The 144,179-nt window shown below is 38.0% G+C and overlaps 3 protein-coding genes across 3 annotated transcripts in view; all 3 read right to left on the bottom strand.

Annotated features, from left to right (window-relative positions):
• Positions 1–1,794: 1,794 nt before the first annotated feature.
• LOC135468869 (hypoxia-inducible factor 1-alpha-like) lies at positions 1,795–72,419 on the bottom strand. Its single transcript, XM_064747329.1, is given in 16 exon segments — positions 1,795–4,271; positions 5,426–5,541; positions 6,602–6,843; positions 7,463–7,578; positions 8,210–8,332; positions 8,792–8,982; positions 12,087–12,173; positions 12,630–12,805; positions 13,261–13,408; positions 17,713–17,725; positions 17,727–17,820; positions 18,427–18,632; positions 23,825–24,013; positions 25,155–25,300; positions 29,141–29,328; positions 72,301–72,419. Coding segments are annotated over 16 exon segments (2,247 nt in total). The 5' UTR covers positions 72,330–72,419; the 3' UTR covers positions 1,795–4,088.
• A 5,721-nt stretch (positions 72,420–78,140) lies between these two features.
• LOC135467002 (muscle-specific protein 300 kDa-like) overlaps positions 78,141–144,179 on the bottom strand; it is a 207,830-nt gene continuing 141,791 nt past the window's right edge. Inside the window, 48 exon segments of the mRNA XM_064744755.1 lie at positions 78,141–79,820; positions 85,210–85,256; positions 86,773–86,883; positions 87,569–87,781; positions 89,622–89,951; positions 90,674–90,879; positions 91,396–91,510; positions 92,004–92,206; positions 92,746–92,926; positions 93,405–93,488; positions 93,889–94,089; positions 94,398–94,718; positions 95,346–95,496; positions 95,894–96,081; positions 96,463–96,625; positions 97,975–98,141; positions 100,592–100,906; positions 102,350–102,667; positions 103,067–103,393; positions 103,984–104,616; positions 105,139–105,331; positions 110,009–110,142; positions 110,495–110,827; positions 111,421–111,750; positions 112,056–112,382; positions 113,015–113,177; positions 113,526–113,998; positions 114,884–115,054; positions 116,966–117,112; positions 117,986–117,989; positions 118,486–118,586; positions 118,871–119,080; positions 119,302–119,607; positions 119,989–120,192; positions 124,530–124,877; positions 126,181–126,345; positions 127,853–128,035; positions 128,370–128,534; positions 129,235–129,387; positions 133,000–133,749; positions 134,740–135,051; positions 135,579–135,884; positions 137,173–137,499; positions 140,851–141,159; positions 141,870–142,050; positions 142,466–142,611; positions 143,272–143,415; positions 143,697–143,879. Coding sequence (XP_064600825.1) covers positions 79,598–79,820; positions 85,210–85,256; positions 86,773–86,883; positions 87,569–87,781; positions 89,622–89,951; positions 90,674–90,879; positions 91,396–91,510; positions 92,004–92,206; positions 92,746–92,926; positions 93,405–93,488; positions 93,889–94,089; positions 94,398–94,718; positions 95,346–95,496; positions 95,894–96,081; positions 96,463–96,625; positions 97,975–98,141; positions 100,592–100,906; positions 102,350–102,667; positions 103,067–103,393; positions 103,984–104,616; positions 105,139–105,331; positions 110,009–110,142; positions 110,495–110,827; positions 111,421–111,750; positions 112,056–112,382; positions 113,015–113,177; positions 113,526–113,998; positions 114,884–115,054; positions 116,966–117,112; positions 117,986–117,989; positions 118,486–118,586; positions 118,871–119,080; positions 119,302–119,607; positions 119,989–120,192; positions 124,530–124,877; positions 126,181–126,345; positions 127,853–128,035; positions 128,370–128,534; positions 129,235–129,387; positions 133,000–133,749; positions 134,740–135,051; positions 135,579–135,884; positions 137,173–137,499; positions 140,851–141,159; positions 141,870–142,050; positions 142,466–142,611; positions 143,272–143,415; positions 143,697–143,879 — 11,265 coding nt within the window. The 3' untranslated portion in view covers positions 78,141–79,597.
• Positions 105,863–109,541, bottom strand: LOC135469274 (uncharacterized). The gene is made up of 2 exons (XM_064747889.1): positions 108,893–109,541; positions 105,863–107,946 (listed from the first exon to the last, which is right to left on the bottom strand). The coding sequence occupies exons 1-2, from the start codon at positions 109,206–109,208 to the stop codon at positions 105,863–105,865; spliced, it is 2,400 nt and encodes a 799-aa protein (XP_064603959.1). The 5' UTR covers positions 109,209–109,541.

The raw sequence follows: 144,179 nt of genomic DNA on the forward strand, positions 1-144,179 counted from the left end.
AACTGACATTGTGGAGGCCTTGGTGTTATGGATTGGTTGATACTTCTTAACTGAGAGCATGAAGTTTGCTGCATACCACTTGCAATCCACCAACATGATGTTTGTTACCCAGGGGAATGTTCACCAGTAACTTGCTCATTGTTGGTTTTTTTTTCTTACTCTAGGCAACCCTGTTTTCTAATCTTGTAAAACTGCCCAGATGCCATTTTATAAGCAATAAATTCTTGACTATGGCTTTGAACAACTATCAAACAAACTAACCCAAGAAACTATAAATTCTCCATCCACAGGCAACAGCATTGTATCATTCTCAACACTTGAGCTGCTATAACTGTTGTAGTTGTCTTCAAGTACGTTCAAGAATTGTAGTATTGTCCACACACACATCACTTGTCTAACAGAGCTTAAAATTGAGGACTTCATTCTCTGCAGAAAATAGAGATAGATTTTGAAATTGGTTACAGATAAGCTGAAAAAGTGGTTTATATTGTCAGATTCCTACATTCTGAATTGACGATTGTGGGGCGGGGGGGGGGGGGGGGGGGGGAAGCCAAATGAAAACCATTTGGACTGGTACTGAATACATTTCAATTACTTAATTTACTGTAACACTGGCCTCCAATATACACAGACAATACATGACTCACCAACTGAAGTTTATCTGATTGTTGTTTGACACCATAACCTAAAATTTTCAACTAGAAGTTTAATGAGTCCGGGAAACTGAAGAGGAAACAGTAACCCACCATCCTGTGGCAAGTTACTAATGAACTTTTTCCTCATGGGAGTAACAGACATGTCTGCCATACAGATGGAAATCCAGTGGTATTCAGTAAGACCTGGCAAATATCCCCACAAACGCTGCTAACTGCTTATCTGTTACCAAGATACAAAAACCTTACCACAAGTATGATCGACTGCTTATTGGTTACCCGAGCATGAAAACATTCCCACCAGCCATGCTGACTGCATATTTGTTACCAAGACATGACAACATTTCCACCAGCACTGTTGACTGTTACTCAAACCCCACGAGCAACGATACAACTGAATTTATCTTGTGTATGAACAAAATGAACACGTAACTAGATAACACTTGTAATTTTTCCAAAATTTTATTCAGGACAAAAAAGGTCATCACACCTGAAACATGCTTATATTCAACTGGTGAGTCACCTCAGGGTGATACCTGCTGGTTTGTTATCTCACCTTTCTGCCCAGGTGAATATCCTGACAGACTGTCACAGTACACAGCACACTGTGTATATCCTTCCTACATACTACAACAAATAGCTGTACTTATGTATATATAGATTTATATATAGTATTTATATAACAGTGTGTCAATCACCTTAGCAATGCACCATAGCACTAATGAATTGTCATCGTAAGACCAAAATGATAACGGCTACAAACCAAAACAAGTTCACAAAATGCTGACTCAGCTCTCTACTTAATAAACTCTCCTCTCTCAACAAATCTGTGCTCAACCAAAACTGGTGTGTCTATAAACTTGATAACAAAGGTGGCATATACTGTTTACAAAGTGATTTTGTTTCAATTTGTTTTGTTTTTTTTTTTCATTTTCAAGAACATGATATTGATATATTCAAATTAGGATATTCCCTCCCTCCATTCCCTCCCACCCCACTTTCCCCACCCCCACCTTTCCCCACCCCATCAAATATTGTATAAATGCCAACACATTACCTAAGGCCCTGGACCAAGCAGAGACACAGAATAATAAAAGTAGGAGCAGAACAACTCAAATCGTAATACCATTAGGACTATGATGTAATAGTACAAAAACCATCCTACTGTCAGTCACAAAAGCCGTATATCTAATTTTGTACATTTTCATCTGATTTCTTTTGAACCATAATCTGTCTTAAAAGCAAAAAAAAACACTTTTTTTCCCTCCCTAAAAGGAGATAGTTTGGTCCCAGTCTACATACTACTTGTCATTCATGCAAGTGTTAAAACACGCGATAAAACACCACAAAACAACAACAACAACTAGAGCTACACAAAACTCCTGTTTTAAAAATATATCATAGTCTGCACCCTGTGAGGACTGTTATAGTACGTTATGTAATATCTACTCTACAACTAAACAACAGCACAAATTCACACAACAATAGGCAGGTCCAGCCCACTGGGGCTGTGCAAGTTACAAGGCTGAACATAATAACAATACTAGAGGAGATAAACACACGCAGTTCAAATTATGATGCAGGCTCTGACGACACAGCTTGAGAAAGGCAGAATAAGAAACCCTCTGGTTACATATTACACAAGAAAATTACTCCTGTCTGACAGCATCACGCTGCCTAGCACACAATGAATGCTGTATTTGACCCAAAATTTGCCCATTCTGACTGACTTACCAACTGTTAAAGCTGCTTTACGACTGGTTTGGATGGTAGGATGATGTACTCCTGGACAAGCATGATTGTCAGCACCAAAGTAATATTTAATGACATTTACTTGTCTGTAAAAATGTACAGTTTTTGGGCAAATGTTTAGAGCAATTACAATCATTTCAGTACATAAATTACTTGTTTGGATTTCCCAAATATTTACTGGATGCAAAACTGTTATTACCAATAAACTATAATGAATCTAGACTGAGTGTTCACTGAAATTATGCCACACGGTTTAAGCTGTATATTTCACAATCATATATCATATATATCATTGCTTTTATAGCACTTTTTCCTATGTTCTTTTCTTTTTTCCTGATATGTTTGGGGAGGTGAAGTGAGGACCCCAACTCATACATATTTAGTCAAGTTCTCCAAATAAAATGAAACTGCACCGAACATGACAGTGACTTTATGTAAAATATAGAAATTTCTAAATATACCTCTGTGAAAATACTGGAGAATAGACTACAATCCATTATTTAAAGGATCTACTTACACACACACTCAAAAACCGTTTACCTTAGTAGCCCTTTACAGACCTTAATGAACACTAGATGCCCAGAATCCAGACAGTGATGGATACTGAGGACTGAGCATGATGGCAAGGTTTATAGACAGGCTTTCTTTTGACTCGACGCCTGTTTTTTTAAGGCCACATAAGGACCGACATTTCGAGCGAATCTGGGAATAGATCTGTACCCAGCTGAATCCATTTACTGAGCGTTATATTTAACATGAAAGACAACATTGTTTTCTGTCAGGTTCACTGACATAAAGAAAACCCAAACTAAGCCATTACTGGACAGTTAGTCTCAGGAGGAGAAATAGCCATCTGCCATTTTACAGTTTTCACAGTCCACATTAACTCTCGTCCTTTTAATATAATATTATTGACTACTTCTAAAGCACTTCAGTTAACAGCATTACTACTTTTCTTCTTCTCCAAATTCAAGAGAACATAGAATAATGAAATGTCCTCAAGACTTGCAACACGAAATATTTTTTCGAAAATGTTTTAAGTCTTGTTATGTAAACCCTATGCACAATTTGCATCCTACACATTATAGAAAGCATCTAAAAATCTTTGACTGGAGAGCTTTACTTGGATGATTGCAAAACATATAATGGCAGTGCAAGATAACAAATTCACTGCCTGGTCATGACCTTTAATATGACCACTTTCTGTAGATCCACCTGCGAAGTGGGTTTGAATGAAGTTATGGCTGCAGAGGGGTAGACAACTCTGGTGTTACTTTGTAATCCTCTGTCTGTTATTTGCCCTTCTTCAAGCTTTCCCAGGTAACAACATGGTCACTTTCCACTACAGGATCCAAGCATGGACTAGTTGATTCGAACTCAGTAATTCAACAGCTCCTTGTCTCTCCTGAAAATACTGCCAGATGATCAGAAATAATACAGTTGAGAGAGAGAGAGAACATGAAATGCCCTGTTCAATCAGCACATGTGACGCAGTATACACAAGTCTTCTGTCCTGTTCTCAAAGCCATTCTTCTGTCTCTTTTGTCTCCACAACAAAAACGTGCATGCCTTATAATGTTCCAGACAGAGTTTATGAAATCAAATACCAGTAAAAGAAATCTTCTGACAAAACAAAGTTGGGTGTGGAGGAGTGGCCATGTTGCCGCTCAGGCTCGCCTTGCCCTATCCTATGCTTGTCATAACGATAGGGGACATGGGTCGAGTCCCAGAGTCCAGCGCCCGGATGAGGTCTTCTCCCTGCAGGAGATTGAGGGATTTAGTGGGGGCGTTGACTTCACAGTCCTGTTGGGTGATACTAGGCAGAAGCAGGGCCTGGGCACTAGGGGTGGGTTCCACAGAGTCTTCCTATAAAACACACATAATCTGGGTTAGCAGGTGCTTGTCTGAACATCTTGCATCTTTTTAATTTTCATTTATGATTTCACTTGTAATGATTTTCATGGGTTGTAGAAACCATAGCGCCTGGGGTAAACCACTGAGTTTTGGCAAGTTACTCACAAACTTTCCCATATGTGATGCACAACATATTGGTGGAAGTATATGGTTTTCAATGAACAGATTGTACACATGGCCACTTACTGTTACCCAGGCTCCAAGAACAGTCCACAAATTCCTAGTCCAAGGCCAGGATCTCTGGTCTCCTAGTGACAGAGATTGCTGTGTATTCATGAATACTTCACCCTTATGACGGCGGTAAAGTTTATGGATGGAGGAAGCTTGACACAACCCAGATGAGAGCCAGTTACCAGATAAATTTCCAATAATGAATCCCAAAGCCAGCAAGTGAGAGCTGCACAAGTACAGCTACACAAATTAACTCTACTGGTCACTATGCCAGCTAATCCTAGGAACATGTCATTTTTATTACATTAAAAAAAAAAACAATTTCAATGCCTTTGCTTGATTTTGAAAAAATAAATCAAATGATCCAGAATCACTGGAATCGAAGCTGTTACCAAAGCAACAAATATTTAGCTTTTTACATGTTTTTTTATGTATAATATTAATTCTAGCCCTACACTATGACACGTTCACTATTTTACTACTCTAATGATTTACAACACATTTCCACACTATGTGAGACCATCCTTAAAAAACTGTTTGCCAGGCATATCTAACCCTATCATGCGGAACTGGATTAGACAGTAGGGAGTTTTCATGCTGGCTTATGAAAAAAATCAGGTCTTTCCAGAAATTAATACAGAGAGAAACACATTTTTAGAAGAAATCTTCTTAAATCCCCAAAAAGCTCCTTTTTGAAGAGTGGATGGGTTATGTTCTACAAACCTACTAATAATGATGGAAGGGTGAACATAAAATAATGTCCAAAATTAATGAATAGGTTCTCTTTATCACACCAGGACACAAAACACTGTCCACAGTTATTCTTGGCAAAGAAAGCCTAGAAGTTCAGCCTGTGACTGCACAAGACATAACTGGACTTCCTTTTGCAGTGCTACATGAACGTCACTTAAGTCAGATCATGTAAGGCCACTTACTTCCCCCGCATTAGACACACGCCGGATCAGAGAGTTGCGTACGCTGTAGCCATGGTTACGATCTTCACCTGTCAGTAGCAGGTTCATTAAGACACTCTTGTCTTTCAGACTGGCCGCTGGAAAGAAAACAGCCCCCAGGGGATTAGATGGAGAAATGTGAGAGGGAGCCATCTAGACCAGATACCAACACAGAACCCTAATTATAAGGCAACTATCTGAAAGTGTGACACCCTGTTCTAGTGACTGAAACACAAGTATCTTAATTTCTCCACCATTACCAGCTCCCCCTCCATCAAGTGTTTAAAAAAGGGTATTTGTGTTCGAAATCAGTAATTACGGGCCTAAAATTCATAAAGAAGGTTGTATTTTAATTTTCTCTGAATCATCTTAATACATTTAACATAAATAATTCAGGTACCGGCTTGAGATTTACAGAAAGGCAATAATTTTAGCCATTAAGCGAAAATCAAAGTTTTATTCAAGATCAAAGGTCAAAGAATATTTGCAGAGAGTCCAATCCATTTATCTGTGTCCACTGGTCCAGTTTCCTCCAACCATAATGCTATCATATACAGTAAGTGAAATATTCTTGAGTACGGTATAAAACACAAATCGAAAAATAAAAAAATATCTGACTGGGACTGATATGCTCATGAATTTTGTATTTATACATGATGACGGCTATCTGAATTATAGGTAGTGGAAACACAGCCGAGCCCTGTGCAAAAGTACTTACTAAGTTAACTGTATACAAAAGACTGAACGTAAAATGTGAAAATAGCTCTTGGCTGTACAAAAAATGGGGACCTGTCCAATGCTCTGGAGCAGGACCTTGATGTCATTTTATGGGCCTCAAATGTTCCTTTCCCATTTCATCACGATGACGTCACTTTAAAGACACTACAGCGTTACAATAGAAACTGACACACTGCAGCACTGTGGACGTTGCGCTACAATCCGTTTCTGAAGTAACAATGGCTAAAGGTCCTACTTCTCACCAGCGCCACCCTACGTGATAAAAAAATATGGCGCCTCCCCATTACACACATAGCTTGACATAGAGGAGACAATTACAGAATGCTGGCCTTAGTCTTTTGTATTTGAGCAGGTGTATGATTATCCCACATAAACTCTGTGGAATGGAAATCAAGGGCTGGAATGAAAAACGCACAGTACCTATAGTTTCCTGTCCCGAGTCCAGCTTGGGGACTTTTGCCACAGGAGGACCTTTTTCGAAGCAGCTTCTCTCTAGTGGCCGTTTGGCTTGGTGCGGGGGTACGATGCGGGCCGGCTGGGTCATGTTTGTACCACTCTCTCGTAGCCACATCTCACGGATGGTTGGCATTGGGCTTGGCAAACGACTGTTGTCTTGGAACAGCGATTTCGGCACAAACACACTCTCCGTGGTGCCAAAAAATCTGAAAGTAAACGTAGGAAAAATACCTGTTTGTCAAATTCTGATGATTCATGCTCACTTCCTCACTGCAGCATTGGCCACAGTTCAGTTTTCAAAATAGGACAGAGCAAATAAGATCTATAAACACATACAATACAAATCTCCCAAATTCTGATTACAACACTAGCCACATGAATAAGACACTAATACACACAAAATGAGCAGGTAAATAGCTAGCGATAGCTTACTCACCTATTCAACCATCTTGGTAGACAGGTCATCAACTAGGATACACTACTTGGAATAGTAGCCATATGGCATATTTTCAGGGGTAAACAATCAGGCCTATTATTTCAAAGGCTCTCAAACGACAGAGTTCTGCTTCATGTATTCCAAAGACTTTATTTCGTCTCTTTTTTCCAGGTGATATTTACAGTATTTGCCCAAAAATTCGCCATAAAAAATGCATTTCTTAGAGATATATAAATGTCACAAATCTTACTCTTACATTTTTCTACACCATACTACCTTCCACACAAAACTTACAAATCTTTCAATGCAACTCTTAGAATGAGGCAAAATGGTTTCACTGCTGAAATTTTGGGTCAAATATAGTAGTTTTAGGTTGATTTTCTACTCACCCAGGATTGAAGTCTCCTGGCATACTGAACAGGGACTCGGTGGTTGGTGTGAAGAGGCCGAAGTCGTCCTCTGTATTCATGGGGATGTATGGAGCTCTCATGTCCAGGTCTTCATCCTGGTGGTTGGGAGAAAGACAAAGGGAGATAATCACTAACACTGAACATAGGAGCTTACAGAAATGTACAGCGGTAAGGGGAAGAACCTGCCCCAAAAAAGTCTGTACAAGTGATGTGCTCTTTGTTCTTGTGTAACTGTTTCGGTATAGATGTGCCTGTAAAAAACTATGACATAAGAGCAGAGAATGGTGTGCTTTTACACAGCATTAAATGTCCTTGTTACGATGATAGCATTTCATTATATGTGTACACTTTGAAAGCATGACTTACAGAGAAGAAATATTTATTTCTGTGTTTTATCTGATTCTTTTTACTTTGTAACACTCTTGTCACATTAGCTTTTGTTGATTAGTGGGAAAAAAAAACATTTACTTTTTTATTAAATTTTATTTCCTTGGTATTAAATGCTGTATTTTTCATTTATGTAACAGTGGTCAGTTTTATGGGGAAACACCCAGTCTTTGTCAAGTATCTGACTAATGTACAATGGTAACTCAAGGGTGGAGGAAACAAGCAAGAGTCCATGGAAAACTGGGTCAGAACAAACATCTTTAATGGTTGATCAGATGATAAGACACAGGTGCTAATCGGCAAGAACAATTTTCCATCTTGTACAAGCCCGGCACTTACATTGAGAGGCTCCTGTGTGAGCTCGAGGGCTTGGTTTGTGTCCAGGGCTGAAAACTTGTTCATCAGGTCAGGAACAGCCGGACTGAGGCTCTTACTGTACTCCATGGGGCTGTTCTGTTGTGTCTACACACCAAATAGAGGGAACTCAGTCTTAGGGATTAGACTAAGAAGGATCAACATTCACATCAGGTATTTGTACTCTGTGTACAATTTAACATTTTTCAATTTCGTAATGCTTTCCTAAATCTGTTCCTTCATTCAATTTACTCATCACTTTATAGCATGTTTCACTGGAGTTAGCACCAACTTACATAAAGGCAGCTAGAGTTTCACCATAGCTCACAGAGCTTTTAATATTCTTTAAGTGTAATGGGCTTCATTTTCACATGAGTTTATGCATGTACAATATCTTTATTGATCCAAAAAGCATTTTAACAGAACACATCTGTCGAACCACAAGCCTATATTAACATCTATTGCACTTAGTACTGTTGACCATGTGGTCAGGAACAAGAGGGTCAGACAGACTAGAACAGGAAGCAGCCAGTGCAGCTGTATCATTAGGAAATCCTGTTGACTTACGTAAGGCGAAGAGGCCTGGCTACTGTTCAGGGGAGATAAGAGAGGAGGATCACGGCAGCGACTGAAGCTCGTCATATCCTGGGGCTCTTCTTTGAAGGATGAGAACGGCAGATCTTTTTTGAGAGGTGTGTCGGCCGGGCTGAGAATGTCCTCGATGATGATGCCAGTTTTAGAGTCAAATGTCACAGAGTCTGTACAAATCATAAAGTTTGTAAGTATGAGAACAGAAAACTGAAATTGGCAATGAGGTAAAGAGGAGAGTGAGAAAGAGAAATTATAAGTGCTGGTTGATCACAGAACACTAACAATCTCACCCCATCCCTCCCCATTTTTTAATTATGGGGAACAATGAGTAAGACATCCACATACAAGTCGAACTTGTCGTATGGGGCCAGTGCAAGGAGACGAATTAAGTGGCCGCTTTGAGTAGGTGGCCACATAACACAGGCTGGTTAAAAGGCCGTGCCAATAAATAACATATGTTTCTGTTTTATCGGTATTAATTTCAGATATGATCAACGTTTATGGCTACATGCATTTAGTAGATACATGACAATGGTATACTAGTATTATATCTGAAAGCTGTGTGGGCTATAAGCCCAAAAGACCTAACAGAGTTGACACATAAGGTAAATAAACAAGCGCTTCCAATCCGAGTTTCAAGTCAGCACATGTGACTTGAGCACTTTCCCCCAAAACATTTCCATTGTCTAGACAAGTCTTGCGCTAGTTGGGCCAATGGAAATAATGAATATTCCAATAAAATTTTGGACTGCGAATCCCAGCTAGACCGATGAGCTGCATGAAAGTTTATTCAGTTTGCCTTTATCGGTGAAACAACATACATGTACATGGATCAGGTGTTCATGAAAGGTCATACTTTGTTAAACCAAAAGGAAGACACAGCATCATTTGTCTACAAAGATAATGTCCATGCAAGCCAGATGCCTCGTCAAAGAAACCATTCATGGATAGAACCACAGGAGGTCAGATTATATCCTGGTTTGCACACTGTGACTTAATGGCTTTCCCACCTCAGACAACCTCTATAAATTGAGCTAATAAATCACACTGCCTGTCAGCAGGTGTCTTGACAATAACCATCTGGGCATTAAAGCAAAACCACAAACTCCACTGGTCAAGGCAAAGATGCAGGTACAACACTGCAAATTTTCAATCACTATCAAAGCTGTGTAAGTTTGTTGCTACCATTTAGAGCCATTTTTTAATGTCCGATCGTCATTACTTCTGAAAATCTCGGCCGTGTAGGGTAGGTTGATATTGGGCATTGTTACAATACATAGTGGCTGCTGGCCGTGTAAGGCAGGTTGATATTGGGCATTGTTACAATACTTAGTGGCCGCTGGCCGTGTAGGGCAGGTTGATATTGGGCATTGTTACAATACTTAGTGGCCGCTGGCCGTGTAAGGCAGGTTGATATTGGGCATTGTTACAATACATAGTGGCCGCTGGCCGTGTAGGGCAGGTTGATATTGGGCAATGTTACAATACATAGTGGCCACTGGCCATATAAGGCAGGTTGATATTGGGCATTGTTACAATACATAGTGGCCGCTGGCCATATAAGGCAGGTTGATATTGGGCACTGTTACAATACATAGCGGTCGCTGGCTGTGTAAGGCAGGTTGATATTGGGCATTGTTACAATACTTAGTGGCCGCTGGCCGTGTAAGGCAGGTTGATATTGGGCATTGTTACAATACACAGTGGCAGCTGGCCCTGTAGGGCAGGTTAATATTGGGCACTGTTACAATACATAGTGGCCGCTGGCCGTGTAGGGCAGGTTGATATTGGGCAATGTTACAATACACAGTGGCCGCTGGCCGTGTAGGGCAGGTTGATATTGGGCATTGTTACAATACATAGTGGCCGCTGGCCGTGTAGGGCAGGTTGATATTGGGCATTGTTACAATACACAGTGGCCGCTGGCCGTGTAGGGCAGGTTGATATTGGGCATTGTTACAATACACAGTGGCAGCTGGCCGTGTAGGGCAGGTTGATATTGGGCATTGTTACAATACACAGTGGCCGCTGGCCGTGTAGGGCAGGTTGATATTGGGCATTGTTACAATACACAGTGGCCGCTGGCCGTGTAGGGCAGGTTGATATTGGGCATTGTTACAATACACAGTGGCTGCTGGCCGTGTAGGGCAGGTTGATATTGGGCACTGTTACAATACACAGTGGTTGCTGGCCGTGTAGGGCAGGTTGATATTGGGCATTGTTACAATACACAGTGAACGCCAGCCGTGTAGGGCAGGTTGATATTGGGCATTGTTACAATACACAGTGGCCGCTGGCCGTGTAGGGTAGGTTGATATTGGGCACTGTTACAATACATAGTGGCTGCTGGCCGTGTAGGGCAGGTTGATATTGGGCATTGTTACAATACACAGTGGTTGCTGGCCGTGTAGGGCAGGTTGATATTGGGCATTGTTACAATACACAGTGGCTGCTGGCCGTGTAGGGCAAGTTGATATTGGGCATTGTTACTATACACAGTGGCCGCCAGTCTGTTGGACAAGTGTCTGCATGTTACAGGTCGCTTAACTTCCAAACTCAAACTTGTGAAAACAAAAACAAATTCAAAAAATATTTATCAAAAGCTACATGTAATCAGACCACATTGTTGTGTTCCAAATTCCAGTGTTGTAAGTTATCAAAGTAGTTTGTGAAGTATACCACTGACAATGTAATAGTGCTAAACACAGAAAAGCCAAAATCTGAAAAATCTGGCAAAAATGTATGAAAATCAATAAACTGTATTCAAAATTTAATCAGATCATAATCAGTGATAAAAACACATGTACTAGATCTTACCAAAGTAAGTTAATACAAGTTAGATATATCCTGCTTCCTAGATAACACGTCCATAAACTAACACTGACACATATGACTCGACTGAGAGACAAGGACAAATGAACATGCTACATTGCAAGCGCAATTTGTCCTGTGTCAGCACTCACATAAATAAAGCAAATGAAATGAACAGTTAACTTGGATCTATTTGGCAAACTTCTAGTTTGAGCGAATTCCATCAACATGTTTCACCTTTGGTCAGATGGCATGCTGTTAACTTATGTGAATTTACACAAAGATACTGGTGAAAGGTTAGTGATACCTAACAAACTTCATGCAAGGATAACTGAAAGTGATTGCTGATGCTGCCAACATATTTCCGCAGAGGCCTGAAGGCAGTGGAGGCCTGGGAATTCACAGAATATACCTTGAAATGTAACACTGAAACCTTTCTGTTTCAGATTCAAAAGTTTACCTGGTGGGAAGGTGGAGAGAGTGAGAGGAACACAAACATCTCCTGCTGTGGGCGCCAGGTGAGTCAAGTCTTCAGGCTCATTACGAGCTGAAAAACACAGGTAAAGTAATTAGACATTATGGGTAACTGTCACCAATTTCGATATCAAACTGCACGTACCAAGTTTCTAATGCCTGGAAACATCTGAAGGAACTCATGATCAAGAGAACAAGTTTTTGCACCTCATAAAGAAAATATGAAAGTGGTAAACATCAGGTTTGTATGCAAGACAGATCTTTCCACCATGACAAACTCCTATCAACCCTTAATAAGGACAGTAGTAAAATCAAGTTCCGTCCAGTCTTGTATCTTTCAATTGTATGATACTAGTGAGGTTTATGTCTGAAGGGAAGAGGAAGTGTGAACTATGTTATAGGCAACCCTGCAAAGAAATATGTCACTTTTTGAAGCTTTGGCTGCTCACTAGTGATGTTCTTTGAGGCCTGTGATACATTAAATTCACCTCTGTTTCCTTGCTGTAAGCACAGGTGCTAGAGCATTTACCTTTAGCATCCTTTTTAATCTCAGGTGGCATGTAGTACCCTTCTTCCATGTCCTTAGTTTTGGGAGCAAAGATTTTGTCAGTGCTCATGCTGATGTTCAATGGTGGCAGGATGTCCTCTAGGGCCACAGGCGACTGCTGCACATCTGACAGAACTACTTTCTGGTTCTCCACAGCACTGAATGAACAAAACACAAGAGTTACTGCCTTTGTTTACTTCTGAAGCCTTCACTGCACAAATTTCAAATTAATGCTTAAATTTTGGGACTTATCTAGGTAATATCACCATGCTGACTTCCTCAAAAAATTTCTTTTGATTAATGAATTAGAATTCATGTTTTGTTCCTACTCTTTTCCACAATAAATAAATATGTAAAGTTAGTACCTAAAGGTAAAGGAATTTTTGATTTTCTAGTACCCTTATAACTTTGTGACTTCTATGTAAAAATACAAGAGTAGAGTAAAATACATTACTAAAGTGACATTCTTTTAATAAAATCTTCAAGGAATATCACACAATTATCAAATTTGAATACTATGTACTTTTTAAAGTACTAAACCTGTTCTATTTTAGTTTCTTTTTTATCATCACAGAGCAAAATTAGACAGACAAAGCTGAGCTCAAAATCTCACCTGAGGACAAAGTGGACACAGACCACACACTGGGGTTTCTGTGTGCGACTGTTGGAGATAATAGTGGCCTGAGAGATGACCTGTACATAGCCTCCGTTCTTAGCCAGGAATCTGTACTGACCAGTCATGGTCTGGCCTTTAGAAAACACTGAAACACAGTCACAAACATTCATGGTTAATACTGTACCCATGCAGATTTTGCCATAATGTATTATTTTTACTACAACCTGCGGCATAAAACACCAATCAAATAAATAAATAAATAAGTTTTACTTCACACACAATGTATGATCAATAACAAAGATGCAGATCAGGAGTTTTTAGATTTTTTTTTAATGATGCACAGGAGCTAAGTTCCACAGATAGGATGCGTAGCACACCCAGTACATATATACAAAAACATTTTAAATAGTAATTATTTATCTATTTATTTGATTGGTGTTTTACGCCATACTCAAGAATATTTCACTTATGCGACGGCAGAGAGCATTATAGTGGCAGGAAACCAGGTTAAAAGGTAATGATAAATAAAAATGTATTACTGCACATGAAATGTTATCATGTGCTTAACAGAAACATTTAGTGTGCACAAGGCCATTAAAACATTTATGAGGTAATGAAATGAATCCAGGGATGCTTTGGCACGCGGTCAAGAAATACTCAAGCTCCGATATACCTAACATGTATCCATAACGTGCATGTTTTGACTGTATAATGCAAGATTTAAGTGCATGTGTACTCGACTGAAATTTACACAGGCATAGTTTGATGCACACAAAACTATATAAAGTTCATGATGCGTGCATATACATGTATGCTGAGCTCCACACTCAACCACCAGTTGGCCCATACCAGCGGAAGAGGCCTAGTGGGGTCAAGTGAGTGCAGTGCCCACTTACAGTACCCTAGTCATTATCTGTAGGTTGGGGTGTAGAGTTCAGAGCAGCCTTTGAGACAGAGCTCTTCTGGCCCACCTCTCCCAGTGTTAAAGCATGGTTATGTTAGTCTGTCAACTGACGGCCAACTGTAGAAGAATGAATATCATCCAAATGTACACTCTGACTTCTACAGGAAGAAGGCTTTTGAACTGTGACGTCAATCCCTTCTCAACTTCTAGAGAAATTGCAACATTGCTCCCAAGAATCACGAAAAAGTTATTGGGATTGTGTACCAAAAAAAGCTTTTACTCAAAAGTTTGAGAGCATTTTTAAAGCAAGACAGATCTCAGCATTTTAGGAAGTGTGTAATTTCCTGCTTCCAAAATCCATAAGTTATGGCGATGTAAAACACATAATACATGCAAGTCACATTTGGCACTTTTAGTGGAGCTGGGCGTGTTTAAATATCTCAAAAGTGTAGTAAGTCTCTTAAGAGTGCATTTTACAGCTTCAAAAGCCATTATGTCCTAAGTGTACAGGCCAAATTTCAATTTCATCCTTTAAGATTTCTGTTCATGGGACCAAAATTAAAACAGAGTCAAAAACGCATGTTCCATACATTTTAAAATGATGTTCTATCTTGTTTTACTTGAAAAGGTGATCAACTGGTCCTCCATCTTCTCGGTAGACGGCGCGCAAGCGTTTCATCCATGAACTGATTGAGTCCCAAATCTCCTTAGGAGTAATTTTTTTCCAGCAGTCCTGGATGCGTGCTTTTAGTTCATCCTGAGTGAATTTTCCCGTGCGACCCTCATAGGTTCCCAACAGGTGATGCAATGTGGGTCATCGGAACGTGCGTTTTTGAGGCTATGTTTTCATTTTAACCTTGTGAACAGACTACCCAAGCTATGACCTTGAAAATTGGTCAGTATATTAACAAAATCATGCCACTTGAATGTCTAAAGTTTGAAAGGGTTTGAACAAAGGATAATGTTTCAATGCGGCATCAAAGTACCGACCACTATTTATGCCCACCCGATACATGCTCATTTATGGCAAAACAAAGTTTTGTTTTATAAGAAAGACTTTTCTTCCTGCTTTCTCTTTTCAAATTTCACACATGGCAATACATCAAAAACAAAAAAAATTCAAAATGTATTCAATGAAGAAACTAAAAATTTTCACATGTCTGTCTGAGGAGATACTGCAATGATGAGGTGGCAAAAGTGATGACCTTCCCATGGTTCCCATGGAGTCCTTGATACAGAACTTTTAGAGACTGTTATTCTCAGATGAGAAATATGGTTTATAAAGACAACTCTTATCACGCATTGAATCCCCTATCACTCAACGAAAAGGCAGGAATGTCTCTAATTATCCAAACAGGATGACCAATCAGGTTATATTACTTTTCTTTTCAATAAATTCTCAAAAAACAGCATTGTAGAGTCCGATAATGGAAGACTATGCATGAATATCACTGACCAAGCTTTTCAAATGCGCTTCACAAGTATACCCAAGGCCCAGTCTTCAGCCCTTATCAATCTGTGGGCATGGGCATAACATTCCATCTCTCTCCAAGCACTCATGTACATATGTAAGTGTTTATCAAACCAAACATGTACTTCGCTGTTTGATAAGTGTCTGGATATCAAAACACCCTCTAATTAAGTCTGGCAACAAGCTGATACAACAGACACTGCCTTCCCAGTTTGATTGTCTACACATTGCCTCAGGTGACAGACAGGGTACTGATAACTCAATTCCTCTAGGTCATGACAACCTGAGGCGTTAAGGTCATCTGGACTTCAGGGAGGGACGGGGAACAACTACCCCATTATGTAAGACAGCAGAATAGGTGTGACCACATTCTTTCTTTCGTTTTTTTTTTAAGATCCAAGTCAAATGATAATAAAACATCTAAGAACTCTAAAAAAACACACAAAAAAACAGCTTCTTAGTTCTAAAACAAAGATTTCACCATAGTCCATGGTTTTAACACAAAGATTTGTCCATTATCCATGTTCTAAGCAAAGTTATGCCAATTTTTCATGTTTTTAGAATAAAGATTTGTCCATGTTTGTATAAAAACAGATGTGTTCATGTTTCTAAAATGAAGGTTTGTTTATGTCTCTAAAACAAAGATATGTCTAGGTTTCTATAACAAAGATTTGTCAACCATTCTTAAAACAAAGGTTTTTCCCCTTTCTAAAACAAAAATTTATTCATGGTTCTAAAACAAAGATTTGTCCATATCTTCAAAACACAGATTTTTGATGCTAAGCCTTTCAAAACAAAGATTTGTTCATGTTTCTGGAAGAAAGGTTTATCATGGTTTCTAAAAGAGAGGTCTGTCCATGTTTATAAAATAAACCTTTGAATCTCCTCTCAAAGCACTTTTTGTTTTTGAGATTGATTTCATGGATATTGAAAGGAGAGGAAAATGTTACATGTAAGTATGCTGGGCGTTTAACGTCGTACTTAACAATGTTCAGTCATATGATGACCAGGAGTGATTAGGAGTGTGTACATACATTGGTTCTTCTTTTGACAGGGCAAGTCTATGCTGCCAAAGTGATGCCCCCTCTGAAGTATGCCACAGACACGAAACATGACACCCCACCCAGTCACATTCACCCGGGTTTGATCCCAAGATCTCCAGACTTCAACATGGGTGCTCTCACCATGAGGCCACTGTAGCAAAGGACCATTTTAAAGTCTTTGGTATGACCTAACCCGGGTTTGATCCCAAGGTCTCCCGAATTCGACTCTGACGCTCTGACCATTTGGCCACCCAAGCGGTTCAAAATGTTGTATGGAGTTGGTCGACAGTTCATGTACACTGAGTGAATAATCTGGATGACATACCAAAATCAGGGCCAGTTACTAGAAATCCTGAAATATACCTTTATGATAGAATGTTAAAACATACTAAAGTATTGCTTGTACATGTGGCTTGGCTGATTTGGACTTGGGACTTATAACATTACTCTGATCATGTCATTATGACATCTCCATACATCAGACTGGTTCCAATATATTCGTAATAATGCATCACTACAATACTATGCCGAAGACACCTTGTATGTTTCCTATCCAGTTCCATCCTGTTAAGTACTTGCCCATTTCCTCCAATTGGCCAAAATTACTTACTTTAAAGTTTAAGTATGACCCATAATTATGTTTATATCAAGAACGCATATATGTACCAACAAACTGGTTGAATATACACAGCATTTTTAGCAAATCTTACAAGAATCCTAGAGATCGTATTTTAGCCATTCTATAATGGCAGGTGACATTGGACAATCATCAACATCCCCAAGCCCTGTGTTTGTACGGCAATTTTTCAACCTTTTCACACGTTTGCAATGTGTTTCAAGCTTATTCTGGAGACATTATTCTGTGTACACTGGTAAAATTAACGCCCAATCCAACCAATATATATGAAAAGCAATGAAAGTTGCTCTTTCAAATGCAAAGAGGTTGAGGAATTAGGGTATAACACACTGATGTAGAAAAGTTTTGTGCTCATCTGCATGATATCTTTAGATTGTAAAGGTCAATATCTCACGGTCTTTGTAAGCCCTTTTCCACGACCTCACTGTCCAGAGCATGGTGGTAATCGTACACGGACTTCCCAATCAACTCATCGCTGTTGTAACCAATCAGATCTTTGATCCTGAAATGAAAAAGTAAAATTTCCTTTGAAATTGAAAGGATACCAACAACATGTTTTCTCCACAGTTATATATGCTTGCATTTATTTCCTTGATTTATACTTGTAGCTAAAAGAGAGCAATATTTTGACAATATTACCTAATCACCCATTGACCTATACGAGAAAAGTACATAAACAGCATGAAGAATTATACTTTTTTTTTAATTTTTACAGCAAACTGTTATCTGTTGTAACAGATTTCAAGTTGAGTGTAGAAAAAATTAAGTTCAGTGTAGAAAAATTAATGAGGTTGCTGGTTCAAGTGCAGCTCTCTCTGAGGACTGTCATGACATATAATTTCACCTATGACATACCACAACCATCAGGTAAACAAACACTTACACTTTAACAGCCAACACGCATTTTTCTCAAAATATTCATGTATGTGATAGGTGTTTGAAACCACACATTACTCCAACATACTTTACCTCTATAAAGGCGGCCAGCATTATGGTGGGAGGAAACTACAAAGAGCTTCAAGGAAAGCCACAATCATTTGAAGTTTCCCAAAACAACAATGAACACAAAGAGTTGGTTGCAAATAAAATGGCAAACTAAATCCCTCACCTGTCATCACAAAATGTGAATTTCATGTCCATGTTGTGTCTGGTGAGGAAGGTCTTGCTATCCAGTGGGAACTCGATGTTTGAGGGGTGGGGGATGGGTTCGCCAATTGCCAGCAGGTACAGGAAATTCTCCATATTCTCCTTATCAGCGACTCCCTCAGTCATGGGGAACTCCAGCTCTTCCAGTTTCCCTGTGTACTTGATCACCTGTGATACAGGTAACAGCCACAGGTAAATATACATTTAGAGGAAAATTTTACATGTGTCATAGAGAACTCTAGCTCCTTAAATTTACCTGCATACTTGATCGCTTGTAATACAGATAGAGGTAACATACATGCTATATACATACAGATAAGAAAAAGAAATGTAGAAGTGATGTGCACGTACTCAAGGTTTACAGGTAAACTCATCATGTTCTCATCAGCTCCTCCAGTTTACCTGTATACTTGATCGCTTGTAATACAGATAGAGGTAACATACATGCTATATACATACAGATAAGAAAAAGAAATGTAAAAGTGATGTGCACGTACTCAAGGTTTACAGGTAAACTCATCATGTTCTCATCAGCTCCTCCAGTTTACCTGTATACTTATCATCTGGAATACAGATTTACTTGATCATGAAGATACATGCAGCACACATCGAAACATACACATACGATTGTACAGGTGAAAGAACATCTTGCTACAAATATCAATCATATTTTTTTATATCAAAATATAAATTGCACCAATGAATGAAGTATTAAAACATACATGCATATAATCTCATAGTGTCCTTGCTCTTTACTTGGCAATAATATATGTTAGTGGCAAGTGTACATGTAATCTATTATGATTTCTACCAATGAAATGGGGTCTTTTCAAGAGCAACATTTTCAAAATATCTCTTTCATTGGTTGGGGGTGGGGGTGCAGGGCAAGGATTATCAGCCCATGTGTGAAGTAGGCAGGGAGGTGTAAAGTGACAGGATCTATCTGACAGTTATACCAGAGGAAACAGGCTGTCACAGGAAGCCAGAAAGTATACCTAACTCATATGTAAGACATGGCTGTGCTAAGTGGCCAGACTCGATAAGAAGTGCTACAAGTGGTTTACCACAATCTGTACACTGGGTTATTTTGGATAGAGATGCCAAAAACAAACTACATGCGCAACCCATTTTATAGGGGACACAGCAAATAAACGGTGAAACATGTCATTGTATTTATTGCATATTATAGTGCAATTATGCCCTCTATTAAAGAGATAAATATAGATGATGCAGAAACACCATAGGTTTGTAATCAATGTCTAGTTTGGCTGACACAATAAGATGACCATGGGTAAGTCAAGGTGATACATCCTTTGAACAATCCTACTATAAGCTCTCATTAAAATCAATACTGTTGTTAATTAAAATCAGTGCATTAACAGCTAATTAAGTCAATGATGTTTCCGGTAATTACAATCAGCACTGCTAATTAAAATCAGTACTGTGACGTAAATTGTCGTGTGAATGTACAGAACAGTACGGTACAAAATGGAGTGTTTTTTTTGTTTTGTTTTTTTTCTAAAGATAAAATGGACAATAAAAATGCAAAGGAGGATAAGGGCATTCAGCAGACGTTCAAATTTATAGTCATTAGCCAATAGCTCTATTGGCTAATGACTCTCAAACCTCCCCTGTAGACAACCTAAACCCACAAGAAAACCTCCTTTGTTTTCATGCACAGCTGCAAAGAATTACTTACAGGAATCAAATTTGATAAAACCATATAAGTCATTTATTTTCACCACTACAACTTGGCTGAATTTGAATCATCTGAATCTCAGAGTCACTGTAAGTCATAAACTAAAATCTCAGCAGGAAATGGGATGAAAGAGTATGCACTGTGTCTGCATCTGGTAATATAAACACACTCTAATATGGTCATCAGGACATTTCAAACATTCTGAAGATTCAATAATATCCTGTTATAGGCTACTTGAGTAGCACAAGCCGGACCACAGCATTGCAGCAACAGTTACTGCACTTAGTGCATATCCGCTTGGAAACAGGAGCGGCTGCAAATGTGCATGCATACAGACGTCCTGTTACCAAGCTGCAAGTGTCTCGCACCCAGCCGGCCAGACGATGGCACTTCAATGGCGCCGCATCTACAGGAACCAAACGTTACCATATGCAGACAGGATAAATCAGACGGAACCACCTAACCTCATATAAACAGCTTCTGATTTGCTCCACTATTCGGTGAACTGATAGCAGGGGCTCAGTAATTAGTGTGAGAAATAATTTCAACATCTTGAAAAAAAAAATAACAATAACTTAGTACATCTAACTGTGTCTTGCTGTCTTTTACAGTTGTCAGAAAGCTAATCTGAAAATATATTTAAAAAAATAATAATTCAATAATTATAAGTCAAAACTACAGTCTTTCAGACATTCATTTATCCATGTGCTAACAGGTCCACATAAGCCAGAAAACTTATTGATTTCCAATTTATTTTAACAGCCTCACCACCTTTAATGGATCTCTGTCATAATTTAGGCCTGTTTATATCTTGCTCTTTGAATTCTTTAACAATGTTTTATCAATATACATTAGCTATTTACCCGCTTCATCACCCACATTACAAAGTGACCACGGTTAATATCATCTGCAATCTGTTAATTCAGTGAATTCTTAATGATAACACAGGCCAAATCTTTCTGACATCACCACTGGTGATTTGACAGAAATGAAATGCTGCTAACATTTCAAAATAGAATTAAAAACTTTAAAATTTCGCCTGACTTGTGAATCAATGCCATATTGTTACTTTTTCTGTCAGTTATAAAAGCTCTGACAATTGGCAATCAGGAGCTGAATACACCTCAAGGTGATCTAGCTTTTATTTCAGTGACAAATTCTGGTCAATGATTACAAATTAACTCCAAACCACTGAAAGCAGTGTTGAGTTGGTGTTCTCAAACAGGTAGTGAAAAAATACTTTGAAATGAGCCCCGAAAATCTCTCTGCAACAATCCTTAAATGTTTACCATATATGCTAATCAGTTATTGACATGGGGACAGTCGGTACATTGGTGAGAACCTAAAGGCCTTCAAAATATTGCCCCACAGAAAAAGACAGAACCAATCTGCCTGCTTCCAAAACACTACTTAACACCTCGCAATACTTTGTGGGTATCCTTGTACTGACTCTGCCTCTAGTTCAAAAGAGTCATGGTAGTGGTGTATTAATATGTAGTTTAAGGAATGCTGGTTTATTGAATCCCTCCTGACATATGTAAGCTGCTGATAGCACAGGAATCTCTTGATGGTCCTGTTTACCCTGATAACAACCCAGCTTGGGTTTCTCCGGTACCACAATGAAGTCTTCTGTGTGTTTGCTGCACCTTGCCATCATCGCAGTTGAAACCTGACCAGACCACTGAACCCTGCAACTCAAAAGCCTGATCCCCAGGGTGGGGTATTGAATAACCCAGACTCCAGATCACCCCTTCTTACATCAAGCTGCAATGATGCAGGGTCAGAATATTGGGCCAGGACTTAGTGCTCCTGCACTGACAGCTAACAGTTTGTTTATCACTGTAGCAAGGGGCTGTAGAAATTTAGAACTGTCTTAGTTTCGTTTCGTATACTAGTATAGACTTTACTTTCCAAGTCAGTTTCATATTACACATAGTGATTTTTATTCACAACAACTAAATTGGAAAGGTTTATTCTATTTATTGCATCCACAGTGGCCCATCCACTAAGGCAACATTCTATAGTAAAATGCCTCCAGTTAGTCATCAGCCTAAGTTAATCACAAATGCCAGAGTAGGAATTCGTTCTTGAATAATTAGACAATGCCATACACATAAACACTACAAAAGGCTATGTTTTTTTTGCCCTACAAATATATAAACACCCTGAGCTTCCAATGCCTCAAACACGAACCACATGCCGACCAGGTGAAACATCTCCTGCAGGAGAGGATGCCTAACTACCTGTGAAGCCAGCCCACGCTCTCTAAATTGACAGACTTTGAAAATGGTGAATTACCAATGAGCCTGAAACTGGTGGCTTCGCTCCTCAAATGAATTTGAAAATGGTGAATATAACCCAGTGGCTTCGCTCCTCAAACAACTCATCTTGAATTGGTGAATAATCATATCTCACATGAACCACAAGAGTGAAAGTGGTTATCCATCATATGCCTTCATTTATCATACTATAAACCTGAAATCCTGGCCCCTATAACTAAACCTGAAAATGGTGAATAACCTTGTAGCTTAATTGGCTCCTCAAATAATCTTGTGGTTTGGCCCATATAACTGAACCTGAAAATCTGAAATTGAGGCACAAGTCAGGGGCTTAGCTTCTCAAATGAATCTGAAATTGGTAAATAGTCTTATGGCTTGGCTCCTCAAATGAATCTGAAATGGGTGAATAACCCTGTGACTTGGCTCCTAAAATGAATCTGAAATTGGTGAATAACCTTGTTTTTCAGCTCCTGAAGTTGGTAATGGTCATGTCATATTCCTCTAGAGCCTAGAACTGGTGATCCACATTACATTTGCCTTTATTTATATCCTACTTACCTGACACTGATGAATAACACTGTGATTTGGCCCTTTAAATAACCTGAAACTGGCACATAACCCTGTGGTTTGGCCCCTTAATGAACCTGAAATTGGTGAATAACCCAGTGGTTATGCACCTTAAATGAAAATGAAATTGGGGAACAACCCAGTGGTTTGGCACCTTAAATGAACCTGAAATTGGGGAACAACCCAGTGGTTTGGCACCTTAAATGAACCTGAAATCGGGGAACAACCCAGTGGTTAGGCACCTTAAATGAAACTGAAATTGGGGAACAACCCAGTGGTTTGGCACCTTAAATGAAACTGAAATTGGGGAACAACCCAGTGGTTTGGCACCTTAAATGAACCTGAAATTGGGGAATAACCCAGTGGTTTGGCACCTTAAATGAACCTGAAATTGGTGGTTAGGCACCTTAAATGAACCTGAAATTGGCAAATAATAACATGCAATACTCACTATAAGCTGAAACTGGAAATCCATAAGGCACCTTTTTATATTATACTACCCTGAATTTGGTGAATAACCCTGTCGTTTGGCCGCCTAAATAAAACTGAAAATGGTCTATAACCCTTCGGTTTGGTCCCCTAAATGAACCAGAAATTTGTCTATATCCTTGAGGTTTGGTCCCCCACATCAGCCTGAAATTGGTGAATAATTCCCTTGCTGTAGTCACCGCGAAAATGAAATCGATGCACCTTAATCTCTGTTTGCTCATCATATGAACCTGAAATCAGCAAACATTCTGAAACATAATAAATTGGTGTTGGCAGCTCAATTATAAATGACAGTGCCATGTGTTTTTATTTTTCTGCCTACTCACCTTGTAAGTGGCTGATTTGAGGTTGATGTTGCGCCCCTTGCTGGTCAGGGTACATTTCATGCGGGTGAAGAAGGTCCTCTCCATTCCCAGCTCCTTACTGTTATGACATTTGGCAGAGAGAACATCACGGATCTCATCATGGTCACACGGGTGGGAGAAGTCAAAAATGCTGTGACCCATTAGCTCAATCTGAAAAAAGATTTAAGAGACAATTGCTACTTCATGCTTATGCATTTTCCAGTTTGTACAAGTTTGGAACACTATAGATCATAAAGTATACATATCATGACAGTATATACACCATATATAGGAGGCAAATCTCAACAACAATAAAATGACAGTGCTGCCAAACTGGAACACAATGCCAAAGACACCAAGACACAACAGTTCAGCCAATAAAGGTGTCCTGACACAGTGCTGCCGCATTACAACACAATGGCAATGGCAAAGACACCAATGCATAATGATTCAGTCTATCACAGTGTCCAGACAGTGCTGCCTCACTGCAACTCAATGACAAAGACACCAAAGTATCCTGAAACTGGGCTGATTAATACCTTTTAAAATCCCCTTAGCAAAACATGTAGGAAGAAAGAAGTAAAACTGCCCATCATAAAGTCTTTGGGCCAACATGATTTTAGGATTGATCTTCCACCTCCCACTAGTCATTCAGCCAGACAGCATTCTCCCAAAATCTGTCTGATCATTTCATCCAACTGTTTAAGGTCCACCACAACAAAGATGGTACAGACTGTGGAAGTCTTTTATCTATTCGCTCAGTAATGTTTTGTCCATGGCTGGTATAAGTTATCTTCATTGTAGAACAAACAGTCGTAAGTGTTTCACACCTTGATTCAACATGTTTAGTGCTTAATAGTTTGTTTACTTGATAACTAAAAACGATGATACGCCTCATAAATAATATCTCACATCATTATCCTTTTTAAGTTGGAATGTATAAATTGTTTTTGTGATGCAACACACTTGACAGGTGTTATTATGTATGATGAACAGTTAGTGGGAAGGATCCTGGAAGAGCAGTTACTGTGATTGAAACAATAAATGTCACTTTTCAATCCCTTGAACAATAAACTTACATATTTGTATACACAGTATATCTTATTTGCATTCTAACCAAGGACATACATGTATATATGATCCTTAAATTATCAAATTATTTTCATACATTAAATATCTTCTGTTGAACCCTTACTGTGTTTCAATATAAAATAAAAATTGTTTCTTCTCACCTTTTTAACACATTGTTTTAAAAATAGTTGAAGATCAGCATGAAGAGTTATTATTTAATTAAAAAGCAAGGTATTCTTACCTGTTGTACCCCCAGGTACTTTGCCACTTGATCTGACACATAGACAACATCCCCATCACGTGACATGAGAAGCACAAATCCCTCAAGCGCTTTGGAGTACAGCTGATCCAGTCTCTCTGGGGCTAGGGATTTGTCTGGCTTCCTGTCTGTCAACAGCAACAACAACAGCCTCAAAATTAGGGTTGATCACATGTGCTTGAACAAACACACACATCACTGACAAGTTTCATCCATAAAACAACAATAAAAATGAAATGGTTTCACTTAAAACGACCAGATATAGCTTCTTATTTACTGCGTGACACTTTGGATGCTACAACTTAGGCTAAAATCACTAAAGTGTTGAAATATATGTACATGTCTGTGTAATAATAGCATAAATATGCAGCATTAAGGAATAACCAAAGTTTAATATTACCACTAATGTTTAAAGTCTCTTTGGGCTCTTTTTTGGGCCATCAGCTGAATCTGGGCAGCATTAATATTATGGATACTAAAAAAGGACTCCACCATCAAGAAAAAGAAGTACACTCTCACCAGCAAAAAGAACAATATCAACTTGTCATTAGACTGCTCATTGCAGCTGAAAACTGTTGGTATCAGACTCTGCTGACAGAATATCTGTTTACAGTAATATTAGGCCATCTGCCAATCTCTTAATGTTTAAAGCTCTCAAATTATGAAAAGCTGTAAGGACAGAATTGTACCTGATACAGATATGTATCATTGGTTTCAGGTATTTGTATTTGTAATGTTGGCTTATATAGGGCAATAGAAATCACACAAACCAACTGACACAAACATTAAGGGAAGTTACTCTTGTGCAATAACTTTAACTGTTACTATGGAACTGCTTATTAAATATCAACTGATACTTTGCTCAAGGTCATTATTACTGGTTGTACTGAATGTTTCAAAACTTCAGAACTTCAAAACTGACATCCTGCTAATGATCAAGAAAAAAAAAGACCACAAAAGGGATTTGACAAGTCTTGGTTTTGAACTCTAAAACAAAAGCATACAAATTTCAAGTCTGCCTTCAGACGGATACATGAAGACAAACAGTGCAAAGTTCACAACAACTTTCCGCTGAGATTACCACAGGAGTTCAATGATGTTGCCAGGCTCTCGGTTTATTGGTCGAGTAACTGTCCCCGAGAAAGCCTCAACATCTTCATGGACAATAATGAGGAGATAAAAACAGCTCCAATTCGGACAAATATTCAGGTTATTACCAATTATTGCTTTCTTTTTCTGGATATATTCCAGAAGGGATAAGGACGAGAAGACCTACAGTGTGGTGAATGTCTCGGGAACATTACACATTTAGAGGTGTAATTTGTAGTAACATGATAAGATAGCGCGACTACTCTGTTTGGGAAAGCTATCAATCACTGCACCGCTAAATAGGGTCTATCAGGCCAAACTACCGGTGGCTATGGCTAAGTCTGAAATATGAAACTGAGAAGTGAAATCAGCGTTACAATAAGTGGAAACCCTGGCGAGTAGCAATAGCATGTATTCCTTCAGTAATGATGTAGGGGGCTTTTAGTTGCTAGGATACGCTGGACCATACACGCAAAACCTTCCATTTTGTCTGCACCCTGATACAGATACCACATACTATTTTACATCTTCTAGTGTGACAAAGGTTTGGTAGGGAGGAAACCATTACCTAGTTAAAAATCAATCAGCTTTCCATTTCCCGTCGATCAGTAACAATCTTCACACAGACTGCTTACATCAAAGACTGACTAAAGCCTCCGCATCTCTGACGCTAACTCTGCGTGGTCACTCCTCTTACATCTGTACTTGAAAATCAATCAAGCTGCTAGATCTTCAGTCAAGAAATATACACTACAATGCAGCGGACATCTGTAATTGGTCTGGCTGACAGCCTTCCCTTTGTGTTTCATAATGGCTGATACTTTAATGAAGTTTGTCCAAGTCTAACTAATGAACTTTCCAGGAAAACTCATCCTCAAGTACAAAGCTTCAGAGATATTAACAATGATAGGGCAGGGACAATTATCAAACAAATTGGAAAAAGCACTGACGCATTAACAAACACAACAGTGCTGAGCACTCCATAAAGGACAAGAACACATAAATACATAGTCTGATTGTCATTAATTTTTGTAATGTTATTTATTCTCAATTAGAATGGTTGTATAGCCTACTCAAGGATTAAGGGCCTGATGGTCAGAGCTTTAATCATTGCAGCCAGCGAGATCCTCCAATTTTCAGAATGTAGGGTATGATACATAGAGATTATCACAACAGTGTGTGATCTGCGATGATGCATCAGCTAGAGTTGTGTGAGGTCGGCCTGTCGTATCAGCCAAGCTCGACCTCAGCCAATGAGAGAGAGCTGATACAACATCACGAAACATGCACATTTATGACAATCTATTTATCATATACCTTTATTTTTGTGTAATACGTGGTCAAAACGCACAGTCTTGCATCAATCGGTAGACCGACTTGCTACAACTAGAGACCCTGCACCGACAAAATGTAATTCATCTATAAACATTATTCTTTAAATTTCTATTTCATTAGTTTCAATTGCAAATTCTTTACAATAAATCAAAATAGTGAAAATTCCAGAGCTTAGACTATTACAAGGTCGCTACTTCACGAAATATGGTCAAATCGGATTCATGTGACAAAATTTTCAACCCTTGCTGAAACAAGATAAGGTCACCAGCTGTATTCGATTGATTGACAAGTGAATATTTATCTACGCGATCTTTTATTTACGTTGCTTTGTGCTGGCACAAAGTAAAGGTTTTCCACCAAGAAGGTCAGTCATATTTTCACTGAGCTTTAATAAATGCTGCGACGTCGCCACGTTAACCATGCTTGATGCGCAGAGCAAGTTAATTTGGGAGCCGCGATTAAGATTGGGCAGTTTTGGACTTGAAAGTTACATAATTTCCCCCTAGACTGTAAGGAACAAGCTTGTCGTTTCTTTGTGTGCTAAAAGAAGTCCATTAAATGTGTTTCCTTTTCAATTTTATGTTGTTGTTGTAGTTACATCACACCAAATTCCGATGTTAGTTCACGGCTTTCCCCGGTAGAGGGCGCTTTGAATGTAAACACTGAAAGTAGTCTCTGTTTTCAGAGGATGCATATACAAACCATCCTAAACAGAAAAATATAAGATGCCTCTGTATCAGTTGGGTAGCGGCCATAGTTCTATGACAACTGTACATATACAACTAAATGGTGTACAACAATCAACATGGTCACTCAAGTCTTGGGGACTGATGCCATGGATGTTACAATGTACAGTGACTGGGCTTAAAAATAGGACATTCAACCTAATGACAGGTTGTATACCTTAACTGTCAAAACAAAAACATTTATATTCAACAGCTAAGAAACTGCAATGTGCAGGACCTGAGTGTTTGCAGCAAAATCAATCTTACAACCTACACGTATCTGACACTTGGTTCTCTGACTGGATGCATTGGATCAACCTTGATGCATCTGGCCATTCCCAATAAAGTTCTTTCTGGGGGATAAAGTTCTTTCTGGGGGATAAAGTTCTTTCTGGGGGATAAAGTTCTTTCTTCCTGCACATATGTATGTATGCTTGAGGTCATACTTAACAATTTTTCACTCCTACGACGACAGTCATTTGATGTGTGTATATATGCTGTGTTTTATTGTGGAAGGGCAAGACCATGCCACCATTGACATACATGTATCATGTTGAAGATACCAGAGACGACACCCCATGACAGTCAGTCCTGTTTCCTTGCTCTAACCTCTCTGTGCTGAGCACCAAGAGATGCAGCAACAAGTACCAATGTTTAAGTCTTCGGTATGACCCAACCCGGGTTGTGCACCACAACATCACTCCTAGAGAAATCACTCTGTGTGTTTGACTTTTACAGGGACAAATAAACCAATAGAAAATTTGGAAAGTTAGAAAGTTCAAACTGTACATGATCAAATTAATAGCTTATCCTGCCTACCTTCTCCCATAATCTTCTGTATCTTCAGACAGCTGATGGCCAGCCTCATGACGGTGGCCTTGTCCAGCTTGGAGCTGATGTTGTGAGGCAAAGGAAGCTGATTGGAGAGCTGGTAAAATATCTCTGATTCTCGACTGCGACGACATCGCGCAGCATCCCGAGACTTCTCCTTTCTCTTCTCAGAGTTTCTGTCAACACAAAACACAATTATTTAAGACTTTGAAGGTTTGAACCAGCACCTCCTGTGTCATAACACCATGAAAGGCAAGTGCCTCTAATCACTAGAACACAGCTTGTTTGCTTCCATGACTGTTTGGGTGACTTAAAATGCTGCACACAACCCACTGGGTACATATTACATAATAGATGTTATATTTCTAATCTTTACATGTACATGTAATGTCACTGTTACATGCACATTTTCTACCAGAATACTATTCTGCACATGTATTTCCTACATCAACATGTACATATAGTATTTACCTGTAAGGCACCCATTTACCCTTACATTTGCTATATTCTGAATCTTGGGTATATTCTTAACATACACATACACATGTAAGAACACATACATGTCCAATACATGTCATAATTTTTACACACAAATATTCTTAATATTCTGTTATATTCTTAATCAATGAGCACAGAACACACCTGCTACACTGGTAACGCATAAAACATCTGGTGTTTTTTTTGACCGATCTACATGTATCAAAATAGCACTGGCTACAAATCCAATACAAATCCCACTGGCTCATTCACGTGTACTGCTGGACCTATTTACAGCGTACAGCCCACATAATGACTGCTCCCCAAGTCTTCACCTTGAGGAAGGCTCCAGAATTGCTGTACCAGCTAACAACAATACATGTGGTGTAAATATCTAGGTCACTAGTACGATGCAGCTGGTCTCCAATTCACAGTCAGCTGGTTTACTGCTCTTCACCCAATCATCAGCTGAACAACCCTAACATATCTGCTCCAGTAGGCTATACAGCTACAAATTAAATTCTTATAAAATTTAATTATGGCGTGCACAATCTACATACATACATACATGTGTTTGTATGTATTTAGTTCAACACTTGCAGACGTGATCTCGCAAAACAGAATGACTGTTTAGTTCACATACACGATGTGAATGATTATTCTTTATTAACTTTATTAGCTAAGAATCTGAGCTTTCACTTTCAATTACTGGTAATCAATCATTACACTACACAAGACCTGTACGGAAATTTGTTTATATACAAATATATCAAATAATAGGCCTGCCTAACCTGTAGTAGGCCAATTAAGGGATAAGCAAACGTTCATCTGTTTTCGTAAAATAACAAGGTTTAAGGTCATTTTCAAAACATACTTGGATTTCACATCAAGGTAATTTATGATTCGAGATTAAAGGTTTACCATATACTCATTTCTGATCTTTCCAGCCTTTGACACATTATGTTCATATATACAGGACACTATGGATGTGATAACTGACGCTATACACATGTACTTCACTGATATCATTCCTCACAGCAGCCTGCTTCTCTGTTTACCTCTTTACTGTCTACTTCCAGTTTGAGGTGACTAATTATAGGTCATCCATGTAACCAAGACTATACATGTAGCTATAAGCCCTGCAGAAGGAATGTATACCATGCTCCTGATAAACTTCCAAACATAGTACATAATTAAGACTTGATTTAACTTCTCTTCAATTCTATTTAGTTCTGAATCATGTTAACTAAATGAATTATAAACTGTTACATTTATAATAGAGGACATGTTTTCAGATGCAGTTTTCATAGATGGGTTTGAATTCCCCCTATAGTGTTTACATGTACCCGATGCCTTTTACAAAAATCCATAACTGCTCCATTTTACAGACCAGCAAGTATACATATTACCTATATAGATAATCAAACAGCATTTTGCCCTCATTAGGCTTCAATTTATCATTAACAAACTATACTGTATTAAAGCCCTTAAAGGGTTACAGAATCAATTCTGATGGGCTGGTGTGAGAGATATGGCTTGCCTTAGCTGAATTTATTTATTCAAGCGTGACCAAGGTTCTAGGATTTAACTCAGGGAACCTTATCTTCACTCTCAACCAATCAGCGTTGATTCTGTATTACCTTTAAGGACAAATTCAGAGATAATCATAATTGCACTGATCAGTATACATGTACCTACTTATGAATATTGGGGAATGCGTATTTCTTTGCAGTTAGTTTTTGACTGAACTGTGTTAAACATAGACTACATGGATTCAGGTTACCACACATGCAGATATCTGTACCTCAATCAGTATTCTTGCACTGAGGCTGTCATGCATGCATCGTTGCTTCTGGGTCAACCTTCAGTCCGTTTTGTCTACAGGAAAGACTTCTGAATACATAAAGACTACAGGTCATGTTACAAATCTGATAACAGCATTGCCAGACCAATAAGGAGTGAGGAAAAACAACATTACATCGGCTTTCCATAATCACCTGAATGCAGATTGTATTTCATGACAAGCCTGATAATGCCAAGGGAATATCAAAATGGCCTGAAAAAAGATACTGTTATATTCATTTCTCAAGTCAACCTGCCCAAATTTGACTAGTCAAATGAAAATAGGATATACACTATTTTATGCGTTTGTAGCATTTGACAAATCACATCAGCTTAATGTAGCTTATGAAACAGGCCTGTCCAATTATCATTCCACTTGTCGAATTCAACGAATTAACAAAGCTAAACTCATTGTAAAAAGACGGCTTTATCGTCGCCTGAACTATTATATTTCAAGAAAACCCTGATAATGGCAAAGAAATATCACCAATGACTGAGAACATCCATCCTGTTCTCATAGTCACCTGAGCATCTGAACTACTATATTTCATCAACAAATCTGGCCATGTCAAAAGAACATCGCTAAGGGCCCAGAAAATACAATGATTTATCCATTTCTGGTAGAGACCCTGACTGTCATTAAAGGAGAAGAAAACATAAAAATGATTCCAAAATCAGATGAAAGAGCATCAAACCTTATTTGCGAATGTGATCTTTAATATTTTTTAAAATGTTTTTTTTTTAACACATAAGGATATTTGGGACCAACTGTTGGTATTTATTGTTATTGCATAATAATGTTCTAAATAAGGATGTGATGCTTGTCTAATAAATTTATTTGAATGTAAATTTGTTGTTTATATCGAAACATATGAATTTAACTTAAATTATGATAATATTTATGAAGATATTAAAAATATAAATATAATCCAAATTGAGGTTTAATACATTTGTTAGCTGAAAAGAACAAATTCTAGAGTAAAAATATTACTAAACCTGTGTTACATCCTCATTTATGACTTTATTAAACAGAGACTATAAATACCAACAAGTGGTTCCAAACACCCACCATACAAAAATTATTCAAAGCGTCTTTTTCTCCTTAAGGAAAAATCAGAAAAAAATATTGAAGACCACATTTAGGAAAAACGTTTTGCACTCTTTCATTGAGCTTTATGTTATTTTTATAATTTTTCCACCTTTAATATATTTGACAATGGCAACAAAATACTCCCTTGGACTGATTTAATTTGAATGTTGCCTGTCGTCATACTGAAAAATTCTTCATCTATGATAATAACGGCTGTCAAGTTTATGGTCGAAGGAAACAACAGTGAAATATTGGTGAAAAGACAAGCAAACTTCATGTAATATCCCAAGAACTCCAGGTAACGTCCCAAGAACTTCATGTAATGTCCCATGAACTTCATGTGATGTCCCAAGAACAATTAACGCTCCTGAACTAAGGAAAGCGAATGTTCCATCATTTTGATGTGAGAGTTTTCAACCTTTGTAAAATCTAACTATCTAATCTCTAATCACAGATCTACTGTTGCTTGTACTGAAATGTTGTAATGTTGTGAATGTTGTATTTCACCTTAAGTCTGGTGTGAAAAAATGCACCTTCAGAAGGATGTGAAATGACACTTTTCTAGCCAACACTTGAGTTGTTTTGAGAAGAAATTAATCAAACTTCACAAAAAACTCATACTCGTAAGTGGCCTTATAAGGTGCCGAATGTGTCACTAGAAAAACGCTAATCATTATCAAAATACAGTCACAGTTCACTCATTCGTGTAGGCCACATTTGTCGCTGGTTCCAAGAATCACACATGTGATCCTTCTGCAATATTCCAAGAGAATATAATCTCAGAATAACATCCTTATGCACGCATGCAGGTAACAGTGTTAAAATCCCTATTCCAGACAATAATAAAAACAGTATTTCAATTGCCTGTCCACTTTCAGAAAACTGTTTACATTAATTTTCATGAAACAGATCAGTGTGTGCCATTATCATCTATATATACACAATTGTTTGTTCAAAAGGAGTTTCCTCCCACCATAATTCTGGAAGCTGTCACATAAGCGAAATATTCTTGAGTATGGCATAAAACATCTATCGTATGGCATAAAACATCTATCAAATAAATAAATAAAATCAAAAGAGGTTATGAAAAAATGTTTGAACCAAGTCTTATGAATGCTGTCTCTTATTCTTCTGTGTAATTAGCATTATACACAATCAATCAGACTTACCGGAAAGTGAGAGGACTAGCTCAATTGTGCAAGCCCTGTACAAATTCACTCAAACATATTAGTTATTCATAAGACATACACAAAACAACTAAAGCAGCAGAGTAGCTTCACCTATTTCAGTCATTCTAAAATGCTAAGGGTCTGTCTTGTAACAATCATTAATGCCGTTCAGAAATTCATGTTTTAAATACAAGTGTTTGTGTTTGTAACACAAAAATATCCTAAACATCACTTTAATAAGCCCACAGCAGTAATTTGGAGTGTTCATTGTGTTTAATAAATTGTATGCATATAATTGCACATGCGCAGCGTACCTCAGACCTAGTGGAGGTTTTAGCCCAAGGCTACATAGTCTACAATTTTTGTTAACCTAGAAACATAAATAGATCAGAATAAAACAACATTCAGTCCACTAAAATAAACCACAAGAAGAAGTAGGCCAATGTAAAAGTGTCAATGGATGTTATCAATTACAAACATTTAATAAATTTAAGGCAATATTTTGGTTTTTCCTCATAAAACACATCCATCACATGTGCATGTATGTATTTATATGGTAAGTGATATGTGAGATACTGTTCATCAATGTCTATTTCAAACAAAGCTATGATGTGATGGATCTCAAGCTTGTCTGTTGGAGATACAAGAATGCAAAATTTTACCTCAATGCATAAAGGACTTATTTACCTTTACCATGGATTCTATTACATGCATGTAAATGAGAAGTAATTACGTCACACCTCTCTTTCATGTTATTGTGATTCAGACATATGCAAAAATCTCAAGGTACCATGTCGCAAATGCTTGTAACATATGTTAGTTAATTCAACACAGAGAATCATTAATGAAACCTCTCTTCCCCCCGTCCAATGTTGCTTTTTATATGTATATGTATATATAAAACCTGAACCCAATACATGCAGTACTTTTTGAGATACGATTTATTTATCTTAGCACTGATCCCAATGCACAAGAGGACAATCTCCTTGTGTTATTGTTTTTTGCATGCATGTATATGCAAAGACTGAGCTCAATACATGCAGGACTTTGAAACATATCACTTCTGACATTTATCTTTTACATTGCTTTCACTGTTACAAAATACCGACACTCAGGGTATAGCATTATCTATGCTTGTACTTTGGAGGGCTGACCTAAAAAAAACTCAGCAATAAAAACAAAACTGTCTAATCTACAATTTACCAACAATGTACACTTATAACACAAATCTACATGTGTAAAACATGAGCCTAAAATGAAAAAATCATTGAAGAAGTACATGTACCTCATGGTCAATCCACAGAAGAATGTACACGTGTCTGTAAAACTTTATCTCTTGACAATGTCTATCAATACATCCCTAATATCACAATGCGTCCTCCAGCTGCACACAAATAACTGACCAGTATTCTGCAGATATGCATGAAGCAGCTCAGCTCAACTCAATGTTAATACTATCCACATCCAAGGACAAAAAAGAATTTTAAATAAATAATAATCATAATAATGAAAGAAAAAAAATTCTGTCGTGATACATGTATGTTCATCAGCATTCCACCATTCCTGACCATTGCCACAAGGCTACAAGGGCTGGATTAATAGCTATCAGACTTTTTATGTCACAATTCCAAAATACATACAGATATTGTAACTGAGTGAACATCTACACATTGTAACTAAATCAACATCTACATATTGTAACTGAATCAACATCTACATATTGTAATTGAGTGAACATCTACACATTGTAGCTGAATGAACAGCTACACATTGTAACTGAACCAACATCTACACACTGTAACTGAACCAACATCTACACATTGTAACTGAACCAACATCTACACATTGTAACTGAATCAACATCTACACATTGTAACTGAATGAACATCTACACATTGTAACTGAATGAACATCTACACATTGTAACTGAATGAACATCTACAGATTGTAACTGAATGAACATCTACACATTGTAACTGAATGAACAGCTACACATTGTAAGTGAATGAACAGCTACAGATTGTAACTGAATGAACATCTACACACTGTAAGTGAATGAACATCTACATATTGTAACTGAATCAATAGTGCACTTAGTAGATTTTATAAATAAAAATAAAATAAGTCCTTCACACTTAATAACCAATTGTACTATCTACATGTAACTGCAACCTTACTGCATGCACATGAAAACAGTACCATTTTAGCTGGTCACCATGGATATTAAGACTTTGTATATATACATTCATCAGAAAGCGATGGATGGTAAGAATACATGTAACTGTTACCTACTTGTATGGCATAATCCCTGGCTAAGGTGGTCCACTGTTGAGTGTGTCAATGGTGCTCACCACACCTAGGTTATTCTGTGAGAGCAATCAGGAATAACTAAATATATAGCACACAAATACAACTGCTGCACTTGAACTGTCCACTGCTATATCACACAGTTACAAAAACAAACCATTGGTCAGCAGAACGTGTATGAAAAATTCCCTGACTTTGTCACCATAGAAACGGCTCGCTACATAAGCACTGCTGGCTGAAGTGACATCTGCCTTTAAGACACCAACACAGAACTTTGCGGTCAAACACATAACACCAGATCTTCAGAGATGAGGCTGATGGGCCAAGGTGATAACTTATTGCTAGCTGTTATACCAAACAATCAGTTCACGAGGGGGACACCACAAAAATGGCTGATGTATAGGTACTAAACTCCAACTGGTTTTAGATAGCCGCCAATCCAAACCCATTTGAATTATACTGATCTCAATACACCTGATAACTTAACACTCAGACAGGCCCCTAAACCACACCTACGATCTCCCAAGCGATTTCTGCCCAAGTCAGCCATTCGTGAGGTTCCACTAGCATACACACATGTATATACACCACCAACCAATCCGTGCCATACCTCGTCACGTGCTGGTAACGGGACACTTACCAGGTCAACAGCGTGTTGAAAATTGTCACGCTTTGTGGAGCTTCATTATTTCATATAAAACTGGTAATCGTTAAATCTACTCTTACGTTAACCAGACAAGAGATATTCTAGAAGCACCATCAATTAAAAACATGATATTCTTTGTCACCACTTTTTGTAGTCAATCTTCTCTCTCCCAATCATGTGTTTGCTTAAGAAACTTTTATGAGTTCTTTTAAGCTCAGGTAAGGTTTGTGTTTTCAATGTCTGAATGAAGTCACATAAAAACTGTATAAAAAATAAAAAATTTAGTTTTTCTCTCATCACACAGAATACAAATGAAATAAAGTGACAAAAAGCGCCGACATCTTCTTGCTTACAAATGGCTACTGTATTAACAATGCATGAGGAAATAAATTGTGTACATGTACGATCTAACCAAGTGATAGCTTAACAAGTTATGCAGCAATCGTCTTTGATGTGACTGGTAATGCACAGCGCTTATCCTGTCTTGCAAACTGACAGATTTGTCATATCTAAACTGGCATATACAGGTTATTTAGGCTTTCAGGTGTTTTCTTTGAACACAATATATATCTGTGAGAAAAAAACTTTTGCAAGACAGAATACACTGAGTTAGAGCCTTTATACAACATGCAAAGTCAAAAGTTCAAAGCAAACTAATAATTCAGGTGCAAAAGTTCCGGTTTAGAAAGAGACATCAGTTTTCACCTGAAATCTGAAGCAAATGTGGTTTTAGAGCTAACATATCTAATTTCATATCACATAGTCACTGTACATGAAGGATATCCTGAATACCTGGAAAGTCTTAAGTACACGGCATGCAGGTACACCTGAATTCACATCTACAGCTCCCCCAACAGTAACAACCAATCACATCAATACTGTAGAGTTACACAGTTTCTATGCCCATCAATTTACCTTTCAGCACACACCTTGTAGAAAACGACTACTTCCGATTTACACAAGAAAGTGTAAGTAGGATACAAGCACTAAACCGATTATGAGGGCATTACCCTTGTTTCTTAAGTGGTGGTTTACCTATAGACAGACAATTGGGTACTAAACTACATATATAACAACATGTCACACATCTTGTGAACATAATGACCTACTTCTGAAAGCTTGACCTGATTTTTACGACGGTATAAACATGGTGCATACCTGAGTATTGTTGTCTTCTGTCATGTTGCATCTGGTGAATGCGAAAATCTATACGTGTTAAGCAAATCATGTTTTTGGTATTTAAGAATAGCTAAAATTTATTGCCTTTGGAATGAAAATGCTGTGGATGCTGTTGGAGATGCGGTGCCATTTCTAGCAGAAATTATGCAACATTATAAACATAACAAGTTTAGTGTTCTAATCAAATGATGTTGTTGTTAGCTGTTCTAATCAACTGACATGGTTTTCTTCTGTGGTTGCATGTGGTTGTCGCGTCTAACAGAAATTTTCAGCTTGAGTGTTCTAATCAACAGGCACTGTGGTTTTGTACCTGAGATTAAGTCTAATTTGTACCAGAGACATAGCAAAGTATAAAGTGGCAAATACAGTGAATTACGAGTGCCTAAACATGCCATTTCTTGAACTATACAGAATAATGCACTTGGGTGTTTACAAAAAATATCTGCCCATCCTCATATCTTTTCTTGTAGTTATGGGCATATCGTGGTCCAAAATTTGTAAAATTTGAGGGAAATGAAAAAATTAAAGTCATGTATATCAAAATCTAATCAGGTTAACAGTGTTACAAATGTGTATTCAAATACCAATGTTGTAAGTGACTTAATTTTGCAGGATTCATGTTTTTTGCAGTCAACCCAAGAAAAAACAATAAGTTACACATATAAGTTCTGTAAAACTGTATTACATTGGTAAAAATGAAAAAAAAAAAATGTTCTTCAAAATTATTCATATGAAGAGTGAAGAAGGAAATGTGTACAACCAAGACTGTAATGGGTCATCACCATTTACACCTGTCACCGCGTCCAGGCATGTGGGTGTTCATGTCTGGCATGTAGCTGTGTCCAGGGATGTGGGTGTTCATGTCTGGCATGTAGCTGTGTCCAGGGATGTGGGTGTTCATGTCTGGCATGTAGCCACGTCCAGGCATGTGGGTGTTCAAGTCTGGCATGTAGCCTTGTCCAGGCATGTGGGTGTTCATGTCTGGCATGTAGCTGTGTCCAGGCATGTGGGTGTTCATGTCTGGCATGTAGCTGAGTCCAGGCACGTGGGTGTTCAAGTCTGGCATGTGGCTGTGTCCAGGCATGTGGGTGTTCATGTCTGGCATGTAGCTGTGTCCAGGCATGTGGGTGTTCATGTCTGGCATGTAGCTGTGTCCAGGCAAGTGGGTGTTCAAGTCTGGCATGTAGCTGTGTCCAGGCATGTGGGTGTTCATGTCTGGCATAATCTTTTTGGCATGACATCTCAAACAATATCTTAAAATAGACTTTCCTCACAAAAGACTTGCCTGAAATTACTCCAGCTGGTGCTACATGTAATCGCCTGGACTTGTGCAGCAAGCTAGCAAATTTCTATTTACTTTATCAAAATAATTTCAAAACATGACTAGCTGCTATCGTTCCATTTTACTCTTATTCACAGGTTTATTAACAGGAAGACGTTGTCTCTTAGATGACAGTCGCTACATTTGTTTAGTTCCCTTTCAATAAATATAGCAGAGGATATTTTTATGCAAAGCAACCTTCAAGTTTCTGTCTTCAAGATGGCTTGGCAAGGTAAATTATTCAAAAAGGGCTCTGTTGCTTTGCGAGGACGAGAAATAAACCTTTGAAACCAATGAAGACCAAATAAAAGACTGTAGCTGTATAATGTCTTTATGGTAGACACATTTTAGCCGTTACATGTACAAGTATATTCACATGTAATATCTTTGGAAACTTTCATTAGTTTCAATTCTATGGACTTTCCCAACAGATACATCTTGAAATCCAAATGGATTCCAACAAAGTCGAACAAGATTCTAACCCTGTTCAGAGCATGAGCATGACACAGTAGTTATCACAGACTAGAGTGTGGGAACAGTTGGCTGCAGTAAGTGGAAAGGTGTAGTTGTCTATTAGCAGCCGCAAACCTGGTCCATTCTAACATCATTATCAGCTTGAGGATACACTAATTCAGATACCCACGAACAGGGAAACTTTTTTTCTACATGCCACGCCACAAACAGTATATTCTTTCCTTTTGTTCCAACTACACTCTGGAGAGTGCAACAACAATTTCATGGCCTTACCAGGTGCAAAAGATCCATAATAGAAGGCAGCTATCACATGCACGTACTTACATGTACCTGCAATCTACTCATTTTGTACACGTACTTCATTTAATTATCTAAAAGGCATCTTTCAACATTTCCAGGGTAGCTGGTCTTCTACTCAAAAGATAGTACCCTAAAATGACCATTTATTTTGTCCATGACTAACTTGCCCATGTTTCATGATTCTGAGAGATCTGATAATTTTAGAAAAGTTTTTGAGGATTGCTTGAAACATGGGATGCTTCAGCCATTGTTTTTTTGGGGGGGTTTTTTGGTGCTTTACATGTATACAATACCTGTGCTAAATAAATGCAGCACTTTCTGAGATGTCACCCCTAAAATTTACCTTAAAACAATTAACATTGATTGCATTACACAAGGGGATAAGTTCTTTTGTAATTTACGCTACTTAATTTGATAAACCGCATCAACAATGAAACATGCCTCTTATGTGTGCAATACCTGGCTCAATACAAGCAGCGTTACTTTTTAAGACAGCACCCTTAACATTCTCCTTAGCATTGCTTTGTTCCTGTACACAGATGCTGAAGTGTGGGGTATGACAGCAGACGAAGGACAGATTACTATCTTTGAAACTGGTTATGGAACCTGCCTGTATCTGATGATGTATTGGATAAGCTAATGCCCATATCCACCAATGAAATGTCCTCACATCATTTTTTTTCCTGGATGTCAATGACATCAAGACAAAATAGACTTGAGTTTTTTTTTCTTTTCACTGTATTACCGAAAAACAGTGGCAACCATAGAATCTACATTTATATCCTCTTTAATAGCAGGAAGTTCACAACCAGTACTGTAATTATGTTTTATTTATTTACTTATTTGTATCCTCAACACTTCAATTCAATACATGCATCACTAGTACATGTAGCTACAGCTGTGTTGTACTATTAACTGAATACATTTACACGTGCTGATATACTGAAGAGGATATACTAGATATTTTTGTCCAAAAAATCTCTGTGTTAAGCAAATAAAACTTTCTGTAATTACCAAGAATAGCTCAGCTTATTGTCTTTCAAATGTGCTGTTCAAATGATTCTAATGTTTGAGAAAGTTCAGATACAGATTCTAAAGTTTGAGAATGCCACCAGCTTTGTAGATTTTAGGTATTTTATTACCAATTTTGAATGGCAACATGTGCACAAACAATGCTAACATTTTGTGAAAGGTAATTATTTGTGTTATCATAAAACAACAGCAAAAATCCAGCTGTATTTATGCTGATCGATTTTTTGCCAAGAATCTTCAAGATTTACATGTAACGTCAGGAGCCGACGATCTACCATAATTTTGGGATCTCCAGTAAAGCAGGATTCATAAAATTTCCTGGGAGGCAACACAAAAAATATGAGGTTATTTGGCTCTGAACATGTACACTGATTCCTTTACGCATGATCACATGCAATAAATTAAAAAACAGTTGCAATTATAGGCATGTATGGCTGGAGCCCATTTTACAAAGCTGGATTTCACAACACTTAAGTCAAGCGCTCTTAACAATATTCTGTCATGAAGTTACACAGGGCACAATTTGCAACTGCTTCATAAAACAGGCTCCAGAGGTTTATAAATAAAAGCATTTCAGGAGCCAAATGCTCCTAAATTACTGTCTTGGCTCCTAGAAAATTTGACTGCATACATGTATATCTCAAGAGTGTCAAACGGGGCATGGAATAGATCATTGGCTCTTGAATTAAAACCGAATAAAACCAAAGGTGGTTGGGACAATGACCCAGATGCATCTCACACAGGGTGGATCATCATTAATAGTACATGAAGGGAATATGGGGCCTTGTTAACAATAAGCGGAGCGGGAGTGGAGCTGCAGATCATGCTTCTGAGACCTTGTGCATTTGTTAAAGATCACTTGTCTTCCACCAGTATGGTGTGCATATACCAGTTTGTATGTCAATTGGTAAAATCTGTCAGTAACTTGCCAAAGTTCTGTGGTTTTCTCCACTCATAATAATGACCACCATCGTTTAAGTGAAAATTCTTCAGTATACATTATGCAACAATGAAATAAATAAATAACTAAATTAATAATTCAGTCATATATGATTTTAAGATCAAAGGCATGCACCGATTATAAATAACCACTTTCAGTTCAGAAAAAAATATACCCTTAACATGTATATAGTCCCTTCACACGGAAACTAGCTTCCGATCAAACTCAATAAGCATGGATTTGATGTTGTTTTTAACGCCTGTTGCCATAGTGAAGAATGCTTGACTTTATTACATGTACATTACATCTGACTATAAATGCATCAAGGTTATGGGTCACATGGAGAAAGCTGTGCCTATCACTTCATTTACAACAGAAGCTATAAAATGACAAACCTAATTCCTGACTTTAGACCACAGCAGATCTCTAGGTCAGATTCAAATTTCTGACCTAGTGTGGTCTGTACTCAAGGTCACATCCATGCACAGGCAAAACCAAAAAAAATTGCAAAATTTATTTGTTTGATTGGTGTTTTACGCCGTACTCAAGAATATTTCACTTATACCACTGCGCCCAGCATTATGCTGGGAGGAAACTGGGCAGAGCCCAGGTGGAAAAAGGCCTAAAAAGCCAAAATTAAGAAGATTTTGTAATTTAATATATATAGGTGTTTATTTTTATAACATTACTGTTGAAAATGTGTAATTTAATATTACTTCTCACATGTATTCTCAATCAATATCCTTGTTTAACATTAAGATGCATATTGAGGCTAATGTTAGATTTAGTTACACAATTCCTCAGCTTGACCAAATTAGAAACTCAAAAGAAGTTAAAAAGCTGTATTTGACACTGGTACTGAAGCAATCTACATCACCTGGACAGCCAAGGTTACATACAATTGGAAAGACACGTTCAGACTGCTTTTCCTCTTTTTATCTTTACATGCACGGAAGCCCTTATCACAGCTCTTTGGTGACAAAACCAGGTGTAAAAGAGGGCAATCTCAAAAGCTCTTCAACGGCCATTAACACATGCTATTAAAACTTCAAACAATGGTCTATTGTCTACATTTCTGTAGACTACATGTGCATGATACATTTCCTTTGTTAAATTATACATATTCTAACATGCCTTCTCTGTAATCACGATGCGTCATTTTCAAACTTTAATTATATGATACTGTTCACACTAAGGAGCTTTTTTTATGTTCAGCCCACTTCACAATAAGGCCTCTATATGGTTAAATAAGAATGTTAGAATTCGGATCAGATCAGTCTAACAATTTACCAAAGTGGCAACTTCTACAAATTAATGTTGATAAGATCAAGAATAAACCATTTATACATAATGACGTATGTATATTTCACAAGATTCCCAACATGGTAACTTGTACACACATTAAAGGTAGATTGTACGGTAGACAGGCCTATCTCATTCTGTACAAGGCCACTTATACAGATACAAGATTAAAGAACAATCAATAATATATGTATATTACACAAGATTTTGAACATGGCACCTTGTAACACCAAAGGTACACTGGACATATGAAAAGTCTGTACACATTCATGAACATGCATGCAAAATATTTCTAACATGACAACTTGTTCACATATTATTACCACATTCTGCTAACAAACAGCTTGCCATATTCCACATTAGCTCTGAGTTAAGCGCTAATGTGGAATGATAACCTGAAACACTGCATTTTATATTTCTAGAATATTTACATATATTTGCAAGGTATTTCCTGATACATACGCGTGCATGTATGTATCCATCAGTGATCAGTGGTTGTACAGCTACCCAGTTATACTTTGGCTGTAATTTACTGAATCAGTTTTCTCTGATTTGTTTATATTATAAATGGTAGGTTGTACATACAAGATTCTGCACAAGGCAACTTTTACACATTAATGTATATATGACGCAAATGTATATCTTATACTGTACGCATGTACAAAGGCGCTCTCAAAAGAAAATAGGGGCCTTAAAATGATAGTTTTCATGCCAATATTTAAGTTTTCGTGATAAGAAATTAATCAGACAAACAAAAGTGGTCCTAATACAGTACACGATCATGCTGCGATCACACAGATGTACACGTGCAATGACAAATGTGCCAGTACATGTACACATTCCCTTCATGATGCTGTTTGTGCTCTTGGTACATGTAGTGTATATGTATATGTACTGATGTGCAACACACAATGTGCTACACTGTCGCCATTGTGTCTATAGGTTCAAGGGGAACAAATGTTTTCATACCACCCCTTCAGTGATGCATGTCATAAGCCCCCTGTAGGAATATCAGTCCTTGGTATCACAAACCCATTTCCCTTAGTTGTGAACTGCCAATCTTGGAATGCCTTGGGGAATATACACTTTGTGGCTAAATATGTACTATTCAGACTGAAAGGCTTTACCTGTTTTAATATTAACCATACACGTATAAGCTTTGGCAATATTATGTACATATATATATACACACACAAGTAGATGTAAAGACAACTTTGTTACAAAATCAGCGTAGGTGTACATAACAGCAATAATGTCCAATGCATGAACAAAACATAAATTTAACGCTGTTGCAGATAAACAGATAAAGGACAAAAATCATTACCCTGAGGCAGAACTTTTAACTTTTTCCCGTTTGTTTGCTCAGTGTTAGACTTTTGTTGATAAGAATCCTTGGGAAATTAAGCAGCACAAGCATTCTTCACCTGAGCATCCATGTATGCACATTAAAAATTACAGATCATACAACAGAATGAGCACAGGCATTTATACAAGCATGTTGGAAAAACCCCAAAACATGTAGGTTAAAGCAGTGACTAACTGTACTTGTAACAACATTTATTAACCGGGATTCCATATAATTAGGTGACTCGAAACAACAGGAGCTCACTGTAACAGTAATGAACATTTCCGGGAGAGACTTGAACCAAACAAACAAATCAAATGTTCCACTCCCGCTCCGCGACTGTCACATTATCCTCTCACTATTTTTTTGCAGGTGTACAAACAAGCACTCAAGGACAACATGGCTGGGCTAATTTATGATTGGCCAAATTTGCACATCTCCAGCCAATGCGATGTGAATATTAATGCATCTGATGAAGCTATCAAAGCTTTGTGATATAAACTTACTTCCTCTCTTTTTTTTTGTACGAGAAATTTTATCATGTTTAATGATCTTGATGAAAAGAGATGGTAATCTTAACAAAGACTTCCTACAACCTGACAATCTGGAGTACACAAATAAAAAAATATAAAAAAAAAGAACGACACTAAACTTTGTCCTTCAGCCTGGATGCCTATCAATTCATATTCAAGCAGCATTCTATATTTTTGACTGATATGTAATCTGTTCATGCGTGCTTACTTTGTCCAAACTCACCAATGGTTGCTAAATTCCAATGGCATGCCACAGCCCTAACATGACGTGTGGAGCCAGACGATATTTGCCTCTGAAGTGCCCTGCAAACCTCAATGAACTGATCTACCTGCTTATGCACTTACAACCAACAATATTATGTTATTATTACTGGTTAAGTAAATTAATAAGAAATGCCCAATATGAAATCACACTGGACACTTGCCACATCAGGGCGTGAAGTCATGAGCCGAATGATTGACTAATAGACATCTATGTTCAAACTCTCTGCCACATCATCACTTCACAATTGCTTTCACCGAGAATGGAATAAAAAAAAAAGTAATGTTGCTAGGAAAAGTGGACATGTGAAATCAGGATCAAATCATTTTACAAAGTGAATATAGAATTCAGAAACATTTCTCCACACAAGTGATCAATGTTCATGGTATTTTAAACACAATTTTAACCTCTGATCAGAACGAATAATACCATGAGGGTGAAATTTTAAAACTATAAAAAATTCTTCATTAACAGGTTGAAATATGGAAGGAAACATTATTTGAGAAGGTTTATTTGACAACTTTGGGCCATATGCTATAATCATCATACATGATCCCACTAAAAGGGTTACATGTTCTGCCATGTGCTCTACAGCAGCAGCAACAACAACAACATTCCTGGCTGACAGATTTGGCTTGGATCACATCCAAGAGTAATTCTAGGGCTGACGCTAACCAAAACAAACCCTGTTTTACGTCAGACGCCTATAATAACCCCGCCTTGACTACACGTAACCATGTAGTCTGACACCACTGCAGGTCTGTACACTGCTAGAGGAATCTAGAATGAATGTCACAGTGGTTTTGGGTTAGTAGCACAAGGCAAACCCCCTTTGGCCACATACCTTTACCTGAAACAACACATGTTGATATAAATATGCAATAAGCCTGCTTTGAGGTCAGTTTACACACGTAACGCTGGCTCGTAGTAAACTCACCAGTGATCTCCGTAATGTACTTGTAGCTGTAATAACTGCTCCTAATTCATCTGACAATGATTTATAAGTGCCTTGTATCGGAGTGGTTAATGAAATCAGCAGATTTTTGTAGATATCACTGACTGAAATATATGCACAAAAAATACCTGTATATATATGTATAAATTAGGAATGTATTACCGTGTACAGGTAAGCTACTTACAATTTATTTCCTCTCATAGTTAATCATAATTAGTAATAAACTGGATTTTAAATCATTTCTATACACATATTGCATGCAATATTAACATGTGCGCACTACCTTACTTGGTTCCTACACTTTTTTCTTGGCCCTACATCAATGATCAATAGAAGTAATTACAATTAGCCAAAGGGCTCACAGGGTGGCTGCACAAAGATTAAGAAGACATACCAAGGTAATATATATATATAATGCAATTCAATTACTTTCCTGCAAATTTCATTAAACAGTATAGTACTGGTTGCATGTCAGTAAATTTCGGTCTTCCAGTGCACACATACAAATTTCAGTCAAAGTATTCATGAATCTTTTAAGTGTTAAAATGAAGAACATTTAGAACACAAATTTAAAAACTTAACATTTTCACATCATAAACAGCAACCTTTTTCTTTACCAGATGAACATACATGTATCTTCATAACTACAGTGCAGAACTTTGCCTTTATATCAAATGATATTGCTTATACCAGTGACCTATACACTTTATGAAATAATTACCTCTTAACTGAAAAACTTAAAGAATGAATCAATACTGAGCTTTTTTCTTATACATTATTAATATACAGGGTGGAACAATTCTGGACCCATTGGCAATTTACTATATAACAATTTACAGTTTACAATAAGTGTTCAAGCTGACTTCCACCTTCCTGCAAACACTTTCTTACTCGGGAGACACACGATCTTTGCACATTTCAAAGCACAGAGTTATTATAGTTCGAAGACAAGCAATAATTTCTTTCCATCTATTGTATGTGACAGGCTGTTTTTTCTGCCTCTGTTCAAAAGTTTCTTCCCTTATACACTGCTGATACATTTCTCTAGGGAAAACAAGTATAAAACTGCAAACAAAAATGTTAAGTTCAAAGACTTCATATGCTGAATTCTTGCCCCCCAAATATTTTAAAACTTTCCATGATTAGTTTGGTAAATGTTAAAAACGCACCTACAGGTCACATGTGACAGTTAACTTTCATTTTCACCTGTCACTTTGAAAAATGACCAATCCAGGACATATCAGCGCTGTTTTAGTCAGCTCCTACAAAGGGTGCAGGTACATGTATATTAGCATCTTCATCACATAAAACTAGAAAAACTAACACATGTTTTTACAGAGGTACTGTAATTCTTCAATCTTTTTGTATTTGCAAGGTGTCTAATCCAGCATATTCTGAAAGCAGTATTCTGTGTAGATTGATAAAATTACGATTTTTGTGATGCCCTTAAATTGGTAAATCCAACTAATGTAGTTTTATCTCCCAAATCAAATTATAAATGTACATCAACTACACTGAAGGTTACTCTTTCATATGCGAAAAACTTGAGGAATTAGGGTAGAAAATGTTCATCATCTCTTCTACTTTCGCATTAGACATCATTTACTCAGCATACAAATCTTCTTGTAGCATGATCAGAACATACAAATAAGTGTGTGATTTCTTCTGGAGTATTTGTCTCCCTTCAAAGGTCACCCTTTCCACAGCACTTTCCAATTTTTATGCTATAAAATGGCCATTATGCACAAATTGCAAGCACAAGCCCACTTAATACATGCCAATCAATGATGCATTTCCAGCATAATAATGGTTCTGTCTTTCATGTACTTGATGAAAATCCTTCAAAATCTATAATTACTCAATGTCTTATTTCAAAATCTGAAGTAATGGTCACAATGCCGTACAGAACACAGACTACAATACTTTCATCAACCAACTGCATCAATATGTTTGTAAAATGTTAAACTCCAAATTATTTTTCCATTAAGCAGAATAAAAATTAGCTTTATCCTGGAAAAACAAGAACATGAAATATAACTTTCAAAGGTATCTCTACTATAAGCCAACACAGTTGGATGTTATTTGAAGACAGCTTTCCAATTCTTAACAGGTAGCAGAAAAATGTACAGGAATCATCATCTATTCCATCAATGCTGGTTTTTGTTAATGAAATTAACTTGCTATAATTCAACCCTGGCAACCATCACTTGAATAGCATTCATTTTCACTGGCTTAACTTCAATAAACTTCACAGATCAACAAAGTTTGTTCGCTACAATACAGTTGCAGTAGTGCACAGCTTACATACATGTGGTTGGGAATGTTATCACAAAACATGATGCTGATGGAATCAAAAGACATGAATATTTCAAAAGAGTAAGAACTAAGAGACTGGTGCTATCTTTTATGAGATTTAGTATACATGTATGTCCACACACAGTATATCTATTATTTATATCCTTGTACATGTAGCACAAGGAGAAGTCCGCACTGAGCCTCCCATTATCATGTAATTGAAATATCTTGAGAACAGCCTAAAAATTTTGATTAAATAAGGGAGCAGACCAATCGTGTGTGTATGACAACATCCTGATGTGAGCAGACTATGCATTATGTATCTGTCGTGTCAGTCAAACTACTTTTTTATCTAAAAATATACTTCCTGAATGAAGTTTGTCCAGTCAGGGCTTTGGAAGACGATTCCTTTTCTGATTTTCTCCTATCCTGCACATGCTGGAAACACAGGCACCAATTTGCTTACAATGTACATGTTATGTCAAGGTTGTAGTGATCAAATGTGTTTTCAATACCCTCAAAAAGTGATTTAAATTTGTAAAACTTTCCACTATTTGCAGAACAGTCTGGAAAGTTGTCCTTGACTTTCATCAAATTCACAAAGTAAATAAATCCCCTTTTAATCTAACTATGTACATGTATATATGCAAGCATGTAAATGGTATCACCTTAAAGCCATTGTTATAGTGTTATATAGTTCACCCTTTTGATATGCTGGGCATATCGGTAAGTCCGGCTATGTGGTCTGTATATGAAGGTATTTATTTATTTGATTGGTGTTTTACGCCGTACTCAAGAATATTTCACTTATACAACAGCTGCCAGCATTAAGGTGGGAGGAAACCAAGCAGAGCCCGGGGAAACCCACGACCATCCACAGGTTGCTGGAAGACCTTCCTACGAACGGCCGGAGAGGAAGCCAGCATGTGTGTATGAAGGTACTTCAAGTGCAACACTTCAAGTGCCCAATAACTAAGTACACAAAAGCAGTTTAAGAATGATATCACAAAATTGTCAGTTAGATTTTGTCTGGTGAATTAGATTAAAAAATCCTGTTTTCATTATGAAATGAAAACTACGCTATGCTCACAATTACACGATGACCTGAAGCTGAAAACAAAAGCTTACAATCCAACTTTCTGACCAAATTATTTGGTCAGAAAAAAAAAATAGAGAGAATAAATGCACCTGTAAATGTCAATTTACAATATTAATAATTAATCATATAATTAGAATATACATGCAAAACACATAAATCAGAGCATGCAATCAGTAACAGCCACTTTAAGAGTAGGAAAAGAGGCGTAGTTAATGTATACATACTGTATGTTGTCAATGGTAATATCCCAGTCCCAGAATACATCTTGCTTTGGGAAGATCTCCATGGTAACAATTACAGGTTGCTAAGCTATTCGAGGAAAATGCTGTTGTCTTGTTGACAAACAATAACTCAGTAATTACTTGGTTGTAAAAATCCAGATGTGAATCATTAAACAATTACTAGGCTTGTCTGCTGGAAGCCAATAAATCAGACCGCAAGAGGAGGAAGAGGGAGGGAGGGAGAGAGAGAGAGAATGAGAAAAATGTTGGACAAGAGTTAGCCCTGCAGACCTAACTTTCCTGTAATCGCCCTGCCTCTACTTATGAATGGGAAGGAATCGTCCCTAGACAGTGTTGCTGCTGCCGCGGTAACCAGCCCATCAGCTGGTTGGGGAGGAGAGAGGGAAAGTTTTAAAGATGCTGAACGTGCTAGTCGGCACACACAAACTGCTATCACTGACAACCTGGGGTGGCTGAATTAGGAGAAACTCCTCACCGACACTATCTGATTTCTCCTTTCCAAACTCTGGCGGCAGAGGCGAGCCCAGCGCAAAAAAAAAAGAACACTGGAACTCTCCCAAAATTACGTCAGAGGGTTCGCCGCTGTAACCTACAAGGGAAGGGAGAACCCTATCAGATTGGGGAGTAAGCACTGGGGGGTTACCCTTCTACATGACCTACAACCCCCGACCCCTGACTTTTTGATCTCCATCTCACTAGTATAGCTACCCCACCACAATTTCCCCTTCCCTCTATTCTATCAAAACACTGGGCGCCCTGTCTACTTACATGGTTTATGGTGACAGAATTAGGTAAGCAAGTCAGGCCAGGGCAGAAAGTCTACTCACAGGCCAATCACACTAGTTGTTAATAAAACGGAAAGATAATCACTAATTCAATGTGCACGGAATGGGGAGATGGGGGTGGGGGGGAGAGATGAAGATAGAGGGGAGGAGGTTCAGGCGGGATTGTCGAGAGGTACATGTAGGATAGACACTGGCCCTAAGATTTGGCCCTGAATATGGAAGTGGAGACTGAAATCATTAACACAACTTGCATGACTGATCTCTAAAATGAAGTAGAACTTGAAAGCTTTATATGTGGCTTTGCAAACTTGTCACAGATTATGTAACTAAGCATCTAAGTCAAAGATTTCACGTGAGGCTTTATACGTGCATGTGAGTTAGTGTATTCGTGTTTATGTATGTAGCTGGTGGCGACTGGGATAAACGGGCTACAATCTGCAAACACTTAACTACAACTGTAAAAACAATGTGACCTGGTTATTTCCCCTCTGTTGAAAATATGTAGCTCACTATCAGAGAGGCACTGCGCATCACACAGGCATGCCGTGCTGATGCAACCTGCCCTGGAAATGGCGTACGTTTCAATGATGCGCCGACCTAGATGACGCGATGATGACGAAACGATGATGCGGAAGCTGCCTGAGAGAGAAAACGTAGGCCACTCACCAATCTAGATGCCCTGTATGCTAAACATGGACTGACATTTTGCAGCCCGGCTAACATCTTCAGCATCTCTGTATTCCCACAGTCTGTTTTCAATATCGCTTTGAGCATTGCTGGTTGTAGATCTCAACTAATGACGTGGGTAAAAAGTGTACAAGGTAAATATCACACGGTGGCTAAAACTGGCTGATGTGCTGTCTGAACTCGCCATGGACAGAACGGGCAACGGGTGTGACATTTGGCAGGATTCTCATTACCTTCACCTGCGACTGACATAGTAACAAAAATACAACAATTTCACATGCCAAAAATAAAACAGCAGTATGTTGATAATTCCCTACGTTTATGTACAGAATGAAACTGATATTACATAAAAACAGCAAGGTCTTCAGAGTGTCCTTCACAGCCATTTATTTGACAAAACCATTAAAGGCTGTCATACATTGTGTTTGTATCTACACTACATGATTTCACTACAAAAAATAACCATGTGGATTTTTGTACATCCAGGACTACTTATACTGACAAGGTTCATCATGTGCACACTAATTAGTGCACTCTTCAACCTTTTCAACCACTAAAGCATTTTTTCAATGTAATTTATGCAAATGATGCTGAATAAACCTGTGCAAATTAGTTCTCTCAGAATGTTGCAAAATATTGGTGGCAGAGGCAGTTGAAAGAGTTGAAGAATGAGGGTCCTCAATTACATAACTCTTGTAGCAGACTCACACAATGCCAGTCAGGTTTATATATCTACCTGGAGTCAACCAAAGTGCCTGAAGTAAACCAAAAGCCTGAAGTAAACCAAGGGCCTTTGCCAGGAGTCTGACTTTCAGGAAACTCACGGTCAAACAAAAATATAGCCATGCTAGCCACCTGAACAAACCGTTCTTCCATACTGCTCCCATTGACATTCATGTACTTCATCATTTCTTTATGGCTGTTGGTCCCAATTCAAACAACTGACACACATGTAAACTCTACATACAGTAGTTATCCATGTAAACTCTATATACAGTAGTCACATGTAAACTCTATATACAGTAGTCACATGTAAACTCTATATACAGTAGTCACATGTAAACTCTATATACAGTAGTTATCCATGTACACAGCTCTTTTGTCACATCATCCAGCAGGCCCAACAGTCATGTGTCATAGTAGTTCTCTGCACGTTACATCCATTCACGCATTGAAATATAGAAATATTTATCAAACATTAAGAATCTATTGACTTGGGCAATAAAGTGAGCATATGATTTACATATCAGAAAACTACTGCCACAAATATACATGTATACTTACCTGAAATATCGACAAGGTGCAAACCGAGAGAGTTTGAAATAAAATTCTACTTTCCTGTGCAACCACGCAAAAGTTTTTCTAACCCGCTGAATACTTCATGAATCAGAACACATCCTCGACAAAGAGCCTACCTTAAGTTACCATGCTTCAAATGTCCAAAATTAAAGACATCAGCTTGCAACCAATACGAGTCTATCATCCTTCCAGATATATCTCCTGTGTGCTCTTTTCTCTTTCGGCAAAAAACTCAAAATGACATTTTCACCAAGAATATACACTATAGACGTATTTTTTGTTGAATGTATCTGAGGACAGGAGAATACGAGAACAAAATAAATATATGCACAAATACATAATTAGTTTTACTAGGATATCCTCTCCCTAATCCACTATTCCTATTGGCTGTACCACTGGGTAAACATTCTCCCATCCTCTTCATGTCCTGCCCTGGTTAGATCCAGGAATATTTCTTCTGTCTTTATATATTAAAAAAAAAGAGTCTAGCCTATACCCAGGGAATAGTTAATTTCACTTTTTCATTTATTCTGTATAAAAAAAAAAAACACTTTTCACGGATGCTGTAAGGCTTTAGAACTAACACTAACGATGTGCTAAAAAACCACAACAGTAACCATAAACAATTGGCTTCTATCTGACCCCACTCTCTTAGTCAAGCAAACTGTTATTCCTATATCTGAGAAGACAATCGGTTTTTCACATAAAAGCAATAACAACACACCGAAGCCTGCTTTTGTAGTAAATGTCACTTCCTGGTATATGATGCATCTGTTTTGTACATACCTCCAGTACAGTCCTTAAACATTTCACTTTTCATTTAATTTACTGACTCCATATCCATCAGAGTTCACTAACAGATTCAATACCACAAAAATGTGACTTTACAAAATATATAAATAGTATAAAAACACAAACATGCTGGTGTATATCAAAAAAATCTTGACAAAGATTAAATTATCATCACAGAAGTTATTCATGAGGACCAGAAAGGTTTCATATCAGGTAGATGTAGAAATGAAAATACTCGCCTAATTTACAACATCATATTTGAAACAATGAATAGTGGAATCCCAGGGATGCTTCGGACCATCGACTGAGAAGGTATTTGACTGCATATCACGGAGGTTTATTAAACAAGTTTCAAATGGAAACTATGTAGTTTGGTAATCACATTTAAAGATGGATAAAGGTTTTTTCAAACAAATATTTCAGGTTGTATTCTACAAAATGGAAATATATCCTCTCCATTCTGAATTAGTATGGGTTTTAGACAAAAGAGATTTGATTTCGCCGTACACTTTTCTGTTGTGCGCCAAGGTTCACTGGAGTATGATAAGCAACAATGAAGAAATAAGGGGTATAACCATAAATGGGACTGGGCATGAAATAGGTCAACATGCTGATAACACTCCCAACTGATTCTGGATAGATCCCAAAACACCTTAGTAGAAACACTACACTGTCTGTATTTATATTACAAATACTCAGGGCTAAAAATTTATATACAGAAAACAAGAGCAGCCTGGATATAGGCTCTTTGTCCAGGTGCAATCTGAAGCTATGCCAGGATGTACATTTAGACAGGGTGAATGAACTAAACGCATTAGGCATTCAGTTCTCAACTACAGATTTCAACATGATATGGAGAATTAACTATGTTGCAAGAATAGAGGAATTAAAAGTAGAAATACAAAAATGGAAATTAAGAAACCTCAAACTCCTTGGTAAAATAACGGTTATCAAATCTTTGGCACTTTCCAAAATGATTCATGTTTTCTTATCACTACCTTGCCCACCTTGTATTTTTTAAAAGAAATTAACAGTATAAGACTAACTTTAAAACTAACCTGGGGGAAACAGCTTGTTTTTGAAGAAAATAACTGGGACACAATTATGATGACACTCTACACTGGGGATAAGTTGAAGAGTGTTGGAGGTAGATACTTCAAAGATATAATAAAGACAATAAAAAAAAACCTTTTAGAATGAAAACATCGAAGCTTGGGTAGTTTTTAGCGAAAAAATCAAAAGAACGACACCAAGAAACACATTAGATGAAACACTTATACTTATTTATCCAGTGTGAAATTGTGTGAAAATGTTTTGGCCAAGAGCTGATAGGTGGTTAAAGCAGGAGTGCAACTTTACAAGCAAAAGCGACAATGCTACAGTCATTTTAGGCTTATTCAATGAAAAAACAATAATAAACACTTCACTTATACCAGCAAAAAAATGAAAAGACCATTACATACTGAAAATCTACCTAATAAAATAGCTGAATACTTAAGACTTGAAGAATATAATAATGTGGACGAAACCCGAATTGAAAACCAAATGGAGAAGCAGCTATCACGTATTTATAAAACAATTAAATGTATAAAAATGCAAGCGCAGGTGAGGGCGAAAGTGTGGCTGCATATAAATGTTAGTCTTTAATCTTCTGATTAATACACAAACAGGCCTGCACACTGTATCCCTAACTATTTATATGGTGTTAACAATTTCTCTGACTGTTTTTATTTCCATCTTTTCAGGTCTATGAATCATATATCATTCATTACTGTTATTTGTACAGGTATATCCACAGGAAATTCTTTGAATTATCACAGCTTTCTTTATGATTTCAGATAAGCCTGCAAACTTTATGTTACCAACCTATGCATAACTATTTAGATGATTTTACGAACCTCCCTAGTTGTTTTCATTTTCACCAGTTCAGGTTTATGAAATCTGTACAATTCATTATTGGCTATGAATCCATTTCACATACAGCTCACACATTTACCTGCACAATGTAAAACAAATGTCATATCCTAGAATATTATACCTAATTCCATGCACCTGTGTACATGTATCTGTACATATAAAAGATGCCATCATATTTATTACATTTTACTTTCAAAGAATCTGCATTTTTTTTAAAGAGGGCACATTTGCTGGCATCAGTGAGTACTTCTGGTGACTAAACTGGGTAATGGAGAATCAAAGAGAATTGGCGCCAACTATAACAACCCTCCGAGTTGTTATTTTTAACACATTTTTCACTTGGAAACTCTGCACTTGCATGTGGTTGAAAAAACAACGAAGTTATGTCAAATGCAGACGGAACTGCGTTATCAGTGCAATCTGAACCTGGTGTTTATGTAATAAGGAAGGTGCCTGGTCCTACCCATAGTTGACTAGGTGCATGTACATTTCACCCCTTGTGCTAGTACACCACCACGTGGATGAGGTAACACCCTGACAGTGACAGGAGCTAGATGTAATATACCCACCACAATCACCCTCATACACAGCCAGTCAATGTGTACATTTACAAGTACCTCACTGTGCTATATAACCAATGGTGTGTAGGAGATGGGTGTACAACAAGGAAGAGCTTGATGTCTGGCATTCAAGTGAACAAAGACACAAAAAGACCCTTGTAATACAACACCTGGTTGTGCAGTCTTGTACTCAAACAACCTCGAAATTATATGCCTACTGCATATCATACAGATGCTCTGATATACTTTGGAATGATCATCTCTTTATATCCGCTTACTGACTCAATGAATGATTGCCCTATAGTACATGCATATTAGTTATTAATGAAAAATTTATCCCATTCATGCGATGCATTCTACAGAATCAAATCTAAGTGTTTTGGATGGTAGTTATCAGATCGCATCTAGTTAATTACTATCTGCAAGTACATGTGAACTAGACTTCATGTCACTACTTTCTACATATGGTCGTAACACTTTCCTTATGCCCACCCCCCACGTTCTACTGTGACCCTTCCCAATATGATCTATAGTAATGACTGCTCGAGATTCAGGTGTCTTACAAAGGATACGCTGGAAGATCCTAGATCATTTACCGTAAAGCTTTGGGGGTATATAAAGACTCAAAATTGGATAAAAATGTATGTTTAAGGCATACTCTAATTCTTCACCCTTTTTTGCATAAGAAAGACCAAATTTCAGGGCAATTTAGTCACATTTTTAGAATAGTGAGACAAAACATGTACATTCATAGGATTGGTCACATTCAGGAATTCACAAAAACTATAATTTTATCAGTCAACACAGAATAATGCCTTCAGAATTTGCTTGACTAAAAGTCTTGCAAACGCGCACAAGGGGAAGGTCTGTCAGCAACCTGCGGATGGTCTTGGGTTTCTCCCAGGCTCTGCCCGTTTTCCTCCCACCATCAAAAGTATCCACTAAACATTACTCTTACATAAAAACAATTACATGTGCAAATCTCTGCAAATTACTGGTACAATTTCTCACCATTACCTGACTTTGAAACTATACGCTATATACATGAATCTAAATCAGAATTTCGATCTTGAATTTATTGATTGCTGAAAAACATGGTTTCCTTAGAGCTTTCAGAAAGATCTTTTCATGACTTTCTACATGACCAAGTTCAAGTACATCCACTATTTACTTGTTGACATAGTAGTGGTACCAATGGAAACATGGAAACTTTCAATACACAGGTAAAAATCATGCCTCGTTAACAACAAAAATATGACCTGGATACAGTTTTGATTTCCATGTCAACTGCTGCATGTACACTGTATATATAGAGCAATAGTCTGAAGTCTTGTGATGAAATCAAACATGAACCTCAAAAATAAACAGATAAAATCGCATGAGAAGACATGAAGAATCCCTTAATGAAGGATTAAAAGTGTCTTCCTATACATGAACACACACAGATACGTGCTTCTCAGTGCTTTCATTCCTTTAAATCAGCGAAGTAAAATTAATTGCAAAACTGGTTCCCATTCTTTAACGTACACATGCAGGAACCGAAATTTGGGATCAAAGAAAGAGTTCAAAGCCATTCTCTTCATGTGTTAATAGATTCTTCATAATAATGCAGTAAACTTTATAATAACTCAGCACACCTTGATAATAACTCAGCACACATTCATAATAACTCAGCACACATTCATAATAACTTAGCACAGCGCCATAATAACTCAGCACACCTTCATACTAACACAGCACATCTTCATAATAACTAAGCATACTGTCATAGTAACTCAACCCACATTCATAATAACTTAGCACAGCGCCATAATAACTCAGCACACCTTCATACTAACACAGCACATCTTCATAATAACTCAGCACACTGTCATAGTAACTCAACCCACATTCATAATAACTTAGCACAGCGCCATAATAACTCAGCACACCTTCATACTAACACAGCACATCTTCATAATAACTCAACACACTGTCATAGTAACTCAGCCCACATTCATATTAACTTAGCATAGCATCATAATAACTCAGCAAACCTTGATAATCACTCAGCACACATTCATAATAACTTAGCACAGTGCCATAATAACTCAGCACACCTTCATACTAACACAGCACATCTTCATAATAACTCAGCACACTGTCATAGTAACTCAACCCACATTCATAATAACTTAGCACAGCACCATAATAACTCAGCACACCTTTATACTAACACAGCACATCTTCATAATAACTCAGCACACTGTCATAGTAACTCAACCCACATTCATAATAACTTAGCATAGCATCATAATAACTCAGCACACCTTGGTAATAACACAGCACACCTTGATAATAACACAGCACACAAAGTAAATTTACATCTCTAAGGTTCTGGGGAGAAATGACACCAGGTTTCCCCATGGTGTCATTGTTTCCTCCCCAACCAGCCTTCATACTAAGAGGAGGATAATACCGTTGATAATCCTATATCAGAGGTACAGGTAAGGTCATGGATCAGGTCAAGGTGCCTGGGCTGGCCTGACCCTCACAACATGTGGGTCAACTACCCACCTCACTTCTGGTAAGGCACCAAGAGTGGAGCACAGGGCTAAATATAACCTCTTCAGAACCCACAACTGGACTGTTTTAGGCACCTACAGCATTCTAGTCATACAGACCTAGGCCTGAGAAGTGTGGGGTGGTAGAGGGCAATTGTACTGCAAGAACACTTCTTAGTACTGCCTGTACAGTATTACACATAAATGTACATGTATACATTTAACTATGATATTAGCAATGATTTTACTTGTAATATATACATCTTTATATATGTACATGTAGTTGCAGTACATCTCTCTGAATACAGTGGTATACTGACACATGTAAGTGTCATTAAGGGTACCATAACTGCTACTGGAAGTAGATTCTATCCCCTAGACGCTGATTCACCAAATAAAAAGTTGCAGACAACATCCATCTGTTTACATGTATGTGTACATACATACATGTGTATGATATAACAACAGTAGAGTTATAGTTCAGTGATTATCTATGTATATAATTTATTTAACTGATTGGGATTTAATTTGTAAATTTATTTATTTATTTGATTAGTGTTTGACACCGTGCTAGAGAATTTTTCCCTTTAACGTACGACGGCAGTCAGGTAAACATCGCTGGACAAAAGCACTACTCTTCAGGCACCTGACCAACTTATTTTTTACACCTCTGAAGTGGCCTATTTTCAACACAATAACAAAATTTACCATGTCAAGTGAAATAGTTCACAAGTTATAAAACCCCTACAGCTGCTCACCAGTACTGATTTATTTTAGACCTACATATTTTTAGTGCCTATATTTACAGTTACATTATTTTACTTTTATCTTATTTCCTTTCACGCTCCATGTGCTTTGTCTGTAAAACCTCTGCCAAATCTTCACACCCAATAGAGTAGATAATGACCCTACCCCACCTATGCTGGGGAGGTGAGACTGTGCTCACTGTAAGTCTTAGCAACCCTGATAGTGTGATAGTGATGTAATGCAGCAGATAACTGTAGTATTACATCAGCCTGGCCCAGTTCTCAGGAAGGGCTAAAACAGGCTCAGACCTACATGTTCAGCTATCTATAGAGGTGTACAAGACTAACAGCACATAGCGCTCAGGATCAGCACAAAGTTTTCTGTGTCAAAGACGTTTGGCCAAAACACAGAGGAAACGGTGCCAAAGTCCAGGCTATGGGCGCTGCTGGACAAATTAACCTATATACATCTGACATATTCGACCCCCTACCCCTCACCTCATTTCTCCTGATAATGCTCACCTCAGTTCATGTATATCAAGTGAGCTTCTACAACACTTACATGTACTCCATTATGTCCCACACTATTACACCTCTGCCACAATTGTTCCCCACAAACTTTCCACCCTTTTGTTACTGAGCAAACTCTCAAAAGTTTCAATGAAGAAATTTATTTATTTGATTGGTGGTGTATGCAGTACATGGTATCAGTTCTTGAGTACATATGTTCTTGAGTCTGGCAATGCAACATACAAACAAAAAAACTGTGTCTGCAGATCTGACCACAGCTTCACATCCATTGTCAACCAGAGCGTTATACATGTATGCATCTATCCAAATGATCACAATGATGTATCAAACAACAGGGGATGTAAACTCAGTACAGATCATACCTCAGTGGCTACAAAAATACAACACTCTGGTCCCAGAGTGTCTGATTCGCTATTTTAAGAAACAATAAATAGTTTGTTTGAACTTAAAAAGAGAAGAAAATATAAAAATGATGCCAAAATCAGACGCAAAACTTATCTGCAAATATGGCCTTTAATATTGTTTGGGATTTCTTTCTTTCAGGAAAAGAGGGGTTTTTTTGGTGGGTACATTGGGTATGGTGGGTATCTGGAACCACCTATTGGTATTTATCGCCGTTGCATAATAATATTCTAAATCAAGAGTTATGGTAATATTTATGAATATACTAAAAAACATAAATATGATCAAAATCCTGATTGAAACACAGTTCTTAACAGCTGAAAAGACCAAATTCTAGAGCAAATATATTTATTAAACATGTCATACATCATCATTTAAAACATTATTGCAAGAAGACTATATGTACCAAAAGGTGGTCGCACATGCTCGCCATACAAAATTAATTTTCAGGTGTTTTTTTTCTATTCCAAAAACAAATCGAAAAAAATATTGAAAGTCACATTTACGACTAAATTTCCGCACTTTTTCATGTGAACTTTGTCATTTTTACGTTTCTCCACCTTTAACGGACTCCCTTTCAACCCCTGCACCCAAGCCACTCATTCTCATGGTAACATTCATTCGACATAAAGTCCACTAAACTTTCCACAATTCCTCAAAATCTAAATGTCAAACAGAGCTGATGCAACTGCTGTTTTTGAAGGTCTGGACATAGCGCATATTATATAGGGCCCTCGCTTTTTTCACAATTTCCACTTGAAGTCTCAATAGCAAATCAGACTGTGAGGCTCCTCATGGTAAAAGTGCACTTAAAGACATGATTTTTAAAACAGAAGCCCCAAAACCATGCCTTATCACACAGTTCCTGTTCTGACAACAGCATGGTTATGGCCATCAGACAGTGTGTCAGTGCTGTGTCAATTGGCTGTGTGAGAGATGGTGCTACACAGTCATCCCATTATGTTTCTTAGGTAATGCGACTCTAGGAGTGGGTCCGTGGATCAGACTTCTTTCAATCACTCGAACATGCTAGGTCCTGGTCCAATTCCCATATTAAGGAATTTTCAGATTCTTTCATCCTCACTCTTCATAGAGGGTTCATGACAATAAGCAGTCAAAAGTGATCGTGCAGCAGTCTGTGCTGTCTCACATTCATTAAACACCACTTTTTACCAATATGGTGTCACTGTGTACATATATGTAAGATTTATTTATTTATTTATTTGATTGGTGTTTTACGCCGTACTCAAGAATATTTCACTTATACAACGGTGGCCAGCATTATGATGGGAGGAAACCAGGCAGAGCCTGGTGGGAACCCACGACCATTCACATGTTGCTGTAAGATCTTCCCACTTACGGCTGGAGAGGAAGCCAGCATGAGCAGGGCTTGAACTCACAGAGACCACACTGGTGGGAGGATCCTCGGTCATAACGCTGCCCATACATGTAAGAACCTCCTGAGGAAGATCATCAGTAGTTTATCAAAGGGCGGTGGTTTACATCAGGCACTCTTGTTTCCTCGACCCATAATTCTGAACGCCATCATATAAGTTACCAATTCTTGAGTATACTTGTAGTGTTAATTGACAATCAAATCATCAATAAATAATGATGATTTCAGCTTATACATGAACTCTTCTATGGAACACAAGAACCTTTCACCTACATACAGGTACATACAGATGTTTTCTCGCCCTTCATTCTTTCATAGATGTCTGTCAACATTCACATCAAAGACAGCCCATGTTAATGTATACATATATCTGGCATGTGCGTGTATTTTGCCCCTCGTGTCTATAGATTGCTATTCTCTTTTTTTTACACATGTCATCTATCAAAACAATTAACAGATTGTGCATGTGTAGCCTAGCAGTAAGTGAAATGAAGAGAAAACAGAGAGAGAGATAACTCATGCATGTACATGAATGTATAAAACTAGGCATATATATATATATATATATATATATATATATATATATATATATATATATGCACCGGTTTCATGGCGCTACACATGAAGCTGCTGAATCTGCTACAGTACATTTTAACGGTTGCATGCTTCAAATTTCAGCTGATTTCACTGTGAACTCCATTACCACGCTCTTTATCTTAACTCTGCAGACAGAATGTACATGTATGTTAATGCATGAAAACTAGAAATGTTTTATGCACCATCCGTGCTGCATGTATAGTTTAGACGACATTCCAGTTGCACACCTATCCATTGGGCCAATGACATTTGATTCTTTGTTTTCCGTCAGAATAATTTGCTAAATCATTCCAGACGGCAGAGCAGTTTTTATTTATCACTATGACTATGTCAAATATAAAGGGAAGAACAATGTTTATTTTTCATTATCACTATTTTGTTCGTAGTTTATGAAGATGTCACCTTTATGAAAATTTCCCGGCAAAATATGAAATAATGAGCTTGGATGCTGATGTGCAGGTGGGTGAATGAGGAAACAAGGAATCAAACGTAATTAACCTTTTGTTTTTCTTGTTTTCTTCAGTTAAAACTCATTCGTTTTGTTTGGCTTTTCAAAAAAACTAGTAATGAAACTGTGAGCACTGTTTTCCACCTAAAGTTTAGCTTTTTTCAAGTAACACATTTTGCATGATTGTGATTGATTTTTCCACCTTATGGGGCCACTTTTAACGAGTTTTTTTTTTGTGTGAAGTCCTTAGTCTCATTAACTTTACATTAAAGCCTTAATGCAATTCTGAAAGTACATTTCTAGACACCAAACTCTGGGTGAAATTCAGTATGCATGTATCTCTGTAGTGGAGACAAGCTTTCAGAGCCAGTGATGGTCTGTGAACATGATGCTGTGTAATCAGATGAGAAGTCATCACATAATATTTCTTTACCAACCCACTTCATGGGGCTGCACATCCTACACTGTCCTATACCCTTAGGATATAGCTAACAACAGCATTGTTCAACTCTACCTAACAACCAACCGTCAGCAGCAATCTGGTCTCCACCAACCGGAACCTGTTCTTGTTTGATTAGCCATGGTTCATCTCACACCACACATTTACATGTATACACGTTTATGATATAGTACATAAATAGTATGTCAACAGACTTAATTGATGTGTTTTCATTTCCACTTCACAAGCGAGCCTTGAGGGTCAGACAATGTCAACTTACAAATGGATCAAGGTTATGGTGTCTATTCATTAGCAGTTTTGTGCAATTTGATAGCATTACAGATGTAGGTGAGGTCAAGATAATTTCTAGAAAAGTTAAGTGGATAAATTTTTGTGAATCAAGTTCCTGACCTATGCCCGAGCCAATTTTGGTTTTATTTGGCCCCAGGATAAAAAAGTGAGGTTTTATGGTTCAACTATTTTATCACTGATAATATCCAGCTAACACACAAGCCCATACATGTTCTTTCTCCTACCAGACGTTCGCAATACATGAATGGCTGGCAGAGTTACTCCCCTTGCTGCTAACAGTTCCTGAATAATAGCATTACCAGGTAATTGTTAAAGGAAGTTTAAAATAATCATTATTTTATTGCTTTCTATAAACATTTGGATATTTAAAATGATAAAGAAACTTTTCAACAATTTACTTCAATTAATATCATTTCTTCCATAATTCCAGCAAACAAAACATTAGATAATATCACCATCTACATTGAAGTAAAATCTGGTCAATATCACAACCAAATTTTCCAAACCTGAAAGCGTGGCCATAACAACAAAAGTTTGTGCTGATGGTCAAACTATACAGATTTATCCTAATTTAGACTTTTACTTGAAGAAACTCTTATACTAAAGCCTAATAAAATGTGTCATAACTGTATAGTTTGAAGAGATGGTGACTTGTTTTAACAGGCTCCTTTTTTGATGGCAGAGCAGTTGGTTAGCCAACAATGTGAACAAGGATGTCCAAATAGCCCATTATGATTGACTTATTCATTAACTAATGATTAACGAGATGTTGGAAGATTTTCCACTTATACATACTGTATGATGATAGTCAGATTTATGGTTTGATAAGGAAGAGGGTGACAGGTACCTGACAAACCTTGTTACTTACAGCCACAGCCTTGACTAAAACATGCAGCCTTTGCTTAAGGGCTGCACCAAGCCAGTGACGCCATTTTTGTACGAGATGTGTGAACAGACTTTTACATGTTAAAAGTGTAAAAAAATGGAAATACAAATAGCACAGCTTTTTGTTTTCACTTGTCCAATTTGATCATGTAGCTGGATGGCTACCTAACACTATGTGGTAGAAATTTTTCTTTTTTGTCTTTTTTTTTCAAATAAAAATAAATAATAATAAAACTAAGACACAGTACTAGTATACGCAAAACCAAATGATGTACATACGGAAAAATTGACAATGCCATAGCGTAATATGATGTGTAATACATGCGTATAAGAGTAAGAGTTCTGTGTATCATCACATCTTCTACATGGAGCTCTCAACACACGTGACAAAAGAACTGAGAAACCCAAACAGCCAGGGTCCATGGGTAGCAGGCCCCTGACAAATTTCTGGTGGGGAGTCTGGAGGTTATGAAGCCCCCAGGAGAAAAGGGTTTTGCGGAAGCTTTTTTTGGCTAGATTAAAAATATTTCTGCTATGCTATGCACGATGAAACATCATACAACCTTATTATGAAATATTTTTGTGAGATTTAATACACTGACTGTGACAGCGTGACTTCTAACTAAAAACGGGAGAGCTGACAGGTAAGTACATTTGTATCTTTAACTGTTCATAAGAGAAATTTCAAGAAATATAGGCATAAACTGCACAAAAAGGTAATTATCATTCATACAAATATAAAACACAATACATGTTCACAAGGCAGGTATGAGGAACCCATTCAATCTAAATGTTTTCAGCCAAAATGACCACAAAATAATTACCACAGTCATAGACTGCACTTATTTAAAAACAATCTCTATCAACCTATCCCTACATGTATGTACTTTGAAGGGGGTGTAATTTTAATCGCATGAAATTTGTGCTAATTATAAAGCTGGAAGTGGCTGAGAAAATCACAGCGGGGTAATACAGGGTGGGGACATCAAAAGTTACTGTTAGTTATTATAATATATCCAGTTATTCATTATGCTCATTTGAAAAGGCAAAATAACCACATACTTAAAGCCACAGGTAATCAGCTGTAACACTCCTCTGACTTTGTACACTGAACTCCATTACCATGATTACTGACAACACAAGTGAACAGCATTCAGTACTGGCATCACCATGATTTCACTGTTTTATTGGCATTGCCGAATAGGATTCACTGCATACATGTACATGTAAAGGTACCATAAAACAAAAGTAATGGTTTTAGAAAAAATGAAGATTTGCCCCCCAAAAAATGAAGAAACTAATTTTTTATTTTGGAGGCATATTTTAAATATCTTCGTAACCTTTCTGTTTTATTCATATTTACTGCCATCGGTTGAGATTTATTGGAAACACCGTCACCCATGAACATACGGGAAATACAAAATTAGCCTGCCCTCCCTATTTTAAAAAATCAGGACAAAAAATGAGGAAATATGTGAAATGTGAAACATATAAGATTTCATTTAGACCAAGGTAATTTAAACATGGGGGAGGAGAAAATACAACTAATAATCATTTATATGTCAGAAAAATGAACATTAGAATGACACGAGGTAATTTTGTAATGACCTGAGCTCAAATGAGATCATTTTTATTTTGAGTTTGAGAAATGAACCAAACATTTTGTCGCCAGCCAACCAGCACAAACATTCTGTTCCCTCCTCATTTGCTCTGCACCCTGGACATTCACTAGTACCCAAGAATGTGTATTCAGTTTGTGCCTTCCATATCCATTCTGTTATGACAACAAATTTCGACACTACTTACAGCTGCTGGTTACTAAAGCTTATCAGCCCTTCCTCTCTCCCCCACCACTAAGGGGCAGGTTGGACATTCATGGCCTTCTAGAGGGGTAGGGCACATTTTGAGAGGAGTCTGAAAAGAGTGCCCTTAAAAGTCAGTATTCACATTTAAAAATGCCCCTTTTGGAAAAATGACACCCTGCCCCTTTTCGTTTGTAGTTAGGGGTCTGACTACAAATTCCATCCTGCACACTGCAGCATATATTTATTCTGTATACTACTATCCACCATGTACCCAATACAATATACAATGTACATTCCCTATTTCGTGCCTGTTGTACCTTTCTGTGCATATGTGTACATGCTATGTACAATACACACATACTTTTTCTCAAGCTTTATGACTGTCACGGCAAAATGCCATAAAAATTATTTTGTCATGCGTCACTATGATTGCTCTGACTGGAAACATGCCTGATTAACAAAACTACAATTCAAAGCTCAGTTTAAAATCATCTTCAAAATCATACCTCTCAGAATTGCATTATGTAAGGTGTTTTTAAAAAGGTGCAGTCTATGACTGTGGTAATTATTTTGTGGTCATTTTGGCTGAAAACATTTAGATTGAATGGGTTCCTCATAAAATAAAATAAATTTAAAATAAATTATAGTCATCATGCTTTGATATAGTATGCACACTGCTTGAAAATTTTAGATTCCCATTTTTTATAATCCAAAGAATTTATACTGTTTCAGAATAGAACACAATTATCTAGCTGTATGCACACTAGAGTATATCAGATCTGATCATTTCAGTAGTTCTATATACTGGAAATCTTCAACCATTTTAATAACCAAAGCACTTTTTCCAGTGGAATTTAAGCATATATTTGTTATGAAAATGATGCAAAAATGATTTAACCATTTAAATTATTTCTGTACACCCCACAGAGTGATGTTTCAAAATAATGGTTCAGGGGTGGTTGAAAATGTTGAAGAATAAGGGTAATATGGAATATGAATAAGGTCATTATTAAACATAGGTGAGCACTATATGTATACTGTAATTATTATGACTATACAATACACTAGCTGGAATGGATAAGTCACAGCCCCTCAAATTGCTTAACTAAAGTTGTATTCACTATGGGTAACAAAGTGTCTTCAACACAGGTACGCTGAAATACATAATAATACATATATAATCCACAAGAAATTTCATAAATGTACAGGTGTTGGGTGTTCCCTATAACTACTTGACCAGCAGGTTAAATCTGACATGCTATTCTACATGTATTATTCCATAACAACGTACAAAAAAAATTATAAATGCAGTGGTGTGTACACACCATGTGTATATATACCTCAAACTAGTGTATACAGAATCAACGCTGATTGGCTGACAATGGGGAAAGCATTTTCTGGGGTAAATCCTAGAGCCCTATTGACTTAATGTACACTACTTTCAAAAATTCAGCTTAGCATATATATAGGCTCTAACTAGTCTTTCCTAGTATATCCCCAACAAGCCATCCAGCTGCGATTCTGCATCCCTTTATATGTGACAAAAAGCCATGTATGCTTTTATCGTGTCTATTATACAGTGTTCACAACAACATACAATATATTCAGCTTGTATATCGTGATAGTAATACATGCTATGTATATCAGATAGGTACAGATGTCATTTGGAAAGTGGATTAAGTAACAGTATTATCGTTAATAGGGATTACACTTTCTGAATATAGCACAGAATTTAGTGGCTGCGACCACTGCGGGTTTCGAACCAGCAACCTCAGAGTCAGGCACCAAATCGCCAGCAATACATGTCAACCATCTAGACCACTCGACCAACAGGCCTTCCACAAAAATAGAAGGCAGTTGACCGGTAGACTTTACAGCGAACATGTATTACCCCTCTGATGGTCACAAACGACGCCACTCCTTTTAGGTGAATATATCAGATATGTGTAGATGTCATTTGGAAAGTGGATTAAGTAACAGTATCATCGTTAATAGGGATTACACTTTCTGAATTTCGCTGTAAAGTCTACCGGTCAACTACCTTCTATTTTTGTGGAAGGCCTGTTGGTCGAGTGGTCTAGATGGTTGACATGTATTGCTGGCGATTTGGTGCCTGACTCTGAGGTCGCTGGTTCGAAACCCGCAGTGGTCTCAGCCAAATTTCAGCACTAGAATCTGTGCTATATTCAGAAAGTGTAATCCATATTAACGATAATACTGATGCTATGTATATGTCTAGTCATCCTATTCTTGGCTTTAGTTTTAAATGTACACAAGCTTTATCACCTTTGTGTAGCGCTGTACAATGATGCCTCAAGTATACAAACTGGAGGAAATCTTAGAAATGAGCAGCCACTGAAGGTGAATGGTCTTTCTTCAGGAAATAAACAGATGTACAGCCTATGTATTTAAAGTTATAAAGTTATCGATGCTGACTGGCAGAGATTGGAGTTGCCCGTGTTAACTCTGCAACTTTGGGCACACTAAAACCTGCTATACCTAAAATTCAGCCTAGACTTGCCTATCTCTAATATCAACCAGTCAGAAATGATTCTGTATCCTTTTAAGTACATGTAAGGACAATTACACATCCTGGATACATGTCACACTATCAAGGTCATGGAGTGCAGATGACCTAATACTATACCACACACCACATAGTGCAAACAATTATCCCACTTCTTAACAAGACACCTGAACTAATCAGAATAATTATGACATTTAAAAAGTTCATGAAGTTGTCACCTTTACTCTTCTGATCCTCATTCTAATTCAAACTAACCACTTGAATTCCTGAGTTTTTAAACTCAGTTTGATAGCCTTGTCGCCTGAGTGTGGTGTATGGATTACATTCCAAACATGGATGGTAATGTAGCTGTTTCTTTGATGATGATTCAAATTTTCAGTCTTTAAAAGGGAAAGAAAGAAAATCGCATTCCAAAAGTTAAGACTGAATTCATGTTATTGTTCAATTAATGCATGCTCCCAGAGGCGCCTGTTCAACAAAACAGCCACTCCTTGTCTTAAGTGCAACCAACATACATGTATATATATTTGTTCTACTGTCGGACTCTCTGGGAAGAACTAGAGTTTTTACACTGTAAATGTACACTAAGAAAACACAGATAAGCGTTAATACTGCATATGACAACACATTGAGAATGAATACATATGCCTGACTATAGTATAATACTAAGGTGAACTATAAAATCTGCTCCACTGAGCACTATCACAGCTGTAAAAGCAGGTCCTCAAGGCCACTGTTCAAAACACTAGGATAAATTCTTGCAATAATTAATGCTACCATTTTTTTTTATGTCTCTTCACCACCTTTTTTTCTTTAATTAGGGTTTAACGTTGTAATTAAGAACATCTAACTTCCACAATAAGCAGAAAAGCAGACTAAGATAAGCTAAACCCAAAGCATCTGTACATGTACATGCATGCCTACAATCTCCACGTTCTCTTTGATCAAATCTGTTACTTACACTTACTTTGAACAGTCTTTTTGAAACATGTGTACATTAGAATACAAATTCTGTTTAAAAGTTTTAGTCTTCATTGTATGGCACCAATGTATCCAGTGGACGCATTCATTTGTTCTTCTCATTTATCTTGGTATATTCTTTCAAGATGTGTTCTCTGAAAACATTTATATAAAAGAAAGAAACATGTCATAAAAATGGAGTATTAGTATGTAAAAAAAATAAATACAAAAACCATTCCATACAAAGAATATTTCAAAAGAGTGAACTCAGGATTAGACAGATTTATCCTGATGAAGATCACAATCAAGGACCAGCAAAACACCAGTTGATTGGCAAGACTGTGACAAAGGAAATATAACTCAGTACAAAATATTGCTTGAATTGCTTTGTATGAACACAAATTATTGCTACTAAACGCTTTACATACAGGTAAAGTCATTACCCCCAATGGTCATTAGCGTGATCGTTGACTTCCTTATGGAAGGCACCGCCGGATGTACTCAAAAGCCTCTCAGATAGGATTTCACATGAAGACTCTGCAAAATCCAATGTCATTGCTACCGGAGGTGCATTAATGTACTTTACAGTGTAGTACTATAATGTCATATACAATAGCAAACAATACACTAGCAAAATCAGATACGAAACCTTTCTTGACGAAAGTCTGTTCAACTATATGTCGAATTAGAGGATCAGCTGACTGCGTTTTAAGTTGTGTTTTAAGTAGGGTCAAAATAATAGACTGATTGTGGTCCACAAATGTGATGACCCTTTTAACACTTTTTACATATAATATGCATCTTAACTTTAAGATAAGATGACTAGATCATAAAGGGTCCCATATGACAAAGGCCAATTAATATTATTTGGCCAATATTATTATCTTACTATTTGATTTATAGTGACAACATACCACTGACACAAGCATAAACAATTTCCTATCACCAAGCAAAGGTCAACTAAGTATTACTGCAGTCAATGAACTTGGCTTGATACTAGCTGTACCCACATAAGGAAGATTTCCACACTGATTCATAAAAACAAGCACATTCTCAAGATACATTTACATAAGCAGTTTACATGTGTTTGTTAGTAAGGGTAATATAAATGTTCCTTGCTGTAAAATGAAAGCTAGTACATTTGTGAAGATTACTATTTGAAAGTCTGGCAGCTTTGTTGCTTGCGTCAAACTTGTTCTACTTGACAACGCCATTGTATTCTGGAAACTTATGCAAGGCCACTTTCCTTACATGCAGATGCTCATGCAGTCATCAAACTGTAGATCAATTAAACTTAACGTTGAGGTTTATTTTCAACAATTTCTTATATTTACTTTTGCCGCAATATTTAATCACTAAACTCTGATCAAGTGTTGACTTTTCTATCTTTAAAATCGTGGTGTCCACTCACGAAACATCAGGTGCATCCAAAATCCGGATTGTATTTAAGGCCACAGTCAAAAACAAGAATAATCAGATAAATGCACATAGGATATCAGCAAGCGTTGATTGAAACCTTTTCTTACTCAACTAATTGGGCAAATTGTTCTTTCTACTCTATCTCCATAATGAGTGTGAAACCATCCATAAACTTATCATTCAACTTTTAAGACTGGCTGAGTGGTTCTGCCTTGTTTATAGGTTGATTTCCATATCTTTATGCATGCAGTTCTGAAAATTTTAGTAGACCCAACTAGCCTTGACTCCACAAAGCTAGTTTGCCAAACAAGAAGAAAATGTTTCTGTGTATTTCAATAACATTTCAACTTGCTAATGCATTTATTCTAGCAGAGGTGGTATTAGAGGTTCAATTCTCTTCAACACCAGAAATGGACGTGTGTTGTTGTTTTAGAGTGGATTTAACAGCCAATTTCAGAATGCAGAATGAACCCACTAGATTTTTATTTATTTATTTGATTGGTGTTTTACGCCCAACTCAAGAATATTTCAGTCATAAGACAGCAACCAGCATTATGGTGGAAAGAAGCCAGGCAGGGCACAGGGGAAACCCATGACCATCCTTAGGTTGCTGGTAGACCATCCTATGTATGTCCGGGAGAGGGAGGCAGCATGAGCTGGACTTGAACTCACAGCAAACGCCTTGGTGAGAGGCTTGTGGGTTACTAGCACCCTAACCAACTGCGGCCCCCACTGGATTTTGAATTCAATGTCCAAATTTTGAGGAAGGTAATTATCAAATTGTTAATAATACACCTCGACGTTTAATTTAATTGAATTACTCAAAGTCATACTGGCTCATTTCAAAACTGCTCACAAAATCTACCTTCGTCGCCTCCCGATATGAGACATGATAAGTGCAGTTCGTAAATTGAATAGCTACACCTTTTATAGCCAAAAATGAAAGCTGAGGTAGATCATCCTGACAACGTTGTTGTTGTTTGAAATGACCGGATTCAGGCCGGAAGGTGCAAACGTGTCAAGAATAAGTGCTTAATTTGGCCGATTATGAGTTTTACACATACTCATTTCATAGGCAGACACTGAAATCAGCTGTTACAAAATTCAACGATCACAAAATGACAACTGCACACCCCAAGAGTCCAAACTTTTGACATCCACCACGCTGGTCAAACATGGCAGCTTCGTTTGACAAGTGCTACAAACACTACACGACAGTACAACTTCGACAGTTTCGATTCTCCCTCTTCAATACATACAGGCAAACAGTTGACAACAAGGCACTTACCTTCGCTTTTCTTTCGGACCGTTTTTCATAGTCGTTCTTGTTCAATCTTCAAAGTAATTCCTGAAAGTTTGTTGATCACTCAAATCGTTGTTTGTCTCGTTCGGAAATGACCCGAGAACTTTGACCCAATTTCCGCAGATGTGACGTCATCGTGGGAGCCGTCCGTAATCGTAAACCGCTGGTACGGCGACGGTGTGTCCGTATCATTGTTAATTGGCGTATTGTTTACATGTATATTAAAGAATGCAATTTTACCAACCCGAGTTGTACTCAATTCCAATCACTATAAAAAGTGACACATAATGTCAGCAAGGACAGTCAGCTGTTTTATTTCACCGATTTTTCGGATGTTGTACTCACCACAATTAATCGTGTGAACTATAATTTCAGCCGGGAAATCCAGGTGCGCACAGCGGCCTATACCCTGTACGTATTGTCTTGTAGGCCTATACATGAGTAATAGATATTTATTTATATGATTTGTATTTTACGCCGTACTCAAGAATATTTCATTAAAACAACGACAGCCAGCATTGTTGTGGTGTAACAAATAGGCAAAGAGTCACGCTTCTGCGTTTTTTTGTTTTTTTTTTGTTTTTTTTTTTAGTTGTTGTTCCACTGAAGTAAATCATGTTGAACACACCGGCCACACTTGACACCCCAGGCATGCAGTCACACTATAGTGAAACCGGTCCAACTAATTACGTTTCCTTGCCCTAGTTTCTGAGTACCATGTTCGAAGTCTTTGGTATTACCCGACCAGGGTTTGGTCTCGGCTTCTCCCGACTTCGAGGCGGACGTTGTAACCACTTTGGGCCACCGAATTAAGCGGTGTCTTATATACATAGCATACTTATTCAGCGATATGAAACTATAACCTTATAACTATGAAATAAATGAATAGATAATTAAAGTAAATTATTAAACTGAATTTTAAGAACACGTATAAATGTATCCAGTCTGTGAAGGTATCGCTTTGAACAAAACCTTATAACAAGTGTAGATAGTTTAATATTTCTTCTGGCAGTCGTGATAGATGTCTTATCGAAATATTTACCTCGGTCATATAGTGTTAACCGAAGGATACTATGAGGTGTCTGAAAATAAGCAAGATGGCTACAGAAGTGACTATTGTGTCTTTGTTCTATAACACATGCATACGCAGAGAATTTCGTCGCGTCATTCACGACATATATAGGTCGTATATATATAGGCTAAGCATTTTTATTAAATAAACGTTTTGGGCAAATTATACATTATAACAAGAATCCCGGGGCGAAAGTTTAGATCATATATATATATACGTGTACATATAATGACATCTGTACATGGTGCATTTGTAAGTTCCCGACCAGTGAAATCATGTTATAATTAACAGGTGATCTTCAAAGATCTTAGAAATCTTTTTTGTTGCGTGTAGCTGACAGCAACTAAAGCATATATACATATATATCGTGCTTACTAGCATAGCTGCCGTATATTACCACAACGCTATCTTGTTGTGTACCTTTGGACGCACTATGCAGAGTGCATGGCGAAATATCTATATAGTGTCACCTTATATCCACTGATACGTGCAAATTTGCTTGAGCCAAATATTACAAAATTGCTTTGAGTAAGCTGTGCCGTCGTTGTTGGTAGGCCTATTGACATGCCTAGACTAAAAACCACTTTATCAAGAGATGCCAGCTTGAAAATTAACTCAACCGCAACCGTTACACTGAACATGCCTAAGTGTGTATATCACAAGGCATATGGCATCTGGGATTAAGATAGATAATAAACGAATGGATGAATGAACGGATATGTGGATTTTAACAGAAACCCAGAACTCAAACATCACAGGTATTTGGACTGTGCTTTAAATCTTTCAAATCTTTCAGTTTAACTTCATATTCAGAAGATGTCACAAGGCGACAACAACTTGCTTGTTAACATCCCACGATAACAGCTAAAATCAAAACTCGATCGTCATATTCTTTGTATAGATTGCGCTAACAAAATGACTGTTTCTGATAGAAGTCATTCGTAAACTACAACATTGTCTTTCTCAGGGAAAATGCAATTGCATGTTATTCCATATATTTAGCAATCGCTCATTACGTCGCTCATTTCGATGTCTCATGCATGTCCATTGTATATATATTTACCGTATGCATAAAACAACCAGAAGAATGATAAGGAAAGCACAAAACCTGGAACTTTCTATAAATTCTATAAACCAGCACCAAATGGAGTAGCTTGGCGCTTCGTTTAGGTACACATTTCTGATAATATTTGGCACACTATCGAAAGTGTGTATGTAAATCCTAGCTAGTCCAAAGCATGGGTGCTGCATGGTTTATACATGTTTTAGATGTTTTGAAGAGCAGAATGTGCCAAGTCCCAAATTTGCCGTTCATTTTCGGCGTGTTTGAGGGATCAAAAGTGACACTGATCCCTCGATAACCCAGCGATAAGCCATGAATAAATTCTGAAATCAAACATGAAATACAATTTAAGAGAATACTGTACTAAAAGGTTTAAGTCTCAGATTTTAACCATCCACCACAAATTAACTTGCGACAGCTTCAGTGGTCTAATGGTTGAAACGTCCGTCTCTAAATCGGGAAACTCGGGATCAAACCCGGGACTGGTCACACCAAAGATGTCTGTTGACATACACTTGGATATACCCTAACTGACGGCTCAAACCAAAAGAGGGCATGTATTGCTTTCGCAATACTACAAAGAATGCTTTGTTTACCTTTGAAGTATTATTATCAACAATGGTACTTGTTGTTGCTTCGTGTAACGCTTAGAACAAGAAAACATGACTGCTTGACTGGATGTCAGTATAATGTGACTGGATTGGGTGTCATATCTGGTGTCTCCGGCTTGATACTTCAGTGACGCCAGCACTTCGACGGTACGGACTTAGGCCTACCCTGCCACAAGAAGACATAGAATATGTACACACACGTAATGACACCACGTCGTCATATGCCTGAAACATTGCTAAGTACGACGTGAAACGCCAAACATATATACATACAAATTTGCACACATACCTACAAAATTGTACACCCACAAGAAACTGTCAATCTGCATGAGTCTCTATGTCATATATATGGACTGCATGCAGCACAGAGGTGGCTACTCTAATTTCATCACACACACACATACACACACACACATATACATATACTTTAATAGGTTTGCGAAGAAGATTGGTATCAATAATTCTGTTTGTTTAACATGTTTGTTATTCTGTACAAGGTCTGTGTGAAATCCTCTTAAGAAGAGGTATTTCATGAAAAGGAAATTTTCCGATTTCCATGAAAACTTTTACCCTTTTCCTAATCTTGTATGACATCGACAAGGAACCGTTAATACTTGAGGGTGGAAGCACCATTTCTTTCACACTTACATGAATGTTCTTAAATACAAATGCAATCAAAGTTTGAAAGAGATACATTATTTGATTAGAAACTTAAAAGATGGAGAGAAGTGGGAAGGTCTGTCAGCAACCTGCGGATGGTTGTGGGTTTCCCCCCGGGCTGTGCCTGGTTTCCTGCCACCATAAAGCTGGCTGCCGTCACATAAGTGAAATATTCTTGAGTACGGCATAAAACATCAAATAAATAAATAAAGGATGGGGATAAAAACTCCAAAATTTAATGTGGATTTCACGCGTGGAAATGTATAACCAGTTGGAATTCTCACTGAAGATCTCCTATTTCCTGTATTACTTGTAACCAGCTGGAATTCTCACCGAAGATCCCTGCTTTTCTGTATTACATGTTATTAGAATCCTCACTGAAGATCCCTGCTTTTCTGTATTACATGTTATTAGATGGAATCCTCGCTGAAGATCCTTTCTATTCTATACTGTACGTAGCCATGCAGTTGAAATTCCCACTGAAGATCTCTGTTTCTCCACATCACATGTAACTAGCTGGAATGCTCACTGAGGATCTCTGTGGCTTTATAATCCATGTAACCAGCTTAAATTCTCACTCAAAACCTCTGATACTACATGTACATGTAATTCACTAAAGATCTGTGCTGCTCTAGATTACATGTAGCCAGGTGGAATCCTCACTGAAGACCTCTGTTTCTCTACATTGCAAGTAACCGTCTAGAATTCTCACTGAAGATCATTGTTTCTCTATATATCATGTAACTAGTTGATATTCTCACTGAAGATCTCTGCTTTTCTGTATTACATGTAACTAGTGGGAATTATCATTGAAGATCTCTGTTTCTCAGGCTGGGATCCTCATTGAAAATGCCTACTTTTCCATATTACATGTGACCAGTTGGACATCACCTTTCTAAAACAGTTCTTGAAAAACTTTAGTTCGTGTCATGAACAGGAGCCAGCTGTACATTTGTGCTTCTATATATATATATATATATATATATATATATATATATATATATATATATATACACTAAAACATATATATATATATATATTATATATATATATGTGTGTGTGTGTATGTATCATAGGTATGTATATGATAGGTAATAAAATGTTATGACAATGAACCAAAAGTCAAAAGTCAATAGTATGACTCATGAGTTATTACACAATCGTCTTAAACCAGAGAATGATCTCAACCTGTAAATTGAATGTTAATATTTTTGTGTCACATTTTCTTCATACCTGTAATATTAGTTGTTCCCTAACAGTATTATTATATTTTCCTGGGGCAAAATGTTTTTAATGCGCTGCGAAGGAACCAAGACAGAGATTAAGCATTGTTAGTTAGAATGTGTGAATGTATGTTTGGCGTTTAACGTCGTACTTAACAATTTTTCAGTCATACGAGTCATTATGTGTGTGTACATATATTGTCTTCTTGTGGCACTGTTATTGAGTCCCATGACGCCAAATGTGCTGCCGCCACTGAAGTATCATGCCAAAGACAGCAGACATGACACCTCACCCATGCAGCCTCTTTATACGGACAACGGGCCAACCAATCATGTTTCCTTGCTCTTACCTCTTCGCGCTGAGTGCCAAGCAAGCAGTAACCAATATTATGGTAATACAGCCTTATTCACATTCTATAATTCATCTTTTGAGGTTCAGATTCGTTTGTTTCTTTGGATTTCTAAAACGCATCCTCATATCACCTAAAATACCGAAAGAGAGCTAAACTAAATACTCGCCAGGTAGATCACAAACTTCCTGACTTAAAGTAACAGAGCTGCATTGATCAGAGGGAGCCATATTAAGCAAGGTTAAGGGTGCTCTGATGCGACATTTATCAGCAAATGCACCTATCTGTATTTGACTTTGACCTTATTCTTCACAGCACAACCAACCCATGAAAATAATCCCTATAACACATAGAATACACTGACCACATCAAGAATATACACTAATTAAATACTTTCTAATTATCCCAAAACAAGCCTTGAGTATCCCTCCAGGCACCAAAAGTTTTAAGATTTCTGGCAACAACACTGTCAAATTAAACCTTCAAAGTTTACTGTTCATATGTTACATTTCTTTAGCCACCCTAGTGGTGCACAGATATCAGCTATCATGTTTTGAAAAGGTACAGGTCTGAAACATTAGATGAGCATGTAGGGATAGTTTTACATAATAATTTATATATGTCCATAACATGATCTTTAGAACATTTTTACATTAACCTTCATCAATGACGGTTTTTTTATAAATGTTGTACACATTCCCTGTTTCATTAAAGGATTATTCGGCCTTTTACTATTCTGTTATGTTTAGTATAAACCAAGATAGGTAAAAAAAGGTATAGGTAAAAATCTGCAGATACGTGACATTGGCTGATAATTGGACAAATGACCAACATAAACAAATGGGGTTTTAATGTGATATACATTTTATTGATACCTCTGGCAAGGTTATAAGTACACATAACATACACATACATGTAATACACAGTCCATTTTTGTGTATCCACTAACAGCAACAAAATGTAAAACTGTGTAACATTTAAAAATATCGTTTTGGTATTACGCACCTGGGCTCTACATTATGTTCGCATATACATAAATAAGCCAATTTATTTAGTTATTATGATTCATATTCTGCACAAGAAGTCAGATCTGAAAGATGCCTGCATTATATACAGCAGAAGCTTGAAAGGCACTGTTGTACAAAAATCTACTTAGTACTGTATCTTCATATTCATTGGTCAACGGTAACATTTTCAGCACTGTACGTCCAATCAAAATTCAATATCACAGCTTTTCATACACAAGCACTTTCGAAATCTCATATTTTAACAGCATAAGCCATTTGAAAGCAAAAACATTAACCTCACAATCAAACATTTTGGTAGAACCTAATACACTGTCTACCAATAAAACAGACCAGAGGGCAAAGATAAAGGCAATTCAGCTTTAAACACAATGTATTTTGTACATAACATTGAAAATTACTAATGAAATATCATATGAATCTATTTATCAATCCAACCAATCATTCCCTGAATAAAATAACTTTAAAATAAAGTGAACAGTGAAATGACAAAAATCTATGGGGCTCTTTACTAAAACTGTAATTTACTCACAAAGTCAAAATGTAAAACATGCTCATTCAACCTTATTTGCAGCATATTACAGGGCTAGGTGAGTTACTAGAAAAGTAAAAAGGAGCATGTTATTCATACATGTTCAAAATGTAATGGCATAAGCAGTTTATAGGCATATAGTTAATCATACAGGGATAAATCCCCACAGCTTGGAAGCTCCCCTGTACAGCATTCAGGAGTAAAAGATTTATACACTATACTACTATATTATTTAAAATGAAATACTTCTATAAAGTGCAAAATGTGATGGAAAAAATGACAACAATGCTTTAAATATTAGAATAAATTCATCTAAATTGATGGATAAAAGGTACTGGTATGTCGTCTATCAAGAAGAAAAAAATATGAAACAATCTATATACACACTAAAACATTCTTTGCTACAACAACTACAATAAAATTTCTGATAAAAATACAAAAATACTGCCTGGTGTGACATCTGATGAGTGCCTTTTCTTGCCCAGTTTTTTCATCGTATCCACCAAACAGTATATGACAAGTTTTTAAGACATTCTTGTCTGCTGTGAACCATAAAACTTTTGACTCATGCACCATGTCAACACTGAACAGTGTTAGTAGTTTACATACCCAAGATTTAATAATTCTGCTTGTGCAAATCTTTTTAAAAATGACCATGGGAATGTATTTTTATCTGCAGTCTTTGTAAGTCAATGATTTATGCTATACGTTTATAAAGCTCAGCCTCTGTGTGCAGTTCCTGATGTCTACGTAGGCGGGGGTCCATCTGTATAGCGTAGCATTGGGGTCCAGGACTTCTGCATGTTGTTCATGAACATACAGCCAAACTCCTCCTCCTCACAGACTGGTACCAGGCAGGCAAAGCCCAGCAAGGCCAACATCAGGATCTGTAAGGGTATAGCTGTGCGAAGAACCCGGGCAAGAAAAGCGGGACGACGGCGACATGTTTCCCCATCATCTAGGTGAGTACTGCAATAAGAGCACAAATACGAGACATTATCTTCACACATATGCAGATGACATTGTTTTAAATAGCAAAATATCAACAGCACAGCTATACATAAGATCTGGTTAGCTATAACTACCATGGTTAACAGAAAGTACAGATACTGAAAACTGAACAAGAAACAACAGTGTTACAAACTGGAAGCCGGAGGCCACACGTCACCAAAGTCATTCTCCAATAATCATTTAGGTACTCTAGCCTTTGACCAATAATTCCATGCATTTGGATCAATCTAACTCCTGCTGTTTTGGCAGTGGCTTAAAGCTGCATGCTTGACTCACATACAAATAGATGTGGAGAGTTTATTCATGCTCTCCACAGTTTTCTGTGTCTGCACAAATATTCTTACCAATCAAATTTAATCCCCTTCTTACCAACTACAAAGAGAGAGGAATCAAGTCCTATCCAATTATTAGAGACTGACAGAGGTAAGTTTTATACCAGTAAGATTTAATGCCGAAACGAAGAAGAAAAAGGTTTGATTGTTTATAAACGTAACACACACAGTGTATCATAAAGAAGATATTTACTATTTGTAGATTGCTTCAGTTTAAGCTAGGCAGTCGACATATAGACATTTAAGATAGTTAACTCCTAAACATTCCTCTCTGTGCCAAGGTTTCCTGCACGCCAAGCAGCAAAGCAGGGTTCACATTTATGACACCATTCTCATAACTCAAGGATGCAATTTAAGTTTCATTATTGTCACTGTAAACACATATATATATATGTACTCATAGGATACGAATGTGATGCTGATGCATTTGTACAAAATAATCAAGCCTGAAATATAACCAAGAAGAAAGACCTCAACCTGTGGTATACATGAGATAATACTTTGCAGTCCAAAGAGCAAGACATGCCAAGAACCATGATATAGATCAATCCAGAGGGCTGTATATAAAGCAAATAATGTTGACAGATAATACAGGTTTGTAAGAGATGGGTACTATAATACATAGGACCCTAAACCAAAAAAGCAAAAGATAATGTGTGGCACTATCTATGACTACAAGCCAATATTTCACCATTTGTGTGATCAATGCCCCGAAGTCTAAAATGCAGAAAAAAGCTTTTTATTTGTTAGAGGTTAATAAAGCTGCTAATCTTAATTGTGTAATGTTAAAATGTCACACAATCCTTTTTCGAAATGTTGTGTATCTTACATGTACATATAAATTTAGAAGCCACCTGGGTTTATTACTTCTTTGATGAAAATTACCAATCGAGTTTACAAACTACAAAGGGCCTCTGTGGCTCAGTTGGTTAGCGCGCTAGCACATCGTAATGACCCAGGAGCCTCTCACCAATGTGGTCATTGTGAGTTCCAGTCCAGCTTATCCTGGCTTCCTCTCCACTTGTACGTGGGAAGGTCTGTCAACAACCTGCGGATGTTTGTGGGTTTCCCCAGGTTTTGTCCAGTTTCCTCCCACCATAAAGCTGGTCGTCGGCATATAAGTGAAATATTCTTGAGTACGGTGTAAAACACCAATCAAATAAATAAATAAATCAGTATAGTTTTCTCTCATGAAATATGATTTGACGAGACAATTTTCACTGAAACAAATTGAGAGAAAAATTTTTTGGGCTTTCTTCACCAATGATATCTGTGCTAAAAGTTAGAAGAAGTACAGTATCCTGTACTGGAATTACTGGAACGTGACTTGTGCCAACATCTGGCACTGTTTAGTATAACCTATCAATTAGTAGGATGTGAATTAAACCTACCTAAGCCTACTATATGTGACGAGCAGAGCATGATGCAGAGAGAGACTGTAAATGATGGAAAAATAACCAATGATAAACAAGCCTATCCACCATCAACCACCTCAGTGTCAAGAAGATTACACATGTCCTTGCCATGCAGGGGAAGCAAAGCCAGATATATGTTCTCGTGACCATACCATGGGAACCTCCAAGCTATTACCGTGCTCGTAGCAAACCTAGGCACCATATTGCCAGTCATTCCTCATAGACATCAGGCACATGCCTTAACTGTGAGCGATGTAGTATTACCACAGCGATGGATGCACTGTAAGTGTGACACTAGGATGTTCAGCCAGAGAATTCAACATTGTTCACAGTCACTCGACACGATGATGGAACCACATTAAAGAAGTCTTTGTTCACAACATATAAACTACCACTGTTCACAATAATGGCAACCATCAATGTTGACAATGCTGAATCCACACATGGAAGGCATCAATGTTGACAATGATGAATCCATACACGGAAACCATCAATGTCTACAATGATGAATCTGTGCATGGACGGCATCAATGTTGACAATCATGATTCCACATATGGAAGCCATCAACATTCACAATGATGAATCCACACATGGAAGCCATCAATGTTCACAATGATGAATCCACACATGGAAGACATCAATGTTCACAATGATGAATCCACACAGGGAAGCCATCAATGTTCACCATGATGAATCCACACATGGAAGGCATCAATGTTGACAATGATGAATCCACACATGGAAGCCATCAATGTTGACAATGATGAATCCACACATGGAAGCCATCAATGTTCACCATGATGAATCCACACATGGAAGCCATCAATGTTCACAATGATGAATCCACACATGGAAGACATCAATACTCACAATGATGAATCCACACATGGAAGCCATCAATGTTCACAATGATGAATCCACACATGGAAGCCATCAATGTTGACAATGATGAATCCACACAGGGAAGCCATCAATGTTCACCATGATGAATCCACACATGGAAGGCATCAATGTTGACAATGATGAATCCACACATGGAAGCCATCAATGTTGACAATGATGAATCCACACATGGAAGCCATCAATGTTCACAATGATGAATCCACACATGGAAGCCATCAATGTTCACAATGATGAATCCACACATGGAAGCCATCAATGTTGACAATGATGAATCCACACATGGACGGCATCAATGTTGACAATCATGATTCCACATATGGAAGCCATCAATGTTCACAATGATGAATCCACACATGGAAGCCATCAATGTCTACAGTGATGAATCCACACATGGACGGCATCAATGTTGACAATCATGATTCCACATATGGAAGCCATCAATGTTCACAATGATGAATCCACACATGGAAGCCATCAATGTCTACAGTGATGAATCCACACATGGACGGCATCAATGTTGACAATCATGATTCCACATATGGAAGCCATCAATGTTGACAATGATGAATCCACACATGGAAGCCATCAATGTCTACAATGATGAATGAACGCATGGACGGCATCAATGTTGACAATCATGATTCCACATATGGAAGCCATCAACATTCACAATGATGAATCCACACATGGAAGCCATCAATGTGTAAAATGACGAACCCACACATGGAAGGCATCAATGTCTACAATGATGAGTCCACACATGGAAGCCATCAATGTTCACCATGATGAATCCACACATGGAAGGCATCAATGTTCACCATGATGAATCCACACACGGAAGGCATCATTATGTAAAATGATGAATCCACACATGGAAGCCATCAATGTTCATCATGATGAATTCACACATGGAAGGCATCAATGTTCACAATGATGAATCCACACATGGAAGACATCAATGTCTACAATGATGAGTGTACAAATGGAAGCCATCAATGTGGACAATGACAAATCCACAACGGAAGGCACCAATGCTCACAATGACGAATGCACATATGGAAGACATCAATGCTCACAACAATGAATCCACACATGGAAGCCATCAATGTTGACAATCATGATTCCACATATGGAAGCCATCAACATTCACAATGATGAATCCACACATGGAAGCCATTAATGTTCACCATGATGAATCCACACATGGAAGGTATCCATGTCTACAATGATGAATCCACACATGGAAGCCATCAATGTTCATCATGATGAATCCACACATGGAAGGCATCAATGTTCACCACGATGAATCCACACATGGAAGGCATCATTATGTAAAATGATGAATCCACACATGGAAGCCATCAATGTTCACAATGATGAATCCACATATGGAAGACATCAACATTCACAATGATGAATCCACACATGGAAGCCATCAATGTTCACAATGATGAATCCACACATGGAAGACATCAATGTCTACAATGATGAGTCCACACATGGAAGCCATCAATGTGGACAATGACAAATCCACAACGGAAGGCACCAATGCTCACAATGACGAATGCACATATGGAAGACATCAATGCTCACAATAATGAATCCACACATGGAAGCCATCAATGTTGACAATCATGATTCCACATATGGAAGCCATCAACATTCACAATGATGAATCCACACATGGAAGGCATCATTGTGTAAAATGATGAATCCACACATGGAAGGCATCAATGTCTACAATGATGAAGGCATCAATGTCTACAATGATGAATCCACACATGGAAGCCATCAATGTTGACAATGATGAATCCACACATGGAAGCCACCAATGCTCACAATGACGAATGCACACATGGAAGCCATCAATGTTCACAATGATGAATCCACACATGGAAGACATCCATGTCTAAAATGATGAATCCACACATGGAAGGCATCCATGTCTAAAATGATGAATCCACACATGGAAGGCATCCATGTCTAAATGATGAATCCACACATGGAAGGCATCCATGTCTACAGTGATGAATCCACACATGGAAGCCATCAATGTTCACAATGATGAATCCACACATGGAAGCCATCAATGTTCACAATGATGAATCCACACATGGAAGACATCCATGTCTACAGTGATGAATCCACACATGGAAGCCATCAATGTTCACAATGATGAATCCACACATGGAAGACATCCATGTCTACAGTGATGAATCCACACATGGAAGGCATCAATGTTCTCAATGATCTGAAAAGTACCAGTGTTCAACATGATGGAATGATACGGAATACAACAACGTTCGCAATGATTCAATCACGTGAGCCGCATCACTGTTCACAATGATGAAAAAACAAGTGTTAACAAATGATGGAATCAAATGGAATGCACCACTGTTCACACTGATGAAACCATATGCACTGTTAATTTAACAAATAATGGAAAACAGCACTGTCAACATATGCCGGAAAATAGCACCGTTAACACATGAATCCCACACAAGGCATCACTGTTCACAATGATAGTATGACGTGGACATCACTAGGTCACAGCTTAAAGTGCAGACATTTGTGGCTCACAGTGTAGATGCTGCAACTCACAGTGTACCACACTGAACAGGTTATGGGTTTCACATGCTACATGTTTACATGTTTTATACACATCAAGAGTGGAAGATATAAAAGTATAGAATTACGTGTCGCTGTCCAATTGCGGCTCCTCAGATCTCGCTCCAAACAGCAGCTGCACAAAAGCAACACGCATATATTATCATGAACAGAAACCACTGACCATGGGAATTCGATGAAATGACAACAGAAAGCCGTACAAAACAAGAGGAAGTAAGAACTCAGCATCAAGTGTAAAGAACACAGATTTGACAGGAATACAGGAGTGCTCATTGCAACGACGTAAATCTGCCAATGAAAACATTTCAAATTTAAATATTTTATTCAGCAGCAAATAATAAAAAGCCAAATTACTTAATAGGAGACATGCACACTATTCATCAAGGACAGCATTGCTAATCTATGATGCTGGAAAAAATATCAGAGACGCTTTCTACAAGTTACTTCTGCAATATATGAATGGGATAAATGAAAATGATTGAAAAAAAGACAACACAAAGAATTTAAGTAGAACTAAAAGCTGTGCATACTTTTTTTTTCTACTGGAGAAAACAAGAAAATGTGATTTGTGAAGAATAGAAGAAATGTAAACACCACACAGGTTTATTGCCAGAATTAATACCAAATTTTTTCACAGATACAATTATTATTTCAGTTAATGGATTATAATTGTACATTAACACTTATGTAGAATTAAATAACATGTAGAAATTAATAAATTATGTGTATGAGATCTGGTGTTTGTGAACTATGCAAGGGAATGATGTTAAAGCGAAAGACAGCACCTGACTTATGTTTATGTCCACTGAAAGACTACCATTCAAAGTATCTTAAACTGGCATTAAATATTTTTTTAGATCTATGGCAAATTGAAGTTGTTGACTTCGGCGATGAAGGACCAAGTGATAAATAGCTTTCTCGGAAAATGGACATACTGGAGGGATATGTCTTCCACTGCTTGAACTGTTCATACAGTAGGCCTATCTTATCATTTATACAGTTTACGAGTTGCCTTCAGATGCACGGCGGGGTATTCTTGGTTCAGGTTGTAGCCTTCGGAGGGGTCATGCTGGTATTTTGACCCCTTTTTTAAATAGTTATTTTAAATGTTTACAAAATGACAATAGGATTCTTGTGCATGTATTCACGCTCAATTCTGACACATATGGAAATAAATGTCAGCGTCACTAAGGCTGATCCAGGCATTCAATTGTTGCTTGATGTTATGCTTTAATTTTGTATGTCACAGCTTATGCCGCACCACCTGACAGCAACATGTTTAACTGAATAAAGTTTCTCAAGATGGCTGCCTCCATTCACACCAGCCATTTGTGCATTATTGTCATTTTGTTCTACATACTATTTGTCGAAATCTCATTAAAACAATAAAGTATGATACTTTTTAGTGAGCTTAACTATCCTGCTTTCAGATGAAATACATTTTAGCCAGGTGCTGACTTGTCTTTTAACAGAAATAGTAAAAAATGACCTTTACTGCACCAAATACTTTTTCCGATTTAAACCACAACATTACATAGTCTCAACACATATATTCATCGCTAATCAAAAATATTATTTAAGTGACAGTACAACATGCACTCCACACTAAAGGGAGATAACTCTGTGTTTACCTTAGACAGTGCAGATCGTGGGCGTGTTCTATAGGGACTGGCTCGTGGTGATGACCTCCGTGACAGACTCAGACCAGAGTCCTGCGAGTCCAGGTAATCGTACTTGGCCGACTACAAGACGTACAAGGATACAAAAGACATGTAAAATACTGCAACATTAAGCTTGGTCTGAATCACATAAGGATATGTAAGTGCGAAATTGTAAGGCATTTAAATGATTGGATTATACATCCGCTGTTCACGACAGACATATTCTGAAAACAATGAGGTTTTCTCAATGTTTTTTGTAAGCTCTTGTCAAATTGTGTATTGTATGATGTAGATCAGTGACACTATAGTTCTTGGTTAAAAAATAAAAAAGTACTCATTTTTTTTTTTTTCTGAATGAAATCTATTTTTTGTTCTATAAATGTCTGAGTTTAAAGGTAGGTTTTATGAAACAACTTTATATTACTGCATTCCAGTGATCAAACACCCAAGTTATTCCACTGTTGTTTTTGCCTTTACAGTAAAAATTCTGGTAATGACTACTAGTGAAATGACTACTCTTGTACATTGGCTGTTTCCACATTAAATACAAAGCTAGGTAAGCCTGTGATTTAATTAACACCAAAGGCAATCCCTGAAGCTCAATATAGACTTTCAAACATTTGAAAGTTCAAAACTTCTAAAATACGCAAAAATACAAACAGACACAAACATCAGTTTTCTGTTATCTTATTACTGACACTTGAATTATTTCTTATTTGGTCTCTACTTTATTGGTTCATTTTGCTCATGGTATCAGACAACTCACTGAAGCCCTTGTGGCCAGTCCCAGTGTATTCTCCAGTTGACGTATGTACGTCAGGCATCTCTTCATCAGAGAGCGTAGCCGGTTGGCAATGATGCGAGTTTTGTCTCGAGCCATAGCCATATCCGGTGAGTCAATGGTTAAGAGTAGCTGGTCAGCAGTCTCCTTCAGAGCAATGACCTCAGGCTGACGGTCCTCCATATCCTCCTTCAGGTCCTACAGAAGAAAAACCAACATGGTCACTCAGTGGTCAGCAATGTCATCCTGTGATATATATTGTGGTGCAATGGTCACTTTGAGGTCAAAATGGCGACTCAACGGTCAGCATGATCAGTTAATACAGCTTCTCTGTTTGCCCTCTGAGGTCAATATGGCAACTCAGTGGTTACCCAGCAGTGAATATGGCCACTACGTGCACCCTCAGAGGTCAATATGTCAACTCGCTGGTCATTCAACAGCCAATATGGCCACTCTGTGCACCTTCAGAGGTCAATATGTCAACTCACTGGTCAGTCAACAGCCAATATGGCCACTCTGTGCGCCTTCAGAGGTCAATATGTCAACTCACTGGTCAGTCTACAGCCAATATGGCCACTCTGTGCGCCTTCCGAGGTCACTATGTCAACTCACTGGTCAGTCAACAGCCAATATGGCCACTCTGTGTGCCTTCAGAGGTCAATATGTCAACTCACTGGTCAGTCAACAGCCAATACGGCAACTCTGTGCGCCTCCAGTGGTCAATACGACAACTCACTGGTCAGTCAGCAGCCAATATGGCCACATTGTGTGCCTTCAGAGGTCAATATGTCAACTCACTGGTCAGTCTACAGCCAATATGGCCACTCTGTGCGTCTTCCGAGGTCACTATGTCAACTCACTGGTCAGTCAACAGCCAATATGGCCACACTGTGTGCCTTCAGAGGTCAATATGGTCACCAAGTGGTAAATATATATCATCATAAAACATCTCAATTTAATGCTCAGTGTGGTTGCTCTGTCAATGGTAAAGTCACTCACCTGTTGTATGGTCAGTCAACAGCCAATATGGCCACTCTGTGCGCCTTCAGAGGTCAATATGTCAACTCACTGGTCAGTCTACAGCCAATATGGCCACTCTGTGCGCCTTCCGAGGTCACTATGTCAACTCACTGGTCAGTCAACAGCCAATATGGCCACTCTGTGTGCCTTCAGAGGTCAATATGTCAACTCACTGGTCAGTCAACAGCCAATACGGCAACTCTGTGCGCCTCCAGTGGTCAATACGACAACTCACTGGTCAGTCAGCAGCCAATATGGCCACATTGTGTGCCTTCAGAGGTCAATACGACAACTCACTGGTCAGTCAACAGCCAATACGGCAACTCTGTGCGCCTCCAGAGGTCAATACGACAACTCACTGGTCAGTCAAAAGCCAATATGGCCACACTGTGTGCCTTCAGAGGTCAATACGACAACTCACTGGTCAGTCAACAGCCAATATGGCCACACTGTGTGCCTTCAGAGGTCAATATGGTCACCAAGTGGTAAATATATATCATCATAAAACATCTCAATTTAATGCTCAATGTGGTTGCTCTGTCAATGGTAAAGTCACTCACCTGTTGTATGGTTAGTCGTTTATCAGTATGGTCAGTCTGTGGTCACTATGGTCTATTTGGCCACTTGCATAGTCATCAAGGTGATACAAGTATATTTTTTCATTCTTTTACAATTTATCATGATCACTGCAATTCAATATATTAGTAGTGATGCTGGCAAAAAAAATGACATTTCTCTCAAAAATGTGTCAGAAAAACAAAGATATCTGTATGTCGTTCTCTTCATCAGATGGACTAGCCATGTGTCAACAGAGAAACTCTGTATCCATTACAATAACAACTATGTTGGCTAAAAGGAACAGACCACATGTCAAAACCAAAAAGAATAACAAAACTACATTTGCTGCTTAAACTGTTAATAATTTTAACCTGTTCACAAGGGGTTAAACAAATAGCACACTCATAATAATTACAAGAGGAAATTTTCAGTATCAATATAAAACTAAGCGTGTACTTACGAGAAGTCGCCTGTACTTGGCTCTCAGCACGATGTGATCTGCTGCCAGGGAAACCGGCTCTATCTGCTGCAGCTTGTTCTCCACAGTCTCTAGCCAGAGCAGCAGGTCGTGAATCATCTGGTGGAACTCCTCGCTGTGAGCCAGTCCCAGCTGCAGGTCCCGATGCAACGTCGTCGCCTGCGAACACACTGCCTCCCAACGCTTATTCATGCTTCTCAGACGCTCTCGTACATGCCGGCTTTCGTCTGATTTGTTGTAGACAAAGTTCTTGCCAACCAAATTCAGGGACATGACCACTTCTTTCTTGCTGTCAAGCTGGAGAAGAAAGTCCTGAAACGAAGTGAAAGTGGAGCTGAACACCTGGGAAAATAATACAGGATAACCTACCACCTGAAAGGCATCCCTATATCTTTCACAGAGATTGCCTGGAAAAGACAAGGCCTCAACATCATTACGTCAAGTGTAACATTAGCTTAAATCTGTGTTTTAACACACAACTGATTACATTTGTGACAATTTACATGATTGTTTCAGGCATTTTCTAAAGTGTTTCCCTGCCAATAAAACAACTGAATTTACCGGTACAATTCTACAACATGCATATGGCCATGGGTTTCTCCAACCATAATGCTGACCTCCAATGTGTAAGTGAAATATTCTTTAGTAAGGCTTACACTCCGAATAAATAAATAAATAAATAAATAAATTTATGATATTGATTATGACATCAGTAAAAAAGCATCTTATGATTACATCAAATGGAGTCCATGGAAATATTACAATGAACATGTATTCTCATAATTAGCTTTCTCAGCAGATTTACAGGAAGGGTAGCTGGAAACACAACTGTAAGTTCATGGAAACAGTCAAATTCTTAATCACAACCATTTTAAGCATGTATAATCTTTATAGCCACAAGTAGGTCTACTATATATGACTGCACTACTAGACTTTTGAGTCAAATCTTATACAACAGGCCAGGTGTAATTAATCCTCACAGGCTCAATACTGAAGCTTCATCACTTCTCAGTATCTTGATTCCTAGAGAATACCTTATGTTTGCGGACAACTGATTCCAGCAGAGTCATCTCCCCTGATTCCAGAGACTCATTCTCTAGGAAGGCCTCTGCCTCGCCCAGCCAGGTTAACATCATATTGAGGTCGATCTGGAACTGAGCCCAATCATCACGGTTCTGACCCAGGCGTCGATCCTTGTCCACGGCCTTCTGGTGTAGAGCCTCCCACCTCTGAATCACACCTGCCAATCAATCAGTGAAAGTTAATACCTGTACATTCCAAATTTTGGTCTCACAATCAACCAGTGAAGGTTAAAAAGTCCATTCCAGATTCACAGCTCAACATCAACCAATGAAGGCTGATAACTGTACCACCTCTGTGATTTAGAGGCATCTTGGGCAAAATTTACATCATGTACTTTAAAGGCAAAAAAGTGAACATATCATCATAACAAAAAAGTACATACATCTGAGATATTAAGAAAAAAAAACATTTTTTCATGACAATTCACAGGGTAGGACATTTATTCAGAACTATTCATATTATTTCATGAATATGGAAACTCTGGTATTTACAATCAGAAATATCATAAAACTAAAAAAAAAAAAAAATTTATTTAACCAAAGTTTATTCTAAATTTTATTTATTGTGAAAAGGTAGGCCCAAAATATATTGTTTCAATATAAAAGACATTGAGATTGTTTTCTTCCCCTTCCCCAACCTTCTAAATGTCTTCTGATTTATTCTAATGTCTTACTATTGACTTGGGCATCAACGCTGGGCATGGAGGATACACCAGCCTCTCTCTTCAGCTGACGATCAAATCTGCGCACCACGCTGATGCTCTCCTCACACTCAGACACCAGCTCAGCCTGCCAATCAGATCATAGAACAGGGCACTCAATAAGACAACATCACCGTCCAAGCTTGTTACATGTATTATATATGTTTTGTGGATTGGCATAAAATGAATCAGAATGAAATAGTGAAAATATGAAAATGTCACAAGACACAATTGATTCACCTGTGTAATCAGGTCATTGTACTTTGCATTACATTTTCATACAGATCTATTCATCACATACAAAGACAAGGCCAGATTAAGCCTATAGTTAAAAGAATATCACAATAATTAATTAAGAGTTAATTTGAACAAATGAGAAAAATTTCAAATAGGTTGCCTGGGAAATGTTAAAGCTTTGATGCTTTTAATTCGCTTCACTCCTTCATTATGCAGTTTTGAGCAAACAAGGTCACATTATGAAAGCTCACATTCAACCCATCCACAGCTACAGAGAAAGTTTTTATGGATATGTTTATAGAAAGTTTCACATATTTATAAAATCCATGTCATTTTTAACATACATAGTTCCCTGCAGCGTAGTCAGTATCCGGTCCAGTTGGCGTTCCACACCTTAGCTCCCGCTCTGTCATAAGTAACTTCTCCGCTGCGTCTTCCAGGGACTCCACAAGCTTCTCAATGATGGCATCCACCTGACTGAGGCGGCCACGAATCTCAATCTCCTCCTTCAGACGACGACGTCTTTCCTCGCGACTCAGGTAAGTGTCTGCAATGTGTTGTGACAATGAATAAGGTTCAATCATGCCAAAGCCATACAACTTCAGTTCCAGGTAAACACTTATCACAGAAAAACACTGAACGTTTATGATGTGAGTTCTTAGTTTTACACTGGTGTTTTAAATACAAAATATGTAAATCTTTCACAGCAGCTTACTAGCATTCCTAAAAAAAATATCTTGAAATGGCACTAAATAATCCTCAAACAGAGCTGCAACAAATAATGTGTTTACAAGGTAACAGAGGCACAGACATAATGACCTTGTAAAAATAGTCCAAGGTCACTGACAGATGGATGAATCAACGTTTATATGTATGTATGTATGTGTTCATGTATGTATGTGTTCATGTTTGATGGCTCGTATGTCAACTGCTACAGCAATACACATTGGCCAATTATGACTGAGGGTTAAAAAATCCACTTTTAGATAGCGCAAATTACTTAAAAAGTGGTGCTCCATTAACAAGATTATGCAATTCTAATCAATAGGAAAAAATTCTACTGTAAAGTAATACAGCATGTCATACCTGAATCAGTAACATCCACTGTATGTAGTCGTGAACCAGGCCTGGGAGACACACGTGCTGTAGCACGGCGCTTCTCAGGCGGACTGTCAGGGGGAGATAACTCCCTCTCTTCCATTTCCCAGTTCAATGTATCTTCTTCCAAAGTTGTTGTTGTTCGCCAAGAAGCCTTGTGTTTCTCACGCTGCACATAATGTTTGTATATATGTAAATATAAGTAAATGATTAAACAATAATTAGATCAGAGAACTGAGCCACTCTGTAAGGTATGAGGTTTCCAAAAGCTGATTGACGTAACAATTAAACATACTGTCTTATCTTCTGTCAGTCTATCTTGGAAGGCTTAACAAATTTTAAACATATAATTATAAATACACTGTATATCTTCAACCTTTTCAACTATTACAGCACTTTTTTCAGTGGAATTTATGCCTGTATTTTTTACGAAAATGACACTAAAGATGCAGACTTTATGAAACTGTGCTAATCATTTGTCTACAACCCCATAGTTCTCCCAGAGTGTTCAAAATATTGGTTGCAGAGGAGGCTGAAAAGGTTGAACAATTAGGGTATATTTTTGAGACGAACAGATGAACTGCTCCACACACAATAGGTTCAGGGTGGTAAAATTCTCAAATGTATAACACAGGCAGAATACTTACTTGTGTAATTGTTGTTGTAAATGTTTCTCTTTCAGTACTTTGTCTTGTTTCACGTGATGGACTAGGTTTAGCTATTGTCTCCATCTGAAAATAAACACGCCAAAAAAAAACCATGACACTGACAGACTCTACATAGCAAATTAAAATCATTTTTCAAAAAGTATTTGGTCTGCCAGCAACCTGCAGATGGTTGTGGATTTCCGCCGGGCTCTGCCCGGTTTCCTCCCACCATAATGCTAGCTGCCATCAAAAATCAAAAAGTATTTATTTTGGTTCTGACCACGAAAAAATGTCAGAGATGCCCTTCAGTACTCATGTCAAATCAGAAACATATTTTTCTTTCGATCTATGTCCATTTTTGATGAACTGCAACAAGGTATGTGTGTGTCAATTGGAACATTTTTAATACACATAACTACTTGGGACTTAAACAGATTTTAAGCATTTCTTAAAAACTGGCTTTTGCTACATATTGATCACTTACTTGTCCATCTGAGATCTTCTTCAGCTTAAGTTGATAGCTGTGAACTTTCTTCAGCACATCACCATGGTAACGATGGAACTGATCCAAGAGATCCTGTATTTTGCTGGCCTCAGTAGGATCACTAATCCCAATAAGGTAAACAGCTGTCTGGTTGATATAGTCAATCCTTTTGCGATTGGTCTCAATTTCAGATTCAATTACCTGTCAACACAAAGGAAAATTCTTAATTCGCACTGGTAACTTTATCCAGGTAAAGAGACTGTACAAACAATACTCATCTTATCACATTGAGGGGAACAACACTACACACAAATGAAATACTGTGCACAGTTTCAGTGACTAAACTGGTTGCTCAAATTTTTAGCTTTCAAAAAAGGTCATTTAAAGGTTCATATAAGCTTTATTTTAAACAAATGTCACCAATACCAGTGTACACACAGTTCATTTTCCAGGTAAATTCACCGACCGTAAAAGTAAGATTTTGTCCTCTGAAAAGGTGAGAACATTACCTTCATTTCAGCAATTCTCGTTGTGATATCAATATCAGTATTGTGTTCGAGTTCAGTCAGCTTTATTTGAGTTTCTTTCAACCAGCGCAGTATTGATGTTCGGGTGGTCTCAAAGTCCACTTTCATTCCTGAGGGCTGTTTCAGATGCCTCATGATGTCCGTGACCCTTTGTGACAGCTCGTCCCATTGGTCGTTGGCATCCTGCATCATACCCTTCATCTTCCCTGCGTTGTCTGTGCGTCCCTCTCGAGCCATCTTACGATACTGTTTGTTTATGTTCTCCAGCTGGTTCAGGTTTTCATGAACTTTCTTTTGTACACTCTGAAAAACAAATTACAAAACGCTAATATCATACTGAATATATTACCTTATTTAACTCACTCCTTAGTTTTTGTAAACTTGGCAAAAAAAAAATCTTATATCACATCACTGAATGAAACAAAACACACTGCACTGAGAACAAACAAGTATTATTGAAAACTGAACATTGCTGGTATCTAAGTATAAAATTATTTGGCCACTAAAGCATACATCTACTAACTGAAAATACAGATGTGATTCCATCTAAGCAGGTAAAAAAAAAAGAAGGGAACTGGAGTCCAAACCTCCCTCCCAGCAAAATCCCAACAAATTCCCTCAATCATTACAAAGTGACAGTACATTAGCTATCAAACATTCGTGAAAATTGTACATTCCTATCTTAATGGAGTAGTCGTTATCCTAAATCTTTAACCTTTTTGTATATGAAAGAGCAACCTTCAGTGCAATTTATGCTCAGTTGTTAATCTGATTTTGGAGACAAAACTACATTGGTTGGGTTGGCCAGTTTCAAGGCTTCACAGAAAGTATGATTTTATCCGTCTACAGAGAAAAATGCCTTCAGAATATGATAGAATAAACACCTTGAAACATGCAAAATGAGTGAAGAATGACAGTAGCTTCAAATACCTCAAAGTGACGGACATCCTCTTTAATCAGGCTGATGTCAGCATGTTCAGAACGGGGTTCTCTCAACTGAAGTTTCACGTCTTTCACCCAGTTGGTAAATTTTGTGTTCTCGGATTCAAACTGCTGCCACATTCTCCATGTCTCATCAATTCTGCAATAAAATGTTACCCCTTGTTGTAATATAATTTAAGTTTGTTTTTTTTTTTTTTTTTGGGCTGATTACTGTTTAAATTATACTATGTGGGTCAGTTTTATCAGTGAAGAAAACTGGATTTTCCATGGTAAAGCAATAACCTTAGGCAACTGTTTACTACAAATGACCCCATAAGTTCCACTAATCACTGACCCCTTGTTTGATTTATTTATTTATTTGATTTGTGTTTTATGCTGTACTCAGAATGTTTGACTTATATGACAGCCAGGGAGGAAACTGGGCTGAGCCTGCAGTAAACCCACAATTGTCCACAGATTGCAGGTGTTGAGCAAAATATGCCGAAGAATTAAAGGATCACGAGTGGAAGAGAGAATTTTCCTCCTTCATCACTTACTTGTAACGTTGGTCTGCCGCCAGCTGGCAGATGTTGCGCCAGCGTCGGTCGAGCGTTCTACTGGCCTGCTGAAGTGCGGCATACTCCACCTCTGTGGGACAGGCGTCTGAATCACGCAAAAGCACCTCACACAGGTTCAACACAGATGCCACACCTGGGCTGTGCTTCTCTATGTCCTTTTGTAGTTCCTGAAGAAGGCCAAATTAATCAGTGGAAAAAAAATTCTTATTTATCTTGGTTCTTCTTACCAATGCTGGTCTCAGAAAACAGTCCCAGATTCGAAATCATTCTGGCCATTAAGTCATGGTGATTTCCACAGGATAGCGTTGAGTTAAGTACAAATGAATCATAACTCTTTTAACTACTAGTAAATCAACAGATCTTATTTTCTCCAATGAGGGAGGTCAAATTTTCTTAAAATGGGAGTCAGACAAAAATTTTATTCATAAAATTTAAAGAAAAATTTTTTCTTGTTCAACATCCGTGAGAAGAAAAATCTTCAACTCATCAGGAAATGATAGCCAGATACAGATGAGTAGACACGTCCATAGGTTGGAGCACTACTCTACCTGTTGTTGTTGTAATTTGCGTTGTATTTCCTGGAGGTCACACTGATGGTAGATTAATGGCGAGGTCAGCTCGTGTTCCATGTCACCCAGCCACTTCCTCAAGTTCATCATACTCATCTCCAATTGTTGTACCGCTAACAGGGTCTCCTGAAGCTTGTGTTGTCTGCACAAATATTAACACACAAAACAATGATATAAGACTGAAAATACAAATATCAAAAATGAATGAACTTTATAGTCATGGTGTGATTGAATACCGTTTCATGTTGCTTAGAAAGCTTACATGCAAACCTCACGAATGACTCCACTTGTGTTTTTTGTTCATTAATTTTGCACAAAACAGTACATGTTTTACACGGCATATCTTAATCAACAATCCGGCTGATCATAGTAGACAAACTGTATGTATTAAAGAACCAACCATATCAGCCAAAATGATATTCCTACTTATTTGTTACTTTGATAGAAAACTGTTTATTGCTATACTTCTGTTTACTTCCATTCACTTAACCATCTGTGGCAAAATTTACACTGTCTACATACAAATAAAGATGACCCTTCTTATATAATTGAAAAAACAACAAGTAAATTGTTGTAAATTGCTGAAATTAAAGAGTCATGAGAGAGCAGAAGGGCCTGAGAGGCAATTTTTCTCAAGCTGAGTTGCCTCCCTTACCAAATCTGTTTCTCGTTTAGGTTGCTGTTGGCTGGGTATTTACATTATGTTATAGGTTAGGAAGGCGTGGTGAACACTGATCTTCCATATTACTACACAGATCTGAGCAACACAGAGACTAGCCAGGGTATACCCTACACATAAGCTGGGTCTAACTGGGCCCAGTTTTACAGCTATTTGTTACTGGTCTAAACGCTCATCTACATCCCTCTCCGCTTTTCCGACTTCACTTGAATATTACCCTTCATGTAGCTTGGCACATCAACAGATTTTCTTAATATCATCTCTTTTAAATATCACATATAATACAGTTGTCTCACTTTTGCCCTCAGCCAAGAGTTTTTTTTTCCCCTTTACGCTAGCCATGTTAAATAGGTCTCATAAATATTTATAGCAGTTGAACATTATTATTCTAGGCACTTTATGTTCATTTCTTTTCGACTGAGGTTTCTTTTTGTAGCACATCACATCAAATGCCAATATATGTATAGTGCTGCCTCACTGGAATGGTATGCTGATGACACCAGACAGATTGCCCCACCGGGCCAACCAACATAACCCTCATCACCGCTGTTAAAGTCATAGGTTGGACTTGATTTGGAGTTGAGGCAAACGCGTACTACATCACTACAGCAAATCTAGACATTTTAACCCAAAAGAATGTTTGAATCTGTGAAATGCTAACTTGATACCGACTATCATTAGGCTTAAGGAAAGAAAAAAGATCCTTCTAGTATCCATTAATAAATTGCCTTCTCTTTATGTCTAATAAAAACACTTGTGCTGAAAATGTGACTTGACAGATAGTACAAGCAGAACTTCAGAAGTAATGGTACCTGTATGCAATGACAGCCTTGAGATGTCGCCACTTGTCTTCCAGTTTGCCCACTTTGTTGTTGATGTCAGTGGCCCTGATCTCACTGCTAGCCTTCATCAACTGACGGCCCTGTTCCACTAACTCCACCTTAGCACTTTCCTTGGTGTCCATCTCAAAGCGGTAATCCTGCAGGGCAATACAAATTTCAAAGTTAGCATACATCACTGAAGAATATCAATAAATAACATATAGGTAAAAAAAAAAAAAGGTGCCACAACTGTAACATTCATTTCAAGATGAATTGAAGTCAAGTAACTTTGTCCAACAATAAGACTAAATCCTCATTCTTTCGTGAAAAACAGGGTAATCAAACTAAGAATGCTATTTCTACCCTAGCCTCTAAATGATAACAGCAATAAATACTTACATTTAAATAAAGCAGCTGTGGAATCAAAAATGTTTGATTCTTAAGCTTTGTCAGGCCCACTTTCATTACACAGTCATACTCCATTTTGAAAGGCTTAAATATCGGAGTTGGTTTAATGTTTAATATTGGTTTAGTGTTAATCCGTGATCTGAGATTAACAGCCGGTTTAACCTTCAACGGTTTGCTGATATTGTTGTTATCCATAAAGAAGTCATCCAGTAGGAAAACCATCTTTACTGATCGAAGAGCTGTCCAAACTTCCAAAACGTAAAATGTTTCTTAGTTATTCCAACAAAACGTCAGCCGCATCATTATCCATATTCCAGGTACATTATTAACGACAAAAATATCATCGCAAATCAGAAAACCGCTCAGGAAATATATCCATCGAAAACGAAAAGCCTTTCTCCTTGCTCTGCAAGCACTTTTTGCCCTTGGCAACAATGACCTCCAAACAACAGCCGCAACAAAACATCCAAAAATTTCACCGAAACAAGCTACAAAGCACGGAACTACAAGCTACGAAAGGTGACCGGACGCTACACTTCTCCGACCTCCATAGAGAAGGGGTCAGGATGGGTCTGGAGATGGCAAATGTTTCCCCACAGGGCGAGCCTGCAGCAGCACTGGCTTTACAGGTGGTTCCATTTTCTCTGATCATGTAACACAATCGTTCATCCTGCACAGACAGGGGTTATTTCTGATAACTGACTGCATGAGCAGCAGAGCTATAGCTGCTACCTGGCTGTGCCCCACACAACAGCCAGCTTCCCACTCAGGTGATGCTTATCTGGGTTAACATCCTACATTAATGCTCAAATGCTTCTCCCAAGAGGTTTTGTTCGTTTTGTCTTTTGTATTAACAGACTATCACATTTCCATGTATGATATATACTCAACTTAATTTATACGCAATCAAGGCAAAGTACATGAAAATTACCTACTCAGTGCTGCTTTGACATTTTGGATAAGGAACTATAATTCTCAAGCAGAAGTGGTTGGATTTTTATTTTATCACAGGTATACATTCAACATTTCAGTACTTTTAGTTGTTACTATTGGCAGTGGTGGTGTTGGAGGGGAGAAGGGTGCTAGAATGGCAATGCTGATGATGTATCATATCAAATAACGATGTAACCAGTTTGTACTCAGATATGAATCCACTAATATAATTATAACACTTTACTAATCTTAAATTTAACACCTCCACTAGCCATAATCCAGCAACAATTCTCCATCCTATTTGGTGTTCTGCTACACCAGTTTAAGAGCAATACTCTTTAACTAATCAGGTAGTGAAATTAACATTAAAAACTGCTTAAATGTAAACATTTAATAATTCAATGCTACCATTACCCAAAAAGTTTTTTGCTTCTTTTGGGGCAAAATTAGTTAATTAGATTAAGAAAGTCTTAATCACCAAAGCTTGTTAAAGAAATGCACAAATTTTTAGAGTATTTTCTGCTGCTATCTTGATAACACCCACTCAGTACTCAGCAGTGACTACACCTAAGGTCAAAGGGACCAGATCAAGTATATGTACACTGTACAAACTGAGAGGTGCCCCACTTCTTCTGACAGTACACACATGTGTACCATAAATATGGTAAAAACATGACCTTCTAAACAAATCAACAGAAAACTAATAACTGACCAGGAGAAAAACTCCACACACATGTGAAAGGCTTTGCACATAAACATAAGCTAACTTACTGTAACAGATAACTGGGATTTTTCAAACTTAGTGACAATAAGAATTAATATGACTTGTAAAAATTGATCGCAGCAGATTTCAGTCACATGGCAAATTGGGCTGAGAATTAAATTTCAGGAACAACATCCAGTTTCTTAAATATGGAGCTTAATGTCAGTATTATTATTGGCATATACTACCCTAATTCCTCAACCTTTTCGCATATCAAAGAGCAACTTTCAGTGCAATTGATACAAATTTTTAAGTTGATTTTGAGACAGAATATGTATAATTTTTGAGTCAACACAGAATAATGATTTCAGAATATGTTTCCTTACCAACACCTTGCAGACATGCCAAGTGGTTGAAGAATTACAGTCGTTAGTTAGGGCTAAGAATCATACTGTTCACAAATGTTCTGGAAGTGAGTTATTACCACAGGTTAGCCTGTACTTGGGTGAAGTTTTTTCACAACTCTTATTAAATGAACATTACAATCAAAAGATGAGTGTTTACCTTTTGCAGCTTGAGCAGTAAGTCCTCCACATGGTATTCCGTTCTTGAAGACACCTTGACCTCCATCTGGTCAATCCAATCACACAGGTCACGATATTTCTCATTAAATCCTGACCATTCATTAAGTCTGTCGAAGATTCTGTGTCTGCGCAGTGCCACCTGGTTGCGAAGTTCAGTCCACTGTTTATTGAGCAAGCGAATTCGTTCACGAAGAACTGAGAGATCAACTGGTTCAATGACCGAATGGAGTTGTCTTTCCTTGGTCAGCAACATCTGTCGTCTGTCCTCGGCGCGTTCAAATGACTGTTCAATGTCCTACAAAAAAGTAGCAAATGATTTATTTATTTATTTGATTGAAGTTTTACACAGTACTCAAGAATATTTCAATTATACAACTGCAACCAGCATTATGATGCGAGGAAGCTGGGGTACAGCTCAGGGGTAACTCATGACCATCTGTAGGTTGCAGCCAGACCTTCTGACAATTACCTGAAATAGTGTGTGATTTTCAACGATCTTAAAAACTGAATATTCTGCATCCATATTCACAATGTAGAACTCTGCCAACTATTCCTCAGCAGCCACATGCCTCAGTACTAGAAACACCAGTCTGATAACCACCAGATTAAGCTTGGTCTAAATAGAACAAGTTTTGTTGACTTTCTGGGCGGTGTGTAACTGGCTGACACAATATGCACAGAAGGCTCTCTGGATTCATGACATTCTCCTCACTCATGTTGATACATGTGGTATAAATTAGCTCTTTTTATTTTTAACTGAAAAGATAAACACTTTTGCCACGTGTTACATATGTATTATCTCACAATATGTATTTAAAATACATAAATAAAATATTCTTAAAGCTGAATGGTTGAACCAAGTTTACAATCAAACCGAATGAAAGCGAAAAACATAAAAATGTACAAAACAGAATACTTTGTTTATTTGTTTGTAATGGAAAGTCCAGATTTGGTTAATCACAAAAACAACATTTATTTCTTTTTTCTTTTATTGATCAGAATGTAAGAAAATTGCCATAATTTCAAACTGTTACATTGCTAAGCTTAACAATGGCCTTTCTATATCTCTAATGGATCAGTAAATGCTACAAATCCCCTTGCAGATTGCTGGTATCTTAATGTGTTGGATGGGTGGCATGATATTACAGATTACAACAGGCCTTAAAATACGAGAAGTGTGATTAGCCTCGCTCCAAACAACCAAATAAAATTAGCCTGATAAATAAGTCGCTAATATTCATAGTTTTACCTCAGTAGCTCAGTATAAAGGTAACTGTTGTTAAAGCGATCATTCACAAGATATGGTAATAGCAAATGACAACAACAACAATTCAAAGCTCTGGCTGGCTTCATTACCACCGCTGGTTTTATCTGTGAAGGACAAAAAATCCTCCTACAAATGTTCATTTGACGAATTGAATGTTTAATGTCAAACTCCAAAATTTTCAGTCATTCCATGGCACTCAGTTTTACTGGTGGAGGAAACCACTCACACAGGGGAAAACCACCAACTTTTGGCAAGTAACTAAAGAGCTTTACCACATGTTATGCAGTGATAGGCATGCCATGTTAGCGTCAATAAGCTTAATTTTATTAAATAAACGCCACCCAAACATATAAAAACTCCCTAAAAAAAAAGAACAATAAATCCCACACAGCTGTGGCTCAGCCTCCATTGTTTGCATCAATGTATCTTGTTTCTAATTGAAGTATCATCGATAATGGATGCTTCTTGTACCTTGCTTTGATGAAGATCTCTCTGAAGTTCGTCATATGAGTCGGGCAGATCCATGCCCAGGATTCTCCGCAGCTCACCCAACCATGACAAGATGTCTTCCATCTCCTGCTCACAGAGCTGCCACTGTGCGATGATGTCCTCTAGCCGCTCTCTCTGCCCGTCAAACCTTCCCAGGGTCTGGTACCACCTCTGCTGGAGACCGTTCAGAGTTTCTCGTATCTCAGCTTGAGCGGATGGGTCGGCACGCTGCAGCAATTCCTGACACACCTCGTTCAGTTTCTTGTAATTATCTTCCTGACTATTATCCTTCAAGCTGGCCTATAAAACAATTAACACAAATTTCAGCACATTTTTTACAGACTGACAAATAGTTGTATTTTACTGTGGTCATATGCTGTAGCAGAGACAGCTGGAGTTGGATATGACAGAACATTGGAGAAGACAAGTAATCTTCAACAAACATTACACCATGATAACAACCACCTGGGTGTCTTTGACCACTTACTGTTACCAAGGCCCCACAAAGAGTAAGGGTTACATGGTTTGGGGGTGAGGGATTGAAGTCTAATTCCCTGTCCAACGTCTGGTTTGAATCGACACCCTGTGTGTGTCCTAACCACAGAAAAGTGAGCACCTTAACCATTCCATTCAGACCTGTATGTGGACTTGAACTTTCATATCAACAAAATATATTAGAACCTAAACAAATCAACTAACCCTTGCTTTCTCCAGTAGATCCTTGACCCTCTGCAATGAGATGTTTTCCTCATCAAAAGCCTTCAGATCCTGCTCCCGGCAGTTCAGCCAGGTGTTGATACGATCACGGAGAGCCTGGTACGTCTGCCACTGAAGAACAGCCTTGTCTACGACTGTCTTACGATGGTTGGCCTGTTTGACCACATTCTGCCACTGGCTGGAGAGCATAGCCAGCTTCATCTGAAACTCTTCTGGGTCAGTTACTTCCCCCTGACGTAACATTCGTTGTCCATCACTGATGATGGCTTGTAGGATTTGCTGCCTGCTGAAGATGTCTGCTTGGAATGCCTGAGAAGATGAGATGAATATAAAACACAGAGTAATTAATTAATCTCCCGATTTCATTAGGGGTCTAATCTCTCGATTTTCATTGCGCGGTTTACAGAGCACACTTCAGATTTCTACAAAAATTGTTATAAAGTTATGAAAATGAATCCTAAAACTGTGGCTTTGCCATAGGCTTCAAAGGATGCCAAGAACCTTTATGTACATAATTACGCAAATGAAAACAAAGAAAACCAGAGACACAGGAGTATAAATATACCTGAAATCTGCACATGCTGATCAGCATTCTACGTCCACTTTCAGTGATTATGTATGGGTGTACTATATTAAAGTACACTGAAAACCTGTCAAAACTGATTATTTTTTCTCTTGTCAAGCTGTCAATTACAAAACTAGTGCAGTACCTGCTAGTAACATCATCATTGCCTTATTTGCATAATAATAATAACAAAATAATAATATATTATTTTCTTAGGGAGATCAATTAGTTACACACATAACACACACTTGACACTGCACTTCCTGGATCACTTGTGGAGCAAATGAATGGAAGGAAAGACTAGAGATTCCTTCAAGCATATTACATGACCTACCTCACTCTTTTTCTGTTGCTCCACCAGGTCTGGATAATTGCCGGCTATGTCTTTAGTGAGATCAGACTCGGCTTGCTGCAGGAAGATGAGCCAGTTCTTGCATTTCTCAGCGAAGTCCTGCTGCAACAGCAACAGCGCCTGCATGCGCCGGTAGCGGTCTGCTGCATCAGTCTGCAGGTTCTGCCACTGATGATTAAGTTGCAGCAGTTTATCTGAGTACGCCTCACTCAATGCCATCCTGTATCCCAAGTCATTCAGAGAATCCATCTTTGATTCGTTGTCGCTGAACTCCCCAAACAGCCTTTTCAGTTGTTGCAGACGTTGTTTGACCTGCTTACTGTCTGAGGATTTGTCTGGATCTCTTTGCTGAAGAACCTCTTCAGCATGGTGAAGGAAATCTGTGACGGCATTTAGGTTTTCCTGGAAACGCGTTTGATCTGTCATGTCATCGTGAACGCTCTGTGAGTACTTGTTAAGCGATTGTTGTAGGCGGGCCAGACGTTGTGTCAGCTTGGCTTGCTGCAGTGTGATTGGTCCAGACACGGGGGTATCCAGGTTACCCGTAAACTCCTCGCCTAGTCTGGCCAGGGTGTCAAGCTGAGACTGGAACCCTTCGAGGTCTGCCTGCAATACCTGTCAACAGAAACAGTCCCAAAATCATATATCAGTCACAAAAGTACAAGAGAATGTAAGGACTAGAATTATCCTTAAGGTGGAAAGCAATGTGAATCTGGGCATTTAAACAGACATTCATATACCAGTTGTCAACCAGAATAAATTTCAACAATTGCGAGGTCAATTCCCAAAACAAAGCTCAACATGAAGTACCAAAGACCTAAGGATGTATATGTATATAAAGTATGAAATAAAGATGGACTAATAATAAGAGAAGCAGTCAACAAGCTTTCACTGATGGTGGAAGACGCAGTGTTTCAGAATACAAAATGTTTTATCACTGCTCTTTTTAACATTTCAAGTATTTATCTAGTTACATGGCTGGTGCATGTATGCTTTAAAATTTCCAATTTCAGGGCTTTTAACCATACTAAGGGCACCATGCTATTCCTGTAGTTATCAGACACCTGGATTCTCATCTGTGACCTCACTGCTCAAACCAACGAATGTCATTACTTTAATAGACATGCTTGAACTCACCTTGCTTTGCTGCAAACACTGCTGCCTCTGACTAGGATTATCTTTCAGAGCATTTAATTGGTTGTACTGTCTCTCCTTATCAGCCAGCCAATCAGTGGCACTCTTATATTCATCGTCATAAAGCTGCCACTGTTCCAAACACTGGCCAAAGCGATCATTTCGACTCCTTAGTTCCACAGCTAAGTCGTTCCATCTGCAACAGAAAGAATATTTGCCTAAAACAATTCAAACTCTTGCCTGAAGAGATTTAGTGAGTGAGTGAGTGCTTGGGGTTTAACATCGTACTCAACAATTTTTCAGTCATATGACGACGAAGGAATCATTAGGGTGCATTTATGTGTAATGTGCCTCCTTGTTGCAGGACGGATTTCCACCGCTCTTTTATTTAGTGCTGCTTCACTGAGACGACTTACCGAAGGCAAGTAAGCCACCTCGCCCAAGCCATTATACTGATACGGGTCAACCAGTCGTTGCACTATCCCCTTCATGATGAACGCCAAGCGAGGAAGTTACACAGGGTTCGTACAGTCTGTGACTTGTAAAATTCCAGGACTTTTCCAGGACTTTTCCAGGACAAACACATTATTTTCCAGGACAAATTTAAACACAATATAAAACTTTTCTCTCATACATATAATGAACTTTAATGAGATACTAATTCACATGTTTTTTTTTTTTTCAAATGTCATGAGATATACACAGACATGATTTTCAAATGAGATTTTCACATGTTCTTCAACTGTTGTGATTTCTGAGCAAGTGTCTCTTCTAACTGTTTCAGGTCCATTTCTTTGCGCTGTGCTGATTCGCGCAAGCTGTTCGATTTGCTTATGTGAGACAAGTCTCTTTCCTTTTCTGCTCTGACTGAAAATTCATCAGCAGACAATCTTAGAGAATCAATGTCACCCCTCAATTTCTTCTGTTGTGTTTTTAACTCCGCCACTTCCTCTTCCATTTTCCGCTTTCGGGCCATGGCTGGCAACTTCTCCTTCAACCGTTTCTGTTCATCTAAATAGTCCTGATATCTTCGACGAGCAGCACTGGCAGACATCAGAAGTTTTTTGTCCAATACAACATTCTGAACACCACCAATGTTGTGTAAATGATCACATATAATCCTCTGGGCAATAATTGAATCCTCCCTCAAGTTCTCAACCTCGACCTCTTTATTAATGGAAAAGCCACGCTCTACAGTGGCCTGACCATGGGACATCAGCAGCAGTAGGCTCACCACTCCCCAGAGCTCAAGGAATTCGACTTTGTTCGAAATATCCATGTGCCAAAGTCTGTCTAATCGGGTGACTTTGGGATCAAAGTGCATATGCTTTATTGCTGCATCATCCAAGTACCTAGAAAACTGACGAAGAGCCTCATCACCAAATTCAGGTGTAATCCAATGAGCATCTGTCAATATTAATAGAGTCTTCCTCATGAACTTTATGGCCACCTCTTTCTGGTTAAAATGCCTAGGATCCAGACATGCAACACTTCTGGCTAGAGGGTATTTAACAGGGCACTTTTCAATAAGTTTAGCTACAAGTTCAATTAAAAGCGTTCTGCGCTCCATTCTAAACTGTAACACGGCTCTATCCGATATCTTCTTTGATCGATAAGCCTCCTTCAATGTCTTGTCTGCAGCTAACCCAACATCAATCTTTGAAATTTCAACAAAGTTTTTCTTGTCTCTGACATCAAACAAAGCTATCTTTGCAGCCGTTAATGAGTCTGTTACCTTGTGGTCAACAAATCTCTCCAGCAAACCTTGTATCAGGACCAATAGATCATGAGTGATATAGGGCAGTAGTGGTTGGTCACTTTGATACTTGGTCAAGAATGGTGTAATTTCTTGTGCAACTGCCAAGAAAAACTTAAGTCGTGCCAGTGTCAATGGATCCTCCACAGCTTTTTGGACTGTCAAGTAAGACTGATTGTCTGGTTTAGTGACAGTTTTCCTTTTCACAGCTGACACATATTTACAAATACTGTCCCATATTTCAATGGCCCTTGAGGCACATGGGGCATTGTCCAGCCACCTAGTCTTACAGAATTTGAGAGGGATTTTAGCCCCATCAGTTACTTTTGTGTAATCTTCTCGTCTAGCAGGAGAGTCCCGGAACAATGAGTAAAGAGAACGTAAAATGTTAGCTACACCCATTTCAGACTTCTCCACTCCAGTTTGGAATGCACCATGGCAGATGTGCAGCCCACATGAGCCCACGTCTAAAAGTGTCCTCCCATACTTAGTTTCTAAATCTACTTGTAAGCTGTGGTAAAACTTCCAGTTTACGCTGGGGCCATCCATACTGACTTGTATCAGATTACGAGGGTTCAAGTCTCCAAAAACTGACTGAAATTCTGCCATCATGTCTGTAGCTGTACAGTGCCCAACAAATTTGGAATCAAGGTACCTGGACTTCACTTCATCGTTTTCCCACACACGCGCATAGAAATCCATTTGTTTCTTTTGGTTCTTTTTGTTCAGGGATTCATCGAAGAGGAGAACAAACTTGCTATCAATCTTCTGCTTCAAGAGAGTCCGGAAATGCGGAGCTAGTCCAAACACAGTAAGATATGCTGATTTTTTCTCTCCACACATGAATTGCGCTGCGATGCTGCTGTCAGGAAACATTTTACAGAAAAGTCCCCCAATTCCCTCACAGGATTTATAGGAATGGTGACATTCTATGATGTTTAACGCCCACAGTATCTCAGCTTTCAAAACTTCCTCCTTTGTGACAAACTCGGGAATGGTTGATGGTCTAGATACAGTCGCTGTAGGTGCAGCCCTTTGCCCAAGATCAAGTGTGTCTGAAATAAACAACAACAATAAAAATTACTTATCAACTGCTCAGATTTCTACCATAACAATCAAACTCCCAAAAGAATGTGAATGGCTATGGATTCTTTTCTTGACCATGAATTTGGATCACAATGTATGCATGTAAATTCATCATAAATGCTTTTACACTGAGAATTCAGGGGTAAAAATAAGGGTATATTAGGGGCCAATGGCTACCCTATTTCTGCCACTGGCGCCTAAAATAATCACATTTTACCCCTTGATTTTTATACTAGGCCTATATTGTATGTTTTAAGGACAAATGGCTCCTGGAACTGAATCCCTTATTTTTTTCCCCTGAAAATAGCACCAGTTCTAAAATCAAAATAGATCCCGGTATTAACAATACTCGTCAAAATCAAATAAATAATTAAATCAAAAAAAAAAATATCTTAATATTTATATGCTATAGGTAGACCTATGAATAATAGAAGTCTTTCAAAATGTTAGTGTGCGCAAAACTTACTGTCTTTTCAAGATAATTTCACACTATGCTTAGGCCTATAGAGCAGAATTGTCAAAGTTATCTCCCTTTACAATCAGCCTCCGGTATTACGGCAGTAGGGCCTACACTTAAAACATTCCAGGACATTCCAAAACGGCCATGGTCCGTTTTCACACACTACTATATTCTGAAATTCACCTTTTCATGATTTCAGTGAATCCAAAAAAAAATTAATAATAATAAGCCTACACCGCAGGTCCCTATCGGACGGTTAATAAGTCATAGGGACCTTTAGCCAATACTGGCATAGTTATGCAATAAAAGTACATGTATTTGATTTGATTTGATTTGTAATTTGTTTCTCTAAAAAACACTGCGGTAACACTGCCCATGTGCTATCACTAAATAGAAAGTACACAGTCACATTAATACACGCATACGTGGGGTTCATAGGGAGTGAAATAGCCTACCTGTCGTCGATGACGAGGACCTTCCAAAATACTCGGTAATATTGGTGTTCGAACGGTGACGTTCCTTCAGCGCTTGGAGCAACTGCATGTGCTTGGTTCCCTTTGAGTGGCTCTTAACCGCACTTTCACCCATATTTCCAATGTCAAAGCTTTTCTTGCAAAGCGAACACCGTGCTCTGTGAGCGGAGTCTTTCTCCAGCCAATCCTGATAACCTGGTTGGCTGAGCCAGGATAGATTAAAATAACAAAGACGTGACATTCTTTCGCCTCCCGCCAAATTCACAAAACATGCCACATGAGGGCTGCGCGTGCGCATACAAAAGTCAACTTCCTTCTAGGTCGATAGTTTCCGTCCATTTCCGCCTGACGGAAGCGGCTTGTGTAGAGATTTGATTGGTGGGTGTTTTACTACGCTTTTACTCCACTGATTTTATGAATGAAGTGACCTATATACTGCGAGTGTTGACACAAACAACAGCCTATTCCTTCCATTGGCTCGTGCACAAAGCATTAGAAATTTTTTTAGCACCAAGAATAACGAAATTCTAGGACATTCCAGGACAATGGCTGATTATCCAGGACATTCAAGTACTGGAAAATACATTTTTAATTTTCCAGGACTTTCCAGGACATTCCAGGACTGTGCGAACCCTGTTACAACTTCCTCTTTTAAAGTCTTAGGTGTGACTCGATCAAGGATTGATCCTGGATCTACCGGTCCCGAAGCGGACGCTCTACCAACTGTGCTATCCGGGCCGATGAAGAGATTTAGGTTCCTGATGTAAGCAACTTGGGTCATATACCATGGTGGCACAACAAACTATTCACACTTATCCTGATCTAATTATAAATGTCTGTATGTATAATTCCTCTGAAATGATTCATTGATTTATTGGTGTTTAATTGCCAGGTTTATGGGTGGAATTGAATTAAACATGTTTTACAGCAAACTAAAATCGTGTGACATCCAAGGACATGTTCCTCCTTTTTCAGTGGGAAAAAAAGCACACCTTTTATACAAGACAGGATAGGGCTATATTTATCAAATGAATCACATATACATAAGTCTAGCAAAAATGCACAAGCAAAGGTATCATAAGGTGGAAGGACAATCACCTTTGTTTCAAGTCCCCTAGTGCTTTCTGGAGGTCCTGTCGTACTGGAGCATCACACACCTGCATAAGCTGATTGGAGAGAGTGGAGAACTGCTCCACCTGGGGGTGATGGAAGTCTAACCGGGTCTGTAACATCTGAACAGCAGAACAGAAAACATAATAGTCATACATTCATAGTCAACCAAAATGTTTTCTCTATTCAAATTCATGTATGTGGATTACACATACATACATGTACATATGCAACTACAGGCTATATCCCTGCTTTAAAAATGGGTTTGATATAGTACATAATATCTCCAAATATAGTCTGGTCAATGCCATTCAAAGAGGTTTATGCAAATATATCTGATATCTTCCATGCAAGGGTATCTTTATGTTTATGGTGGATTATGTTGATCACTCTTTGCAGTTATTGATATAACTTTATACAGCAGCCAAAGCCACTAATCTACATTGAATTGTCTCCCTTGAGGGAGTTACCTACCTTGAGTTTATCCACCTGCACTTTCAGGGTATGGACATCTGGGCTGACAGAAGTCAGTCTTGACAGAGAATACTCCGTCTCATTTATCACATGGTTTAGGTTGTTCAACTCTGTGTGGTACTCAGACCATTGTCCCAGGACATCATTGAGCACATTTTGCAGCTGATCTACTTTCTGGTCAAGGGCAGACCACTGCTTGTGAAGTTTCTCGACTGCTCCTGTAGTCCCATGAGCTTTCCCTGGTGAGGTGAGGCTCAAATCCACCAGGCTCATTACCAGACGACGAATCAGCTCTATCTCATCTTCTTTGTTCTTCAAAGCATCTTGAAGAGCCTACAAAGGGAAGGAATTGACACTGTTCAGAATAAGGCTAAATTTTCCACAAAAGGGATACCATACATATTAATGGGGAACGTGTGAAACTCCTTCTCAAAACACAACAGTCCGAAGTTGTGTGCTTTCCTGTATTATATCACACTTATCTGTGTATGTGTGCTGATTAAACACATACGAAGTACACAAGCACAGCAACATGACAGAAGAAGAAAATGATGTGCTCTACTACAACCTTTGGATCTTTGAACCTTTTGTGTAGCTTGTCCTTGAGTCTCCTCCCAATGCATACAAGCTGACCCTTAATTTTGTTCACATGAAGCAAACATACTGAAAACACCTGACAAAACAGAAGATCCAATACGGGAACAGCATGTAGATCACGTTGACCTCAAACTGTTCAAACTTTAAATGTGATAAAATTTATACAGCATAATGGTTTGAGAACGTTTATTTATTATTGGTAATTGGAGTTTAATGCTGTAATTACTATTACTACAGCAGTCAGGTTTATAAGTAATGCATATTTCACTGTAACACCTGCTACAAAAAGCACAAAATCAGGACACCTATTTCCTCTGGAGTTCTCTCACCTTACAGTCCCTCAGAGTCTGTCGGACATGTATCTCGTTGCCAATGAGTTGGAATTTCTTGATTCGCTCCTCTTGTGACAGCAGCCAGTTGTGCAGATCTTTCACCCCTTTCTCATACTCATCCCACTTCTCCCTTAGGCTCTCCAGGTTTTTCAGCTTGTCTGTCACGTCACTGTTCACTACCTGCCACCGTTTATTAAGCTGACCTAACTTCTCCGCGAACTCTGTCTTCTCGCCAGGCTGTCCCAGCGGCTCCTGACCCAGATGCAACACCGTCTCATTGACAAAGTCTACAGTCATCTGTTTACTACTGATGTCGATTTTGATGTTCTGAAAACAAGAGCAAGCAATCATAGCATATATATTCAACTGATTTATTATTCATTCATTTGATTGGTGTTTTACGGCATATTCAAGAATATTTCACTTATACGATGGAGCCCATCATTAGGGTGGAAAGAAACATGGCAGAGACCAAGAGGAAATAAACAGTTTCTGCGCCAAGAGTAAAAATTTATGACATTTATGACACCTTACTTTTTGGAGTGACAAGGTAGTTCATTTACAGTTACACTTTCACAATTCTGTACCTCAGATACTCTGGGAGAATTTTTCCCAGCTCCCGCTTCACTCACCTTGTATTTCTTCAGGACTGCTTCCATGTCTGCCAGACTCCTGACTGCCATATCCTCATCTTCTTTTAGTGACCTCTCCACATTCTCTAGCCAGATGAGCAGCTCGTTAAGTGCCTGTCGTGATGGCATCAGCTTCATCTGGGCCTGGTGAAGGTGATCTTCAGCTGTGTCAAGGTCATGAAGTAACTGACCCCACTGCTCCTCAAACCCAGTCAGCGTCTCCTCCAACTTACTTGTCTCAGACTTCTTACTCCTCATTAACTGTTGACCTATGCTCACGACCTTGTTCTTCAGGGGCAGGTGGGAGTCCACCTCTTTACGGAATTCCTGGGAAAATGCAACATGTTATTGTTGTAAAAGTTTAGCTATCTTTATCAAGTGTCACATTTAACCTGATTCTGATTGACTCATCTAACTTGTTGTTTTTTTCTTCTTCTAAATTTTTGTTAATTTCTTTTAGGTAAAACTTAAGTATTAATTGGCATGAAAAGTATCATTTTAAAGCCTTTGTATGCCATTGAAATACACAGAAATCTTCCATTTTGCTTACATTACATGTACACCACAGATATATCACTGGGTGCATTTTTAAGGGTCTTTTCACCAAGGTGACTTTCTGAAACTGCTCTCCATGAGGTCAATATTTGGGTCTGCCACCAAACATTAAATTGGGATCATATTGCAAACTAGTTAGACAACAAACCTTACAAATGGTTTTAAGGCTGTATACTTTCATGAGTTAATACAGTTTAAAAACAATCCGCAAAGGTTTCACCAAGATTACAATGCAAAGCTAGCTTTTCAATCATTTAAAGGATTCAACCATTATTCCACCAAATTCAGTACATTTACATGTATCTCACTTACTCCTATGCATTCCGGAACCCACTTTAGACTGAATGGTGAGTCACTCACAAGTCAGCTGATAATGAATTCCATGCAGGAAGGTGAATACTTACCAGGAGTTTATCTACTTTGGTGCGAATCCCACCAATGGTCTCCATGTCTTTCTGAGTCAACTGCTTGAGTGAAGACAACTGGCTATTGGCTGTTGTGAACCAGGACTGCAAGATGGCTGATTCCAACTCAAAGGTCAGCCATTGATCAGCTAAAGTTTCAGTTCTGATCAAAATCAAAAATGTTTGCATGCTTAAAATAGTATTCTCAATCTACATCTACAGCTATTTGTTATCTCTTCCAGAGTTAAGAATGAATATTTCTTATAAGCTGACAATAAACATTAACATGAAGTACGTCAGTTTTATTGCGGTGAGCAAAACAACATTAATAAGCTGGGCCATATATACAGAGAATAGTAAATTATTCAATTTGCCAACATTGCAGGATTAAAACTGATTTAAATTCCTTAAAAACTTTAAAAATTTCACAATTCAGAAGTATGTCTCCAGGTTTAATGCTTTTAAATAATAATGAAAGAAATTTTCCAAAGAAAATGAATTAGAGACCAACCTGTGCAATTCAGATGAAACACTGGAATGTAATTCGACAAAGCTATCAGCCAGTTCTGTGACCATAACCTCTAGTTCAGGGCAGTTTACGCTGTGCAAGATTTGCTTCCCTTTCTCCACAATTTCGTGCACCATTGGCTTCTCCTCGTTCAGAGTTTGCTGAAGTGTCTGGTAGTTGGTCAGCTTGGTTTGAACATTTTCCAGAGTGTCATCCTCAGAGACTGGCGAAGGCATTCTTTGTTTCACGTCAGTCATAAAATCTACCATATGCCGTATTTTGATATCCAGATCGGTCCAGAGCTGGGAAATCCGTCCCAGTCGCTGACTGTGTAACCCGGCCTTGTCCTGAACAACCTGAGTCAGGCTGCTGAGGTGTTGTTGTTGTACCATGTATTTCTCCTTGGTGTCCGGACCACACTGTAAAGCCAGACGATCCACCATAGATCTGTGTTCCTCCAAGTCACCAAAGAATTCCTGCCAAATGTGTCACACAAGATTTATAGTTTCTATTTACTTCCTTGATGATTTGCACATGAATATTTCTTTATACAAAATGTTGCATTATTGAAGAAGGAAACTAGGCAGAGCCAGCAATACTCCTAACTGAGAGGAACTCATGATGCAAAACACAAAATCTCAATCATCTGTGAAGAGAACCCATTCCACTGCTTGGGAAATGAGGGCTGGAAACTTTCTAGTGTATGTATATAAGTATGTTGGGTTTTCTAGTGTATGTATATATGTGTGCTTGGGTTTTCTAGCGTATGTATATATGTGTGCTTGGGTTTTCTAGTGTATGTATATAAGTGTGTTGGGTTTTCTAGTGTATGTATATATGTGTGCTTGGGTTTTCTAGTGTATGTATATAAGTGTGTTGGGTTTTCTAGTGTATGTATATATGTGTGCTTGGGTTTTCTAGTGTATGTATATAAGTGTGTTGGGTTTTCTAGTGTATGTATATAAGTGTGTTGGGTTTTCTAGTGTATGTATATAAGTGTGCTTGGGTTTTCTAGTGTATGTATATAAGTGTGTTGGGTTTTCTAGTGTATGTATATAAGTGTGTTGGGTTTTCTAGTGTATGTATGTATGTGTGCTTGGGTTTTCTAGTGTATGTATATATGTGTGCTTGGGTTTTCTAGTGTATGTATATAAGTGTGTTGGGTTTTCTAGTGTATGTATATAACTGTGTTGGGTTTTCTAGCGTATGTATATAAGTGTGTTGGGTTTTCTAGTGTATGTACATGTGTGCTTGGATTTTCTAGTGTATGTATATAAGTGTGTTGGGTTTTTGAGTGGATGTATATATGTGTGCTTGGATTTTACATTGTAATAGCTTTTCACTCCAAATTCTGAACAAACCTTGTGAGCTGTCAGCTGTTGGTCCAGATGTTCCAGGTTTCTGGCAGAGATGATGTCAGGACGGAGTTTTTCCTGAGCTGTTTCCAGGAAACTTTGATAGTCTGTCAGTATTTTCCCATACTGCTCCTGGACTGCCACGAACTGACACAAGTCTTCACGGTTCTCATGTACCTTAAAAAGTGTGACCTCTCAGTGTTGTTACATTGTAAACACAAAACTTCCACATACAACCAAATCTGTTAAGTCACATCCAATTTTTTAAAATGTCTCAATGTTTACAATGGCTTTTAACTTATACAGAAGTAATTTTTTATGACAATTTTTCAAATTTACGATTTTTCACTAAGCTGATAAGGAATCTATTCATTTCAAAAAAGACATACAGAACAGTTGTATGTCAAAATAACAAAAAACATAAAAATGTAAATGCATGAAAGTCACCAAGTCAACTAAAACTACATATATATATGATGATATTAGGGGTATGAATAAGTTGAAAAGAAATTACTGATTTGCTGTGAAATACGTCCATGGAATGTAAATCATTCTGAAAACAATAGTATTTCAGAAACAACTGTTTTAACTTAATAAATCCATCTAATTGTAATCAAAAATACTTAAAAAAAAATCTGAAAAATTTTGCCATTTCATCTGAGGGAAGCAGCAAACAATAATTTCTTTAGCTGGAAGATGGTAATTTCAGTGACACATGCATACACAAAAACAATATATGGGTAGCTCATCAAATATGATCTCTGACAAAGGGATACCACCAAAAATTGCCCAAAAGAAAAATGCAGAAACCGAATGAAAAAAAAAAGCGCGCGCTTACAGATCACATTCAAAAAGCTGCGCAGGCAAAAAGCAAATAAAATATTCGATAAGGTACATACAAAATATTAAACAAAACAATGAACAAGTTATTCACAAAGAAATTTTATTCCACAACACACACAAAGTTTATAGCAGACTTAGATAATTTCATGCAGGCTAGCCACCCACCACCTAAATAAATATAAAGCAAAGAGATATAAAATCAGCCAACCGTGCAACAAATTAGACAGTGCATGACAAACATTCACAATGTGTTTATTGGTGCAAATATTAAAATAGAGAAAAAGGAGATTTCTGTCCACTAAAGCAAGTTATTCCCTGCATACTGCTTTCTTGAAAGTTAGACGTGCATATAAAGTATTGTGTATACAAAGCCTTGTGTATACAGGCTCTTGTGCATATGTCTGCCTTAGTGCTATAATCATATATATGTGGATCTAGGTGCAGTTTAATATGCAAATATAAGTAACATCCAATGGCATAGAGATACAACATGTTCAGGAGTATGTCATGACTAAATGACCTAAAAATTTGACCATAAAAGAGCATTTTTGGAGGTAAATAAACATCTATTTATTATAGAGATATTATAAATATATATATTATATATTTATAGAGATATTACCTCTGGTGCTAAAATTTATTCTTTCCAAGTAGGATATCATCCTATCTTCCAAACAACTTTCTAAACTCAGTAGAATTCCCAGAATATGGAAAAATGAGCAACTTAGTCATGGACGAAATTTTAGGTCATTGCTGTATTTCTTTGTACCAATGAATAAACACACACAGGAAAGGCCAGCAAAATCAAAGTGATAGATGGACTATGCAAATTGTCTTTTTCAAATCATCATGCAATAACGATCATGAGCAGCATGGGAAAAAAAAAGAAAACGTACATTCCTTTAATTTCTTTTCGAACTCCTTAAAATATTACTGAAACAGTCATGTGCATGTATTCACATCAACTGTGTGTATTAAGTCATGTGTTCATATCACCCGAATGCATTAAGTCAGATGTCTGATGCGCATGGTACTCATATCATCCGTATGTATTAAGTCAGATGTCTGATGTGCATGTATTCACATCAACTGTGTGTATTAAGTCATGTATTCATATCACCCGTATGTATTAAGTCAGATGTCTGATGTGCATGTATTCATATCACCCGTATATATTAAGTCAGATGTCTCGTGTACAAGAACCACATTTAACACCACCATTTTATTCCATCACCCCACACTCACCCGTCTCCTCAGTTCAGCAATACTGTGCCGGAAAATGGTCAATTCTGTGCTTACGGACATTCGTGGGTTCAGCCTGGCCAGTCTCGACCCCACATCTTCTAAACGGGATAACTCCACCTCATACCGAACAATTTGATCTTCTAGTCTCTGCAGAAACACAAGCAACGTGAACATCAGAGTATGAAGTATGAGTATGAAATGCCTTACCATACAGGTTTACCAGAACAGTTGGTGTCTTGTTTGACACCTTTATATAGAACATAGAAGATATGCTAGAAATATTCCATATGCTCTGTAATATTCTTTTCCAGGTACTGTAATTCTTCAACCTTTTTGCATGTTCGCGAGGTGTTCATTCCAGCATCTTGTGAAGGCATTATTCCGTGCAAACTGATAAAATTATACTTTTTATGAAGCTCTGAAGATGGCCAACCAATCAATGCAGTTTTGTCTCCAATATCAAATGGAAAAGGTGCATAAATCACACCAAAAACTGAACTTCCATGCAAAAAGGTTGAGGAATTAGGGTAACTGAACAATTAAACCATTTATTAACTGACAAAGAGCAATCTAAAGTTGAGCTATGGAAAAAAACCTCTAAAAAATAATAACAAAAAACTTCATTTGCAGCCATTACATCTTGTTTTTCCTTTGGGAAAAGAAAGAAGAGATAAAGCGCATGAATATCCGTTTAAACATATGTTTTTAGATGCATATATTAAACTAAATTTAGTAAATATTTCCGGTTATTTCTTTGTAAAAGTGTTTGCAGTGACCAGGTAATAAAATCATCAACAATAGAACACTTCAAATCACAAAAAAGCCATTGGTTTTTCTTTTAAATTTAAAAAGGATATTTCAAAACAACTTACACAAAACCCAAAAAATTGAGACGGACAAAAAATAAAACACTTTTGTCAAGGTCACAGCAGCCACAGAACTAATGTTTGCTGAACTGGTAAATATTCAACTAAAAGGAAAGCAAGCTTAATTGTCACTCTGGTTTTTATATAAACTTACCTTTCTAAATGAATACCACTAAGAGATAAAAAGTGTTATATTATTTAGCATTGGCTACAAGTGCAAGTATCTTTCCACATGGGTTGGACACATGCCAATGAAAAATTGAACGCTAGTAAAATCGATTACTAATTATTTCTGTTGATTTTAACATCTGTTTCATACCTGACACATGAAATTTTCTCTTAAACATTGTCATAAACATCATAATATTGTCATAAATATCATATATCAGAAAATCTCTTGCCCATAATGTATGGCTTGACACATGCAACGTTCTGTACATAAAAGCTATATACTCTAATTATTCAACCTTCTCAGCCGTCTCTGCAACCAACGCAAACCATTCTGAGAGAACTAACTTGCATCTTTAGTGACAAAAAAACAAATAATTTTAGCACCATTTTGATAATAATAGCAAGCTTAAATTCCAGTGAAGAAACATGCTTTAGTGGTTAAAAAGGTTGATTTACAGTTTTTGTACAAAATTTGAACATTACCTTGTTCCTGGCGAATCTATCTTCAATGAAGGCTGAAGAATGAGCTCATCAAACTCTGACGTGGCATCCTTCAAGTTCTTCCTAAATGCCTGAACGTCAGACTGAAAACGTAAAGTTTACATGTACACTAATTTAGCCAACTATACATGTCTAAACATATGCAAAAACAATATTCTCTTTGAGAGACAATCACACAAGCTGAAGGACTACATTTTCAGGAATAAACATTACACTAATTGTATCACAAATCGATAAATTTGATAATTTATAAAAGCACCAAAGTGAATATACACAAAACAAAATTATTGATGAAATGTACATAATAAAATATTTGCAGTGCTTTGAAATTTTCTATGATTTCAATGAATCTGACAAGATTTATTACCCGAAGTTCGCTCCAGCGTGTCTCTGTTCGTGAAATTTCGGCCTCTCGTCTATAGGCTCTCGTCTCTAACAATCTGACCCTCTCATTGAGGTCTGTCAGTGATTGGGTAATCAGCACCTTGTTCCCAGAGCCCTCCAGCAACAGCTGCTGTGATACCCTGTTCACAGTCAGGATCTCCTGTTGTAGAGCTTTGATTTCTGACAACACATTCTGAGAAAAGAAGTAGAGCTTTAGTCACTTCATCAAAATCTTGGAACAACAAATACATATCAATTACTTGCAAAGGTATCAATTCTATAGGCATGAAAATGGTCCAATGAACAATCAGAATGTAAGCATTTAAATGACCAACATCAAAAACATTCTGATATTTTCTATTAAGATTTTTATTCCCACGTGGTGTGGGACGAAAACAAAAATATCAAAACTACCTCTGTGTCCTTCAGTTCCTCCTCAGTTGATTTCCCATGCTGTGGGGATGACAGTTTCAGTTCCACGGAGTCCAGCCAGGTTGAAGCAGACAGTAGGGCATCCTGGAAGCGTTGCTGGAACTCTAGTGCCTCATCCAATCGAAGCTGTTTGTCCTTAACCTCAGTCTGCATGTGTTGCCAGCAGTTGTTGAGATCACGCAACACTCTGTGTATGTCAGCCAGTTGACTAACTGTGGGATCAGTTGCACTTGTCCACAAAAATGACCTGGTGTCAACGACAGAAGGTCGAGACAGCTGAGGTGACCCCTGAGAACAGAAAGATGTTATAAAGTACAACTTTTAACTTTAATTTGGGCCAAATCCCCCCTGTATCAGGATAGTTTCAATGCTTTACATATCCAGTGCTGCATCACTGGAAAACACCGTGCTGAAGACATCAGATATGAAGCTGGACTATTTTAATTGTTTGGAAAGCGAGCAATTGAACTGTTACAATGACAGCCTATATTTATCTTCTAATCAATATCATATGTTATCATGCGATATATTTTTTACGCAGTAAGAAAATTATCATGCAAAGAAATAAAATATAAAATAAGACCAAAATACATCACATTTTTTTATGGCCTAATATAAATTATTCACAATGTTTTGCACCTTGCTATATGATGAGATACACTGACATACCTGCTGGACAGTATCTAGAGACAACATCTTCTTCTCTTCCAGGTCTCTAGACAATGTCTGCCATCTTAGTTGTAACTCGGCGGCTGTCACAGACGGGGTTTCACCCTCTAGAGCCTCACTCTCACCTCTGTAACCTTTCACCTTCAGTTCACTTTGAGACAGGGACTTCAACAGTTTTCTGTGTTCTACCAAGTTGGTTTCCAACTGTAAAAGTAGAGAAATTCAGAACGTTTCTGTCATAAAAAGGTTACAAACAACTGCAACAAAAATTACTAAAAAAAATAATTGAAAAAATGAAACTAGGAAACAGAATCCCAGCAAAAGAACATGAAAATGCACAAGATAAACACATTATTACAACACTCTGATTTCCTCCATCCATAAAAATAACCACCATCATAAACGTGAAAAAATATATGATGTATGGCTTTTACATAACAATCATATAATTACTTTCAAAGTAAATCAAGCCACTAATGACATACATGATCCAGTAGATCCACTGATAAGTTTCATGTAATACAGCAGGCTTGTAAAGCCAAAAAATGACAACTTCATTACGACTCATTATTTCAGCATTTTATTACGCCATCGTCAGGAGTTACACTACTTGTGTATGACATACATATAATGCAACTTATATCTCCATCACAAAACGTTACAGTACCAGGTTTGGCGGCCAAGCTCCATAATAATTCAATCCTTCGCAACAGTAATGTGCAACATTGCCTTCAGTGAAATGCACAATTTACTTTCTTACTTGTAAGAATGTCCTCAATCTGCCTTGCTTGTTTTGATAAATCGCTTCACATTTCCTCCGTATTTTACCTTTAAAAATTTGATTTTATATAAAAAAGTTAAGTTAATAATGTTTTCACACTGTCATCACAGATATATTTACAGGAGCTATCTCAGAGAAATTTACACAGCTAACTGATGGCACTGAGATTAAGTGGTTTATATAAAACATCTGCATCGCTGAACGATGATGAATCAGGATTTGTACGCCTTTGGCCATTCATTAGCAGTTTTCCTCCAGGCTTCATCAATAGCCTTAAAAGTTCTGTATGAAGAGGCGCTCTACTTATTGTGAAATAGGTTGTGCCACATTACCTGCTTGTCATAACGACCTTTACCTGAAGGCATCACACCTTTGATTACCTGCATGTGTGTCCTGGATGTGACACAGATAACCATGCCCTAGAGACGCCCAGGCACTGCTACATTATATCTGAACAATGTCTGCCGGAAATCAAGATCAATGGATTCAATGTCTAGCCATAGGTTAATTCGCTAATAAAAATGTATTATGTTTTTTGTTATTCAGAGCTGTAGATCATCTATCTGATATAAAACTAAATATGCTGGGAGTTAAATATAAGTTGGGAGTCAACAAAAACAGTGGTATAAGGACCTTACCAGCAGTCAGATACATGACTCTGAAAAAAGCATTTGGTAGCATCAAATTTCATCACATCTTTCAATTAAAATGTTTCCCTTACTATATATGTGAGTGTGTATGCATGTATGTATGCTTGACGTTTTACTTCGCACTTAACAATTTTTCCGTCATATGACAATGCGGAGTCATTAGGTGTGTGCACATATACTGTGTCTTCTCGAGGGAGGGCAAGTCCATGCTGCCATTGAAGTATCATGCTGAAGACAACAGATATGACAACCACAAGTCACATTATGCTGACACTAGGCCAACCTGTCATGTTTCCATGCTCTAGTGTCTCGTTGATTAGCACCATGGGTCATCAACAAGTGCTATTTTTAAAGTCTTTGGTATGACCTGACCCGGACAGACTATAATATATATGCAGTTCTACTACATGTGTATAATGGGCATACCAAAAACAATGTTGCAGCTTACATATGGATAACATTGTAAATCTACTTTCATTTTCAGTTTATGCATGCAAGTCTGTACAGCTCAACTTTAACAACTGATGAATGGCCTGTGTAATCTTAGCCAAATGGACTTTGTTTTGTCAACCCTCTGTGCTTTTTTTAACCTCATATTAAGCTTGCGCAACAGCCTCTTGAAAGTGAAACCAATGTAATTAAAGCAAGAAGTCCACTGCCATTATGTTAAGTAAGCCCCTCATTTCACCAGACTAGATCAAATTTACGGATGTTTGTATCTTAGGCATAAACTGCTTTCAAGATAATTTCAGCCATATTACACAAGGGTGTCTCAGCTTATAGGAACCCATCATAGTACTAACGTATACACTGTACACATGTACATGTCTGACGTTCTATAATTTAGAAGGCATAAACTTCTTGACGACAGTAAAACAGAAAACTGGGATCAATTTTCAATCTCTAAGATCAATATGATGACATTCACGTAGATGACGTACATATAAGAAACATGTGTAATTTCCTGTTACAAAGCCTGTAGAAACATATACTGTAACGGCTGCTGCTAACCTGTCTTCATGTTCCTAATGCAAATCAGGTAGTAGCCAACATGCCAAGCAAAACGCATACAAGTACTATTAAACTAAACTGTCTACCTGGGCTGCATACCTTATGTCACCTGTTATGAATCGAGGGTTGATTAGAACCAAATGGGCACTGTCCAGCAAACCCCTTACCCTGACACCTGAGAGGGACGCTGCCTGCACACAGCGCTAAGCACACCAGTCATCCTGGCAACACCACGCAGTAGTATTGAATATTCTAGGCTGCACTAGCCTGTTTAAGCTGGCACAGAATAACCGTATTACAAGTTAAGCACCAGTTGGACTAAAGTTCTAATGCAATCTACTGAATATCTATGCCTGAACTCAAGCTAAGACAGGTCCCGTTCTGTCACACTTACAAAATGTACCCCATGTTTACCTAGTTCTCTACAGTCATGTAGTACAACACAGCTACTATACTACGTTATCCCGTAAGGTATATCTACAAATGTGAGGGAGAAATCAGAGTATTTTTATTCAGTGCATCACCCACTATATCCCGGGTTTCTCCCACTCTTTACTGACACTTTGTGTGTTTTCCCTCATCTCACCTATAAGAGGGTATAGAGTGGGTGTCACACCAGGCCGGATTCACTCAGCTTAATAAAAGTGCCTTTATATGTCATGAGTAGATATGATGATAGGGATAAACACTGAGAACCATTGGCAGCTGGGTTAGCCAATGATAGCACAAATATTGATACTGCTAATGAGAATAAATATTGCACTACTTAATTCATCTGGCTAGGCTTCCTTGAGAGAAAGGCAGAATCAGTGAGGTTCCAGAGAGGGGGGCAGATACATGTACCAAGATAGGTAGGTGTATTACAACCACCCCTATTGTTACATCATGTGTGAAAAAAGACTTTCTAAGTTCTCCCTCAGAAGTTGGCATATCCTTCAGCTTTGTTTTTTTAATCAAAATCAAGATTCAATGAACTTCAAAATAACAACTTACTGAACTGTCTCATGTTGACAGTGGCAAGCCAATTAAAAACCATCAAGTCAAATACCTTAATACCTTATACCTTTATTCGAGCGTTGCTTTATGTCATACTTCAGAATTTTACCTATACAGTAGCAGTCAGGTTTATGGGTAGAGAAAACCAAAGTGAGGTTAACTAAGTTACTTACACATGTGACAGACAGACTATTTGCACCGCATACTGATGAAAGACAAATGGTCTTCGACACATGTTAGACAAGTGTTGTCAACCAAGTACTGTCACCAAGACAACATTTTCAAGGCTGGTTTTGAACCAGCACTCATATCTCCTAGCAAATGAAAGACAAGTGCCTGTCAATTTAATATTTGTCTGACATATTTTATTTATTTATTTACTTATTTGATTGGTGTTTTATGCCGTTCTCAAGAATATTTCACTTATACAACGACAGCCAGAATTATGGTGGGGCGAAAACGGGCAGAGCCCAGGGGAAACACAACCATTGGCAGGTTGCTGGCAGGCCTTCCCACAAATGGCTGGAAAAGAAGACTGTATGAGGTGGACTTGAACTCACTGCGACCTCAATGATGGGAGGCTCCTGGGTAATTCTGGCGTCCTAACCCCCTCAGCCATATATTCCGTGATATATTTTATAATTTACATTTAAGCTGCTACGTAAAATTGATACTAGCCTGTATCAGCACAGATTATGAGTGGCTGTCTTAGTAAGTCTTAGCACGCTCCCAAGATTTACAGGTCATTGCTTCCTGATAACATTCCACATACATTCATAAAAGATGGTCATATCACTTATCAAGCATTAAACAATAACCTACATTTACAAGAAATATGTATAAGGTAACTTTATTAAAGACCAAATACTGAGACGGTCAAAATTCATATGTTCACTCAGTCTATTTTGCTATGCTGTTTAGCAGATGAAGAAGACTGAATGCTACCAAGCCCATGTCATAACCTACATAAGCACAAGTGCCAAACAAAGCTGAAATACTTGTACTGACACATAATAAAAGAAACTCTTTATTGCAAAGTTACGACTTTAACCACCTGTATAATACTGATGTGAAGGAGGAAAATGGCAGAAGGAAATCCTCACCTGGTGCAACTGTTCCTGGTCTGCAGTCATCTGAGCGGTGACCGTCGCAGACAACGGTGCGGAGGTCAGTTTACGAGTATCTGAGATCCAGTCCTGAAGTTTCTTCACACTTCCTTCATATTCACCCATCTCCCGCTCTCTCCTCTCAGTCTCCTTTATGGCAGTTTTCAGCTTCCCGTGGTTATCTAAGGTTTCGAGTTTGAGTTCGCCGAGTTCTGACTGAATGTCTGCGAGTTCTCGTCGCAACCTGTCTGCGCTGACGGCAGGTTCCATCTCAGCCAGACTGTCGCACTGCACAGCCAGGTCCGACAGCTGCTGGAATCGTGCTGTCACCTCCTTCTGCAGAGTCTGTTCATAGACAAGACAACAGACATTAGAACAGATATCACAACTGACATTAGAACAGATATCACAACAGACATTAGAACAGATATCACAACAGACATTAGAACAGATATCACAACTGACATTAGTACAGGACAAACGGCATTAACAACAGGGTGGACAAGAGACATTTGAGCAGACATAACACAAAACAGATATCACGACAAAAACTTCCATCTACATGTGTGTTATAGGATAAAACTAAGACTTTCGATCTGTACAAATCTGCTTTTTATCACACACCCGGCACTGTTCCCAAACCGGCCTGTGGAAAGGAATCTATTCATGACAATAAATGGACCAATCTACAATTCATATGTAGTTCCCAGTAAAATCAGATACATAAAATCTTAAAAAATAACATGAAAATTCAAACTGACAGTCCTAGGGACATGTGAAAAACACAAACTTAGCTACATCACACATACATTATTTTATCCCCAAAATATTTTGATAGCTTTACACTGAAGTAAAACAGGACTACAAAAGTATTTTTGTACCAATGAACAAAAGCCGCTGCTTATACAATGATGACTGAGTGCCCACTGTGCGTGTCTTCTCTCATCTGTACAGCTGTCTTATACTAAGGAACAATAGTGGAAGAATCTAGACTGGGGTGTAGATAACTGTCCTCAGTCCACCACATGGGCTACAGATGGGCTGTCTACACGAGGTACGCAACTGGTGTGATTTGTCATTGATGGAAAAAAACCTCTACACAGAGACTATAATTATACCAACAGTATGATCTAGGCACCAGAATTTATCTTAAGTCTCCAGACTGTTGTTGGGCCAAAAGTGTAGCCAGTGTTGGTCTTGACACTTCATGTTCTTGTGCAACATACTACAAGTAGCTGAATGTCACACTTACTTCATCAATAACAAATGGCAGTATAACTATATGTAGTAAAAAAATTATCCTATGTTGATTAATATGTAAAAAAAACTCTCACCCTGACAATTCACAAAATGAAAAATAAAAGTTCCCACAGAAATCAAATTGTCAATTAAGGAATTATTTTCATAAGTTTTCAAAAACCCCTTTAGCCTGAAATTATTTAATGTAAGCCTGATAATTTAATCTGTAAGGTCATTTCTAATTTGTAACTGTCTGGAAATGTGGAGGCCAAAAAAACAATTGTCCTGAAACTAATTTAATCCCAAATGTCGGAGTCTTATATCTGGCCCCAATATTATTTTGAGTGAGCTCATCTGGAGTTCTCCACATGTACTCATGGGTGTGTCAGGTGGCGATTTATATACCCACCTCATTCTCTTCCAACTGGTATTTTAGAGTGTTAGCTGTTTCACTAGGTAACCCAATACCCCTCTGTTCCTGTTTGGTTTGGCCCAGCCAGCCTTGTAGATCATTAACTCTTTTCCTGTAGGCTTCTAAAGCTATCTCATGCTTCTCTCTGTCTCTCAAGGCACTCTGAAACGATCACAAAACATAAGTCATTGTGGTAGTATGCAAGACCTACACAAAAATGTTCAATACACATGAACCATCTGCTTTATACTTAAGTCTATGTTAATCAAAACTTTTAAACAATACATTATTTTGCAAAATCCCACTTGCTATGTGCATATATATATATATATATATATATATATATATTACAAAAATATTGATTTTCTCATCACAAAAATCTGAAAAGGTGATATGGTGAAAATTCACAAACATGTAAAACAAGATAATTTTTTATGTTGCCAAATCTACTTTGAAAAACAAATGGGAAATTTTGTTCAAAATAAATAAAAATAATTTTATTCTTTTCCAGTATTCTTATCTCAATCAATCTTCTTAGGACAAAAAATCAGTAATTTTGTGTCAATAAATATGAACAGAATCCCCACTTATGTATGTATGTATCTATGTAATTATTTATTTAACACTGATTGGTGTTTTATGCCATACTAAAGAATATTTCACTTATACAATGGTTACCAGCATTATGGTTTGACGAAACCGGGCAGAGCCCGGGGGAAACCCACAACCATCCGCAGGTTGCTGGAAGACCTTCCAAGTACGGACAGAGAGGAATCTATGTAATTAAATTGTGGTCTTACTGAACTCTAGCTGGCTGAGATTATAACGCGAAAGTTAAAAAGAAACTTACTGACAGATGGCCAAACTAAACAAATACTCTTGATAAAATTAGCCAGTCTTGTGACTTTTCGTGTGTGCCTGACACTAGATATATGTGACCTCACTGAGCTATTTGGACTGACAGTGAGAGAGGCTGGTAAGGGGTTAAGCTGTGGGGTATCACCAGTTAGATCTGCACCCAGATAAGATTCCAGAAAATTCCAGCAAAAACAGAAATGATGACACCCACATGTGCAGGCAACACTAGGCAAACTATGAAAATGTCAAACAGATGAGTAGAAGTACAGAAAAACAGCCACACCCATTAAATAGTTTCTCTGTTTCTCATATTCCTGTGTCACCTGTGTGCATGCTTTTAATATGTATTGTGGATTTTCTTTTTAATGGTATGCTGATACATATATATATACATTTGCATTTGTACTCCTGTCTGTTACTGCTGATATTTTACTGTCATTTGCAACTGCACACTTCTTACACACCTCTCAATACGTGCAATCTGCCACATGCAGGAGATCAACCTCACAGTGCCTGTGTTTTCAGCAGAAATATATATACTGAAGAAATCAAACTAAATGCCAAACATATTCATTTTATCCTCAGAGAGTATCCCTGAACCTCCATTCTATCATCCCACCTACATGCTTCTAACAAAAAAATAATCAAAATTCATTACAAAAATACAACTTACTGCCAAGGATAGAGCTTTACTAACATAAAAACAGGATTGATAATTATAGCTACAATATTTTCATGCCTAAAAGAAATAATTAAATAAAGAAATAAAAATTTGCGAAGAAAACAATAAGGACGGTAAATTGTGACTTACATGGAGCTGTTTACCCCTGTTCTCTGTGGCTGTCTCAAGGCCCTTAACTCTGTCACTGAGCATGATGAGGGTGGTCTTCATAGCGCGGTACCCCTCGGGGTCTGACACTTCCATGATCTGACGGCCTCTCTCCCGTACACGGGCAATGTCTTCACGCACTGTCTGCAGTTCTATTAACATCCCCTGAAATATATGTTTGTATGTTATCAACTGAAGGACAAAAAAGTAGTATATTTAATACCTATGCTGATGGAGCATCACAGTAAAAAAAACGTGCAGAACAGTTTGGTCTTCTTTCCTAAATATTGTATTACTTTCTTGGGAGCTGCTTTCCATTACATGATGTCTATTAGAATTCTAAAATTTAAGAATAGAACTAAAATTAAAACTTGGTAAGTGGGTGATTTTGAATTCTGACAATTTGTTGCATGCAAAAGCTTGATGTGATATTCTTAATAATCCCCAATGAAGATATATTAATAGTACATTTACAACAAAATTTTACATGCACATGTACCTTGTAGTCCTCCATTTGCACCTGCAGATCTTCTATGTTGTTGGGCAAGGGGGCAGAGAGTTTTGACTGGACGTCATCCAGTTTGTCTGTCACTGATTGGACAGATTCTTGGTATTTCTCCTGCTTCTGGAGAGCCAGTTGAAGTTCTTTTTCTTTAGCACTCAGCTGGAAACAAACATCAGACTGTATGTGAATTTTGGCATAAAATCTTGCACCCACCAAAGATAAGGCTTGGCTTATTTTGCAAACAACTGATATTTTTGACACAAAATATGAAATTCCCGTTCAGTCAGAGTTAAATTCTATTAAACACATTCACTTATATTATGTATGTTGGAATACATCACGGCTTAAATTTTCAAATTGAAAAACAACTTTCTTCTTTGGGGCTCAGTATACTTTGACTTTTGGTGAGTGTTATGGGTGCAGGAGACCGGAGTCCCCAGGAAACCCCACAGACCTTTCTCAAATTACTGACAAACTTCCAGTCTGTGATGTACAGATATGCACATCACACGGGTGAAAGACGAGTGATCTTCAATAAACCTTAAAATGTGCCGACAGCCACACGAGGGTCATCACCCGCTGTCACTAAGATCCCTGAAATAGTGAGAGTGATGAAATTCCTTGTCCAATTGCAGGTTTGAATCCACACCTCTTGCCGTAGTGGTTGAAAGGACTACGAATGGTATAGGAATGTTGGACTTGACGCTTATATCCACCCATTACACCATGACCCATTCCAAGGGCCATAAACAGCTTGGCATTTTGCAAAGTGCATTTACATTGAGATTGCACTAACATATAGATGTAACAGCATTGAAATTGATGTACTAATGTAAGGCAAACAAGTAAACTGACTCACCTGCTGTTGTAGAGTGTTCCAAGATAGATTTAGATCACTGAGTCTGGTGTCCTGACTGAGGTCTCGTTGTGACAGGTGTCTTCCATCTGTAGAGGCACCTTTCACACCTCCAGAGACAGAAGACAGGTTTGGTTCACTGGCTGAGATCAGGCTCTGTCAACATACATGTATAATTGTATACCATACAAGGAGATATCTTACATGCAAATACTGAACACGATGATGTAACAGATTTCAAAATGGATAAAATCTTAGTGATAAACATAAACTTTAGAACAATCAGAATAAATTTCTACCCCTTTTTGTGGAAACTTCTTTAACCAGTGTTGTGGAGGGCACTAAATAAATAGAAATTTTACACTGCATACATGTCAGCTGGTCCCATTAAGGACATAATTCCTAAACCAGTGGGGTCAGTTATTCATGGGTGTATTAAAGTCAACCCACACCTAAACCTTCACAGCGGGTTCATGTTAATCCATGTAACAAATGGAACTTACGACAAAATTTACCTAAAATTTTATCCGACAAATAAATGACGATAGCTTTTGGTCCTGCAACTTACATTTTCACAACAGGATATCATCGTAACTTCCAAACAAATCCCAAAACACCTTTCTAAGAACTGTTGAACTCTCAGAATCAGGAAAAATATGCAACTTAGTCATGTTCACAACTTGATGTCATCTATCATAAGTTCAAACTAATTGTACTGCGAGGTCTTAATTGCAATACACTTTCAAACAACCGTGCTGTGAAAGACATAGTTCTATTTGGCTATTGACTTCTACAGCATAACTGCTGAAGACTAAAAATTCAAACCAAGTAATGAATGAAAAAAGTAATCATGAAACAAGCCCTGGCATACATGTATGTGTTAAACACGGCAACACAACACTCTATACATACAACAACAATCCAGGCAAAGTTAGAATGCACGACAACACCAATAAATCAACATGCTAAATGTATATATAAATGATGCATAAGATGATCAATCTTGGGTTAGCAACGACAAGTGAACGAGAAAACAAATGTACTTCAACCTAACATATTTTAATTGAAAATCAATTAAGAACAGATTGATGACCAAACTTCAAACAAATGTTCCTGGATGGTTAGTTGACAGATCCTCATACATTGATTCTGCATAACTGATTGACAGAGCCTCAAAAAATGATTCTGGCAGGTCCATTGATAGAAAATCAAACAGTAATTGTAGATGATCAGATGATAGAGCCTTTAACAATGATCCTGCATAATTGATTAATGGAATCTTTAATAGAACTTAAAAATGATTTTGAATGGTCTGTTGATATGAGTCTGAAACATAGATTCGCAGGTCATGATGTTGCTGGACAATCAACTTAAACAATGACCTTGGATGGCTGGTTGACAGAACCTTTGACAATAATACTGAACAGTCAGTTGACAAATGATCCTTGACGTTAGATGGTTGAATGACAGAGCCTTAAATGTAGGCCCTGTTTGGTTAGTTGACAAAACCTTTGACAATAATAATGGACAGTCAGTTGATAGAATCTTGACAAATGATCTTTGAAGCGAGATGGTCGAATGAGAGAGCCTTAAATGTAGAAGCTGTTTGGTTAGGTGACAGAACCTTTGACAATAATACTGGACAGTCAGTATACAGAATCTTGACAAATGATCCTTGAAGCGAGATGGTCGACTGAGAGAGCCTTAAATGAAGACCCTGCATGGTTGGTTGACAGAACCTTTGACAATAATACCGGACAGCCAGTAGAAAGAATCTTGACAAATGATCCTTGAAGCGAGATGGTCGACTGAGAGAGCCTTAAATGAAGACCCTGCATGGTTGGTTGACAGAACCTTTGACAATAATACTGGACAGTCAGTAGAAAGAATCTTGACAATTGATCCTTGAAGCGAGATGGTCGACTGAGAGAGCCTTAAATGAAGACCCTGCATGGTTGGTTGACAGAACCTTTGACAATAATACCGGACAGCCAGTAGAAAGAATCTTGACAAATGATCCTTGAAGCGAGATGGTCGACTGAGAGAGCCTTAAATGAAGACCCTGCATGGCTGGTTGACAGAACCTTTGACAATAATACTGGACAGTCAGTAGAAATGATCCTTGATGGTATATCTGCTGAACAATGACCTTGAGGAATTTATATCAGTGTAGTGAGGAATGATCCTTGATGGTATATCTGCTGAACAATGACCTTGAGGAATTTATATCAAAGCAGTGAGGAATGATTCTTGATGATATATCTGCTGAACAATGACCTTGGGAAATTTATATCAATGTAGTGAGGAATATATCTGCTGAACAATGACACTGGGAATTTATATCAAAGTAGAGAGGAATGATCCTTGATGGTATATCTGCTGAACAATGACCTTCGGGAATCTATATCAAAGCAGTGAGGAATGATTCTTGATTTATTTACTTAATTGGTGTTTTACGCCGTACTCAAGAATATTTTTGACTTGTACCACGCAGCCAGTCTCATGTTGGCAGCATGAACTCTTAGTACACCACCTTGGCGGGAGGCTCCTGGGTCATTGCTCTGTGCAGACATGCTAACCCCCTCAGCCACAGCAGCCATAAACAATCCTTATGTATACACATATCTGCTGAACAAAGACCTTGGCGAAATAAAAAGGAATGATCCTTGACAGCACATCTGCAGAACGATGACCCTGGAGAATCTATACCAAATTAGCAAGGCATGATCCTTGATGGTAAACATGTATCTGCTGAACAATGACCTTGGGAAGTTTATACCAAATTAGTGAGGAATTAACCTTGATGTCCGTGTCTCCATGCTGGTGTGCTAACCCCTCTCAGCCACAGAGGCCCTGAATGATCCTTGTATATGCAAATATCTGCTGAACAATGACTTCGACGAATTTATACCAAATTAATGAAGAATGATCCTTGACAGTGTAACTGCTGAGCAATGACCTTCAACAATGCTTGTTGATGGTATATCTGCTAAACAGTGATTGTAGGCATTTTACACCAAATTAGTGAGGAATGATCCTTGATGGTATACATGTAGCTGGTGAACAATACATGTATCTGCTGACCAATGACCTTGGAAAGTCTATACCAAATTAGTGAGGAATGATCCTTGATGGTATACATGTAGCTGCTGAACAATACATGTATCTGCTGACCAATGACCTTGGAAAGTCTATACCAAATTAGTGAGGAATGATCCTTGATGGTATACATGTAGCTGCTGAACAATACATGTATCTGCTGACCAATGACCTTGGAAAGTCTATACCAAATAGGTGAGGAATGATCCTTGATGGTATACATGTAGCTGCTGAACAATACATGTATCTGCTGACCAATGACCTTGGAAAGTCTATACCAAATTAGTGAGGAATGATCCTTGATGGTATACATGTAGCTGCTGAACAATGATCCAAGGTCATGCATATAAAAGTTCAGCAATTTAAACCTAGTGTGATTAAAATCAAGAGACATATACTTTACAACTCAGTGTATACTAAATCAACCTACATGTATTATGATGATATTAGTGGTACATGAAGTTGATGAACAGGTCTACATGATGATCAAACTTTTATGTTAGAAGTGTTATTCTTGTATTTAATACATTATATCAACATCACAACAAATTAGTGCTGAAAACATAAAGATGTGAGGGTGGGGATTAAGCAGAGATAGACCATGGCCAGTCAAGGAACAGACAAACACGTTTGTAACAGTGCGCAGTTTCTAAAACATCCTATAGTTACCGAAGATATTTCTGGATTTAGTTGTTGTACATTGGATACAGTAGACGAGCGTTCTCTCCTTGGAGAGAGCTGGTTGGCAGTCTTGGGCAGAAGAACATTTTCAAGACTCGGAGAAAGCGAATTCCTGTGAGAAGGTGTGTAACGTTGATGATTATCTGCACGTAAACTTGTTGCAATAAACGGCTCTTGTCTATCTAGAGAGGCACTTCTTGGAGAGACTTTCCAAGTTGCAGATCTGGGAGAAATTTCCTGGAAAAGTTTGCCGTCAGTTCTGCTCCCCCTAAATTTTGCTTCTGGAGAAGATCCTCTTCGTGAAGCAGAATGCCAATGTCTTGGTGAACGGTTAGAGCTGTCCAGTTGTGACGTTTCTGATCGGTCAGAATGGAATGTCAAATTCCCTGTGGATGTGGTCAAGCCCAGGCCACTTGTTGACAAGTCTCTCTTCCCTGTTGACCAGAAACTGTCTGAAATCGACAAAGTAAACTGGGGCGTTGCGAAAGAACTGTTCAATGACTGTGGAAATCCACTGTCTTGTCGTCCAGATGAGTCAAGCCCTGACTGGATGAGACTTCGCAGAGAAGAGCCCTGTGATGTTGTTGTACTTGGGAAGCACACACCCGCGTCTAAACTGGACAGACTTGCCCTACGTACTCCGTGACTAAGTGGAAACACTCTACGTGAGAGTTCCCTGTGCTTTTGGTTTAATTCACGAAGCCGAGCTTGGTAAATCCGAATCTTTTCAGCTAATTCCTGAAATCAAGTCAAGTTAGTTCACCAATAACCACAGGATGCAGTACAGATCAACCCCAATAAAATACCAAAAGCTAGGCAGTGATAGCAAGACACTATTCCTTGTGGCAGTGCGTATAACATATATTGAGGTGCTGTGCTAAATAAATACTAGTTGTGTAATGCTTGAGTTGGTAACAGATATTTGATGGAATGATTAAGCTGTTGTTTCAGCAAATATTTGATATTAATCATAGTGAATTTGAGATTTTTGCCGGCATTTCATAAAACTATCAGAAAACTGTATTATACACGTATATATGTAGTTTTATGGTTTTTATCAAAGAAAAAGCTAAGGAAGGCAGTAAGGGTTGATGAGACAAGAGATATCCATCCAGTCACCTGGATTAACACCTCATGCATGGACATTTTACTGATTACAATTTATGTGTGTGGAAACATTCTAGTTGAAGTAGTCTTCGTTAAAATCAAACTCATGTTTTTCTGTCACATGCACACACGCATTGCTGACACCATCATGCACGCACACATTGCTGACACCATCATGCACGCATACATTGCTGACACCATCATGCACACATACATTGCTGACATCATCATGCACACACATTGCTGACACCATCACTCCCATACAAGTCATTTCAATGCTTCCAGAAAAGATTACAGAGCAATATTAGAGCTGAATTAATACATACATGTATTTAGCGTGAAACCAATTTAACCCAACAGTCATTTTAAAAAGTATTTATCACTTCTTTTCGCAAATGGATTTGTCTCCTGCATATGATTTCAAGGTTAGTTTATTAAATGTTGCTTATAAAAACCTGGCGTACAGATCACTTTTAAAAACAAATTCTTATAATTTAAGTCACAGTTCTAGAACTGTACAACAGCAAAAAAAATATGACCATAACAGTCAGTTCAAAATGGTTTCACTGTGACAGTTTCCAAAAATGCGTAAGCAAACAATTAGGAAAAATGTGCACTTACAGTGTGTTCCGTCATCTGTTGCCTCAATGCCCCAACATTGGTGGCAGTTACTGGTGTGTCTCGCAGCTGTCTTTGAGCATCCTCAATGGCTACGGTAAGATTGTGGATTTCTTGCTCGTACTCCTCTTCCAGCTGAACTGCATCGCGAAGCTGCTCCAGCTGGTCTGTGGCATGCTGGGAAAGATGGTCAATTTGCCGAAGTAGTCGAGCAGCATCCACTGGGTTGACTTTCTTTAGTCCAAGTGTTTGAGGGGGATGTTCAAGAATGGTTGTGGCTCTGACCTTTTGACCTTGAATATCTTCTAACAGCAACTGTATGTGGTAAATAAAAGTATAAAAACAACTGGTATCAAAGAAAGCCTCATTCATTTCCCTGAAATATGCCATCTTGTTCATATTTTTTGTCTACATGAATGTTTAACACCAAACTTTTGAATAATTTACTTACACAATGCCAGTCAAGTTTTATGGGCGGAGGAAACCAAAGAACACAAAGGGTGCAACTACACTGACAAACTGACATGCATGTTTGCATGCCATACTGGTGTAAAACAAGTGATGTTCAACAAATGTTTGACAGTGTCTCCAAGGACCCATGAACAGTAGGAACAATGGAATTGACAAATTCTGGTTGGGACTTGACCCACATTTGATGACCGGCGATTGATAGCCACGAGTTCCTCCCTTTTCTCATTTTATCACAGTGACCGGTGTTTTCATTGAAACGATTTGATTTCAAATACAATGAACACCATAGGACATCACTCAAAACACTGAAGGACAAAAAGGCTGATTGTATCAATAGTCTATTCATGTGAAAATCATCTATGTCACCTAACCTCTTGTTTTTCCAATTGAAGCCTAAGTGGCTCTCCTGCATCTCTAACCATCAGGTGTGCCCGCGTCTGATCTATCCAATGGTAAAGCTCAGCTGTGTCTCTCTCGTACTCCAACACTTCAGTGTTTGCCTGCTCCAGCAGGTGCAGCCTGTCACCAAGCTGCGCCTGGATAAACTTGATGCGGTTTGACAGGTCATCCATGTTGGCTTTCACTGGAGTCGCATCGCACAGTTTGCCTAAGTCTTTCACTGAGCTCTGTAAATCATGGAGTCTAACCAGGTACCGTTCTGCATCCTTGGACAAAGCCTGTAATGTGAAATAAGCAAACAAGTAAACAAGTAACAAGTAAAAGTTAATATTTTAATTCCATTCAGCAGAAGGATATACATAAATATTTATGGACATCAAACAGATATCTTCAAACTGGAATGTCGTATGAACAGTGAGCATCCTTGCAGCAAGGTCTAGAGGTCTAGGCATAGACAAACTGATTCCGTGACAGGAAGACCCATGCAAATCAATGCACTTATTCAAGCAATATATATCATGTTCAAAAATGTAATACAAGGTCTGTATACTCTGACCAACACGCACAATTTTTAACTTGCCATTAGGGCCTTCCATAGTTTTCTCGTCTCATTCATCGAATGACACTCACTGCCAAAGATTCATTCTCGTGTGTATATGCAAGTTCTTTTGAGCTGCACCCAACCACGAATGTTTAAGCCGTCGCACTGTGTGTGATACTGAACCTGCATGACAAGTTGCCACGACAGACGTTCTTGCGGTGTGCTCATCATATCACTGTGACAAACAGTAGAACAGATCCGAACAATACCTTACTCCTCAACAATAGACCCCCAGGACTGAAGTGTTGGACAAAACCAAACACTATTGATTTCTCACGCAAAATTGACTTCAGTGTCTACTGGTCAATGGAAGTCTTACAACAGGAAGGAATTAAACTACAACTGCAAATCTGTGGAAAGGTATCTCCAAACCATTCAGCTTTTACCTTGATGTCTGAATTGACAGAATGATTGACATTTCTAACCCTTATAAACTGACTTTAAAAGCAATGAATAACAAAATTTCTGTACAACTTTCTCCTTTCATAGTGTGTTGAGATGCATTCTAAAGTCAGTCCACATTAAAACACACTCTAGAGCCATTCTCAAGACTTTTTAATTTATTTATTTATTACACTGATGTTTTACGTCACACTTTAGAATGTTTGACTTATATGACGGCAACCAGCATTATGATGGGGGAAGCCGGGCAGAGGCCTCAGGAAACTAAGGATGATCCGCTGGTTGCTGGCAGCTTTCCATGTATGACAAGAGAAAGCCAGAATGAGTTTGGCCTTGCGTTTGTGAGAGGCTTCTGAGTAATACATATCTTGATACATAACCAATCTTATAACATAAAATGGAGGTATTCTACAGCTTGGCAACTTTTTTCCCCATAATAATAGCTGCAAACAAAAAAGCAAGGCATGTATTCATCAACAGCAATAAAAATAACCAAAAAGAAAACCATAACCAAGACCTTTTCTATCAAATGTATATTTGAATTTAACCCCATCAGTACTCACCTTATGCTCATGTAACTTCTGCTTGACATCCTCAAAGCTGCTTGCAGCTAGTGGTTTGTTCAGTATCTCTTCTGACCTCTGCACCCAGGAACTGACCTCAGTGACCTTATCATCAATCAGACCCTTGACCTCGCATGCACGCTGCAGATTCTCATCCCTCTCTTTCGCTTTCTTTTGAAGGTTGAACCATTTCTTGGAAACTTTGGAGAACGACTTTTGAGTGGAATCTTTCTCAGAAGGATTAGAAGTGTGCAAACTTATTTCTCTGCCAACTTCTTTTAAGGCTGTCAGTTTCTCCTTGAAAGGCTCAAACTCACTTACAAGTTGCTGAAAGAGTGAAAATTATGCATACAAATCACTGTGTTGTTGGGCATTTTCTCTTTTTTTTTATTTTGTGTGGTGTCGTATCATGTACAGAGTATTCCTGTGCACAGACTATGAAAGACAGCAATCACACAAAAGAAGACCAACTATCACATTACATAAATATGCTAGAGGCTAGGAGCAATATTTCTTCAAAGAAACAATTCTTAACAATGACCACCACTTGAGAGTAATACCACAGTGAAATATTGAAAAAGGTCCAGTGCACATAAACAGCTGTGAATTGTTTTCATTGTATCACCCATGTTCAAACATAACAGTCCTTAGCAGATGATGCACTTATACCTAATACCTGGCACAATACTGCTCATTTATTTGCACTTCCACAACTGTACTCCATTACTTTACTACAATCCAGAGTTCTCTTCCAACATCCTGATGTAGACCTGCACTACAAAGGCGTCCAGCAAAATGCTCCCCTCGCCTGCCCAGGTGTATTCAGGTGCACTCGTTAGGCCAACAGAAACTCCATGTGTCAATGTAACTTAACAAGGCTGTGTGGATAAAGGTAGCCTGGTACAGGTAAGGTAATGTTTTATTGTTACTGTTGGGCCTTGACACAGCGCGCCAGGAGCCCGGGAAAAAAGGCATACAATACTATCGATCTACTACAAATAGAAAAACAGGCCTAGACCCGTTTATCCTGGGTCACCAGAAGCAGGTATGATTCTGGGCATTTTGCCACACTATTGGGAATTGCTTACAACAAAGTCAATATCACCCCAAGCTCCTTGGCCTTGGTTCCACTACTGAAACACAAGCAAGCAGATTGGAGACTGTTAATCCCCCTATTCAGCCTATTAATTTCTACCTTTACTGGAGTTTGTAGATAGCCAAGTGACCAAAAAATCTGACAGATGGATTTACGCAGATAGATAGTGATGCAGGTAATGCACTGGTGTATTGAACATCATGCTTACTGATTGATAAATATTGCAGGTATACAGAGGTGTTTGCAATATACTGGGCATTTGACTGGGATTTGGAAGACAGCCAACTCAGTGGAGGAAATGTCAGGCCACATTAACAGCACTTCAGCTTGTATGACAGGCTGAATCAATGTGTACATACAGGTATGTACATATAGCGAGTTATCACATTTACAAGATATTAAATGTAGTCTGTACTGACATAGACGTGGAAGTTTATTATTGTGTACAACCCAATCTGTGAGGGCAAGGTAAAGTATGCTGACCAGCTACACATATACCCTCAGTCAGTCTTAGGCAATCAAGGGACATGTAATTTTGTGGATTGGAAGTGGTTTGACACGGATATAACATTGGCAGCAGTACAGCTGACTTTTGTCCAACGATGTTAATCTTACAGATTCTCTAAAAACTTAACATGATTTAAATAAATACTCACACCTGTTCCATTGTGTCTGGTCTCACTAATAGTCACAATACTTAGAACAGATTTTCAGTTGTAAACAATATATGTGATTATACTGTTGTTATACTGTGGAATAACAAAAGTAATAATGCATGCCTCAGAAAGAAACATCACTCATAGTTGTCTAATTCTTCTTATTTTTGGGACACCTGGTCCGCTCTTTTTAGCAAACATACATGGAACTGTAGCAAGAATATTTGGTTTCCTATTTTTTCACATGGTTAGTCCACCTAATAAACAACATATTCTTCACTTTTCTCAAAAACTGGGTGAGAAATGTCATTCTTTGCTTTCAGCACTACTAATATCTGTCCTAAAATTGGAAAAATTAACCAGAGCTTAGTTTGCTTCCCATTAATGGAGAGGAAAAGGGCAGGGAAACAGACCCCCCCCCCCCCCAATGAGTGATTTTCTTTGTTGAATTATGAAATAATCAAATGGAATGAAGTGAGCATGTGACAAAATAATACCTGATACATGAGAAGAATAAGTTAGAACATTCAAAAGGTGGAAAAATCCACAAGGGTATCTGCAACTTTAGGGTCAAATGTACCGGTGATATTTTGCCAGTCAAATGATCAGATCAGTGGTTTAGGAGTGACACTGTACCAGAATATTTGAATCATATGACAGCAGCATGCAAGGTGTCAATGGTAATTTCAACATGTAAACATGTATCATCCTCAACACAATAACTTATTAAACAAAACAAGACCTTTTTTGAACAAGAAAGGTATTTCAATTACATGTTTATCATCCACACATTTCACCAAGATAATCAATTCAATTATAGTCCAAAACAGTGTGTGACTGACATATTATAAAACAACTGCAGTCAACTGAGGCAAAAAGGTGCTCTCAAAACAGCCAGTCAAGTGCATGGATACCTCCCACTTTACATACAGATGCGCTCTCCATCACCAGTCACAAACCTAAAATGGAATTATCCTCCTACCTGCGGCTGTACGGAATACACCTTAGTGTGTGATCCTCCACTTAAGCAAGGTAAATACTGGTATATGTATATGACCAGTCAGAAGTTTGGGTGGAGGAAACATGCACAGCCAAGATAAAGCTACATTCCTCTGGCAGATATCTGGCTGACCTATTGGCTTGAATCTACAGCCGAGCCAACAAGAGTTATATTTTGGAGATGCGACCTCATTGGTCTGCCGTGAGAACAACTAGCCACATGTGGTTATCAATGTCCAAAACAGAACAAGAATGGCAGTAATTGTTGAAAATGGACAAAGTGGGTGAAAACCCAAAGTCGCCTGGTAACTTGTCTAAAGAAGCCATGTACCAAGTTTCATTTCAGAATAACCAACCCTTTTGAGTGAGTAAGTGAGTGCATAGGGTTTAACGTCATACTTAACAATTTTTCAACGCTCTTTCATCTAGTGCTGCTTCACTGAGATGACTTACCTAAGGCAAGTAAGCAGCCCCGCCCAAGCCATTATACTGGTACGGGTCAACCAGTCATTGCACTATCCCTTTTATGTTGAACACCAAGCGAAGAAGCTACAACTTCCTTTTTTAAGGTCTTAGGCGTGACCCGACCCACGACTGACCCTGGATCTACAGCCTCCAAAGCGGATGCTCTAACAACTGAGCGATCGGGGTAAGTCCAACTCTTTGGACTTTCTAGGATTGCAAATCAGGACAATAATGGCCATAATTTTGTCAAAAAGGGAAAAAATGATCCTAAATTCAACCTTGAATTTAGCAAAATACCAGCAAAAATATAGCAAAATACCAACCCAATGTGGGATGTACCATTTTGAAAGAAAAAAAAAAAAAAAAATTCTAGGAAAACGGATTCGTGATGGACTAGTAGACAAGGTGATAACTTATAGTCCACTCTAGTATTGCATGTGTGTAAATATATTAAATACTTACCTTATGTTCTGCTGCAGCTTGTGGCAGGTCTTTGACTGGCTGTTTGAGCTGAATGGTTGCTTCCTCTAGCCAGGTGTTAACGAGATTTAGGAGAGTCTGGTACTCCTCACGATCCTCTCGCAGACGTAGTAGCTCCTCCTCCTTCTCCTTCATGGCCACGCTCAGATCAGCCTGCAGCGATTGCATGGCAACCACTTCATGTCTCAGCTCCACAGGTAGCTCTCGATTTTCGGAGGTATATTTAGTGGTCTGGACAGACAACAATCTCTTCATCTGCTCCATTCTGATGCTCACTTCTTGTTCCATGAGCTGAAAACAAAAGATATGGTCACATTGTTAAATGCACATGACAAAGAAAAAGTTAATTTGCATTTAATGCTCTTTCTGTGAACTGTTCATGGACGAATGTCTATTGTAAAGTACAAATACATGAAACCAACCCTAAAATTTATGCTGTTTCTTCAGTATATGCATATATATAGGCAAGAGTGATTTTACATGAAAATATGACTACTGAAGATTTCGTCCCAAATCAGCCTCCAAGTCTCAAGTAAGCCATGTAAAATGTGTACTAGGCAACTCTACTTCCCATTTCTGACTTCATATTGTGTGCCACTTTAATATTATTATAGTGTTTCTTAGCTACTTCCTCATAATTATCATATCTTGAAATTGAACAGATATGTACAATTATTTCATATTTACATGTCTAAAATCTCCTTAACTCTTTTTTTTCTAAGTGATCTGTTTCCACTACGTATGTTAAATTCATATACTTATGAAAATATTTTGATTTAAATTTTGACAGAAATCACGGGTATTATTATAACTATGGTTACTTTGAACAAAATTTCAAACACATATCTAATAAATATATGCTTTGACAAATCCGGAATACAAACACCAACAGACAGATTTGTTTATTGTTTTATTGATTTGATTGGGTTTTATACTCTACAGTAAGAATTGAGCAGATATATTCAAATCTCCCATATGAAGTTAGTAAATGAACCACACACCTTTTGCTTCTCCAGCCTCTCCTGGCTCTGAGCAGGGTCTTTACCAGGTCGCAGGTTTGACAGTTGTTGTTGTGTGTCCTTGAGCCAGCTGATAGTCTGCTGGATCTCTGTCTGGAAGGTTTCACGATCATCCATCTCTTCCTGAATCGTCTGCTCACACTCCTTCACATTTTCATTCACCCTAAAATGGAGATGATTGAAGTATTAATTGATAAAATTATATTGAGGAAGTAAATGTACCATGCAAAATAAGGGATCTACTCGATTTCCTTCTGAAATTGAAAGTCTTTCTGAAGCCTTTCTAACTTGATTTTGGGAAAACTTAAAGAAGCAGAAGAGCTTGAATATAGTGAACAGAGGATATATTGTGGAACAGGAGTTGGTACCCTCACATCATCTTAATATTACATGTTTGTACATGTGAATAACTGAAAGCCATTTAATTGAGATGTTTGAAACAAGACACATCCTCTGTTATATCAAAAAGGTCTGTATGAAACATTGTCTGAAATAGCCTTTGACTCTTGTTGCACTGTGATGTCAACGGAGGGAGCTAATTCACATCCTATCAGTTGTATGATGGTGCCCAGACATACCTGTCAAACTGCTCTATCAGCTGTATCATGCGCTCTTGAACATGGACTTTGGCCTCTGCCCCGGGTAGTTTTCGCTGCAATGCCTGGGCCTGTTTCTTTAAGGTGGCTAACTGAGGCTGGATCACAAGCAGCTTGTCACTCTGAGCCTGAAAACAGGATTGATATGACTAATTAGTGGGTGGGATGACTAACTGGTTGTATTCTTCCATCACGACCATTGGCCCCAAGATCACCAAGCTGTCTTTCACTTACATCAAACTAAGTCTGAACTAGTGATATCATTCCTGAAACCATTTGAAAGTAAATGCTAATTTCCACTCTTGTCTTGAAGGTTTAAGACAACTTTTAGTATTAGAAACAAAAATTCTTAATTTGAGTCACAATTTGAGGGCAGTAAAGATAAGTGCAGTAAGTTAAGTTCAAATCTGACTTGATCAAGTCTAAGACAGCTTCTTGACCCTGGGGACAGGTTTTAGTAACTCTAGAACTATATGTACTGATATCTACTTTCCACTCATTGTGCTTGGAGCAGATTCTGCTGGAAACACACTAGCACAGCGTATTGAGGTGTTCCTGTGGAGTCAGTTATAGTGGATAATAGCACAGAGCAATCATCCAATTAACATTATCTTCAAGGTATTAGGAGAGCATCAACTTTCAATCTTAAGACTTAATACATGTATCTCAAAAGTATACTGGTATTTTTGCTGATAACAGATAAAATTAAAACTAATGTGAGAAAAAGAAACAACAACGGTCCTGCTCTCATTTGAAAGCCACACACAAATAATATTTCCAGAGTGTACCTTGACATCCTGTTGTGTTTTAGTAAGCTCCTCAGAGGTCATGCCCTTGACCTCTGTGGTGGGCGCATCAAGGTTGACTTCACTAAGGTGACGTTGTAGAGAAACTACAATGTCTTTGTAGGACTCATACTCCTTGTCCAGATCCTGCAAACAGGCCACATCAAATGTTACATGTTACACTGATTTTAATCAGTAACAGATATGGAAAATCTATTAATGTAAGGCATTTTCATATGTGTACTCACAAAACCTTCCAAAAACCAACTCATACTTTCATAAATTTCTGATCTCTCAACCAATTTTTAAAAATTACTCGAGCACACTGTACCGTAACAGAAAAAACAAATTTAGGATAATTTCAAGTTGTTTGGTGAACCCCACCACCACAGGAATCTCTGAGTATTCTGCAACTGAACCAAACTTACCTGTAATGATCCTTGTTTGTTTTCCACCTGTGAGACTAGAAGGTTCCATCTTTCGTTAACACCGTTCACCACTTGACTAATGGCCTCGCGACTCTCCACACTGGCAAACTGACCCAAGTCTCGGGTCTTGGAGTTCAATTCATCAATGGCATGGCGCTGTTGTTCCAAGACATCACGGAATTCCTGCAGGTAACATCATAGAATTTTGGGGAAAAGACACAGAGACAGCACCATTTTTTTTTTTGGCAAATATGTTATGAAATATTTATGTTGTACTTATTTCACAGACCTACTGAATAAAGCCAAATTACATGCAGGTATAATAATAATCTAAGACGTTAACACAACTGATACAAACTTGATTCATATACAGCAAAAAGTAAAATATAAAAAATATCAAAACTGAAAGACAAAAAACAGGTAAATTTGATTGGGAAGTATTAACATTCTTCATACATTATTAATATGAAAGCTTTCTGTTTT

Source organism: Liolophura sinensis, chromosome 6 (genome assembly GCF_032854445.1).
Source record: "Liolophura sinensis isolate JHLJ2023 chromosome 6, CUHK_Ljap_v2, whole genome shotgun sequence".
Classification (NCBI taxonomy): Eukaryota; Metazoa; Mollusca; class Polyplacophora; order Chitonida; family Chitonidae; genus Liolophura; species Liolophura sinensis.

What these genes read in the sequence shown, in the direction of transcription:
- LOC135469274 (XM_064747889.1), bottom strand. Translation starts at nt 109,208, where the DNA reads ATGCGCACGCGCAGCCCTCATGTGGCATGTTTTGTGAATTTGGCGGGA. An exon ending in GTCCTCGTCATCGACGACAG is followed by an intron (nt 107,947 to 108,892) that starts GTAGGCTATTTC and finishes TGTTTATTTCAG; the next exon opens with ACACACTTGATCTTGGGCAA.